The sequence below is a fragment of the Nycticebus coucang genome, chromosome X (genome assembly GCF_027406575.1).
Source record: "Nycticebus coucang isolate mNycCou1 chromosome X, mNycCou1.pri, whole genome shotgun sequence".
NCBI lineage: Eukaryota > Metazoa > Chordata > Mammalia > Primates > Lorisidae > Nycticebus > Nycticebus coucang.
In genome coordinates, this window is record NC_069804.1 from 20930297 (window position 1) to 21034113 (window position 103817).

At 42.7% G+C, this 103817-nt stretch overlaps 1 protein-coding gene across 1 annotated transcript; it reads left to right on the top strand.

Moving 5' to 3' along the window:
* Positions 1–5091: 5091 nt before the first annotated feature.
* SMS (spermine synthase) lies at positions 5092–67732 on the top strand. The gene is made up of 11 exons (XM_053579740.1): positions 5092–5393; positions 31092–31212; positions 36748–36841; positions 37346–37410; positions 42024–42199; positions 42881–43035; positions 44014–44103; positions 58458–58572; positions 59715–59794; positions 64878–64993; positions 67224–67732. The coding sequence occupies exons 1-11, from the start codon at positions 5345–5347 to the stop codon at positions 67261–67263; spliced, it is 1101 nt and encodes a 366-aa protein (XP_053435715.1). The 5' UTR covers positions 5092–5344; the 3' UTR covers positions 67264–67732.
* Positions 67733–103817: the final 36085 nt, after the last annotated feature.

Here is a 103817-nt window from a genome sequence, read left to right on the forward strand (position 1 = left end):
GCTTGAGCCATAGGCGCCGAGCCTTTTTCTTTCTTATTTGAGACAGAGTCTCACCTTGTGCCCTGGGTAGAGTGCTGTGGCATCATCGTAGCTCACAGCAACCTCAAACTTCTGGGCTCAAGCAATCCTCTTGCCTCAGCCTCCCGAATTGTTGGGGCTATAGGTACCCACCACAACACCTGGTTAATTTTTCTACTTTCAGTACACATGAGCCTCACTCTTGCTCAGGCTGGTATCGAACTCCTGAGCTCAAGCAATATACCTGCCTCTGGCTCCCAGAGTGCTAGGATTACAGGTGTGAGCCATTATGCCCGGCCCTCTCCTGTATCTTTCATTGCAGGATGAGTTGCTGAATTCTGATGTTACAGGTGTATAGTAACATTTAAGACTTGGCACAGAATATACTAGGCGACTCTAACACAATCAATTACCACAAACAAAATGATTATTAGTCCTGAAACAAGCCTTGAAGCCAGGGCCCCGCATTATAATACTCAGGCAATGAGAGTATTTTTCAGAAACCAAATAGGTATTCATAGCCCGGTTGGGAGTGTTTAAACAGGCTTCAATCCTTTTGTTCCTATTCATGCCCTACCTTTAATGGTCCTGTTAGGATTGCATTACTGGTAAATAGGACATACATTGGGAACATTTTTGCAGTAACTCCTAATATTATCCCAACAACGTTGGTTATACATTGAGGCACATTTATCTCTGATGCTGTGCTAACGTCATTGATTTTTTTTTTCCTTTTTGTTTTACTTTATTTATTTATTTATTTATTTTTTTGTGGGAAGATAGAGTCTCACTCAGTTGCCCTGGGGTTGAGTGTTGTGGTGTTATAGCTCACACCAACCTCAAACTCTTGGGCTTAAGGGATTCTCTTGCCTCAGCCTGCCGAATAGCTGGGACTATAGGTGCCTGCCACAATGCCCAGCTATTTTTAGAGACAGTGTCTCAGGCCTGCTTAGGCTGGTTTTGAACTCCTGAGCTCAAGCAATCTGCACCCCTCGGCCTCCTAGAGTGCCATTCGAGAGCATTTTTGCTAAACTCTACTTTAGTTATGGCTATCTGATTAATGACAAAACATCTTAAGGTTTTTCATCGCTATTTATTTTATACCTTGAAGGAAGTAAGGTGAGGTACAAGTGTTGGGGGTGGGGTTTCAAGCATGAATACAAGGGCCACCTGCACTGCTGGACACAAACTGCTGAGCATGACCAGCTACATAATTTACAGGCCCAGTGCAAAATAAAAACACAAGTCCCCTTACTTAAAAATTTTTAAAGAGGTCAGATGTTGTGGTTCACACCTGTAATCCTGGCATTCTGGGAGGCTGAGGTGGGTGGATTGCTTTAGCTTAGGAGCTCAAGAGCAGCCTGACCAAGAGTGAGACCCCATCTCTAAAAGTAGCCAGGGTTGTGGCGGGCACCTATAGTCCCAGCTACTTGGGAGGCTAAGGCAAGAGGATCACTTGAGCCCAAGAATTTGAGGTGAGCTATGATGCCAGGACACTCTATTGAGGGTGATAAAGTGAGACTCTGTCTCAAAAAAAAAAAAAAAAAGTGTCAGGATGGCAATACTAGAAAATTAAATCAAGTGCTGGTCCCTTTTGAACATGCAGCCCTATGCGTAAGTTACATGCCTGTGTGGCCCACCCTGATGCTGAGCAGAGAGAGGCATGCCTGAGGCCTGTGGAGTCCTACTTCCCCTGCAGTGTGCAGGACAAAGACAACTCTATTCCCAATGACCTGACTCCAGAGGAGCCAGAAAAACTGGAGAGCATCCCAGGACGAAAGAGGAGCGGCAGACTGACATAGACTGAAGGACAAAATTGAGAACCTGGATCCACAGAAGAAATTGTGTTCTAAAAAATCTTAAGACTCCTCCCCAGAGGCTGACTGACTGGACCCCCTCTTGGCCAAGGGGATCCCCTAAAACCAAGTTGCTAGCCATGAGAAAAGAGAGCAGACATGGCTCATTATGTCCCCCGCCCCTTCTTAGAGATGTCCTCTGTGTCCCATTAACAGGCCTAAGACTATGCAAGACCTACCTGCAGGCTTTGAATATACACAACAAACCGCCTGACTCTGCGCATAAGTCCCATAGTTTGTCTCTGATTAACAAACTCTTATTTGGGCAGCGCCTGTGCTCAGTGGGTAGGGCGCCAGCCCCATATACTGAGGGTGGTGGGTTCAAACCTGGCCCCAGTCAAACTGCAACAAAAAAATAGCTGGGCGTTGTGGCAGGCACCTGTAGTCCCAGCTACTTGGGAGGCCGAGGCAAGAGAATGGCTTAAGCCCAAGAGTTGGAGGTAGCTGTGAGCTGTGATGCCATGGCACCCTACCCAGGGTGACAGCTTGAGGCTCTGTCTCAAAAAAAAAAAAAAAAAAAAAAACAAAAAAAAAACACAACAAAAGAAAACCCACGTGCAGGCTGGGCATGGTGGCTCACACGTGTAATCCTAGTACTCTGGGAGGCTGAGGCAGGTGGATTGCTTGAGCTCATGAGTTTGAGACCCTGTCTCTACTAAAAATAGAAAATATGAGGCAGGAGGATTGCTTGAGCCTGAGTTGGAGGTTGGTGTGAACTACGATGTCACGGCACTCTACCCAGGGCGACAGCTTGAGACTCTGTCTCAAAAATAAATAAATAGGGTGGTGCCTGTGGCTCAAGGAGTAGGGCGCCGGTCCCATATGCCAGAGGTGGCGGGTTCAAACCCAGCCCCGGCCAAAAAAAAAAAAAAAATAATAAATAAATAAACCTCCCTGCAAACTATATCCCTACTTTGAGATATTCCACTTTTTGGAGCCAAACCAATATATGCCTTCCACATATTGATTTATGACTTTACCTGTCATTCCTGTCTCCCTGAAACATATGAAACTAAAGAGTAACACCACTACCAGTATTGCTCAAGGCTTCTTGGGTGTGACTCTGGGTCATGGTCCTTAAACATGGCTCAGAATGAACCTCTTAAATCATTTTACAGAGTATGGCTTCTTTTCCATCCACATAAGGAAGATACATAGAGCAACAAACAAGTGGCTATGGGTAGGGCAAAAATTAATACAGGTACTGAAAAGGAATCCAATTCTTTTTTTTTTTTTTTTTTTTTTTTTTAATTTGGCCGGGGCTGGGTTTGAACCCGCCACCTCCGGCATATGGGACCGGCGCCCTACCCCCTGAGCCACAGGCGCCGCCCAGGAATCCAATTCTTAATAAAGATCTGTTGTTCAACAGACTTGTTGAACACTTAGGAATACACTTCTCAACTCTTTCTTTTTTTTTGAGACAGAGCCTCAAGCTGTCACCCGGGTAGAGTGCCGTAGCATCACAACTCACAGCAACCTCCAACTCCTGGGCTCAAGTGACTCTCCTGCCTCTGCCTCCCAAGTAGCTGGGATTACAGGCGCCTGCCACAACGCCCAGCTATTATTTTTTGTGGGGGGTTCTGCAACCATCATTGTTGTTTGGCGGGGCTGGGCTGAATTCGAACCCCCCACCTTAGGTGTATGTGGCTGGCGCTTTAGCTGCTTGAGCCACAGGCGCTGAGCCACTTCTCAATTCTTGTAGAAAGGTGAAGGACTCCGCAAAACAGCCCCTGCCTTGGGCACAGATGAGTTTTGTTTTTTCTTTTTTTTTGAGGCCGAGTGGCACTTTGTGAGCTCAGGCCATCTGCCTGTGCCCGCCTGTGCCTCCCAGGGTGCTAGGATTACAGGCGTGAGCCACTGTGCCCCGGCCTGTTTTATTTTATTTTGAGACCATCTCACTTTGTTACCCTGGTAGAGTGCCTTAGCATCATAGCTCACAGCAACCTCCAACTCTTGGGCTCAAGCAATTCTCTTGCCTCAGCCTCCCAAGTAGCTGGGACTACAGACGCCCACCACAACTCCCTGCTACTTTTAGAGAGGTGGTCTCCCTGTGGGTCAGGCTGGTCTGGAACCTGTGAACTCAGGCAATCCACCTGCTTCGGCTTCCCAGAATGCTAGGATTACAGGCGTGAGCCACTGCGCAGGCTGTTTATTTATTTACACAGAGATTCACTTAGCCGCCCCTGGTAGAGTGCCCTGGCTCACAGCAACCTCAAACTCTTGGGCTCAAACGATCCTCTTGCCTCAGCCTCGGGAATAGCTTGAACTAGAGGCGTGCCAGAAAAACCACCTAGTTTTTCTATTTTTAGTAGAGACAGGGTCTCCCTGTTTGTCAGGGTGGTCTTGAACTCCTGAGCTTAAGCAATCCTCCCCCTTCAGTCTCCCAGAGTGGCAGGATTACAGGCTGAGGCACTGCGCCCCGCTGAGAGATGAGTTTAACAGCCAGTTTCTCCGTGCTTTTTTTTTTGTTTGTTTGTGCAGGCACATGTGTTTACTGATTTAAATTTTGTCTAGCCATTATAGCAATTCCTGTGGCCATGAGAGGCATGCACAATAGAATGACAGAATGATAGAGGCATTTGTCCAGGGATTTTGTCAGCACAGTAAAGGAGGATTTTAGTCCACACTTAGAATCTCTCTTTTGCCATCATCTTGTTGAACACTAGCCGTAATAACCCCAGTGTCAAAAATAAGCCCACCACGGAAAGGTCCCACCACGAATAGAGGCACCAGCTTTGGAGGAGTCTTACCAGAGGTACAACTCCGGAATCTGCAGTTTCTCATTTCTACACTAACAACAGTATTCTCTTAACATACTTCTCCCCCCGTTCGTATTTTAGGTGAAAAGGTGGATAGGTAACTTAAATGCCCAAGAGCTTTCCACTTGGTCGTCACATGCAAAGCAGATCTTTGCTAAAATAATAGCAAGAAGAATCCGAATGGGTTTAAAGGTAGCATTTTAAGAAAAAGAAAAAGGCAGGCAATACTTTTAGCCTAGAGGGGTGGATCCCAGCATTTTATTTTCTTGAGTTGGCCAGGAAATAAGAGGGGCCTTAGCTTGGAGAGGGGTATATGGGAAGTTTATGGGGTGGACCCCCCGGAAGTCCTGCTGGGCTGTTTAAATCTAAGGTGACCTAACGGATGGCGGGAGCGCCCGCCCGAGCTTCGGCGCAGGGCGCGGCCATTGGTGACGCACGCCGGGGAGCACGGCGCCCACGTTTCCACCATTAGCGAGGCCTCACACCCGGCGCTCCAAGTTCGGGGCTGGAGGCGTCCCCGCGTCCTCCCTCCTGGAGGCGGGCCTGGCCCCGCCCCTTCGCCCCGGGTCGCTCCCGGCGGCCCCTCCCACCTCCTAGGCTTGGCCTCCCCCGGCGCAGCTCACTCCACGCCGGCCGCAGCCTGACACGCCGCGCGGCCCCCCAGTCTCCCACGGTCGCCTCCCTAGGCATGGCACAGGGCCTCGCCTCACTATGGCAGCAGCACGGCACAGCACGCTGGACTTCATGCTCGGCGCCAAAGGTGAGGGTGCCGGTCGCCACCTGCGCGGCTGCCTCCGCCGCCGGGCTGGGGTTGAGGCCGGGCGGGGCGAGCGCGGCGGGCCGAACAATGCGGGCGGCCCGCGCGGCGCCGCCGTCTCCCGGGCTGCCGCACCGAGCGCTCTGCGGAGCCGCATGCACCGGCGGCCGGGCGGAGGCCGACCTCCCGCCCTTACCGCCTTTGGTCCCGACCGCAGCTCCGGGCCAGGAAGGGACACTCGGGGTGCCCGCCGGCCGCGCTGCCCTTCCGGGCCCGGACCCCCCACCCGCACCCAACTCAGGCTCGCCGCCTCCGCGCCCCTGGCACGGAGTCCCCTTCAGGTTGCCGGGTCCAGGCGGACCCCCCCGGGGGCGGGGGTGCAGCGGCCGTGTGGAGCGAGGCGTGACTCGCAACGGCGGGCCCGGGTGGGGGGCGTGCGCCGTGCGGGGCTGCTCGCGCGACCTTTTCCTGTTCTTGCAGACGGGTGAATTTCCCTCTTGAGGACGGGGGTTTCCCCTCGTGGCGAGCTGGGGCTGGGGAAGGACCGCAACCTCTCAGCGCTTGCAGAATTCTTAGCCGACTGCGTAGGAGCCGATCCCCCGGAAAGGACCGGGGGACGGGAAAAGGAAACGATTATTATTATTGGGGGTGGGGAAGTAAGAGGCCTGAGCGCGGGAATTATAACACCCCTAATCGGGAGGCTCAGAAGACAGAAGTGGCCAGCACTAAGAGGGCTGGGGACGTCGGGACTGTGTGCAGTAATTTTAAAGGGAAGGGGTACTTTGTAGGCTTCTTTTCTCTGGGTGCCTCTAACATGGGTGGCGGGAGGGATGGAACTGCTTGTTCTTTTTTCTGGAGGCTTTTGAACCTGTGACTACTGCAGACTTGAATCTGCACTTCCCCTACGTCTTACTTGCAGTGTCTCACCCATACCTTGCCTTTTCACTATTTTCCTCGAATTAGATGGAGCTGCCTTTTCTTTCACCATTTTAAACAAGGACCTTTTTCTTTCTAAACTCTTGAGTAGTCACTTTGCATTTTCTTCTTCAGTTTAAAAGATCTCCGAAGGCATAACATTTAATAAGATTCAGGATTTGAAACCACTGGGTTTGAGTCCTGCTTTTCCTGATTTAGCTCCGCATGTGACCTTGGGTTTATCTCAACTTTTTTGAGCTTCCTCTTCCCTGTCTATAAAGGGAAGTTCAATGCACAGCTCTTGGGGCTTTTTATTATTATATTAAGGGAGTATCTGGGTGAAATGCTGTTGGATGGTGAAGCAATGTCCAGTGTATTTGGGTGATGGGAAATGACCTGGAGAAAAGAAAGCATTTTTAGTTATCCCGTTTTTTAGGTGAGGATGGAGGGAAGGGAGACTGCCCTGGAGAATCTGGAGATAAAATGATGTTTGGGTGATGAAGTGTAAGATAGCAAAGGTTTTGTTGAGTAATTCCCCCAACAGCTTTAGGTTGAATGGCCAATGAAGATTCTAGCATACTGAAAGTAGTGGGTGAGCACATCAGGGTCACCCAGCTGGTAATGATTGAGTCCGGGAAGTGTCCTTCGAGTAAGTATCAAATAGACAATCACTTATATTTATTGTGCAAGTGTTTTCTTCTAAGCTTAAAGGAGGGTGATCTGAGCATTGGGCCCATAGATTCATCCCATAAACCTCCTTCACCTTAATTCAATCTGTTGCCTCCTGAAATGCTTGCTCATACAATGGGCTGCTTCTGTTTGTGAAGGAGTTGGGAAAGTGGGAAAAGACCTTCACTAAATTGGCTGAAGAAAAATGGAGAGAATCTTAACACTTTGGGCTGATGTGGGCCAGAGAGGGGGAAGGAACTCACTGATGTGCAACATGGCTGAGAGGAGAAACTGGTGGGTTCTAAGTTGGCAAGGGGTGGGGGTGGCATCTAAATGATTTAGTTGTGCAAAAGGCAAGTAAAAAGATGGAAGGAAAAGGGGGTGTGTGTACAGAATAGAAGATATTTAAGAAGAAAAGATAACCAGCTGTTAATATTTGAATTTTCTGTCATTTGTAAAGATGAGACACCTTTGCTAGGGTGAGGAAAAATCTAGAAAGAAATGCTCTGAGGGATGTGTATATGAATGCATGTATGTCTGATCTTGAGTCCTTACAAAAGTATCCTGTAAGAAAACTCTGATTCTTACTGTAGTCTTCCTCCATCAGTTCATTTGGGGTGAAGCATGTCACTTTTGGTGTCTATCCACATTTGAAAAATAAGGGGATCTGGCTAGATTGCGATCTTGTAAGTTCCTTTAGTTTTCAATAAGGGGCACTTTGTGAAAAATCCACTTGTGAGGTCTCTAAAAACATTTAATTGATGATAATGAGTCAAAAGGCATTACTCTTGGCATGTGAATATTGGATGTGACTCAAGGGTGAGTCAAATGCCCATGATGCCTAGATTCAAGTTCTTGCCCCCACCCCCATTTGTCAGTAATCCTAATGTTTGAGTTCCATGATGTGATTTTAGTGGAATTAAACTTGAACCATTTAATTATTATGCTGCCTATCCATGTAACTTAGTTAACCAATGCAAGCCCAGCAGCCTTCAGACCACCAAGAGCAATTGTAGGTTGAGCCTGGTCAGTCCCGGTTTAGTTTAGTGTTCTTGCTGTTGAGGTAACTCAGAAAGAGGTATTGGACTTTGAGGACTCTTGAGCTCAGAAAACTGATTTCTAAACCTAAGGCCAGCAAGAATAAACCTGTCCATGTTTATGTAGTCTAGGGATCTCTGGCCTGCTGGGAGGACATGGTTTGTTCCTACCTTTTTTTTTTTTTTGAGACAGAGTCTCACTTGGTCTGACTTCGGGAGAGTTCCATGGCGTCATAGTTCACAGCAACCTCAAAGTCTTGGGCTCAAGCGATTCTCTTGCCTCAGCCTCCCAAGTGGCTGGGTCTACCGGCGCCCACCACTATGCTCGGCTATTTTTAGAGAATGGGGTCTTGCTCTTGCTTAGGCTGGTCTCCGACTGTGAGCTCAGGCAATCCACCTCCCTCGGCCTCCCAGAGTGCTGGGATTACAGGCATGAGCCACTGAGCCTGGCCTAATATTTAATAATTTCAAAGTAGAGCTGAACAAAATCATTATTTCAGCTGTAATACGATGTGGAAAAGTCTGATCGGTGACAGTGGCCAGATATAGTTGATAATGTGTGGTTTTGGCCTCTAAGCATAATTGAAATGCTAAAATTTCACTTAATGAAAATATGGATGTATATATTTTTCCCCATCAAAGTTCACAGACTACTTGAGTTGTATCCATTGGCCCCTTGGGAGTCCCCCACCCCAGGCTGGAAAGAGAACTGGGACTACCTGTTCAGTGTATGTTCCTATTAGGTGTAGTCATTTTCCACCCAAGATCAGCACCCTAGGCAAATGTCCTTTTTCTTCTACAAAGCTCTCTTTGAAATCAAAGAAGTGTAATTTATTAAAATGCCTCCAAGGCTAGGCATTAGCCTAAGTGCATCACGTTATTTTATATAATCCTCTCAACAAGCCTATGGGAGGTCTTGTTACCCCATTTTAAAGGTGAATAAATGGGCCCAATAGAGTTTTTCTTAACCTTTTAAGTGGTATGTCTGAAATCCAAAGCCATGTTTGATTTCAAGGCCTTTGCAGCTTCCACAACTCTGAAGCCTTGTAGTTTAAGACAGTCATTCCCAATGGGGAACATTTGGCAATTCCTGGAGACATTTTTTGTTCTCACAATTGAGGAGATGCTGCTACTAACGAGGGTAAGAGGCTAGGGACCCTGCTCTGAATACCCTACAATACCCCTAGGGCCTCTCGGCAGCATTCACAGACCACACTGCCTATAGTGCCCAGAAAGAGGAACCCTGGTTTAATCTGCATGATATCATGGGCAACATTTCCTTGGTCCTTTTTGGAAGTGTCTTTTATGCGCACAAATTGGTTAGAGAGGGAGGATGAACCCTATCTTTCTCCATAGTTTGCTTCGGGGTACGTTAGGAGCCAGTACTTCCTACCCAAAGGAACCTGTAGCTTGAGGTGACTTTCCCTCTCTTATTCCCTGAACTTTCCCATGTGTATGCTGAGCTGTTTTTTGGTGGAAGCATATCTTTTTGTGTTTAAAGAAGGTAAACCTAAGTATATAACCTAAGCAGTCTGCTACCGATTGCACCTAGCTTTGTTCAAGAGTGGGAAATGCTGCTCTCCCCCAACTCCCTCAGCAGTATCTTTATCCTCTGCCCCCCATTTTATCCCCCATTGTGAAAACTGCCATCGCTAGTGTCCTGCAGCCCTGCTTGAACAATGAAGCCTTGGGGGGTTGATGACTAGTAGGAGTTGGGAGTGTTTGCTTGGGCCCCACTTTAGATTGACTAAATCACAGTTCTGTGTGCGGGGGGGGGGGGGGGGGGAGTTCCTGGAATTTGCATGTTTTTTTTTTTTTTTTTTTTTTTGAGACAGAGTTTCACTTTGTCGCCCTAGTGCACTTGGCTTCACAGCTCACAGCAACCCTCAAACTCCTGGGCTGAAGTGATTCTCTTGCCTCAGCCTCCTGAGTAGCTGGGGCTACAGGCGCCCACCACAACACCCTGCTATTTTTTAGAGACAGGGGCACCCTCTTGCTCAGGCTAGTCTCAAACCTGTGAGCTCAGGCAATCCACCTGCCTCGGGTGAAATTTGCATTTTTAATCATCTTTCTCCCAGTAATTCAGATGCTGATTAAGGGAACCACTGTGATATTTTCCTCATAAAAACAACAACAACAAAAAACTTGCTCTAGAAACCTTTGGCACACCCACACAACCCCAAACCCCAGTCAGCTCGGTCTTTTAAGTCCTGCTTAATCTACCTGCTGAACTCTCAAATTCATTGTTCATGTGTTTCCTGGTTTTGGTTTCTTGGCCATTGTCTCCTCATTTTTCTCCATTTTGGCAAAGGGCTCAATCATCATGCGCTCAGAATCCCGGTCCCATTTCCCATTTAAGAATCCTTCCTCAGCTTCTTATTACATTGGGGATAAAATATAACGTTTGTATCAACATGTACAAGATTCATTTCTGTCCATTTCTAACACCTCCCCAACACGCACCCACACCCAAGTCTATACGTTCTTTGTGCTTCCAAGTAGCGGGGAAACACCTGGATTCAGAATTTTAACAGCTTTGGGGAAGATTTTATATGTATGTGCCTCATGTAGGTAGGTGTTCTCTCATATGTTATTTGTTTCAAAATATTTTAAGGACTGCTTAGGGGAAGTCCCTTGCTGGAATCTGCTTTCCTGTGGCATATTGTTTGCTTTGTGAGTTTTTTTTATTTTTAAGACAGAGTCTCACTTTGTCCCCTATGTAGAGAGCTGTACCGTCATTGCTCACAGCACCGAAAACTCTTGGGCTGAAGCAATCCTCTTGCTTCAGCCTCCCAAGTAGCTGGGACTTCAGGCTCCTACCACAACACCCGGCTAATTTTTAGAGATGGGGTCTTGCTCTTGCTTAAGCTGGTCTCAAACTCCTGAGCTCAGGGATCCACCTGCCTAGGCCTCCCACGGTGCTGGGATTACAGGCTTGAGGCACAGCCCCTGGCCTGCAAAAGATTCTTAATTGCACTGATCATGCTACATATGACTCTAGGCTGAATAATGTCCTATCACTGGGAATTAGTTTTATGGGCTTGCCATTAAAAATTGTATTAACCAAAAGAATTGCATAAACCATAATGATTCTTTTTAGAGTGTAGTTCCTAAATTGTACCCATTTCCTTAAATCTAAGTAGCATAAGTAAAAATTTGCTTGTACTTTTTATCAAGAAGCCATATCTAATTCTCATCGGGTAGTTCTCTATTTTAAATATTTTGGAAGGGATGCCAACTATTTAAGAAACAGACTCCATAATCAAAGCACTAAGAGTGAATTTAGCCTTAGCTAACACAGAGGTACTTTTTCTAGTAATCTGAAGCCTTCCCTGTATGAGACATTAAGTAGCATTTCCCAATTAAATAACCAGTAGCCAGTTTGTCTTGTGTGCATGTTTTTTTTTTTTTGTGTTGCAGTTTGGCCGGGGCTGGGTTTGAACCCGCCACCCTTGGTATGGGGCCGGTGCCCTGCTCACTGAGCCACAGGTGCCGCCCGTTTTTTTTTTTTTTTAAAGGAGAAAAAGTTCTTGTTTTTTCCAGAGGAGGAGTTACCCGTTTGAAATCTTATTTCTTCAGTATGTAACTAAATCTACTGTTTGAATTGGCAGTTGCAGGCCTTAGTAATCTTAAGAGATAGAGATTGGAATGCTGTGATCTCTAATAACTTTGTTTTTTATTTTATTTTATTTATTTTTTTTTTTTATAGAGACAGAGTTTTGGTGTCAGCCTAGCTCACAGCAACCTCAAACTCCTAGGTTCAAGCAATACTCCTGTCTCAGCTTCCGGAGTAGCTGGGACTACAGACCAGCTAATTTTTTCCATTTTTAATAGAGATGGGGTGGGGGTCTTGGTCTTGCTCCCAACTCCTGAACTGCTAGGTTCCCACCCCTCCCTCTTTGGCTTCCCAGAGTGTTTGCCTGGTGGCCTTTATAATTTGAATTGTGACCACCATTGTTACACTAATCCTTCACAGGTAAGGGGTAGTTATAAAGTTACCAGTGGCTATTTATTTATTAAATCATAGCTGTGTACATTAGTATGATCATGGGGCACCATGCACTTGGTTCATAGACGGTTTGACACATTTTTATCACACTAGTTAACATTGCCTTCCTGGCATTTTCTTAAAGACATTCATCAATAGGGCGGCGCCTGTGGCTCAAGGAGTAGGGCGCCAGTCCCATATGTCGGAGGTGGCGGGTTCAAACCCAGCCCCGGCCAAAAAAAAAAAAAAAAAAGACATTCATCAATAAAGTTGTTATTGAGTTTAGTTTTGGGGGGTCAGCGCCTATTCCAGGTGTTTTAATCTACCATTTCACTGCAGTTGTAACCCAGGCCTGCCGGTGTGCTCTGTGATTCCAACTACCATTTCATAGATATTTAATTACAGTCTCAGTTCTTTTGAAAAGTAGGGAATGAATCTGCAAACCAAGCATGTAAACCACGCACAAATGCTCTTTTAAACCCTTACCACTAGGCACTTTTCCAGACCCCAGGAAAAACAACTGCAGCCCTAAGGTGTGGTGGGCCTGGATTTCATTAAATTGATACTGTCATCTGTATTCTGGAAAGAGCCACTGAGCTAGCTAGTGGTGATACTTGGTGATCAAGTGCATTTATGTGCTAAGCCCCAAACTCAAGGAGCTGGTTAAGAGCCAGTAGCATGTTCTAGATTGCTGAACTGACTTAACTGTGTGGGTAGTTTAACGTGTACCTTGATTTTTCCCTCTCCATGAAGGTGCTAATGATACCAAAATCCCACACACTGTGTTGTTGGGTGGGATGTCCAATAAAATGTTTGGAAGAGTGTCAAATGATACATAAAATACTTAACACTAATTGCAGTATTTAGGGCTGAGCACTTTGAAATCGTTCCAGTGGTAAAGATGCTTGGTTATAAAGAGGTGTGAAAAATTTAACTTACTGAAAGATAAGGAAACTTCTTTGGAGAACAATTATGCTGGCAAAAGAAGAGGCAGAAAATAATGGGTTGGCCTGTGACTTAAAGGTTGGTCTACTTTATTTAAAGGACTTCTAAGTTACTAATGTGGAATTTTATTTTTTCTTTGAGACAAGAGTCTCTGTTGCCTGGGCTAGAGTACAGTTGTATCATCATTGCTCAAGCGATCCTCTTGCCTCAGCATGCTGAGTGGCTGGGAATACAGGGGCAGGCCACCAGCTAAATTTTCTATTTTTTTTTTTTTTTTTTTGTAGAGAGGAGGTCTCTTGCTCTGGCTGGTCTTAAACACCTGGCCTCAGGCATTCCTTCTGCCTCAGCCTCCCAAAGTTCTGGTTATAGACCGTGAGCCACTGCACCTAGCCTAAAGCAGAATCTTAAAAGGACACTTTGATTTTTAAGATAATCACATGTTTTTGTTGTATGACTCCATTTTCCCATAGAAGGAAATTTCTCCAGTGAGATGCCTGAGCAATTTCTAGGACATGGCTGTATTTAATACTAAATTCTCTTTTCTGAAAGGAGAGTGGATCATAGTGGTCAAATGAGATCGATATGCCAGTGGGCATTCCAGATTTTTCTGCTTTTTTGTAGAGGTGAATATAAAATATTTCTCAAACTTGGGTCAATAAAGAACCCTTTTTCTTAGAGTACAGGCTGAGCAACCCTAATCTGAAATTCAAAGTACTTCAAAATCAGAAACTTACAGAGCACTGATGTGACACTCAAAAGGAATGCTCACTGGAAGATTTCACATTTTCAGAAGAGAACTGAACTAGTAAATATGATGCAAATATTTCAAAATATGAAAAAATTTGAAATCCAAGATACTTTTGGTCTCAAATCTTTTGGATAAGGAACAGTCAATCTATTTTCAGGACTAGTGCCTTGAATCATACTTTGGGAAACAGTAGTGGCATGGGTTTTATATTTATAAATGATATAACATTGAATCTTTTAACTGTGTAATGCTGCAGCTAAGCGGCCCAGTTGCTTCTTGCTCAGTCTGGTCTCAAACTCCTGAGCTCAAGCAAACCACTCACTTTGGCCTCCCAGAGCTCTAGCTAGGATTATAGGCGTGAGCCACTGCTCCCAGTTTGCTTCTGGGGTTTTGAGGAAAGAGAGACACAGGCTTGATTGTCCAAGTGTTTTTGTTTTTTTTTGTAGAGACAGAGTCTCACTTTACCACCCTCGGTAGAGTGCCGTGGCGTCACACGGCTCACAGCAACCTCCAGCTCTTGGGCTCACACGATTCTCTTGCCTCAGCCTCCCGAGTAGCTGGGACTACAGGCGCCCGCTACAACGCCCGGCTATTTTTTTGTTGCAGTTTGGCCGGGGCCGGGTTTGAACCCACCGCCCTCGGCATATGGGGCCGGCGCCTTACCGACTGAGCCACAGGCGCCGCCCTGTCCAAGTGTTTTTAATCTTCCTACATGGGGTCTAGTCTGAAGCAGGTGGCCTGATGTTGGAAAGTGAAGAAAGCGCTTACCATCAGCTTTGTGAGGTGCAAGAATATGAGGACTAGAAAAACAAAAACAAAACAAAATAAAATAAAACAACCCCCCCTCCCAAGAATACGAGGACTTTTAAAAACACTTTGGGGATGTTAAATTGTTAGTGGAGTTTCTGTAACTTTTTGAATCAAGGACCTGGCTTTATTTGGAGAGGCAGAAACTGTTCAAGTGTAAGTGGTTTATGCATTTGTCTTTTTACATAACTTGTTTTGTTTGAAAAGTTATTTGCTTATGTTGGACTACATGTGGGGGGTAGGGAAATATAAAGTTCAATCTGTAATCCTATCACAAGTAGATGAACACTTTGATGTATAGGACAAAGGGTTTATTCTTGTTGCATGTATAACTAAGGAAGGCAGTGCAATGTTGTGATTAAAAACACTGGGTTTTAGAGCCCCACTGCTTGGGTTTGAATCCTGGCTCCACCACTTAGTAGCTTTGTGACCTTAGGCAAATTGTTACCTCTCTGTGTCTTACTGAGTTCGTGACTACTGTGCGAAATAGCAGAGGTGAGAGTAGACATCTTTGCTTTGTTCCCAGTCATAGGGGAAAGCACAGTCTTTTGCCATTGTGTGTTATGCTAGCTGTGGATTTTTTTTTTTTTTTTTTTTGAGATGGAGTCTCGCTTTGTTGCCCTTGGTAGAGTGCTGTAGCGTCACAGCTCACGGCAACCTCAAACTCTTGGGCTCAAGTGATTCTCTTGCCTCAGCCTCCCAAGTAGCTGGGACTACAGGTACCCACCACAACACCTGGCTATTTTTAGAGATGGGGGTCTCCCTCTGGCTCAGGCTGGTCTCGAACCTGTGAGCTCAGGCAATATACCTGCCTTGGCCTCCCAGAGTGCTAGGAGTACCGGTGTGAGCCACCTTACCCGGCCCCATCTTCTTTAAATATTTGGTAGAATTCTCCAGTGAATCCATCTGGGCCTCAAAATTTCTCCCTCTCTCTCTTTTTTTTTTTTTTGAGTTTTAAAATTACAAATTCACTTTTTTTGGGAGACAGAATCTCACTTTGTTGCCCTTGGTAGAGTGCTGTGGTGTCATAGCTCACAGCAACCTCAAACTCTTGGGCTTAAGCAATCTTCTTTCCTCAAGTTTTCATTTTTGGTAGAGATGTGGTCTCACTCTTGCTCAAGCTGGTCTTGAACTTGGGAGCTCAAGCAATTTGCCTGCCTCAGCCTCCCAAAGTGCTGGGATTCTAGGTGTGAGCCACTGTGCCAGGCCTACAAATTCACTTTTTGTAATAGTCAAAGGGATATTCAGGTTATCTGTTTCATATTAGGAGTTATAGTAGTGTTTTTTTTTGTTTGTTTTTTTTTGTAGAGACAGAGTCTCACTTTATGGCCCTTGGTAGAGTGCCGTGGCATCACACAGCTCACAGCAACCTCCAACTCCTGGGCTTAAGCGATTCTCTTGCCTCAGCCTCCCAAGTAGCTGGGACTACAGGCACCTGCCACAATGCCCGGCTATATAGTAGTGTTTTTAGAGAAGCTGGCCTATTTCATTCTTTTTTTTTTTTTTTTTTTTGAGTCAGAGTCTCACTACGTCGCCCTTGGTAGAGTGCCGTAGCACCGCAGCTCACAGCAACCTCAAACTCTTGGGCTTAAGCAATTCTCTTGCCTCAGCCTTCCAAGTAGTAGGAACTACAGTCGCCTGCCACAACGCCCAGCTATTTTTTTTTTTTTTTTGTAGAGACAGAGTTTCACTTTATGGCCCTCGGTAGGGTGCCATGGCATCACACAGCTCACAGCAACCTCCAACTCCTGGGTTTAAGCGATTCTCTTGCCTCAGCCTCCCGAGTAGCTGGGACTACAGGCGCCCGCCACAACGCCCAGCTATTTTTTGGTTGCAGTTCAGCTGGGGCTGGGTTTGAACCCGCCACCCTAGGTATATGGGGCCGGCACCTTACCGACTGAGCCACAGGCGCCGCCCACGCCCAGCTATTTTTTATTGCAGTTGTCGTTGTTGTTTAGCTGGCCTGGGCCGGGTTTGAACCCACCACACTTGGTGCATGTGGCTGGCGCCGTAACCACTGTGCTACGGGCACCGAGCCAGGCCTATTTCATTCTTAAATTGTCAAATTCCATTATTATTCTTTTGGTGCCTGCAAGGTCTGTTATTCTTAATATTAGCAATCTGTATCTTTTGTTGTCTTGCTAGAGTTTGTCACTCCTATTGATCTTTTTTAAAGAAATGGCTTTTTGCTTCATTGGATTTTTTCCCCATAGTTGTTGTTTCCAATTTTATTGATTTCCACCGTTATCCCTTCTCCTTGCTTTGTTTTTTTTTCTTTTTTCTAGGTTCTTGAAGTGGGAGCATAGATGAGTGATTTGAGACTTAAACGGAGATTGGTACTCTTTCTTCTTTTTTGCGATAGTTTTACTATGTCACCCTTGGTAGAGTGCCATGGTGTCACACAGCTCACAGCAACCTCAAACTCTTGGGCTTAAGAGATTCTCTTGCCTCAGCTTCCCAAGTAGCTGGGACTATAGGCGCCTGGCACAACGCCTGGCATTTTTTTTTTGTTGCAGTGTCATTGTTGTTTAGCAGGCCCAGGCTGAGTTCGAACCCACCAGCCTCTGTGCATGTGGCTGGCGCTGTAACCACTGTGCTGTGGGCGCTGAGCCGAGATTGGTACTCTTAAATACTCTCATTCTCTAGTGTGAGGTTTGCATTAGTTGTCAATGTTAACTTCTGTGTATTTCTTAAAAAGCAGGGATTCTAGTTGTATTCATTGTTTATTCAGCACAGTAGGACTCCATAGTTGACCATCTCCCTACCTAGACCTACCTCCTTAGGCTGGGCACAGTGATTCATGCCTGTAATTCTAGTACGCTGGGAGGCTGACACAGGTGCAGTGTTTGAGTTCAGGAGTTTGAGACCAGCCTGAACAAGAGTGAGATCCCATTTCTACTAAAAATAGAAAAACTAGCTGCATGTTGTGGCAAGTGCCTGTAGTCCCAGCTAGGGGAGAAGTTGAGGCAAGAGGATCACTTGAACCCGAGAATTTGAGATTGCTGTGAGCTATGATGCCATAGCACTCTAGCCTGGGGAAACATAGTAAGACTATCTGAAAAACCAAACCAAACAAAACCCACCACCTCCTTAAGCTGGCCTAAATTTCATAGATGGACATGCATCACATGTACTTATCAGTATAGCAGGCCTAGTTCCTTATGTTGACCAGTTTGTTACAGACTCTTGGGTGGTGAAGAGGTTCTATTTACAGAGGTTCATTGCATTTAATTAGTTGCTAATTGAGAACTGGAAAAGACCTTACCAGGGCTGTACAACCACAGCCTGCAGCTGGCTATGAGTGCTTATCTGTGGTAGTGAATATCTTGAAAATTATGTGTGGACCTACTTTTGCTCTTTGGCTTTCCTTACTATTGGTGTATTTAATGTGCGGCCCAGGATAGCTGTAGATAAGCATTCATGGCTAGCTGCAGGCTATGGTTGGATGCCCTTGTAGGCAGAGACAAAGAGTCAGCAAACTAATACTCTTAGGCCCAAATCATGCTCATCTGGCCCGTTTTCTCTTTTTGAGTGGCTCTCTAGCTAAGAATCACTTTATTTTCTTGTATGTGTGATTTTTTTTTTTTTTTTTTTTTTAAGAGACGGAGTCTTACTTGGTCGCCCTAGGTAGAGTACTATGGCGTCACAACTCACAGCAACTTTCAGCTTCTGGGCTTAGGCAATTCTCTTGCCTCAGCCTCCCGCCAAAACACCCAGCTATTTTTTTGTTGCAGTTTGGCTGGGGCCGGGTTTGAACCCGCCACTCTTGGTCTATGGGGCTGGCACCCTGCCCACTGAGCCACAGGCGCCGCCCTGTGCCATGTTTTTTTTTCTTTGTTTGTTTTTGGCATGTCTTCATATCTTGCTTAGACTGGCCTTGAACTCCTGGTCCTAAGTGATCCTCCTACCTCAGCTTCCTTAGTGGCTGTGACTATAGGCATATGCCACTGTGCCCTGCTGACTTCTGCCTTTTGAAAGGGTTATAGAACATACGCCCAGGAATATGGGACAGAGATCTGATTTAAGCCCGAACGCTTTACTTTGTGGCCCTTCGTAGAAAAAGCTTGCCTACTCCTGCCTTTAGACCATCTGAGTCCAATAATGTTGCTTGCCTGCTTCAGAGCCATGTGGAAAAATTTCGAGGTACAGATTTCCAAGACCCCCACGTGACCTTTTTGTCATCTGGAATCCATCACAGCACATGGCCCTCTCTGTTTGGATAGTTTAACTTGTGTCCTTTGTCTTTCAACTTTGTACTATTTTCCAGCCACTTTCTTTTCTAATACTTCTAGGTGCTGAGTAACCTTAGTTGTCCATTCTGAAGGGGGCCCACCTTAATGTGAACTTGGCTAATAAGTGCTCTGGCAAAACCAGAGGAAGAGAAGGGGGAGAGGCCTCCTGAGACATATACTTCAGGGATGGCAAATCAATGTGATTTCTCTTGCATCATGAAATTCACAAAGTCTGTAACTTTGGAAATGCCATTTCATTTTTGGCATAGATGCTTAGATAGAAGCCCTTGAATAGTTCATAGTAACAGGTATGACCTATAAAGGATTCTGCCCATTTAAAGCTAGCCGGGAGAAAGCCGGCTATTCATGGTATTGGGGAAGTGCTCAGAAAACATATTTCGTCCTTCCTGGATAATAAAAGTGGCAATCCCACAGTTTCTCCTTTGGGAAAGAAATCATTCCCTTTCTGGACTGAGCTGGAGGAAACAGTTACCATTGGGCCTTGCACCAACCTGTAACCTCTGTTTTCTACCTGCTTCTCTGCCATGAGGGAGTTTGGGTAGGTGGCAGTTAGAATGATCTCCATACCTCATAGGGGACTGTGGATGCCAATTTTAAACTAAAGGGAAGGGATAGTCATTTTACCTGGTCCAGATGCCTTCTTAAGTCGTCTCCTGTCCTCTAACCTCAAACACCACGAGTCCCCTCCTGATACCCTCCTTCCTTGTCCTCTCTGTGATGCTGCTGTACCTGGCCTCACTTCACTTCTTTACTTCTTGGTGGATTTAGCACTTTATTCCCCCCTCCGGCTCGAGGTTCTTTGTGGGTCCTGATCCTTTGGCTTGGTTCCCTTCTATCGTTCCTGCCCCTCCAAAAACATTGTCTTTAAGCTGGTGGAGTCTATGTTAACATCATAGGACGCCTTATGTTGCTTGAATGATTCCTTCTGGGAGAGGTCAAGTGGCCTGGCTGTGTGGTGTTTTATAACTACAAACTAACAGTATTACCTTTCCCCCAAAGGACAATCAGGCTTTAGTATAATCTCCCCTGTCTGTGCCTTGTTTTCTAAATCTCAGTTAGATTCCCAGGTGGTTTAAGCCAGAACAGTGAGGACGGGAGAGCTGAGTCACCTGACAACTCTAGCAAGGTGCTGCCCTCCCGAGTGCTGGCTGAGGCCATGAGAGTGAATTTGGCCTGGGGGTTGGTTGTCCCTTCACTTTTAAGCCTCTCCTTCCTGCACTTGGGGGGGGGGATGGGCTTACTAGGAACAAGAATGTACAATGTTAGATTAGTGTTTACTTTCCAAACCAAAGAGGGATTGAGATTGTGTCATAAATTATATTTTTATAAACCCTACCTTAGTTTCATAAGGAGGTTGGCTCATGAAGAACCTAGATTGGTGTTATTTTGAAGTGGAAAGATGGGCTACTGCCCATTTTCTGGTAAGTGTTAGGGGAGCGTGACAGCTGGCCCTATGTATCTGTGGGAAATACTGGTTTAAGTGCTCTCCCTTGCAGTGGGAACAGGAAGGCAGAGCAGTGACATAATTAGCAACACATTGACTCTATGCTATAACTTAGTGCATGGTGAGTTTTAAGAAATAGTCACTGTGGCTGGTACTCTGTAAACATTCCCATATGGCTTTATTTGATGCTTGTTTGCATGAAAAGGGTTGGGTGTTATTTCTGTGTTGGTGTTACATGACTGTTAATCCATTCTCAGTAGGTCTTTTTTCTCTCTCAGTAGTTAAATTTTCCTGGTTTGCTTTTCTCTGTGAACATCAGAAACTGTGCTATAAAAATAAGCTCTCCAAATTGTTCACACCAGTGTTGTTTCTGTATGTGCAGCCACACCTTGCTGCTGTGACTGCTGAGGCCCGAGACTGGTGCTTCAGTGGCAGGAAAAGCTGCATGGGAGCCATGCACAGCACCATGCAGACACTTGCTGTTTGGTGGGTAGGGACAGGTAGAGAAAACCACCCCTTGCAGCCTCTCTTCTTTTTTTTTTTTTTTTTTTTTTGAGACAGAGTCTCACTGTGTCGCCCTCGGTAGAGTGCCCTGGTGTCACAGCTCACAGCAACCTCAAACTCTTGGGTTTAAGCGATTCTCTTGCCTCAGCCTCCTAAGTAGCTGGGACTACAGGCACCCGCCACAATGCCTGGCTTTTTTTTTTTGTTGCAGTTGTCATTGTTGTTTAGCTGGCCCGGGCCAGGTTCGAGCCCACCAGCCTGGGTGTATGTGGCCGGTGCCCTACCCACTGAGCTATGGTGCCGCCCCCTTGCAGCCTCTTCACCTGCTGTATGTTGCGTCTGAGCCTGTGCCTAATATGCAGCTTGTGGAGAGGGTGGAGAAGCCAACTTCTGGGACTGTGTCTGTTGCCTTGGTAATCTGGAAATAAGTGGGAATCTGAAGGCTCAACGTGTTTGGGTTTTGGGGACGGCTTTATTGAGATACGATTCACATGCCATACAGTTCCCTTATTTAACAGGTACAATTCAGTGGTTTCCAGTAAATTTGCAGAGTTGTATTTCCATTCGCACAGTTTTAGAATGTTTTCATCATCTCAAAAGGAAACCCTCTACCCCTTAGCCATTACCCTAATTCCTTCTAGCTCCCTTCTTCCGTTTTTCTCAGTCTCTGGCAACCACTAATCTGCTTTCAATCTCTACGTATTTTCCTTTTCCAGACATTTCATGTCAATGGAATTGCACCGTATGTGGTCCTTGTGATGGGCTTCTTTCACTTAGCATATTTTCAGGGTCTGACCATGTTCTCTGTAGCATATATCACTACTTCATTCTTTTCATGGCTGAATGACAGTCTGTGGTATGAATGTACCATATGAGGTCAGATAGTTAACTTCCCGAATTCATCCTAGAAAGGGTGCTACATAGCTCACTGCTGAACATCAGTATGGTCACCTTCCAGGTACGCGGTTGTGAAGCTCTGCACCGACGCCAGCACCTAGTCCACCCTTCAAAGCAGTTTTGGAACTCTTTTTCTGGAATGGCCATCAGAGCTGTCATTGTATGAGGTCTGTCAATTCACTTTGTGAACTCATCCTTGAAAAAGTGCTACCTCTTGTTAGGATGAGTTTGCAGACTAAATTGGCTGATTTCCTATTTTGTTTATCCATTTATATAACTTGATGGGCATTTGGGTTGTTCTACTTTTCTCCTATTATGAGTCATGCGCTCTGTATGTTTGCATCAGCTGGGATTTTGTGAGATGAGATGAATCATCATGGAGTTGACAAGTAAAAAGGACTGGACGTGGAATATAAAACCAAGCTGTCAGAGTAAGGCATGCCCCCAAACCACCTGTTTGACCTTCGCATTAATTCCTGGAAAATTCATTAGGCATATGAATGTCAAGTCTCCTTATAGACATTTTTTAAAATTAAAAAGTTAAAGAGCGGCGCCTGTGGCTCAGTGAGTAGGGCACTGGCCCTGTCACATACCGAGGGTGGCAGGTTCGAATCCAGCCCCGTCCAAACTGCAACAAAAAAAATAGCTGGGCATTATGGTGGGTGCCTGTAGTCCCAGCTACTCAGGAGGCTGAGGCAGGAGGATCACTTGAGCCCAAGAGTTTGAGATTGCTGTGAGCTGTGATGCTATGGCACTCTACCTGTGAGACTGTCTCAAAAAAGAAAGAAAAGAAAGAAAAAACAAAACCAAAAACACAAAGTAAAGGATGTTTTCCATCCCCTAGGCAGTGCTGAGCCACCAGCTTGGGTGAGAGGGACTGCATGAGGGGATGCTGTGCTCTTTTGTCATTCTTTTCAGTGGTATTGGTGACTCTTGAATAGATACTTGTTTTTTTAACTCAAGATACAATTTACATAGAGTACATTTTAATGTACAGTTCTGCGTTTTGACCAATATATACATACAGTCATGTAACCACAACCACTATCAAGATTCGAACATTTGAATGGATTTTTAAAGTAGCTAACTAAATGACTTCAAACTGGATTGGAATCCACTTTCCCCTTTCTTTCTCTTTCAGATTTAGGGGGTCTGTCAGGAAAAACCAGAAAGCTGCTTTATGTATGAAGGGAAACTCTGTACAAACTGAGCCTGGCTCTTAGGTTCTCTGACATTAGACTCTGGGGTTTGGGGAGAGGACGCCTGCATATACTTCCCCTTGCAGGGGGCTGCAGACTGGATCTGTTGCCAGCCAGCTTCTGGGGCATCTTCCTTGGAAGACAGTGCTAATCCTTGTAAGAAGCAGGCAGGAGGAGGGGTACAGGTGGACCTGGGCAGTGAGTAGTAAAGAGGGGTGAGAGTAAGGGCACGGAGCTTTGCGAATCGTCACAGATCTGGAGTGGCAGCACCTGTGGTTGCTGGAGTAGTATAGGCAGGCTGGAGATGAGGCTTAACTCTGGGCTTCATCACTTTGGCATGCTGTGAAGATGGGAATAATTAACCACCTCTCAGAGCCCTGTGGGATAGACCTAGGAGGCAAAGCAATGGGTGGTAGGAGCTTGATAGTGAGGTGTGGAATTTCCAGCCTTCATAATTAAAAATACACTTGGCAAGAATAGAAACTTATCTCTTAGTTTCATAAGACTGGTGTTACTTGAATGTGAAATTGCTGATAGGAATGTGAATGTCAGTCTTCTGTTCCAACCCTCATTTTGCAGAGGAGAATATTAAGGCCAGTGGGCTCTGTACAGTGGGTGATGTCTACACACAAGGCACTCAGGATTCTGTGACCTTCAGGAAGAAAGCCTGTGCATCACCAGTGTGCCTTTGGTCTGAGTTATTTTAGCTGAAGTTTTTTTTTTTTTTTAATTTCCGATTAATAATGAGTGCACAAACGATTAGGTTACAATGTTTGCATTAATAGGTAGTCCCTGTTGTAGTTGTGTCCAAGACCCAAGAGGTGTACCATATACCCTGACATTGTGCCCATAAGGTGGGAGCACATCAGTCTCCCACTCTCTTCTGCTTCTCCCCATCTTGAATTGAGTTTTTCTCTTGTGTGGGCATGTATTAGATTGTCTACTGGCTTCATATTAGAATTTAGTACACTGGGGCTGTGCCTGTGGCTCAGCGAGTAGGGCAACGACCCCATATAGCAAGGGTGGCAGGTTCAAACCTGGCCCTGACCAAACTGCAACAACAAAAAAATAGCCGGGTGTTGTGGCAGGCGCCTGTAGGCCCAGCTACTCGGGAGGCTGAGGCAAGGGAATTGCCTAAGCCCAAGAGCTAGAGGTTGCTGTGAGCTGTGATGTCACCGCACTCTACTGAGGGTGACGAAGCGAGACTCTGTCTCTTAAAAAAACGAAAGAATTGAGTACACTGGATACTTGCTTTTCCATTCTTGTGATACATCCAGGTTAATACAAGATGTAGTCTTTTTTTTTTTTTTGAGACAGAATTTCACTTTATCACCCTCCGTAGAGTGCCCTAGTGTCACAGCTCATGGCAACCTCAAGCTTGTGGGCTCAAGCTATTCTCTTGCCTCAGCTTCCCAAGTAGCTGGGACTATAGGCACCTGCCATAACACCCAGCTATTTTTTGTTGTTGTTGCAGCTGTCATTGTTGTATTAGCTGGTCCTGGGCTGGGTTCGAACCCTCCAGCCTTGCTGTATGTGGTGGCACCCTACCCACTGAGCTATGGGTGCTGCCAGCTGAATAGTATTCTATGGTACACATATATCATAATAATCCATTCATGTGTTGGTGGGCACTTAGGTTGTTTCCACATTTTGGCAGCTGTAAATTGGGCTGCAATAAATAATCTAGTACAAATGTCCTTATGGTAAAATGATTTTTTTTCTTCTGGGTAGATTCCTGATAATGAGATTGCCAGTTAGCTTAACTTTTTGAGGTAGGAAAAAAAGCTACAAGCCAAGGTTGTAAGTGGAGAGAGTCTAGCTTGTTTTCTGGATATGTGAGAATTATATATTTCCTTAGGGCAGCATCTAAATTCAATTTAAGGACCATTTGGCCTCTCAAAGCTGAAGGAGGACTGGGAATACAATTGGAGCCTTTTTTTTTTCCTGTTTGACACGTTGCATGGTGTCTTGCGTTTTTGTTCAGCATGTCTTCCTTGGCTAGTAAGGTTGTGTTGGTATAGCAAATCTTACACAGTGATTACATAGCAGTGTAAGACCATGAGGGATGGAGGGGGCCTAACATTGATGTACTGCCTACACTTTTCCTAATTGGAGGAAATGAAGTCTGTAAGTGCAAAGTGTCTTGGCTAACGAATTTGGGGTGGGGTAGAGAGGATGTGGTTGGGGATTTGTGGGAAAAGCTCAGAAGAGGGGATTATGGGGCATGTGAATGGCTGGTTGGTGGGAGTAGGGAAATCACGAGCCTGATTTTGATCTCAGACCTGTAATGGGGACAGTGCAGTGAGCACTTGTATGGGAAGCAGGTTTCAGCTAGATTTTATGGATTTGGGTTTCAGCCATCTGGAGCTGGTCCTTGGGGTCAGGAATGATGTTTTTCGAGAGAGGCTTATAAATGGATCCCTGGGAAAAATGAGGCAGGGAGATGAAACTTAAGGCCTTGATTTTTTTTTTCCTCTTTCTGTCTTCCTTTCTTTTGGTAGTGATATATTTAATTTGGACCAGCTGATTCATTTTACGTTATTGTTCAACAAACACACAGAGCAGGCAGTGGTCTGGAAATGGGGACATTGCGTTGTTTGGTGGACGAAGGATATGTTTTGCCCTGGGAGAGGTCACTGTGTTTTTGTGCATTGTAGATGGCGCTGAGTAATAACCATTGAAGTGAATTTTCTAAGAACTTTTGCCAAACATTTTTTTTTTTTTGAGACACATTCTCACTTTGTTGCCCTCTGTAGAGCCCTGTAGCGTCACAGCTCACAGCAACCTCCAGCTCTTGGGCTTAGGCAATTCTCTTGCCTCAGCCTCCTGAGTAGCTGGAACTACAGGCGCCTGTTGCAGCACCCAGCTGTTTTTAGAGATGGGGTCTGGTTCTGGCTCAGTCTGGTCTCAAACTCGTGAGCTCAGGCAATCCACCTGCCTTGGTCTCCCAGAGTGCTAGGATTATAGGCGTGAGCCCCCAGGCCCCTGGCCTCTACCCCTAGATTTTTATTTAATTGATCTAGCCATGTGGCATTGGAATTTTTAAAAACTCTCCAGGTGATTATAATGCATAGCTAGGATTGAAAACAACTGGTCTGGATGTTCTAGAACGTTCCTCTGCAAAGATAAGGTAGTAAAAATCATAAATTCAGCCAAATGAAGTAATTTTTCATTTACCCATAAAACATCTTTTAAATTCCAAAATATCAAGAGAGAATACAAATGTTTTAGGTTACATAGATCATTTTTTTAATGCTTGAGTCTTGGCTGTAGGTGTGCCTGGAACCCCAGATGGTGTTTATAGTACCCATTAGGTTGGCTTATTATCCCTCCACCCCAGTAAAACATTTATTGAGCATCTGAGGTCAAGATGACTAAGTGAGCCACCTCTTTAAGCCTAAGCAGAGCTTGTGGCTTTGGCTTGTAGTTTTCACATTAAAACTCTGATTTGGAAAAGAGATATTACTGGGGAGTTTTTAGCTCCAGTTCCTTTGGTGTCTTCTCCAAGGCCTAACAGCAGGCTGGGTGATGGGAGGGAGGGAGGATCAGGAGGAAGGTGAGTAGGAAGTGAGGTGACAGTGGGGAGAACAGCATTGTCCCCCAACATCCCACAGGCACCTTCCTGGCAGGGCCAGCCTACTCAGATGTCCACAAGGACCAAGTAGCCTGCACAAACAAACTGAGCACATAGATGAATGAACTATCAGAAATAATTCAAACTTGGTCTGTTTTTATTGCAGGGTGGGCGTTAAGGCCATAGTGTGAAAACAAGTAATAATTCAAATTGAGTTTCTTTTGTAAGGTTTTTTTTTCCTTTAGTTTGAAACCTGGCCGAGGGCTGTCTTTATCCCTTACGGTGCCTTTCCTTTTCCACTAATTGTGCCAGTTAGGAAAAGGGGAAGGCCGCCATGCTGGGCTTGGCCAGCAGTCAAGGCCTTTGCTTATAACAAAGACACCTCCTTTGCCTGGCCCAAGGGATGGAGTTCACTCCATAGTCCTTGTTCACTGTACAGCCTGGTCAATCAAACGCAGGGTGGCCCTGCCTGGATTGTTCCTTCACCAGCATGGGGGATTTGTGCTCTGCTTCATAGTGTGCCAACAGAATCCAGTCTTGAGGCAGTTTACCCAGAGTGATGACTTGTTTTATACACTTTCAAAACAGAAAACATCTGGTTATAGCCAGGGAGGGATTGCATAATTTCAGAGTGGCTTTCATATTCAGGGTAAGTTCTGCTGGGCTGGGCACACTCAGTCACCTCCATGGTGGGCTGACCCACCATGCTTTGGTGACAAACTCAAACTCAACAAGGTTAGTTGATTTTATCAAGTTTGAAATCAGATTTCTTTTTTTAAAGGGAGGTGGAATTCAGTCTTAAACACCACAGTTCTGGGAATATAATTCAGGCCTTCCCTTTTAATTTCCTGAAACCAATTTCAGAATAGCAAAGCAAGCTAGGTTATTTTCTGCCAAATGAGTTTCCCAAAGGCACAGTTTTTGGAATGAGTGAGAACTTAATGATTCATTGGGTTGCTGCTGGTGTTCCTAGATGCTTATGTTGCCACAGAGGTGTGATGTGATATGCATTGCAACAGTCTCTCCCTGCTATGGGGCTTTTTTCCTGAAAGTTTGTTCATTTTGACCATCCATGGGGCTCAACCACCCTGACATTATGTAGCCCTACCCAGGTCCCCTTCTCTCGGTGGGTTTCAGCTGCATCCTTACTTTGGCTTGCTGGATGGTATGGTATTTTGAGGGAAGAAACCTCTTCTTTTTTTTTTTTTTTTTTCTCGTAGAGACAGAGCGTCACTTTATGGCCCTCGGGTAGAGTGCCATGGCATCACACAGCTCACAGCAACCTCCAACTCCTGGGCTTAAGCGATTCTCTTGTTTCAGCCTCCCGAGTAGCTGGGACTACAGGCATCCTCCAAAACGCCCAGCTATTTTTTGGTTGCAGTTCAGCCGGGGCCGGGTTTGAACCCTCCGCCCTCCGTATATGGGGCCGGCGCCTTACCGACTGAGCCACAGGCACCGCCGAAACCTCTTCTTTTGTCAACAACACCATTGGTGACTTTTCTGTCATGTAGAGCCCAGGAGTTCGAGTTTGCTGTGATCTGTGACAGCTCAGCACTCTGCTGAGGGCGACATTGTGGGACTCTGTCTCAAAAAAAAGAGAATTAATTATGAGAATTAATTAATTCTAAGGGCTCTTTGAAATCCCTATGTTTTCTCTCTTTTTCCTCTCATATAGTTGCTGGTACTAGACAGGTCTCTGAATTGTGGCTCATTTATTTCCATCTACTCCTATTTTGGGGTTTGGAGGTACACTGTACCATCTTGTTTTGTTCTATATGTCATCTGAGTTTTTTTTTTTTTTTTTTTTGAGACAGAATCCCACAATGTCGCCCTCAGCAGAGGCTGTGGTGTCACAGCTCACAGCAGCCTCCAACTCTTGGGCCCAAGCAATTCTCTTGCCTCAGGCTTCCAAGTAGCTGGGACTACAGGTGCCTGCCACAATGCCTGGCTATTTTTTTTTTTTTTTTTGTAGTTGTCATTGTTGTTTAGCTGGCCTGGGCTAGGTTCGAACCTGCTGGTCTAGGTGCATGTGGCTGGTGCCGTAACTACTATGCTACGGGCGCTGAGCCATCATCTGAGTTTTGATTGGGCTTTCGTAATTAATTGCTTTGTTTGGTGATGCTAAACATTAAATTATGGTTTCTCTGTCATTTTTACTACTACATTTGCTGTTGTTTATTAAGCACAGTTAAAAGTTTGAATTTTTGGTGGGTGCATTAGCTTGCTAGGGCTGCTGTTATAAAGTATTACAAATTGGATGTCTCAAAATGGCAGAAATTTGTCCCATCACAGTTCTGGAGCCCGGAAGTTCAAGATCAAAGCGTGATGTGGCCATTGTTTCTCCTGAAGGCTCTAAGGGAGAATCAGTTCTTGCCTCTTCCAGCTTCTGGTGGGCTCCTGGCTTTCTTTGGCTTGTAGACCTTATTACTCTGAGAGTCTCTGCCACCATTTTCATATCACCTGTCCCTCTTTCTCTCTGTGTCCTTTCTTCTATCTCTTATAAGGGCACTTGTCATTGACTTTAGAGTCCCCCTGGATAATAATCCAGATGCTCTCATCATGAGATCCTTATCTTAATTACATTTACAAAGACCCTTATGCAAATAGAGTTACACTCCCAGGTTCTGGAAGTTAAGATGTGAACCTATCTTTTTGGAGGCCACCGTTCTAATACAACAAGAGAGGGTGACATCTCTTTTTTTTAAAATGGCAACTAATTTACACTTTTAAAAAGTCTGTGCAGGTCTCTGTGCCCATAGCACAGTAGTTACAGCACTGGCCACATACACCCAGGCTTGGTGGGTTTGCACCCAGCGTGGGCCAGCTAAACAACAGTGACAACTGCAATGGAAGGATAGCCGGGTGCTGTGGTGGGTGTCTGTAGACCCAGCTACTTGGGAGGCTGAGGCAAGAGAATCACTTAAGCTCAAGAGTTTGAGATTGCTGTGAGCTGTGACGTCACGGCACTCTACCAAGGGTGATATACTGAGATTGTTTCAAAAAAAAAAAAAAAAAAAGTCTGGGTGGCGCCTGTGGCTCAGTGAGTAGGGCGCTGGCCCCATATGCCGAGGGTGGCGGGTTCAAACCCAGCCCTGGCCAAACTGCAACAACAACAACAAAAAATAGCCGGGCGCTGTGGCGGGCGCCTGTAGTCCCAGCTGCTTGGGAGGCTGAGGCAAGAGAATCGCGTAAGCCCGAGAGTTAGAGGTTGCTGTGAGCCGTGTGATGCCACAGCACTCTACCCAAGGGTGGTACAGTGAGACTCTGTCTCTACAAAAAAAAAAAAAAAAAAAAGTCTGTGCAGGCCACAGTAAGTGCATCCATGTGTTATCTAATTTGGCCTCTGTACCCCACCAACCCCCACCCCCACAATTTGTGGCCTTCGTCCTTGCCATACATTAGAATGGTCTTGAACACAGTTCCAAAAGTCACTGAAGATGCTCTATATGGCACAATGAAAAGGGTCCTTAATTTCCCAGCTCTAGATTTGGCACTGCTTAGTTCCTGGCAGAAATTCTACAGTAATTGTCTTGGCAAACTGCATTGCAGTCAGCTGTGAATCTTTTTTTTTTTCTATTTGGGTCACAGGATGCTTCTTTGTTTTGACAATTTCTAGGCTGTTATTTTTTCCTTCATGGGGAGCCAGCCTGTAAAGGGTTGACTGGACAATAAAGAAAGAGTAATTCCTCTTGTTAGGGGTTCTTCATTTTACCTATATCAGGAAATGCCTGCTTTGCAGATAGAGCTAGTGAAGAACACGTTGCATTTTGTCCAAGTAGTGTGATGTTAGATGTTCTCGAACATTCTGGCTTCAAATGAACCTGCACAGAGGTTAATGCTTTTTCTGTGAGCTCTTAGTCCTATCTGAAGACACGGAACTCTCGAGCTCTACTTTTGAAGGTAGGGCAGGCAGAATGGGAGACAGGAGAATTGGCTTTTGGGACCATGTGGGTAGTGTGGGGGTGGGGAAACAGACAACTCAGCAGATTGTCTCATGGAATTTTTGTGCAGTTTTTAACATTCAGAACTGTTATTGAGCATAAAAGTATTTTTCGCCCACTTAAAAGCAGCACATCCTCTTTGTGAAACACCTGGAAAATCAAAAGTTTTCAAGTCTTTTATAATACCTAACAACAGTGGATGGGCATCCCCTTTCTAGTACCGTGTATCCTCATTTATTTAACCTGAAGTAGAATCTCATTTGTTGTATTTGCATTTATTTTCATTTCTTTGATTTCTGCTTGGGCTAAGTACTTTGTTATACTGTCTCTAGTTAGGTTGAGTATCTGTCTACATCCTTGGGACGTCTTAATTGTGGTTGGTTTTTCTGTTTTTGTCATGTAACCTGATAGTCTGTGTAGCCTTGCAGGGTGCAGAATGTTTATAGCTCATGACACACAGTGCCAGCATCTTTGTTCAGTTTTTCTTATAAGGTTCAGTTGTCAGACTGTGTCTTATTGGATTTCCTTTTGACCATTTTTTTCCTTTTTTTCTTTTCTTTTTTATTAAATCATAACTTTGTATGTTGATGCATTTATGGGGTTCAATGTACTGCTTTGATATACAATGTGAAATGCTTAGATTGAAACTAAGTAACACATCCATCGTTTCTTAATAGTTTTGAAATATACAATTATTGCATCATGCACATTAAGTGAGATTCCCCCACAAATAATGACCATTTCTTCCTGACCCTCCTGTCTTTTCCCCCTGTTCTCCAGCTGATGGCGAAACCATTCTGAAAGGCCTCCAGTCCATTTTCCAGGAGCAGGGGATGGCGGAGTCGGTGCATACCTGGCAGGACCATGGCTATTTAGCAACCTATACAAACAAAAACGGCAGGTAAGGTAGCCTAGAATGGTCTTCAGATGGGGTAAGAGCAGAGAGGGGGACAGAGGGTGAGGGGTGGTATCCAGGTGTTTATTTTCTTTCACATCTTTTAGGAGGGTCTGGGTCTGGAACTCACTGCTTCTCAACCCTAGCTGCATATTAGAATCTTTCTCCTGGGAGAGCTTCCACAAAATACCCATGTCCAAGCATTTCTCCCAGAGATTGAGGTGATCAGGCCCAGACATCTGTATCTCTTGAAAGCCCTGTTGATTCTACTGCATGTCCAGGACCAAGACCCCTTGGCAGTATCAACAGTGTGAGATGGCAGGCGATAATCCAGAGTGGGTTATGACACAGATTACTTGGCTTCCACCCCCAGCGGTTTCTGATGCAGAAGGTCTGGGGCTGGGCTCTGGATCACACTTCGAGCAAGCTCCCATGCAATGCTGCTGCTGGTCAGCTAACCCTACCTTGGCGTGGTACTGTTTTGCATGATTAGCAGTTAAAGCAGACCATAGTAAAATGCAGGTAAAGTCCACAAACAGTTTGATAGGAAGTTAAGATGATCCAAGAGTTCTAGTGTTGGGTTTTATTTATTTATTTAATTAATTAATTTAGAGACAGAGTCTTAACTGTGTCGCCCTGGGTAGAGTGCTGTGGCATCACAGCAACCTCAAAGTCTCTTGGCTCGGCCTCCATGTAGCTGGGACTATAGGCGCCCGCCATACGCCCGGCTATTATTTTTGTTGCAGTTGTCATTGTTTAGCTGGCCCCGGCTAGGTTCGAACTCGCCAGCTTCGGTGTATGTGGCTGGTGCCGTAACCACTGTGCTACGGGCGCCAAGCCATAGTGTTGGGTTTAAAAAAAAGGACGTCAAAGACTGTACAGATTTTTTTGTAGTCAATATGTAGTTGAAAGTAGATGTGTTCTGAGAGTAGAAAAGAAAGCCGAAACCAAGAAACATCTGATAACAGAAGATGTCAGTGCATTGAGCTCTTTGAAGTTTAAGTCTAGGTTTATATTTTATCTAGACTGGCTTAGTTCATCAAACTACTCAGATTCTTAGTAATTGGCACTGTTAATTTGAAAATATGAAACTGGCTGGGCGCGGTGGTTCACAAATGTAATCCTAGCACTCTGGGAGGCTCAGGCCAGTGGATTTCTTAAGCTCAAGACTTTGAGACCAGTTTGAGCAAGAGCAAGACCCCCGTCTCTACTAAAAATAGAAAAAACAAGCCGAGTCTTTTGGCCGGTGTCTATAGTCCCAGCTACTTGAGAGGCTGAGGCAGGAGGATCACCTGAGTCCAGGACTTAAGGTTGCTGTGAGGTATGACACCACGGCTCTGAACCCAGAGAGACAGAGTGAGACACTGTCTCAGAAAAAAAAAAAAAAAAAAAACTAAAAATTTGTGAAACTGGATACTTTCTTTTTTTTTTTTTAGAGACAGAGTCTCACTTTATCACCCTCAGTAGAAGTGCCGTGGTGTCACACAGCTCATAGCAGCCTCCAGCTTTTTTGGGGGGTGCTTAGGTGATTCTCTTGCCTCAGCCTCCCGAGTAGCTGGGACTACAGGGGCCCGCCACAACGCCTTGGCTATTTTTCTTTTTTTTGTTGCAGTTTGGCTGGTGCTGGGTTTGAAGTCACCTTCCTCGGTATATGAGGCTGGTGCGCCCTACTCACTGAGTCACATGTGCTGCCCGGAACTGGATACTTTCAATAGCTTTCATTTCTTTTCTTTTCTTTTTTTTGAGACAGTCTTACTATCTCACCCTCAGTAGAGTGCTGTGGTGTCACAGCTCACAGCAACCTCCAACTCTTGGGCTTAAGCGATTCTCTTGCCTCAGCCTCCCAAGTAGCTGGGACTTACAGGTGCCCGCCAAGATGCCCAGCTATTTCTTTTTTTAAGTTTGTTTTGGTTGCTGTTGTTTAGCAGGCCCCGGGCCGGGTTTGAACCCACCACCCTCGGTGTATGTGGCTGGCGCCGTAACCACTGTGCTATAGGTGCCGAGCCTTTCAATTCAATTCAATTCAATTCATTTATTTGTTTATTTATTTATTTAGACAGAGTCTCACTATGTTACCCATGGTGGAGTGCTATGGTGTCACAACTCACAGCAACCTCAAACTTTTGGGCTTAAGATACTCTCTTACCTCAGCCTCTCGAATAGCTGGGACTACAGGCACCCACCACAATGCCCCGCTATGTTTTTGTTGTTGTTGTTGTTGTTGTTGTCGTTGTTGAGCAGACCCAGGCCAGGTTCGAACCCGCCAGATCTGGTGTATGTGAGTGTGTGTGGCCAGCGCCATAACCACTGAGCTATGGGTGCCAAGCCTGCTTTCATTTTATTAATGTCCCACTTTCTCTCCCTTTTTCATTTTTCTATTAAAAGAAAAAAAGGCTCAGCGCCTGTGGCTCAAGCTGCTAAGGTGCCAGCCACATACACCTGAGCTGGCGGGTTCCAATCCAGCCTGGGCCTGCCAAACAACAATGACAGCTGCAACCAAAAAATAGCTGGGTGTTGTGGCAGGCGCCTGTAGTCCCAGCTGCTTGGGAGGTGGAGTCAGGAGAATCGCTTGCGCCCAGGAATTTGAGGTTGCTGTGAGCTGTGATGCCACGGCACTCTACCCACGGTGACAGCTTGAAGCTCTACCTCGAAAAAAAAAAAAAAAAACAAACAAACAAAAAAAACACCTCCCTAATCTTCCAGAGACTTGGAGGACAGTGCTGTGAAATGAGGGAAACTTCTAGTTTTTGAGCACACCCTGCCTTCTGTTATTTTGTTTATAAGCCTACATGATCCACCCCTATGGCATTAATTGGTATTCTCTATTCTGATGCCTGTCAAAGATTTTCCAATCCCTTCGTCCTGAAGCCAATACTTATATATGTATACATATTTTAATATTTTAATTTTTTTTTTAAGAGACAGAGTCTCACTCTGTCATCCTTGGTAGAGTGCTGTTATGTCACAGCTCACAGCAACCTCCAGCTCTTGGGCTTAGGTGATTCTCTTGCCTCAGCCTCCTGAGTAGCTCAGACTACAGGTGCCCACCACAACGCCTGGCTATTTTTTTTTTTTGTTGTTGCAGTTTGGCCAGGGTTGGATTTGAATCCGCCACCCTCAGTATATGGGGCTGGCGCCCTACTCACTGAGCCACAGGCACCACCCAAGACTTATATTTCAACTTCATGTGTGTTTAGCAGATACCTCCAATGCATCTAATGTGATTATTTCTTAATTAAGGGTGACCCAAATCAACACCACCACTAAAGTCCCCTCTGCCCCTCATCTTCAACCATGCTTTGTCACAGTTGATGGGGACAGTGTTCTGAAAGCAGAGGTACTACAGCTGTCCTAGAGCCCCCTGGTTCCTGCAGACTTGCAGTTAGTTCATCTCTGTCCCTGTCACCTCTCATTGTCTTTACTGTGGTCCATCTGCCATCTCCGTAGGCTGCTTCTCCACTTCCAGCTGACTAAGTAAGTAGTTACGTCTCTCACTAGCTCCTAAAGGCCCTTGCAGTCGTGTCCTGCCTACCACTGTACCACAGACACCAGTTCCAGCTGTAGAGGCTTAGAAATTTTCCCCGAAGGTTCTTTTTTTTTGCAGTTTTTGTAGTTTTTGGCCAGGGCTGGGTTTGAACCTGCCATCTTTGGCATATGGGGCTGGCACCCTACTCCTTTGAGCCACAGGCACCGCCTGAGAAGGGTTTTTTTTTTCCTTTTTCTTTTTTTGTTTTTTTGTTTTAGTTTTTGGCTGGGGCTAGGCTTGAACCCTCCACCTCTGGCATATGGAGCTGGGGCCCTACTCCTTTGAGCCACAGGCACCAAGAGAAGGGGGTTTTTGAGTAGCAATACCTACTTAGAAATTGCTTTTGAAAGCAAAAAAAATAAATAAATTAACATACTTAGTTAAAAAGCCTACCCTGGTCTTTCTCCTTTTCCACTTGATCATCTGGGACACATCCTTAGGTGCCTGTCTTTAAACCTTACCTGGGCTCAGTGGGGGAATATTGCATCTTCCACAGCCTGTTTATGGCCTGGCTTTTTCCAGTTAATGGTCCTTTTGTGGTGTGGAGTAGCCTGACCCTAGTCCTCAGCTCCTCTACCTCCACCACTTGTTTTTCTTATGTTCTTCCTAGAACCACCCAAGTGGGTAAGGGGTGACATTTCTCTATACTTCCTTCAATCTAGGTCTCTCTCTTCCTTTGCTGCTGTTGGTGATGAAGGGGGAAAGGAAAGATTATCTAATCACTTTTTCAGGTGTAGATGAGTTTGTGATGTCTGGGCCTGAACTTGATTTCATTAAGGGCTGAAGGTGAAAAATAACTAGTTTTATTTATTTAAATCCAGGCACACTACTTACATTCTCTGAACAGAAGGCATTGTCTAATTTCGTATTTTTCAAATGTTTCCTTAACCACAATTTACAGTATGTAATACAAAGTAATTTTATATCATAACCCTAGAAATACATGTCTATCTATATGCAATACAAATGCATGCATATAATTGAAACAAAAGTTGTATCAGACATATCTTACTGCACGTGATACACTCAAGTATATTTATTTCATAAAAAAAGGGCTGATCAAATCCACTAAATTAGGGGTTAGGAGACTTTCTGTAAGGAGTTGCATAAAGTCACTTTTTTTTTTTTTAAATGCTTTAAAAGCCTAAACCTCTACTGAGGGCAACATAGTGAGGCTGTCTCAAAAAAATAGAAAAAAATAAAAATAGAAAAAACACTGTTAGCTTGCAGGCTTTACAAAAACATGCTGTGGGTTGGATTAGATTTGCAAGCTTTTGGGCTGGAGTTTGCCACTCCCCCACCCCCTACAAAATTAATTTACCCACCACCGGCTTTTGCAGTCAGGAAAAAAATGGCTCTGGTTTTAACTCTGAAGGTTAATTGAGAGAGCCCAGCTTGCCTTTTTCCACCCTCCCTTTCTCTTAAGGCAGTGGTTACTAAACCTGGCAGAATCACCTGGGGGAACTTTAAAAAAAAGTACAATTCAGGGCAGGGCAGGGTGAGGTACCTCACGTCTCTGTAATCCTAGCACTCTGGGAGGCTGAGGCGGGTGGATTGCCTGAGTTCAGGAGTTCAGAGACCAGCCTGAGGAAGAGAAAGACCCTGTCTCTAATAAACAGCCGGGCGTTTTGGCAGGCACCAGTAATATCCCATATCCCAGCTACTTGGGAGTCTGAGGCAAGAGGATCCATTGTGCCCAAGAGTTTGAGGTTGCTATGAAAAATAAGATTTACAGAATTGCTACTAAATCATTTTCTTGGTCCAAGAACCAGTTTTGAAAACCCTAGCATTTGGCAATGACCTTTAAATCTTTCATAAATGAATGGTAGCCTCTTCCCCTAAGAAGAGGCCCTAATAAGAAAGCAAACAGATTAACTATGTAATTTAGAGAAATAAAGAGACAGTGTTTTTTCTCTTAATGGGAGAAAAAATTTTTTTTGAGTACCATGATATAATTCCTAACCTTAAAATTACACTTCCTTCCTTTTTTTTTTTAATTACACTTTTCTTTGTAGCTTTGCCAATTTGAGAATTTACCCACATGGATTGGTGCTGCTGGACCTTCAGAGTTATGACAGTGATGCACAGAGCAAAGAAGAAATTGACAGGGTCAGTTGCTTGTTGCTATTTTCTCAAGTGTTTAAGTTAAGTGTATATAACTTAATGACATGAAACTTGTTTTCTCTTAATTGCTGACTTCCCAGTTAACTTAATTTTAAACCTTCCTCCCTCCAGATAAGTGGTCTTAGAAAAGCAGTAGTTGTCCCTGAGTTGTTTTTAGGGGCCTGGTTGTCAGCTTGCTTCTTTAACTGCTTGAGTATGTGTAGTGATTTTACTTAGCACTGGAGAGAATATATAAAACTTTTCCCCAGAACCCTTTAGACTTCTCTTCCCTGTTAGTCTGCTGTTGAGACTAAGGTTGGGTCAGCAGCATGAGAGACAGTGGGAGGGTGGAATTGGGCCAGGCATGGAGGCTGCTGTAGGGATGTGGGGGGGTCAGGTGTGTGTGTCCAAATTGCATAGCTCTGTCAATAGGGTCTCAGTCTTCTGGTCTGTAATTTAGCTGTTCCATGCAGCTCATTCTATAAGCCTACTGATTTTTTTTAATTGTAGCTTTTGAACAAAGTTGAAGAAAGAATGAAAGAATTGAGTCAGGACAGTACTGGGCGAGTAAAGCGGTAAGTACACTCTTGAACGTCCTCTTACATTTGTTTGATCAGTGAAATAATCAGAATGGCGGTGTTGTCCCCAGTAGTGTCTGCTTAAGATGTGGAAAAGATCAAAATCAATACCTGTTTCTGGCAACAGTGAACTGAACTACTGGGTCCCTCACACCAAAATGAGGCAAAATGTATAAACTTGTGTGCCCATGTGTGCACACACACAGACACACACAGAAATGCCGGATAAAATGAAACAAAGGCAGAAAAGAGATAGGGAGTGACTTCAAGGAACTTGAAGTGTGTAAAGCTGAGCCCTAGATATGGCCACTGCCTCAAAGGAGCTTAAACTCCTAACCCCCACCCCTTCAGGAAGGAGAAAAGGATACTTGTCAGTTCAGGGTTCTGGGCCCCAGAGTAGATTTAAGCAATTTTAAATTTAAGCAATTTTAAGAGACTTCTGTTAGGGTAGGGTACTAAAATTTCCTTCAAAACTTTCAAGTAAAAACTTGCCAAGGTACTCAGAATTGAGCGGCCATCTACTTTAAGCTGCCATGGGTAGATTCTTTTTCTTTTTCTTTTTCTTTTCTTTCTTTCTTTTTTTTTTTGAGACAGTGTCACTCATTCCCCGAGTGGAGTGCTAGAGTGCTATGGTGTCGTCATAGCTCACAGCAACCTCAAACTCTTGGGCTTGAGCAATCCTCTTGCCTCAGCCTCCTGAATAGCTGGAACTACAGGCACCTGCCACTACATCTGGCTAGTTTTTCTATGTTTAGTAGAAATGGGGTCTTGCTCTTGTTCAAGCTGGTCTCGAATTCCTGACCTCAAGCAATCCACCTACCTCAGGCTCCCAGAATGTTAGAATTATAGGTGTGAGCCACCACACCAGCCCCTAGGTAGATTATTTTTAAATGATAATGAAGAAAATGAAGATTTCCCTGTCTAATGGGGTAGGCACTGGCCACGTGTGTCTATTTAAAGTTAATTAAAGTAAGTCAGCTCCTAAGTGGCATTAGCTTCATGTCAATAGCTAGCGGCTAGTGACTGCCATGTTGGACAGTACCATTGTGGAACGTTTTCGTTGTCAAAGTTCTGTTGGACAGCCCTGAAGTGTTTGCCAGTGTTGTCAGATTTTAAAAGAACTTTGAAAAGGCTGGGCACGGTGGCTAACACCTGTAATCCTAGCACTCTGGGAGGCTGAGGTGCGTGGATCGCTGGAGCTCAGGCGATCAGATCAGCCTGAGAGCCCTATTCTCTACTAAAACTTGTTCAAAATCAGCCTAAGACCCCCATCTCTCCTAAAATAGAAAAATTAACTGGGCATTGTGGCCTGTAGTTCCAGCTGCTTGGGAAGTTGAAGCAAGAGGATTCCTTGAGCCCAAGACTTTGAAGTTGCTGGGAGCTATGATGATGCCAGGGCACTCAACCCCAGGGTGACAGAATGAGACTCTATCTCAAAAAAAATGAAAAAAACTTTGATAGAAATAGCAGTTTCAGCATTTGTTTGAATTACTAGGTTCTGGTATGTCATGGGAATTAACAAGTATGTTGGATACATTGCAGGGCAGTTTACTCTTGTTCCGCCTTGGTGGCCTCTCATTAGGCAGTAAGGCATAGGAGGCCTATCCCTTGTTCATAAAGTTAACATCATAGACTGTTTTCTCTATTCCATAGCTCTTTTGAGAAGAGAGAATCCTTATTGGCAAGAGCTAGGATGTGTAGTACTACTTAATGACTAGCTACGGTAAGTTTGATCAGCTCATGGGAAAGCTCTAGGGCAGATATAAGATAACAAGGTAATTACTTACCCTCCTATAGGTAGAATGAAAAGCTGGAATCTTAAAATGAAAAGAAAAGGTAACATACTGCAGAACTGGCCCACTCTTTTGGGATCTGTCAGCACACCCAGACTCTCCTGTCCTACTCAAGCTTTGGGGCCCTCAGCCATGTCTCACCTCCTTTCCCATCCTTTAGAACACATCTACATTCACACAACTTTTTGGGCATTTCATATTTTCCAGTTTGCAGAGTTTTCCTTATCTTCAGCCGTTTGAATCTAATGTGTTCTTGGGGTGTCAGAAAATGTCTTAGATAATTAATGAATTGGCCCTTGGCAAAATGTAGTCTGATTTTAATCAGGGTTACTTCTAGGAGTGGAGAAATAGAATAAATAGAATATATACATTTATATAATATATATAAATTATATAGAAATATAATAAATAGAATAAATATATTTGTGGGCTTCAGCATTCATGAGAAGTCTTGGTTCTTTTTTTTTTGCGTGTAGTAGTTTTCTAAGTGGGAGGGAAGTTAGGCTTTAGATTTTCAGTTCAAAATACAGACTTATTTTTGCTTATTACAGTTTTTACATGTTTTCTTAAAATAAGAGTGAAAAAATGAGAAGTTGGGTATACCTTGTAGGTTTTGTTTTTGGCCTCAAAAGGACAAGAATTGTACTTTTTTTTTTTTTTGAAGTTTTGGCCTGGGCCGGGCTTCAACGCGCCTTCCCCTGTATATGAGCCACAGGCGCTGCCTGTGCTTTTTTTTTTAAACTGAGGATTGACATTGTTAAGAGATTAGATCATTAACAAGTAACTCACTAATATTATCTGAAATTATTCCCCTTTGGCTGATGAATTAAATCTGCATTTTCAACTAAGAAGCCACGAGGTTTGCTTGAATATATTTTCATATTCTACTTGCAAATGAAAAGGAACAAGAAAACAAAGTCACATAAGTTTTATTAAAAAAAAAATTCTTGGCATTTGCAGTTATCTGAGGCACAGGACACATTCCATCTGACTTTCTATAGTCCAGTTTCAGTTTTCAGCAGTAAAGGTTGAAACAAGTTCTGCAGGGCTCCAAAATGTCTCCTGGTAGCCATCGTAAAGAGATGCACTTTATGCTGGGTTAAGTACTTCATCAAGGTAATTGCATCCACGTCCTGTTAAGATCCTTGTTTTTATACTAGTGTTGCAAGAGCTCTTCCCCTGGGCCTATGCACTGGTGACACAATTGAGAATAGGCATTTGTTTATCTTCAGTGAGTTTGTCAAAGTGTAGTAATTGCCTATAGCTGGCTGGCTGTCAACCAGGGGATGTGTCTGTCACCTTCATCCAGTGCTGTGGTTGGCTCGTTCACTCACCTCTACTCCCCACCATTAGGGGTAGAAGAAGCACCCTCCAAGTCCTGTTTGCCTCGTCTCTGGGGGATTGTCCTGAGTGGAGTTTCACATTTTAGAATTTACGAGAAAAACCCCTGCTTTGCCTAATATCCCGAAAGCTGAATTTATTCACATAAAAGGCCAAGAAGTGTTTAAGTCAGGAGTTGTTAGGATTAAATGAGAGTTTGTGGGGGTTTGCTTTGTCAGTGTCAGTGTCCTTTGCAGATGTTACTGTTTCCTTATAGAAAGCTTGTTGCAACAGGTTGGGACTGTATGTTTTCTTGGAAGCAGGTGAGTGGGGATTGGAAAGAGACAGGAGAGGCAGCTCATCCCAGCTCTGAGGTGTCTGTAGCTGTACATCATGCTGTTTTACTGTTGAACGCTACTGGGTTTGAGAACACATGACTCGCATGAGGTTGTATTCTGTGTGCAATGAGTTCTCATTTTCTTTGTGTTTGGTTCTGATTTGCCATGCCCCTTTTCCAGGTCTCTCTTCCTTGTCACTTAGTGTCCTCTGCTGGTAGTTTCTGGTACATTCACCCTGTTAAAAATACTATTTATGGAAGAATAGAATCAGAAAATTGTTACTTTGCAGCTACTCTAGTGATAATTGGTTTAGGTAATAATCTTCTAGATGCTAAAACCACTGGTAAAGGTTAGTTTGGGGATTAGGACATTTATCTGGTTTCAGGGGACCACCCTATGGCCTGCTTAGTAATTTCAAAGGGTAAAAAAGGAGAGATGCAGTGACTACCACTTTAACCAAGTAACCACGCACTTAGCATCACCAGTAATAGCAAAAGTATGTGTCCTGTGTTTCTGATATCATGCCTGTGTCTAATAATGAGGGGACCATCAGGTAAACCTGCAGGAGGGTTTTTTGTTTGTTTTTAAACACAACACCTGGTTTGGACTTAAGAGATAACAATGCTACGAAACATCAGGAAAAAAAGAATGTGCTAGGTTACGTGAGGGTAAAAAAGGAAAAATAGGAAAATTCACTGTATGAACCTGTATTCAAGAGCGGAATACCTATAAAGGACATAATTGGGACAATTGAGAATACTTGAAGATGGATTCTGTACTAGGTAATGATATCACATCCACGTGAACTTGTGTGAATGTGCTAATGGCAATATGGTTATATAGGAGGTCTTAAGAGACAGATAACCTGCTGGAGTATTTGGTGAAGTGTGACGTCTGCAGTGACCATTTTTCTCCTTCAGCTTTTTCTTAGGGAAAATTTAAAGCATACCAGAAAGGTTTTTGGGGAAAAAGAAAAAACCAGACTCCTTTTTATAATAGTTGTTGACATTTGGTAGTGGCCGTGATTGGACTAAAAGTCAAGGCTTTGTCAGGAGTCTGCCTGGTAGTCAGATGGCTTTCTTTTGTACGCTCTTCATCCCAGCTCCTTTTGTAAGGAAGTGTTCTAGTAAGGCACAGTCCTGTTTCCCTCTTTTTCCAGATTACCACCCATAGTTCGAGGAGGGGCCATCGACAGATATTGGCCCACTGCTGATGGGCGCCTAGTTGAATATGACATAGATGAAGTGGTGTATGATGAAGATTCACCTTATCAGAACATTAAAATTCTACACTCGAAGCAATTTGGAAACATTCTCATCCTTAGTGGGGATGTTAGTAAGTACTCCATCCCTGCCCTGATCAAGTAACCACGTTTTCCTAACAGTGCTATTGTGGATTTGCTAAGTTTGTCTTTGATTCTGTTGTTCCTTGAGATGCACATTTATATCATATTAATTTGTGGATTGTCTGGGCTTTCTTGCAAACTTTGTCTTGAGTTTACTTCCTCAGTGATGAGTATTTGGATTGTATTTCAAAAGTAAATGCAATTGTTAATTTAATAAAAACTGTTATGGAAAAATTCAAACCTAAGTAGACAAAGTAATGTGATGAACCCATATGCATGCACTATTGAGCATCAGTAGTTATCAATTCGTGGCCAGTCATATCCCTCTCATTTTGAAGGAACTCCCAGAAATAGTATTTTGTCTGTGAAGATGTAATTTTTAAAAAAATTATTCAACATATCAACACATTCTTAAGACTAGTTTTTCTTCCCATCAACTAATGTCCATTTGTGTTAGGTGTCAGATGATCAGGGTTGATGAAAAGTCCTCAATCGAAAAAAAAAAAACCACCTCTCCTCCCCGAACCTTGCACGTTATTGACAGTTTTTAAAGATTGAAAATGAAAATATTACTTTCTGGCTAGATTCTAGCACTTTCTTGTGTGGTGAGGTCAGGTATTTTGTGTGTTTACATAGCGTTACCAGTTTGGATCTTTGTTTCTCTTTTCTAGATTTGGCGGAGAGTGATTTGCCATATACCCGGGCCATCATGGGTAGTGGCAAAGAAGATTACACTGGCAAAGATGTACTGATTTTAGGAGGCGGAGATGGGGGCATTTTATGTGAAATAGTCAAACTGAAACCAAAGATGGTCACCATGGTAGAGATATCCTTTGTTGTATAAGAGAACTGAATGATTTCAGTGGACTGCTTTTCTTCCTTCCCATAGTGTCTTACAACTCAAGTTATCACAGACTCCAGTGTTATATAGATTACCTTCAATAGATGTTTCGATTTAGTATTAGTAGATTTTTATGTGGCCACCAATAAAGAAGCTGATGTAATCTAGTTGAGGATTAAAGAAGAAGTGACTTTGATACTGTGTCTACTACTCAACAATTTCTGAAATGGCTTCCCTAAACCATCTCAGAAGAAGAAAAGAAAATTCAGTTCCTTTTCAGTGTCTTTAGTTGTGAAGATAAAATCGCTGCCTCATCATTTTTTAAACTTGTGATACCCAAATTAGCATTATAAAACTTTTATGTTTGTTAAAAGTATTATTCAGGCCAGGTGCAGTGGCTCATGCCTGTAATCTCAGTACCCTGGGAGGCCAAGGTGGGAGGATTGCTTGAGCTCAGGAGTTTGAGACCAGCCAGAGCAAGACCAAGACTGTGTCTCCACTAAAAGTAGAAAAAATTAGCCAGGAGTCATGGGAGGTGACTGTAGTCCAGCTGCTTGGGAGGCTGAATCAAGAGGATAGCTTGAACCTGGGAGTTCAAGGTTGTTGTGAGCTATGCTGAGGCCATGACACACTATCTTGGGCAACTGAGTGAGATTCAGGACAGAGTCTCATTATGTTGCCCTCAGTAGAGTGCCGTGGCGTCACAGCTCACTGCAACCTCAAACTCTTGGGCTTAAGTGATTCTCTTGCCTCAGCCTCCCAAGTAGCTGGGACTACAGGTGTCCACCATAACACCTGGCTACTTTTTGGTTGCAATTGTCACTATTGTTTAGCAGGCCCAGGCTGGGTTTGAACCTGCCAGCCCAGGTATATGTGGCTGGTGCCCTAACCACTGAGCTATGGGCACTGAGCCGATTTCAGAATTCTTTGATACACCCAGATTCTCCTTAACCTGTTTTGAACATTGACCAAATGGTGATTGATGGATGTAAGAAATACATGCGAAAAACGTGTGGTGATGTCTTAGACAATCTTAAGGGAGACTGCTATCAGGTAATTATATTTTCCAGGTAATGTATTTTTCAGTCAATTGATAACATAATATGGATCAGAAATGTGCCTTCTAAAACTGCCTTTATTATTATAATTGGTTTAGAACATAGGCTATTTCTTTATGTGAGTCATATATATTTAGGGTGGGTGTGTACAAATGAAGAGAAACTGCCAACTCTAGATTATCTGAGGAACATAAGTTCTTTTTTTATTTTTTGGAGTCAGGATCTCACTTTGTCACCCTCAGTAGAGTGCCACGGTGTCATAGCTCACAGCAACCTCAAACTCTTGGGCTCAGGTGATTCTCTTGCCTCAGCCTGCCAAGTAGCTGGGACTACAGGTGCCTGCCACAAGGCCTGGCTGTTTTTAGAAACAGGGTCTCACCCTTGCTCAGAGTGGTCTCAAACTCCTGAGATCAAGCAATCCACCTGCCTCAGCCTCCCACAGTGCTAGGATTATAGGCATGAGCCACCGTGGTGGACAGTTTTTCTATTTTTAGTAGAGATGGGGTCTTCAGGCTGCTCTTGAACTCCTGAGCTCAAGCAGTCCACCTGCCTTGGCCTCCCAGAGTGCTAGGAGTACAGGTGTGAGCCACCACGCCTGACCAGATGATTTCTTATATAAAAGATGTCATATACCTTTTTATGATCTGGCAACCACAGGATCACCTCTGAGTAATCTCTGAGCCTGGGTCTTTTAGAGGAAGTTAGGATATTTTATTGGTAGGTATATATGATTAAAGTGTTTGTGGTAGGAACAATTGCTTCTTGCTAATAAACAATTAGTTTTTGTCCTAAATTATACTGTAGGTGAAAGGTGACCCATCATTACAGTTTGTAGGATACATTTTGTATTGTATTTTTAGAGTGTTTACGTCTGACGCCCATATATATTTATAGTGCTTTTTGGAGCAAGACATTGACGCAAATACTTATTTTAACAGAATCTAAAATTTGTATCTTCAGATTTATAGACAATTTAGATGATTTATTTAATTTGTTAATATGTAAATTACCCCCATCTCCCCTAATATGTGTACATCTAAATTTGATTGAATGGAACATGCATGTTATAATTCATTTTAAGTGGAGAGAGGAATTCTCATTAAAATGCATTTGTGGTTGTTTTGTGGGCAGAAGGGAAAGAAAGATATTATTATTATACTGTTTAAAATCCTAGCTTGGTGGCTAAGGTGCCAGCCTTAAAATGATGTTGCCTAGTTTTATTTTTTAATTTTAATTAATTTTAGACATGAGATCTTGCTATGTTACTTAGTCTGGCCTGGAACTGCTAGCCTCTAGCTGTCCTCCCCACTCAGCTCTTGAGTAACTGGGACTGTCAGCGTGTACCACTGCACCTGGCTGCTTTGATAGATTAGATTAGATTGTAGAATATTTCCTTGTGGAATGGTATACCGTATTGTTAAAAATTGTATAAGTTAGGCTGGTCATGGTGGCTTGAGCCTGTAATTCTAGCATTCTGGGAGGCTAAGGTGGGTAAGATGATCTGAGCTCAGGAGTTTGAGACCAACCTGAGCAAGAATGAGACCCCATCTCTAAAAAATAAATAAATAAATAAATAACTAGTTGTACTTTGTGGTGGGTGCCTGTAGTTCCAGGTACTTGGGAGGCTGAGGCAGGAGGATTGCTTGAGCCCCAGAGTCTGAGGTTGCCGTGAGCTATGATGCCAGAGCACTCTACTGAGAGCAACAAAATCAAAGCTTATCTCTAAACAAACAAACAAATAAATAAATAAAAATTGTATAGTTATTTGGAGAGATGTTAGGTGAAAACATCCCAAATTTAGAATGTGTGACTCAAGTTTTACAAAAGAGGACACATTTCTTTTCCTGTGTATGTATGTAAGACTATGCATGTGGAAAAATTATGAGCTTACTGAATGGGATTACTTTGTGGATCAAATGCATGTACGGTGTTAGTACTACCTGTATCTTTGCATAGTTGGACTTTCCTGATGCATTAAGTGAAGCAAGTTATAAAACAATAGGATAGTAAAATCCAGTTTTCTTAAACTTATGACTGTGAGGCTGTGTATAAGAACATTCATAGGAAAAATGATGGAATAGATTATTTTACAGAATGATGGCAAACTTTTGTCATATGTGATTTTTTTTTTTTTTGTTGGATTCATTGGGGTACAAGAAACCAGGTTACACTAATTGCATTTGTTAGGCAAAGGTAAAGTCCCTCTTACAATCGTGTCTTGCCCCCAGAAGGTGTGGCACACACCATGGCCCCGCTTCCCTCCAGCCCTCCCTCTCTCTGCTCTTCCTTTCCCCACCCCTCCCTCCTCCTTTCTCTCTCTGCTCTCCCCTTCCCCCACCCCCACTGTGTCCTTAATTGTCATTAATTGTCCTCATATCAAAATTGAGTACATAGGATTCATGCTTCTCCATTCTTGTGATGCTTTACTAAGAATAATGTCTTCCACGTCCATCCAGGTTAATACGAAGGATGTAAAGTCTCCATTTTTTTTAATGGCTGAATAGTATTCCAAGGTGTACATATACCACAGCTTGTTAATCTATTCCTGGGTTGGTGGGCATTTTGGCTGTTTCCACATTTTGGCGATTGTAAATTGAGCTGCAATAAACAGTCTAGTACAAGTGTCCTTATGATAAAAGGATTTTTTTCCTTCTGGGTAGATGCCCAGTAATGGGATTGCAGGATCAAATGGGAGGTCTAGCTTGAGTTCTTTGAGGGTTCTCCATACTTCCTTCTAAAAAGGTTGTATTATATGTGAATATTTTTTACGTGAATTTTTTTGTAGTTAGAAAAATAAAAGGAGAATAACTCCTGTCTAGGGTGTTGCCTAGAGACAGATGTATCTCTAGCATAGAGCCTCAGTACTTCGAGGATAAGACAAACCTCAAGCTTATTTCTTGTTTCCAGGATCTGTATGACAATTTCAGCCCTTCACTGCTGTACTCTTTAATGACTCTGTGAAGGTGGGAGTTGTTACTTATTACTTGGCTTTGTCAGCAGCTGTACTGAAAATGTTAGAGAAAATAGAAAAATTATAGGTTAATAGTTTAAGAGGTTACATGGAAAAATAAATCCATAAACGGTCAGGGCTTAGTAGGAAGAAAAATGGAAGATAATACAGGCAGTGGTAGGAAAGGGAGTTGAGATCAGAGTTAAAAGTGTGAAGTTAACTTTCAGGTAGTACTAGGTATACTTTACTCCTTTTTGTATTGGGTATTTTGGGGCAAACTTTGTAATTTCTTTTAAGTTTTCTCCATTGATAAGACAGGTGTAATGAGAGTAACTCTAGGGTTATTTCATTGAAATGAGAAGGCACATACTCCTAAAGGTATAGGGTAGTGATTTTCAACTGGTGTGCTTGAGAAGACTGTAAGTGTGCCAAACAACTTTTTAAAGATCATTAATTAAATTATTTGTGAAAGAAATTGAAGGCACAGTGGGTATAGATACCATAATTAAAACCTTTAAATTCATTATACAGGTATATCATTGTTACAATAAACACCAGCTTATTTCTAAAGTGGGTGGAGTATAGCCTTGAAAAATAAGGTTTTATGACACGTCCAGAGGTGGCTCGATTTGACAAGGATTTGCTGATGAACACCAATATATGTTGAAATCATCTGAAATGAATGAAGCGGCTATGTCAGCAATCCTTTGTAGTGTTTGAAGTAGTAAGGAGGTGTCCTTACTACTGAAGGTATTGTACAGATCTGCCTAGATTTTAAGTAGTGAAGTAGTTGGACACAATTATCTTGCAAATCCTAGTCTTGAAAATTTTCAAAGTGTGTTTAATTAATACTTGTATTTCTTTTTAAAAAGTATGAGTCGTTTATTTACTTATTTATGATTTGGCATTTTTCTCTTTTTTTTTTTTTTTTTGAGGCAGAGTCTTGCTATGTCACCCTTGCTTGCTTTGTTGCCCTTGGTAGAGTGCCGTAGTGTCATAGCTCACAGCAACTTCAAACTTTTGGGCTCAGGGGATTCTTTTGCCTCAGCCTCTCAAGTAGCTGAGACTACAGGCGCCTGCCACAACACCTGGCTATTTTTTTTTATTGCAGTTGTCATTATTGTCTAGCTGGCTCAGGCTGAATTTGAACCTGCCAGACTTGGTGTATGTGGCTGGCCCTGTACCCACTGTGCTACAGGCGCTGAGCCTGATCTGGCATTTTTAATTTTTTTTTTTTTGTAGAGACAGAGTCTTGTCACATGGCTTACAGCAACCTCCAACTCCTGGGCTTAGGTGATTCTCTTGCCTCAGCCTCCCGAGCAGCTGGGACAACAGGTGCCTGCCACAACGCCTGGCTAGTTTTTTGTTACAGTTTGGCTGGGGCCGGGTTTGAACCTGCCACCTTTGGTATATGGAGCTGGCGCCCTACTTACTGAGCCACAGGTGCCACCTGGCATTTTTAAATTTTTAATTAATTTTTTTGGCATTTAAAATTTTTATTCCATAATGTTCAATTAAAATGGACAAGTTTTTAGGAAGGAAACAAATGAGAAGATCCTAATGTGTCAAATACTGCTTCATCCAGTACATTGACGACTAAATTAAAAATAGTTCCAGCCTAAGCAAGAGTGAGATCTTGTCTTGTCTCTACTAAAAAAAAAAAATTAGAAGTAGCTGGGTGTTGTGGTGGGTGTCTGTAGCCCCAGCTACTCAGGAGGCTGAAGCTAGAAGATCCCTTGAGCCCAAGAATTTGAGATTGCTGTGAGCTATGACACCAGAACTCCATCCAGGGAGACAGAATGAGACTCTGTCTCAAAAAACAAAACAAAACAAATCGTCAATATAATGAAGATTATTTATCATTCAGTTTCAAATATAGTAAAGGAAATCCACCACGTCCTACATGCATAGTTTGTGGCAAGACCTTAGCAAATGAAACTGGTTCCTAGTAAATTAAAGAGACATTTACAATCCAGGCATTCCTACTTGTCCAAAAAGCTGGTGGAATATTTCAAATGACTTGCACTCAGTAATACTAAAGAAGCAAAACTATGGACTAAACATGCAATGATATCAGATAAAGCAGAAGAAGCAAGTTGCAGAAATACTAGCTAGGAAAATGAAATCTCATACAATTGCAGAATCCATTATTGTACCTGCCGGCTATGTAACTGTAACAATGTTTGGAGAAGTGTAGTAAAAGGAAATTTTAAAAATTTCTGCTTTTAGATAATAAAATGTCCCAGTGTGTTAAGGATTTATGTGACAATATAGAATTTCAGCCTCGATGCTCATAGCACAGTGGTTACGCCACCAGCCACATACTCTGAGGCTGGCGGGTTTGAACCTGGCCCCGGCCAACTGAACAACAGTGACAACTGCAACAAAAAATAGCCGGGCATTGTGGCGGGCTCCTGTAGTCCCAGGTACTTGTGAGGCTGAGGCAAGAGAATCGCTGAAGCCCAAGAGTTGGAGGTTGCTGTGAGGTCATAGCACTCTATAGAGGGCAACATAGTAAGACTCTGTCCAAAAAAAAAAAGAAATAGAATTTCAAGTAATAGCTCATAGAAGTAAATGTGTTCGCAATTCAGTTGAATCAATCTATTGATATCAGTAAACCTCAACTTTTAGCATTCAATAGATTTGTCTATAAAGAAATTACAGAACAGTTTTTACTTAGTCAGCCACTCCAAACAACAACAAAAGGCCAAGATATTTTTGATTTGATTCATAATTACTTTTAATTCTAATAACTATTGTCTTGGGATTTCCGTATAAGTATTTGTACGATGGAGCCTCATCTATGTCTGGAGGTATAAAAGGGTTTGTTACACTTGCAGAAAAAAATGCAAAAATTATTTTTACACATTGTTTTCTACACATAGAAGTGTTAACATCAAAATCATTTGTGTCTGAATTACAAAAGGTCCTAGATGACACTGTTAACATCATTAATTTTATAAAAAGCAGACCATTGCAATCAAGATTAATTGCAGAATTGTGTTCCTCAATGCACACTTCTCTTACGCAGCTCTTACTGCATATGGAAGTGAGATGGTTACCTTGAGGATGAGTTCTGTCAAGCTTTTTTTGAAACTCAAGCTGTCACCCTAGGTAGAGTGCTGTGACATCATAGCTCACAGCAATTTCCAACTCTTGGGCTCAAATGATCCTCTTGCCTCAGTTTTTGTACTTTTAGTAGAGACAGGATCTCGCTTTTGCTCAGGCTGGTCTGGAATTCATTAGCTGAAGCGATCCACCCATCTTGGCCTTCCAGAGTGCTAGGATTATACATGAAAGCCACTGTGCCTACACAGAGTTCTACCAAGTTTTTATGAATTAGCCAGGCACAGTGGCTCACGCCTATATTCCTAACACTCTGGGAGGCCAAGGCAGGTGGATCACTGTAGCTCACAAGTTGGAGACCACTCCAAGCAAGATTGAGACCCCATCTCTACTAAAAAAATGAAAAACTGAGATAAGAGGATTTCTTGAGCCTAAGAGTTTGAGATTGCTGTTGAGCTGTGATGCCAGGGCACTCCACCAAGGGCGACAAAGTGAGACTCTGTCTCAAAAAAAAAAAAAAAAAGAAAAAGTTTATGAATTAAAAGAAATATCGTCTGGGTGTGGTGGCTCACATCTGTAATCCTAGCATTCTGGGAGGCCTAGGTGGGTGGATTGTTTGAGCTCAAGAGTTGGAGACCAGACTCGGTGCCTGTGTTCAGTGGTTAGGGCACCGGCCACATACATTGGGGCTGGTGGGTTTGAACCCGGCCCCGACCTGCTAAACAACAATTAAAATTACAACAAAAAATAGCCAGGTGTTGTGGTAGGCACCTGTAGTCCCAGCTACTTGGGAGGCTGAGGCAAGACAATCGCTTAAGGCCAAGAGTCTGAGGTTGCTATGAGCTGTGACGCTATGGCACTCTACCGAGGGCGACATAGTGAGACTCTGTCCTTCCCCCCCAAAATTGTGTTTTAATTAAGTGCATGTACATTATCAAATTTAAATATTACAGAAGAGGAAGAGTTAATAGAAATAAGAAATGAGAGGATTGCAATGCAAATATTCAACACATAATACAACCTTTGATTATCTCTCAAGGGTGAATTTTCAAATATTCCCAAAAAAGTAATAGAAATATTTCTTTTGTTATTTATATCATACTTGTGTGAAGTGAGCTTTTCTAAAATGAATAATATTAAAAACAAAAGTCGATCATGGCTAGAACCTTAGAAGAAGATTTGAGGGTATGCCTGTCCAAAATTTGACCTTGTAAAGAAGATATTGTAACAAAAGTCAAGCTCAGATAGCTCATTAAATGCAAAATTATAATAAACAGAAAAATAAACGTAAATAAGTTCTTTTGAAGATTTTAATTCTTTGTCTTTTTTTATTGTTAAATCATAGCTGTGTACATTAGTGCAATCAAGGGGTACAATGTGCTGGTTTCATACACTATCTGAAATATTCTCATCAAACTGTTCAACATAGCCTTCATGGCATTTTCTTAGTTATTGTATGTAGACATTTGTATTCTGCCTTTAGTAAGTTTCGCCTGTACCCGTTCTAAGATGTACCGTAGGTGTGGCCCCACCCATTACCCTCCCTCCACCCTAACCTCCCCCCTCCCTTTCCCTTCCTTGGCCCTTTCCTCATAGTCTTGTGCTATAGTTGGGTTATAGCCTTCATGTGAAAGCTATAATTTAGCCTCATAGTAGGGCTGAGTACATTGGATACTTTTTCTTCCATTCCTGAGATATTTTGCTAAGAAGAATATGTTCCAGCTCCATCCATGTAAACATGAAAGATGTAAAGTCTCCATCTTTCTTTAAGGCTGTATAATATTCCATGGTATACATGTACCACAATTTGCTAGTCCATTCGTGGGTCGATGGGCACTTGGGCTTCTTCCATGACTTAGCAATTATGTATTGGGCTGCAATAAACATTCTGGTACAGATGTCTTTGTTATATTGTGATTTTTGGTCTTCTGGGTATAAACCTAGTAAAAGAATTATAGGATCGAATGGCAGGTCTATTTTTAGGTCTCTAAGTATTCTCCAAACATCCTTCCAGAAGGAAGGTATTAGTGTGCATTCCCACCAGCAGTGTAGAAGTGTTCCCTTTTCTCCACATCCACTCTAACATCCCTGGTTTTGGGATTTTGTTACGTGGGCTACTCTTCCTGGGGTTAGGTGATATCTCAAAGTAGTTTTGTTTTGCATTTCTCTGATGATTAAGGATGATGAGCTTTTTTCCATGTGTTTGTGCGTCTGTCTTCTTTAGAGAAGCTTCTCTTCAAGTCCCTTGCCCACCCTGAGATGGGATCACGTGTTCTTTTCTTGCTAATACGTTTGAGTTCTCTGTGGATTCTGATTATTAGACCTTTATCGGAGGTACAACCTGCAAATATTTTCTCCCATTCTGAGGGCTGTCTGCTTGCTTTACTTACTATGTTCTTGGCTGTGCAGAAGCTTTTTAGTTTGATCAGGTCCCAGTAGTGTATTTTTGATACTGCTTCAATTGCCTAGGGAGTCCTCCTCATAAAATATTCACCTAGGCCAATTCCTTCAAGGGTTTTCCCTGAACTTTCTTCAGGTATTTTTATAGTTTCATGTCTTAAGTTTAAATCTTTTATCCAGTGAGAGTCTATCTTAGTTAATGGTGAAAGGTGTGGGTCCAGTTTCAATCTTCTACAGGTTGCCAGCCAGTTCACCCGGCACCATTTGTTAAATAGAGAATCTTTTCCCCACTGAATGTTTTTAATTGGCTTATCAAAGATCAAATAACGGTAAGTAGCTGGACTCATCTCTTGGTTCTCTATTCTGTTCCAGACATCTACTTCTCTGTTTTTGTGCCAATATTATGCTGTTTTGATCACTTTCGATGTATAGTACAGTCTCAGGTCTGGTAGTGTGATTCCTCCTGCTGTGTTTTTATTGCTGAGTAATGTTTTTGGCTATTTGAGGTTTTTTCTGATTCCATATAAAACGAAGTATTATTTTTTCAAAATCTTTAAAATATGACAATGGAGCTTTAATAGGAATTGCATTAAAATTATATGTTGTTTTGGGTAGTATAGACATTTTAACAATGTTGATTCTTCCCAGCCATGAGCATGGTATGTTTTTCCATTTGTTAACATCTTCAGCTATTTCTTTCCTTAAAGTTTTATAATTCTCTTTGTAGAGATCTTTCACGTCCTTTGTTAGGTATACTCCTAAATATTTCATCTTCTTTTGCACTACTGTGAAAGGAATAGAGTCCTTGACTGTTTTTTCGGCTTGGTTATTGTTGGTATATATAAAGGCTACAGATTTATTGGTGTTAATTTTGTAGCCTGAGACATTGCTGTATTCCTTGATCAATTCTAGAAGTTTTGTAGTAGAATTCCTAGTGTTTTCCAGATACAGGATCATATCATCTGCGAAGAGTGAAAGTTTGTTCTCTTCTGACCCTATGTGGATACCCTTGATTGTCTTTTCTTCCCTAATTGCAATGGCTGAAACTTCCATTACAATGTTAAAAAGCAATGGAGACAATGGGCAACCTTGCCTGGTTCCTGATCTAAGTGGAAATGATTTCAATTTAACTCCATTCAATATGATATTGGCTGTGGGTTTGCTGTAGATGGCCTCTATTAGTTTAAGAAATGTCCTTTCGGCGGCGCCTGTGGCTCAGTGAGCAGGGCGCCGGCCCCATGTACCGAGGGTGGCAGGTTCAAACCCGGCCCTGGCCAAACTGCAACAAAAAAATAGCCGGGCGTTGTGGCGGGCGCCTGTAGTCCCAGCTACTTGGGAGGCTGAGGCAGGAGAATTGCCTAAGCCCAGGAGTTGAAGGTTGCTGTGAGCTGTGTGACGCCACGGCACTCTACTGAGGACGATAAAGTGAAACTCTGTCTCTACAAAAAAAAAAAAAAAAAAAAAGAAATGTCCCTTCTATACCAATTTTCTTAAGTGTTCTGATCATGAAGGGATGCTGGATATTATCAAAAGCTTTTTCTGCATCAATTGAAAGAACCATATGGTCCTTATTTTTTAGTTTGTTTATGTGCCAAATTACATGTATAGATTTACGTATATTGAACCAGCCTTGAGACCCTGGGATAAATCCCACTTGGTTGTGGTGTATAATTTTTTTGATGTGTTGTTGGATTCTGTTTGTTAGGATCTTATTGAGTATTTAGCATCAATATTCATTAGCGATATTGGTCTATAATTTTCTTTTCTTGTTGGGTCTTTTCCTGGTTTGGAGATCAACGTGATGTTTGCTTCATAGAATGTGTTGGGTAGTATTCCTTCTTTTTCTGTATTTTGGAAGAGGTTTAGTAATACAGGTACTAGTTCTTCTTTAAAGGTTTGGTAGAATTCTGACGTAAAGCCATCTGGTCCTGGGCTTTTCTTTTTAGGGAGATTTTGTATAGTTGATGCTATTTCAGAACGTGATATAGGCCTGTTCAACATTTCCACTTCATTCTGGTTAAGTCTTGGTAGGTGGCATACTTCTAGGTATTGGTCGATTTCTTTCAGATTTTCATATTTCTGACAGAGTTTCTTGTAGTATTTGTTAAGGATTTTTTGAATTTCTGTGGGGTCTGTTATTTTTTCATCATTACCAATTTCTGATTGATGAAATTAGAGATTTTATTCTTTTTTTCCTGGTTAGGTTGGCCAAAGGTTTATCTATTTTATTGATCTTTTAAAAAATACAACTTTTGGATTTATTGATCTGTTGTATAATTCTTTTGTTTTCAATTTCATTTAATTCTGCTCTGATTTTGGTTATTTCTTTTCTTCTGCTGGGTTTGGGGTTGGAGTGTTCTTCCTTCTCCAGTTGCTTGAGATGTCCCATTAAGTTATTAACATTCTCTCTTTCTGTTTTCTTGAGGAAGGCTTGCAATGCTATAAATTTCCCTCTTAGGACTGCCTTTACAGTATTGCAGAGGTTCTCGTAATTCATGTCTTGATTGTTATTTTATTCCAAAAATTTGGTGATTTCCTTCTTAATCTCGTCTGTAACCATCTATCCTTCAGCGTAAGGTTGTTTACCTTCCATGTTTTTGTATGGGTATGCTGGTTCCTGTTGTCATTGAGTTCAACTTTTATTCCATGATGGTCTGAGAAGATGCAAGGAATAATTTCTATTTTTTAAAATTTGCTGAGATTGGATTTGTGGCCTAGGATGTGGTTGATTTTGGAGTATGTTCCGTGGGCTGATGAGAAGAATGTGCATTCAGTTTTGTTGGGATGAAATGTTCTGTAGATGTCTGTTAAGTCCAAATGTTCAATGGTTAAGTTTAAGTCTAAAATTTCTTTGCTTAGCTGCTTTTTGGAGGATCTATCCAGCACTGCTAAAGGGGTGTTAAAATCTCTAACTACTATGAAAGTGGAGGAAATCGAGTTGCTCATGTCTGTTAGAGTTTCTCTTACAAATTGAGGTGCATTCTGGTTGGGTGCATAAATATTAATAATTGAAATCTCATCCTATTGAGTATTACCTTTCACAAATATGAAGTGTCCATCCTCATCCTTCCTTATTTTGGTTGGTTTAAAGCCTATTACATTTGTGAATAGGATTGCAATGCCTGCTTTTTTCTGCTTTCCATTTGCCTGGAGTATAGATGACCATTCCTTCACCTTGAGTCTAAATTTGTCTTTTAATGTAAGATGCAATTCTTGTATGTAGCAGATACCTGGCTTGAGTTTTTGAATACAGTCAGCCAACCTGTGCCTGTTTAGAGGACAATTTAAACCATTCACATTAATTGAGAATATTGATAAGCCTTTCGAGAGTCCGGTGGACATTTTTAATCTTTTTGCGACTGTGGAAGTTGGAGTTCGATGAAAATTTTCTGGGTGAGTTTACTTTTGTGGTGGGGGATTACGCTGGTCTTTATGGAGGATAGGTTTGAGAATATCCTGGAGAGCTGTTTTAGTTGTGGCAAATTTCTTCAACATGTGAATGTCATTGAAGTATTTAATTTCTCCGTCATAATTTAAACTCAGTTTAGCTGGGTACAGGATCCTGGATTGAAAGTTATTTTGTTTTAGGAGATTAAAAGTCGATGACCATCCTCTTCTAGCTTGAAAGGTTTCAGCAGAGAGATCTGCAGTTATTCTAATATTCTTGCCCTTGTAGGTGATGGTTTTCTTTCATCTGGCTGCTTTCAGAATTTTCTCCTTCATATTAACTTCAGTGAAATTGATTATGATGTGTCTGGGGGATGTCTTATTCGGGTTGAGTCATGCTGGAGTTCTGAAACTGTCTGCTATCTGAATTTCAGAATCTCTTGGCGTGTTTGGAAAGTTCTCCTTCATAGTCTCATGGAAAAGAGACTCTGTGCCTTGTGAAGCCACTTCGTCGCTTTCGGGGATCCGTATCAGATGAATATTGGTTTTCTTCGAATTATCCCAGAGCTCTCTGAGAGAGTGATCTGTTTTTGCCCTCCATTTCTCTTCCTCTTTGAGAGTTTGAGAGCGTTCGAAAACTTTGTCTTCAATGTGAGAAATCCTTTCTTCTGCTTGCTCCATTCTGTTACTGAGGGATTCTACTGTGTTTCTCAGATCTTTGAGGGTTGCAGCTTCCTGTCTCGATGTGTCAAAATCTTTGGTCGTTTGGTCTTTGAATTCGTTGAATTCTTGAGATATCTTTTGGGTTACTGCTTGGAATTCTAATTCGATCTCATTTGCTATCCAGATTCCGAATTCAATTTCTAACATCTCAGTTATTTGTTTGTGCATGGGATCTTGTGCTTGTCTGCCCCATTGATCCTTGTGGGAGTTGATCTACTCTGATTATTCATATTGCCAGAGTTTTTCAGTTGATTGCGCCTCATGATTGTTTTTCACCATTGCCTCTGGCCATCCTCAGAGTTGGGGAGGTATCTCCAAGATTAGAACCCAGCGGGATCACTCTATTGTTGCTGGATCTTTGTAGGGAGTGACCCTGTGTATTTCCTCTGGGGCTGCCCCAGCTAGGAGTTCTGGTTGTGGAAGCAGCTCCAGAGTGTGACACACCCGGATCCAGTAACAGGGCGGGAGGTAGTGCTCACGGTTCTGGGAGTGCCTGGCACCCAGTGACTTTGGCACAGAGAGCCCAAGGCTCCAGCAGTCTCTGGCCAGGAAAAGGGCTCTGTGCAGAGGTAGGGAGGGCTCTGGAGGGCACGTGGCTACCAGAGTCCCTGGCCAGATGAGTGGGCCGATGTGGAGGCAGGGAGGGTACAGGAGAGTGGACGCAGGGTTGCGTGGCTCCCGCAGTTCTGGTCAGTGCATGCCGAGGCCCGGCGGGTGCGGGTCGCAGGTCGCGGGTCGTGGGTTGCAGTGCAGCTCTTATGGAGGTCCAGGCGGCACCAAGCCCAGGAGTTTGAGGTTGCTATGAGCTGTGATGGCACGGCACTCTACCCAGGGCAACAGCCCTAGGCTCCAGTGTGCCAAAACCGGTCTCACTCTGCCCCTGAGGGTTAAGGCTGTAAGGCAGCTCAGTCCCTGTCTTTAGGCTGCTCAGTCACTAGGTTACTAGCTCCCGCCCGATCCTTGCTCTGCGACCCTGAGGGCAGAGCTTGCTGGGGCAGTTCTCTCACAGTGGCTCCCTGCGGCCCACAGCCGAACACTATTAGCTCCGTCTGGCTCAGCGGCTCAGTCTGGGGCCCTAGACAGTGCTCAAAGTTGTCCGCACTCCTGCTCAAGTTCTCCCCAAGGCAGTTCAACTGAGTGCCAAGTCCAAAAACACGAAAACTGTTCACAGGTAAGGCCTTTCCGGTTTGCAGTCTCACTGCTGCTTATACTTATGGCTGCCGGCGGGATTAGGTCGATCGAACACACGCAACCTCTTGCCAGTTTCCCCCTGTTTTTGTCTTCCTCTTGGGGTCCAGAAGTCCGTTGCTGACTCTCTGTATCCTCAAAGGGATGATTATAGGCAGATCCCACCAGCCAGAGATGCCTGGAGTCTTATCTCCCCAGACTCACTGTGCCCAGTTGCAGGGAAGCTGTTACTCAGTCACCATCTTGCTCCACCTCTCTCCAATTCTTTGTCTTTTAATGACATTATGATAAATAGTTTTATTTATTTTTGGCAGTGATGGTGCATTTTGTTTGTGTTAATAAACTAAAAAAGGTATACTCTTTTACTTTTCTTTTGATCAGCCTAATTTAAATGTGCCATGAAGTTTATGAGTTCAAGTGTGCCATGAGATTAAAAAAAGGTTGAAAAACACTGGTACAGAGTAAGCACTTAATTTTTCTGTTATAGACAAAAGATGAAAGTCCCCCCCGCCCTTTCATGTGGCAACTGCTATGGACATAAGTCCTTGGCTTACATTTTCTCTCCTTCCTTTACTAGTGTTGTTTAACTACATCCATGTGTTGGCTCATTGATTTATTCCTTTTCTTTCTGGAAGGTTCTAATAGAAGACTGTATTCCAGTACTTAAGAGGTACGCCAAAGAAGGGAAAGAGTTTGATTACGTGATTAATGATTTGACAGCTGTTCCAATCTCCACGTCTCCGGAAGAAGGTAGATTGTGTTTTGGCTTTTTTTTTTTTTTGCAGTTTTTGGCCTGGGCCAGGTTTGAACCCGCCACCTCCGGTATATGGGGCTGGCGCCCTAGTTCTTTGAGCCACAGGTGCCACTCTGTGTTTTGGTTTTTAACCAAGATTTTTTTCATGGAAATGTTTCCCTTAGCACCATGTGATAATAAAAGGATCTTAGAGATGCTTAAGTTCTCTCATGTTTTGTTTTTAAAGGGAGTTAAATTGAGGCCGGTGGTGGAAAAGATGACTGGATTTGGACTTGGCTTTATTTCTTGTTCTGCCACCAAATGAGTTTAGAATTAACTCAGCCATTTGAAACAAAAGCTTAAAATGATTCATCACATCAAGGCAGTGAATTGTTTGACAATTTATTTAAGTTATGTGATATTTTTTGAGACAGAGTCTCTCTGTGTTGCCCTTGGTAGAGTGCTGTGGTGTCATAGCTCACAGCAACCTCAAACTCCTGGGCTTACATGATTCCCTTGCCTCAGCTTCCAAGTAGCCAGGACTACAGGTTCCCACCACAATGCTTGGCTATTTTTAAAGGCAGGGTCTCACTCTGTCTTAGGCTGGTCTCAAACCTGTGAGCTCAGGCAATCTACCCACCTCGGCCTCCCAGTTGCTGGGATTACCACTATGTGATTTTTTTTAACCTATTTTGGGGTAAACTGATGACCTTGCTAAACAACAAGAGATAATTCACTTTCTCAAATCACTGCTGGTTAATGATTTTTCTATAAATTTGACTTCAGCTGAGTTTGCAGACCCCTTTGAGTTTCTTGTTTGATGTTACTGTTTGCTTTCTTAATGAAAGCAGTTTTCTTTCAGATTTCAACCACTGCCCTTGTGTCAAATATTTACTAGTATTGTGAGAGAAGGGCTAAGTAGATGCACATTTGATTTTGACCTTGCTTTGTGTGTATATGTGTGTGCATGCACTGGCCATATAACCATACGTTATACTGTTGATGAATGAGCTCACCAATATTGGGTCTTAAGTTCATGGCTTTTTCTCTTTTTTTTTTTGATTTTTCATGTTGAATATTAGAGTGAACATTCGACTTTAGATGTTGTAGATGCGCACAAACTCATGTTTATAAAAGTTACATTTTTTTAAACATTCAGATTCCACATGGGAGTTTCTCAGACTGATTCTTGACCTCTCAATGAAAGTATTGAAACAGGATGGGAAATATTTTACACAGGTAAGATACTAAATTGGTCTTTCTCCAGAACTCTCAATAAGAATTTTATATTTTGAAATTGAATGTCTATTCTTAAAATTTTCTTTAAAAGGTAGAGTAGCATCATTGAATTATGTTGTTTTAAGCAGTAGGTTTGTAAATAACCGATGACCTGTCAGCTACTGGGAATTAATGAGTTCGTGTCTTGATTTATCCATCTTGGTCTTTGTCTGTAGTGTAAGCTGCTACCACTAGATGGAGACACAGACTGTGATGTTTGTTTTTCCTTTTCTCTTCTAGGAGACTCTTAATTGCAAAGCCCTTACATTTGCCAACATGCATTTTTATTAAACAGCTCTAGTTGTATGGGCGGCACCTCTGATTCAGTGAGTAGGGTGCTGGCCCCGTATACCAAAGGTGGCAAGTTCAAACCCGCCCCCAGCCAAAATGTAACAAAAATATATTCGGGCGTTGTGGCGGGCACCTGTAGTCCCACCTACTCAGGAGGCTGAGGCAAGAGAATCGCCTAAGCCCAGAAGTTGAAGGTTGCTGTGAGCTGTGACAGTACAGCACTCTACCATGAGTAATAAAGTAAGACTCTAAAAAACAACCAAAAACAGCTCTAGTTGTAGTATGAACTCCTGCCACCAGATGGAAGCAGATTGTGCTGTTTTTCTCATTCTTAGGTGATTCTTCATTTTAAAAGAAAGCTTATAGATTATTTTTCTTTTTCTTTTCTTTTTATTTTTTTATAACTTTTTTTTTTTTTTGGAGACAGAGTCTCACTTTATCACCCTTGGTAGAGTGCCATGACATCACACTCACAGCAACCTCCAACTCCTGGGTTTTTAGGCGATCCTCTTGCCTCAGCCTCCCCAGTAGCTGGGACTACAGGTGCCCACCATAACGCTTGGCTATTTTTTTTTTTGTTGTTGCAGTTTGGCTGGGGCTGGGTTTGAACCCACCATCATCGTACATGGGGCTGGCACCCTGCTCACTGAGCCCCAGGCGCTACCCTCTTTTTTTTTTTTGTTTTAAGACAGTCTCAGTTGCCCTGGGTAGAGTGCTCTGGTATCATAGCTCACAGCAACCTTTAGCTTTAGGACTCAAGCAATTCTCCTGCCTCAGCCTCTCAAGTAGCTGAGACTACAGGTGCCCTCCAAATGCCCAGCTATTTTTTAGAGACAGTGTCTCATTCTGGCTCAGGCTGGTCTTGAACCTATGAACTCAGGAAATCTACCTGCCTTGGCCTCCCAGAGTGCTAGGATTACAGGTGTAAGGCACCACACCTGGCCCTATATTTCTTGATATATAAAAAATATATATAACCTATTAAAATCCTTAACAAAGAGGCCAGGCGTGGTAGCTCATGCCTGTAATCTTAATACTTTGGGAGGCCAAGGTGGGTGGATCCCTTGAGCTCAGGAGTTTGAGACCAGCCTGAACAAGAGTGAGACCCTGTCTCTACTGAAAAATAGGAAAACTGAGGCAAAAGGATCACTTGAGCCCAAGACTTGGAGGTTGCTGTGAGCTATGATGATGCCATGGCACTCTACCCAGGGTGAAAGACTGAGACTCTGTCTCAACAAATAAATAAATAAAATAATATAAATGATTGCCAAGGTAGCTAGTTGATGATCTATTTTCTTTATTTGATACAAAATTTCCTTGGTAATAAAAGATAAATACTTAGGTAGTATTGCACTCTGGTGTCTGAATTCTGCTAGGTTTACAGGAGAATTCTCTCCTCCACTTTTTTTTAAAAATAAAGAATTAGTATATTGTATTTAAATTGTAATTGATGGTATATTTAAATGTCTACAACAGGTAGAGGTCTTAACTTTATTCTCCCAAGGAGGCATTTACAGGCACAAGTCTACCTTGTATATTTTATGGAGTCTGAAAACAACTTAGCGACTTTAAGACACCTTGAATCAGGGTCTAGCCTATCTTATTTTCTTCCTTTTTCCTCTGCCTGTGAGACCTGTAGTCTAGTGGAGATTAATCTTGGACTTTGTACTTGGTAAAAGTGTTGGGAAGGTTTGAGGAGAGCAAACAACTACAAATGGATGTTTTCCCCCTGATATTTAGAAATGATTTTTTTAAAACATGTTCTAGACCTGACTATTTAAAGCAGGGATCTACAAACCATGGGGCAAATCTGGCCTTTTGCTTGTTTTTGTAAAGTTTTCTTTGCACACTGCCATTCCTGTACATTACATAATGTCTGTGGCTTTTTTGATGCTATAACAGCAGCGTCAAATAGTGCAGTGAGTGCCGTATGAGCTGCAAAGCCTAAAATATATTGTTTGGCCCTTCACAAAGAAAGGTTGCTGACCCCTGCTTTATAAGAAATCTACAGTGAAACCTCAAATGAAAGCTTCTTACTATAAAAAAGCAAGTTGGGGCAGTGCCTATGGCTCAAAGGAGTAGGGTGCCGGCCTCATATGCTGGAGGTGGTGGGTTCAAACCCAGCCTCGGCCAAAAACTGCAAAAAAAAAAATAACCAAAAAAAAACAAAAAACAAACAACCAGTTGGACTTTTTCACAAGTGAATTTTTTTTTTTTTTTTTGAGACAGAGGTGGATTGCTTTCAGTTCACAAGTTCAAGACCGATCTGAGCAAGAGCAAGACTCTGTCTCTACAAAATAGCCGGGTGTTGTGGCAGGCGCCTGTAGGTCCAGCTACTCAGGAGGCTGAAACAAGAGAATCACTTCAGCCCAAGAGTCTGAGGTTGCTGTGAACTGTGACACTACGGCACTCTAACCAAGGGCAACAAAGTGAGACTGTCTTAAAAAAAAAGTGTCATTAAGGATGTATTCTTCTATATCTATTATTTTTTATATTATGGAAATAACATATTCTAACTTAAGTATAGAAGATGTAAATAATACAGAATTCATAAAATAAAAAGCAAGTATGAGGTACTCACACCTAATGTGGGGCAAGGAGATCTTTCTAGAACTGAAACTGCTGAATTGGGATTTAACCACTAGGTGCACTTCCCACCCCCTGTCCCATTCCATCCTCTCATCCTTAATAGGTGCTTGCTTCTTTGCTGTTAGATTTTTGTTCTCTATTTCCTATGTGTCTTTCTTGAAAAGAAAACAAGTCTTTCCATTTAAATGGAAAAGTGAAATATATCACTTCACTTTTTGGGGGGTAAGTCTCTATTTGTGGTAAGTTTCTTTTTTTCCCAACTGCTTCTTGACAATGTTGGGAGAGAACAAATTGAAACTTTCCTTTTTCCTTACCACATTCTCTGTAGGAAGTCCTCCCATATACCGTCTATAAAGACAGAGAAAGAGTGCAGTGCCAATTTTAAGATGACAAGGAAAGCCATTTACTGTGCATCTTGGTGGCATTTCTATTCTATAGCTTCCCCAGTGGTGTGTATTCTAAAAACAACTGGACAGTGTTTTCTATTTGTGAATTTTAAATTACATGTGTGGTGTTTATATGCTCTCATGGTGAACTTGATGTTGAAACCAAATTATATAGTGGCGAAGGGCACTTTGACCGTATCCCACTACAGGACCCTAGATGATGGGTTACTAAACAGGCTGGCCCTGAAGGACGACGTCATGCTGAGTGAATGTGCTAAGTTAAAACCACCAAGGCCAGCTCTCAGAATAGTTCTAACCTCTTGCCCGTGACCAGTTGGCTGGTTGGTTTTGAAGTGCCATTCTCAGGAGTTCTTACATCATAGGCTGCCTATATTTGTAACTCTTCTTTTACATGGTACATGGCTATTTTGAGGCAAATCAGTAGTAAAGTTTTTAAGAAGAAATGGAACCAGCACATAGATTCAGTAGTCCTGTGAATGTTAAGAACTTCAGAAGTTAGAAGGAAATATGTGGTATTAAATACTCATCTTGTTTTCTACCATAACGAAAAGCACTTGGAGGCAGATTGGCTGAAATGATAAACTCACCCAAACTTACTGATTCAAAAATCTGTATTTTAACAAGATTTCCTGTGATTCACATGTACATTAAAGATGGAGAAGCACGGCTCTAAAGCTAGGCAAATATTATGTCCATTTAGCAGCTCTGCTATATCTTGGCTGGCATCTCTAATTCTCTTTACTATTTTTCTCTCATGGTCACAGGATGGCTGCTGTAGCTCCAGATATCTCATAGTCACAGGATGGCTGCTGTAGCTCCAGATATCATTCAGGTTATAGGCTGGAAGAATTTTGAAGGAACGCCCCCCTCCCACCCTGCCTTAGTTTGTTCAGAATCAAAAGCTTAGACTTTCATTATATCTCATTAACTATCCCTAGCTGCCGGGAATGCCAAAAAAAGCGATGACCAGAAAGGGAGAAAGGTTAGAATGCTGAAGTCAAAGAGTTTTTGATAAGGGATGCAGCTGGGGGATATCCCTGGCATATATATCCTGAAGAATCTTTTGTTCTCTTATGCCTTAAAATAAGTCCCAGATTTGGGCTTTGTAAAAAAATTTTTTTTGAAATTTTTATTTTGATTTTAGGATGTTATAGGAGTATCAGTGTTTTAGTTAACGTGCTTGACTTTCATACAGTTTGAGCCACGGTTATAAGTTGTGTCCCAGATAGTATGCATCATGCCTGTTAGGTGTGAATTTACCTGTCCCCTCCTTCCCTCTTTCACCTGTTTGAGGAAAGCATGAGGAGTGAATATTGTTCTCTGTCAATATTTTAGACTCTTAGGAGGCTTGTAGTTTAAAACATTCTGGAAATCAAGAATGCTGTCTTTTTGATACTTAATTTTCAACACAGTGGAGACCATTCCTGAGAAAATTTACTTTGAATGGGTAGTGTGTATGAATCTCTGCTAAATTGTATGTGGTACAATGACTGTGTCACTAATGAGAAATTGGTCTCTGCTTTCTATTGCTTCATACACTAATAATTTGAAGTGGCTTGGTAAATGAGGTAGAAGGATAATAAGCTAATGAGTCTATAAATGAGAATTCAGTGCAATTTGTGAAAGTACAGAAGCCTTATCTCATTTTCTAAGATGAACTTTTATCTAAAGCTAGACTTATTCTCCAGAGACCTTCAGATGAGGGGAACCCTCAGTAGGATTCAATCTTATTGTTTGCTTTTCTCCATTTGATTTAGGGGAACTGTGTCAATCTGACAGAAGCCCTGTCGCTCTATGAAGAACAGCTCGGGCGCCTGTATTGTCCTGTGGAATTCTCGAAGGAGATCGTTTGTGTCCCTTCGTATTTGGAATTGTATCCTTTGACCATGACATTGTGTTTCTAGCTCAGAGCACTCAAGTGAATCCTCTGCCAATGTAATATTTTAAATCTCAGAAATAAGTGGAATTAGCTCTAGAATGTATAAAGCCCTGCTTTTCAAACTTGGCTGTGCAGTGGAAATGCCCCCTCACCCAGATAAAAAAAATGCTGGTTCCAGAGTCCCACCCACAGAAAATCTGGGTTGTGGCTTGCCACAGCACCAATGTTCCAAAGTAGTGGCTTTCAAAGGTGTTCCCAAACCTGCAGCATCACCTGGGAAGAACTAGTTTGACATGCAGATTCTCAGGCCCCACTCCTACCTGCTACCCCTTCAGGTGCTGGAAATGGGGCTGGTGACCTGTTTTATCAGCGCCCCAGGGGATTTTTGTGCATCTGAAAAGCTTGACACGTCTTAGTCTAAAACATGCCCTACCCACTGCAGATAAAAATCTGAAAACGCTCATTCTACTGTTACATTAAAAGTATCTGACTTTAGGGCGGCGCCTGTGGCTCAGTCGGTAAGGCGCCGGCCCCATATACCGAGGGTGGTGGGTTCAAACCCGGCCCCGGCCAAACTGCAACCAAAAAACAGCCGGGCGTTGTGGCGGGTGCCTGTAGTCCCAGCTGCTCGGGAGGCTGAGCCAAGAGAATCGCTTAAGCCCAGGAGTTGGAGGTTGCTGTGAGCTGTGTGAGGCCACAGCACTCTACAGAGGGCCATAAAGTGAGACTCTGTCTCTACAAAAAAGTAAATAAATAAATAAAAAGTATCTGACTTTAATATTAGTTTTTACACTTGATTTTAATTTGCAGTAGAAATGAAGAACTAAAATAATGGTGGGACACCACAGCTAATGTTGGGGCTCTCCTTTAGGTTTGCTTGGTAAAGTTAGCTCAGAGAAATAAGAAAACACAGAAGAAAATCAAAAATGACAGTGTTGTTGCTGGAAATTTATACTGCTTTTCCTTCTTCTAAAATGTGGACTATAGCCTGTGGTGACTGAGTCCAGGTTCCCATGACAGCAGTTTTTATTGCTGTCAAGGGAGATGCTGCAAGTGCTACCAGCCTGCAGCCAGGTCCCACCAGCCTGGGTAGGCTGGGATGGCAGACAGCCGGCAGGAGGCAAGAAGAAGCCAAGACAGAAGGGGGTTATTGTGTTTGCTGCACAGCCATGTCCTTCCACTGTGAACTTTGGGAGCTTTCTTCTAGTCAAATCTGTGTTCACATGTTTAGAGGTTTGGGAGAATCAGTTGATTACATTTGGGGAAAAGGCTTCTATCCTCCAGTTCTCCCTCTTTTGCTTATTTCCACTTATTTTTTTCTATCTGACCTCCCTCTTTCTTCCCCTTCCCCACAATCTTTCCCTCCTTCTGTTCTTCCTTTCTTTAATTCCCTAAAACTTTTATTTTTTTGCAGACAATCTCACTCGGTGCCTTGGCTAGAGTGCTGTGGCATCATAGCTCACAGCAACATCAAACTCTTGGCCTCAAAGTGATCCTCTTGTCTCAGCCTCCCAAGTAGCTGGGACTACAGGCACCCGCCACAACACCCAGCTAGTTCTCCTGTTTTTAGTAAAGATAGAGTCTCACTTTAGGCTTGTCTCAAACTCCTGAGCTGGAGCGATCCACTCACCTTGGCCTCTCAGAGTGTTAGGATTATAGGCGTGAGTCACCATGCTTGGCCTCTCTAAAACTTTTATGAGACCTTGGTGGCAGTAGTGTTACCTGCTAGAATATTTGCGTTCCTTCTGCCATGCCCAGTGGTGGGTGTCCCAGTCTGCAAAGTGGCCTTATTTTCATTCCCACAATACTAAGGTATGATGCTTTTCTTTTCTTTCTTTCCTTCCTTCCTTCCTTCTTTCCTTCCTTCCTCCTTCCCTCCCTCCCTCCCTCCCTCCCTTCCTCTCTGTTTCCCTGGGTAGAGTGCTATGGCATCATAGCTCACAGCAACATCAAATTCTTAGCTGGGACTACAGGTACCCGCTATAATGGCAGTCTAGTTGTCTCTGTTTTTAGTAGAGAGAAGTCTCACTCTTGCTTGGGCTGCTCTCGAACTCCTGAGCTCAGGGAATTTACCCACCTTGGCCTCCCAAAGTGCTAGGATTACAGGTGTGAGCCACCGCACCCAGCCTGCCATTACATCTTCCAATTTCTGGGCCAGCAAATGAATTTTAAGTGATGCCTGTTCTTTGAATTGCCAACTTTTATTCCTTGACTCCCTGTCTAGGTGGGTATTTTACACTGTTTGGAAGAAAGCTAAACTTTGAAGATGGATATCCCTAATCACATGTGCTGCAAATAGCCTTCCTGACCTCCATATGCTGTACAAGACATCGAAATGAGTCAGGCAAATGATTGTGAATCTCTTACTCTTTTTTTAATTATTATTTTTAATTTAAAAAAGCAAATCAAAAATGTATATTTTGATGAGCTAGGGTGTTATTATTTTTTTTTTTTTGAAAGTCAGCTGAAGGACAGTTAGACAGCACAGCGAAGACTGCTAAATGCACTGACCCCCTAGAATGTGATTTTTGTTTTTATTTCTGTGTGGCTTTTTTTTTTTTTTTTGGTAGACTTTCAATTTGGATGTTTGGTGGAATGAACATCATTGTTTTGTTCTGGAGGGAAGTTCTTGATGGTGTTTCTTTCCCCCCAAATTGACTTAGATATTAAAATTTGGTGCTTATAAGAGTTAAAAAAAATGAATAGCAATGCTTCAATTAAAGTTACAAAAGAAATATTTCACGTGTTCTGTTGTTTTATTTCAGCACAGTCCCCTCTTTCTCACTTCTGATCCCCTCATTCTCACTTCTGATCTCCAAAAGCAGACTTATCTCCTGGTCTGTTCTTAGTTCTATCACTGGTGTCATTTATCTCTTTATGATAGGATGGCCTTGGGGTCGTTTTTGAACAGTAGTAATGATTTCATTTGCTACTGTGCTAAATGATACACAACCCATTCTATTCACCAGTCCTTCACTTTAACATTGACCTAAGGCTAGCAAAAGATTTTGCGTGACTGTAAAGTTGAAAGTTGGAAGCTTATTTCTATTTCCACTCTTACTGGTGTAGTAGATGTTGGAAATAAAGATTATTTTGGATACCTGCTATGAAACTTTCTGAGAAGATTCTTAGATGTACTGATATGACAGAGGCCCTCAGCAATAAGAGCTACTTGTAAATTCTCCTAAGGAAGTACATGTGACAGCTTGGTATTGTCTGTAGGTAATTATCCACATCAAAGTGAACTTACATAAACTTGGATTGTTAGATATCGCTGGGTTATTCTATTGGTTTTATAAAAAGTTTATACCTTATTAATGCAATAAGTAAGTTTATTATGGTGAAGTCACAGTAAGCAAAGCATTAAAAATGAAATATTCAGTGTCTAGAGGTAGAATTTGTGTTAATATAGAACATTCTTTTTATTTATTGGAGACAGAGTCTCACTCTGTGTCCTGGTTAGAGGGCTGTGGTGTCATAGCTCACAGAACAAACCTTAAATTTTTGGGCTTGAGTGACCCTCTTGCCTCAGCTTCTAAGTAGCTAGGACCATAGGCGTCTGCCACAACACCTGGCTAGTTTTTCTATTTTTAGTATATATGGGGTTTTGCTTTTGCTCAGGCTGGTTTTGATCTTCTGAGCTCAGGTGGTCCACTGTCTCAGCTTTCCAGAGTGGTAGGATTACAGGCATGAGCCACTGTGCCTGGCCCTTGGTAGGTATGGTATATAACAAGTGCTCTTTAAAAATGAGTGAATGTGTGGTGGCACGTGTAGCTCAGTGGGTAGGGTGCCAGCCACATACACCAAGGCTGGCGGGTTCGAACCCAGCCTGGGCCAGCTAAAACAACAATGAAAACTGCAACCAAAAAAATGGCTGGGTGTCGTGGCAGGCACCTGTAGTCTCAGCTACTTGGGAGGCTGAGGCAAGAGAATTGCTTAAGCCCAAGAGTTGGAGGTTGCTGTGAGTTGTGATACCATAGCACTCTACCCAGGGCAACAGCTTGAGGCTCTGTCTTAAAACAAACAAACAAACAAAAAAAAACAAGTGAATATGTACTCCTTTTCCTTTTTGTTTTTTTTTAATTGTTGGGGATTCATTGAGGGTACAATAAACCAAGTTACACTGATTACATTTGTTAGGTTAAGTCCCTCTTGCAATCGTGTCTTGCCCCCCAAAGGTGTGGCACACATCAAGGCCTCATCCCCCTCCCTCCTTTCTCTCTCTGCTCTCCCCTTTCCCCACCCCTACTGTGTCCTTAATTGTCATTAATTGTCCTCATATCAAAATTGAGTACATAGGATTCATGCTTCTCCATTCTTGTGATGCGTTACTAAGAATAATGTCTTCCACTTCCATCCAGGTTAATCCAAAAGATGTAAAGTCTCCTTTTTTTTAATGGCTGAATAATATTCCATGGTGTACATAGTTTGTTAATCCATTCCTGGGTTGGTGGGCATTTAGCTGTTTCCACATTTTGGCGATTATAAATTGAGCTGCAATAAACAGTCTAGTACAAGTGTCCTTATGATAAAAGGATATTTTTCCTTCGGGGTAGATGCCCAGTAATGGGATTGGAGGATTAAATGGGAGGTCTAGCTTGAGTGCTTTGAGGTTTCTTCCTTCCAAAAAGGTTGTGCTAGTTTGCAGTCCCACCAGCAGTGTAAAAGTGTTCCTTTCTCTCCACATCCACGCCAGCATCTGCAGTTTTGAGATTTTGTGATGTAGGCCATTCTTGCTGGGGTTAGATGGTATCTCAGGGTGGTTTTGATTTGCATTTCTCTAATTGATAAGGATGATGAACATTTTTTCATATGTTTGTTAGCTATTCGTCTGTCATCTTTAGAGAAGGTTCTATTCATGTCTCTTGCCCATGGGATTGTTGGCTTTTTTCATGTGGATTAATTTGAGTTGTCTATAGATCCTAGTTATTAAGCTTTTGTCTGATTCAAAATATGCAAATATCCTTTCCCATTGTGTAGGTTGTCTATTTGCTTTGGTTGTTATCTCCTTAGCTGTACAGAAGCTTTTCAGTTTAATGAAGTCCCATTTGTTTATTTTTGTTGTTATTGCAATTGCCATGGCAGTCTTCTTCATGAAGTCTTTCCCCAGGCCAATGTCCTCCAGTGTTTTTCCTATGCTTTGAGGATTTTTATTGTTTCATGCCTTAAATTTAAGTCCTTTATCCATCTTGAATTAATTTTTGTGAGTGGAGAAAGGTGCGGGTCCAGTTTCAGTCTTTTACATATGGATATCCAGTTCTCCCAACACCATTTATTAAATAGGGAGTCTTTTCCCCAAGGTATATTCTTGTTTGGTTTATCAAAGATTAGGTGGTTCTAAGATGTTAGTTTCATTTCCTGGTTTTCTATTCGATTCCAACTGTCTATGTCTCTATTTTTGTGCTAGTACCATGCTGTCTTGACCACTATGGCTTTGTAGTACAGCCTAAAATCTGGTATGGTGATGCCCCCAGCTTTATTTTTATTACTAAGAACTGCCTTAGCTATATGGGTTTTTTCCTGGTTCCATACAAAACACAGAATCATTTTTTCTAAACCTTGAAAGTACGATGTTGGTATTTTGATAGGAATGGTATCGAATAGGTAGATTGCTTTGTGAAATATAGACATTTTAACGATATTGATTCTTCCCAGCCATGAGCATGGTATGTTCTTCCATTTGTTAATATCCTCTGCTATTTCCTTTCTCAGGATTTCATAATTTTCATTATAGAGGTCTTTCACCTCCTTTGTTAGCTATATTCCTAGGTATTTCATTTTCTTTGCAACTATGGTGAAAGGAGTTGTGTCCTTAATTAGCTTCTCATCTTGACTGTTATTAGCATATACAAAGGCTACTGAGTTGTGGACATTGATTTTATATCCTGAGACATTACTGCATTTTTTGATGACTTCCAGGAGTCTTGTGGTTGAGTCTTAGGGATTAGCTCTAAGTATAAGATCGTGTCATCAGCAAAGAGGGAGAGTTTGACCTCCTCTGTTCGCATTTGGATTCCCTTTATTTCCTTGTTTTGCCTAATTGTATTGGCTAGAACTTCCAGCACTATGTTGAATAGTAAAGGTAACAGAGGACAACCTTGTCTGGTTCCAGTTCTAAGAGGAAAAGCTTTCAGTTTTACTCCATTCAGTAAAATATTAGCTGTGGGTTTGTCATAGATAGCTTCGATCAGTTTTAGAAATGTGCCACCCATGCCTATACTCTTCAGTATTCTAATTAGAAAAGGATGCTGGATTTTATCGAATGCTTTTTCTGCATCTATTGAGAGGATCATATGGTCTTTATTTTTGCCTCTGTTAATATGGTGGATAACGTTTATGGACTTGTGTATGTTAAACCAGCCTTGCATCCCTGGGATGAAACCTACTTGATCATGATGTATGACTTCTTTGATGATAAGCTATAATCTATTGGCTAGGATTTTGTTGAGAATTTTTGCATCTATATTCATGAGTGAGATTGGTCTGAAATTCTCCTTTTTAGTTGGGTCTTTTCCTGGTTTTGGTATTAGGGTGATGTTTGCTTCATAGAACGTGTTGGGGAAGATTCCTTCCTCCTCAATTTTTTGGAATAATTTCTGCAGTATAGGAATAAGCTCTTCCTTGAAGGTTTGATGGAATTCTGGTGTGAAGCCATCTGGACCAGGGCATTTTTTGGTTTGAAGCTTTTTATTGTTTCTTTAATGTCAGTGCTTGAAATCGGTCTGTTCAGGAGCTCTATTTTTTCCTGGCTAAGTCTAGAGAGAGCGTGTGATTCCAAATATTGATCGATTTCCTTCACATTGTCAAATTTCTGGGCATAGAGTTTCTGGTAGTATTCAGAGATGATCTCTTGTATCTCTGTGGCATAAGTTGTTATTTCCCCTTCATCGTTTCTGATTGAGGTTACTAGAGATTTTACTTTTCTATTTCTAGTTAGTCTGGCCAAAGATTTATCTATTTTATTAATTTTTTCAAAAAACCAACTCCTTGTTTTATTAACTTTCTGAATGATTCTTTTGTATTCAATTTCATTGATCTCTGATTTGATTTTGGATATTTCTTTTTTTTTCTACTGGGTTTAGGCTTATATTCTTCTTTTTCCAATTCCATAAGATGGCTAGAGAGTTTGTTGATGCGCTGTCATTCTGTTTTTTGAATGTAGGCATCTAAAGCGATACATTTTCCTCTCAAAACTGCTTTTCCAGTATCCCACAGGTTTTGGTAGCTTGTGTCTTCATTGTTGTTATGCTCAAGGAAGTTAATGATTTCCTTTTTTATTTCTTCTTGCACCCATCTGTCATTCAAGAGAAGGTGGTTTAATTTCCATGCCTTGGTGTGGGGTTGAACGTTTTTGTTAGAGTTGAGTTCCACCTTTAGTGCCTTATGGTCTGAGAAGATACAAGGTAAAATTTCAATTCTTTTGATTCTGTTGAGGTTTGTTTTGTTCCCTAGGATATGATCAATTTTGGAGAATGTTCTATGGGGTGATGAGAAGAATGTATATTCTTTATTTTTGGAATGGAGTGTTCTGTATGCGTCTATCAAGCATAGTTGCTCTAGGGTCTCATTTAAATCCCTTATATCTTTGTTTAATTTCTGTTTAGAAGATCTGTCCAGCTCTGTAAGAGGAGTGTTAAAGTCCCCTGTTACGATGGTATTATCGGAAATCATATTGCTCAGACTGAAAAAGGTCTGTTTCACGAATCTGGGAGCATTTAAATTGGGTGCATAAATATTTGGAATTGAAATGTCTTCTTGTATTTTTCCCTTGACCAATATAAAGTGATCATCTTTGTCTTTTTTGACTTTAGTTGCTTTAAATCCACATGTATCCGAAAATAAGATTGCAACTCCTCTTTTCTTCTGAATTCCATTTGCCTGAAAATTGTCTTTCAACCCTTGACTCAGAGTTTTAATTTGTCTTTTGAAGCCAGGTGTGTTTCCTGCAGACAGCAAATGGATGGCTTGTGTTTTTTAATCCAGTCAGCCAATCTATGTCTCTTTAGTGGGGAATTCAAGCCATTAACATTTATTGAGATAATTGATAAGCGTGGGTAGTGTTCTCGTCATCTTATTTTGTGAGAGTCCATTGCTTAGTTTTATCTTTTGCATCAGTGTGGAGGTTAGGTTCTGTCCTTTAATTTCTGAGTTCTTACTTTGCTGCTGATCTATTGTGATGATCAGTGTGTAGAACAGGGTGAAGTATTTCCTGTAGAGCTAATCTTGTTGTGGTGAATTTCCTCAATGTTTGTATATTAGCAAATGATTTGATTTATTTGTCAATTTTAAAGCTTAGCTTAGCAGGATATAGAATTCTGGGCTGGTAATTGTTCTGTTTAAATAGATTAAAGGTAGATGACCATTGTGTTCTTGCTTGGAAAGTTTCATTAGAGAAGTCTGCGGTCACTCTGATGGATTTGCCCCTGTAGGTCAACTGGCGCTTACTCCTGGCAGCTTGCAGAATCTTTTCTGTTTTGACTTTGGACAGGTTCATCACAATGTGTCTTGGAGAAGCTCGGTTAGAATTGAGGCGACCTGGGGTCCAATATCCTTCTGAAAGGAGTGTGTCAGAATCTTTGGTGATATTTGGGAAATTTTCTTTTATAATATTCTCTAGTATGGCTTCCATTCCTCTGGGGCATTCTTCTTCCCCTGTTGGGATTCCTGTAACTCGTATGTTGGAACGCTTCATAAAGTCCCATAATTCTGTCAGTGAATGTTCTGCTTTCTCTCTCTTCTTTTCTGCCTCTTTAACTATCTGAGTTATCTCAAGAGCTTTGTCCTCTACCTCTGAAATTCTTTGTTCTGCATGGTCTAACCTGTTGCTGATACTTTCTATTGCATCTTTAAGTTCCCTAATAGACTGCTTCAGTTCCTTCAGCTCTGCTATATCCTTTCTATATTTTTCATATTGTTCATCTCTTATTTGATTCTGTTTTTGGATTTCCTTTTGGTTATTTTCCACTTTATTAGCAGTTTCCTTCATTGTGTCCATCATTTCCTTCATTGTTTTCATCATGTGTATTCTAAATTCATTCCTAACATTTCTTTATTTGTGGAATCCTCTGCAGTAGCTACCTCATGGTCCCTTGGAGGGGTTGCTCTGGACTGGTTCTTCATGTTGCCAGTTTTCTGCTGATTTTTCTCATGAGTGATTTCTTTTATCTGTTTCTTTTCCCTAATTTCCCTTTCACTTCCTCTTGCTCTTTTAAGTTGCCGTGCCTGTGGACTACGGTTTCGATGAGTCCTTTTGTTACAGGACCAGAAGGATAAGAAGGTTGAAGAGCAAGAAGGGATAAAAGAAAGAAAAAGAAACAAAAGAAAAAAGAGAAAGGAGAGGGGGTGGGTAAAAGGGCATATTGACAAAAAGAAGAGAGGCACAGAAAGGGAGAGCGAGCAATATAGATGTACAGTAGGGTACTTTGACACAACCTTAAAAAAAACCCAACCTCTGGGGATGCCGGGTTGGGTGGTTCCCTTAAGGTCAGCAGCTTTTTGCTAGCCTGATCGGACACAGTACCCTACCTCCACCAAGTAGAGAGGAAAGACAAAAATGCTATAAATCAAACCAAAACAAGCAAACAAAACTTTACGGGATAAAATTGAGTGAAAAACCAAATAATTGGAGTAGAAACACTAGGAAAAATGAAGTTCTAATTATTGAAAAAGGCAAAAATGGGAAATTGTATTTAAACTAGAAAAATGGAGGGAAAAAATCTATAGGGAAAAGGTTGAAATTAAAAAAACAGTGAACAAAAAAATAAAGCAGTATATATATCTTGTTGAATATTGTCTGGGCAACAGGTGATCTGCTGGGGTATGAGATGTTGATCACAATGCTGATACAACTGGAGGCCTTTGCTGATTTCTCAAACTCTGCAGGGTGGAGACCCTAAATCTCTCTTCAGCCCTCTTAAAAGGCACTTTAAACTTCTGAACTTGGCTAAGCAGAAGCTTTCCCAGGAAAGTGCTTGTTGCTGGGATCACTGCTGAAGTGGCTATCCACTTACACAGTGTGCCAAAACCGGTTTCACTCTGCCCCTGAGGGTTAAGGCTATAAGGCTGCTCAGTCACTAGATTACTAGCTCCGGCTCGATCCTTACTCTGCAACCCTGAGGGTGGAGCTTGCCAGGCAGTTCTCTCACAATGGCTCTCTGCGCCCCACAGCCAAACACTATTAGCTCTGAACACTATTAGCTCCTTAAGGCTCAGTGGCTCAGTCTAGGGCCCTAGACAACGCCCAAAGTTCTCCACACTCCTGCCCAAGCTCTCCCCAAGGCAGTTCAAGTGAGTGCCAAGTCCAAAAACACCAAAACAGCTCACAGTTAAGGCCTTTCCAGTTTGCAGTCTCACTGCTGTACTTACAGCTGCCGGCGGGATTAGACCAATCGAACACACGCAACCACTTGCCAGTTTTCTACTGTTTTTGTCCTCTTGGGGTCCAGAAGTCTCTCGCTGACTCCCTGTGTCCTCAAAAGGATGATTATAGGCAGATCCCACTTACCAGAGATGCCTGGAGTCTTGTCACCCCAGACTTACGGTGCCCAGTTGTAAGGAAGCTGTTACTTGGCCACCATCTTTAATCCAACCTCTATTCCTTTTCCTTTTTATTGGATTGGCATGCAAGAAGAAACAAGGTAGAATAAAGGAGTTGGAGTCATGTTGGAACTAGATGGGCTGAACAAATTATTTTCTTATTCACGTAGGTTAAAAATGTCACAGGTGGAGCCGCCCCTGTGGCTCAGTGAGTAGGGTGCCAGCCCCATATTCCGAGGGTGGCGCATTCAAACCCGGCCCCAGCCAAACTGCAACAAAAAATAGCCGGGCATTGTGGTGGGCACCCCCGTAGTCCCAGCTCCTCCGGAGGCTGAGGCAAGAGAATTGTCTAAGCCTAAGAGCTGGAGGTTGCTGTGAGCTGTGGATGCCACGGCGCTCTACCAAGGGCGACAAAATGATACTCTGTCTCTTAAAAAAAAAAGAAAGAAAGAAAGAAAATATCATTGGTGGACATTATGAATCTTCTCCATTCCCTCAAACTCTTCTATCATGCTTTGTAAAGGCTGTGAACTATTTGAGACTTAAAATGATGGTGCCTTTAGTATAGAGCACTGTTTGGGGTCAGTAGAAATATGTTGGCAAGACTTTGTACTTGAAGCTTGCAGCTGAGGCAATAGATCTGCTGGTAAATCTGGTGACACAGATCCTGCTTGCTAAGACCTGACAGGTAGAAATGAAACGGATCCGGTTGTGGAAGGCTATGGTAGATACATTCAGGAGAGAATATGGGATGTGAGAATAAGTGTGGGGGAGGGATGGAAATCAATGTATCTTTTGATTTGGGGTGATAATAGTGAATTCTGACCCTTCTCATTTCTTTGTATTGGAGAAATGATGTTTAATTATTTTGAGCATCTTTGTTATTGTTAAAAGCATGGAAACTGACCTCTGATAACTTAAACCATGTGTGCTTTTGCTGCCTTTTAAAGAAATTTTATAAGATCTAGCACTGTGTTTATACGTTAGTGGCTGTAGTGTTATATGGTGTTATAATTTATTTTTATTTTTATTTTTTGCAGTTTTTGGCTGGGGCTGGGTTTGAACCTGCCACCTCCGGTATATGGGGCCCGTGCCCTACTCCTTTGAGCCACAGGCGCCGCCCATGGTGTTATAATTTAAAATGGAAGATACTGTAGTATCCTAGAGCTGCTTCTTAAAGATGAGACAAATATGACTATAGTTTAAAATTCTATTTAACACATCAGATATCAGGAATTGATTTATTTTTTTTTTTTTGTGGTTTTTTTTTGGCCGGGGCTGGGTTTGAACCCGCCACCTCCGGCATATGGGACCGGCACCCTACTCACTGAGCCACAAGTGCTGCCCAGGAATTGATTTATTTAAAAAAAAATGAAATGCTGCTTTCTCTTGAATGTGTGAACATTTGAGGAACTTGATTAATGGCGATCTGATGGGACTAGAGGAAAGCTGTGCTGACAATGTTTTTAATGGGCTGGAGCAATGTCGATGTCAAAATGAAAACGTCTTCCTGTGCCCTTTGAATAGTCACTTTCTTGTTTGCATTAATTGTTGCTGACAAGAGTTTGCATTTTTCTTTTCTTTCTTTCTTTTTTATGGAGACAGAGTCTTACTTTATTGCCCTCGGTAGAGTGCCGTGGCGTCACACAACTCACAGCAACCTCCAACTCCTGGGCTTAGGCGATTCTCTTGCTTCAGCCTCCTGAGTAGCTGGGACTACAGGCACCTGCCACAAAGCCCTGATATTTTTTTTTGTTGCAGTTTGGCCGGGGCAGGGTTCGAACCCACCACTCTCAGCACATGGGGTCGGCGCCCTACCCACGGAGCCACAGGTGCTACCCCCGAGTTTGCATTTTTCTCTACCATCTGTCTCTCGATAGATTTGATCACTTTCATTTCATTCCCGTGACTCCTGGGATGGGGTGGGGGAATTGTGGATGTGTGTGTTTTGTGTTCTGTATCAGTGGCCTGTGTTCAAGGCTCTAGCACATTGCTATTCTTAAGTGTGCTCCTCCATCCACCTTTGTTTTCTAAGCACTTTTTATTTCAGGTGAAATTTTGTTTTACAGTAAGATTTTCTCAGTGAAGGAAGCAGTGTGCTGATTTTTCCTTTTAGCACAAGCTACTTATGTCTTGGAACAGCATTTGGGTAGCACTCTTCTAGAGGCCAATTGGGCCACATTATTGAATACCTACTTGGCTAGACAGGAGCTGCTATGTGACCTAGAGGAGGCACTTGGTCTCCTTCAATCATCCCCTTGAGAAATGTCCTTATACTGAATGGAACATTGCCGTGCTTCTGGTTAATAAACTACTTTCATTTACTTTATTTTGTTCAGTCATTCCCTTCCCTTCCCTTCCCTTCCCGTCCCGTCCCATCCCGTCCATCTTTGTCTTTCTGTCTGTCTTTTTCTGTCTTTCTGTTTTTCTGTCTATTTTTATGCAGTTTTTGGCCAGGGCTGGGCTTGAACTCACCACCCCCAGTATATGGGGCCAGCACCCTACTCCTTTGAGCCACAGGTGCCGCCCTGTCTTCCTTTCTTTCTTTCTGTCTGTCTGTCCTTGTGTCTTTCTCTTTCTGTCTGTCTTTTTGTCTCTTTTGGTCTTTATCTTTCTGTCTGTCCTGTCTGTTTTTCTGTCTCTTTTGGTTTTGTCTTTCTGTCTCTTTCCGTCTTTGTCTATCTTTCTGTCCGTCTGTCTGTTTTTTCTGTCCTTCTGGCTCTTTTCGTCTGTCTGTCTTTCTGCCTGCCTTTTTGTCTGTCCTTCTGTCTTTCTGTCTGTCCTTCTGTCTTTCTTTTTATCTGTCTTTTTTGCTGTCTTTCTGTCCATCTGTCTGTCTTTCTGTCTCTCTCTTTCTGTCCATCTTTCTGTCTGTCCATTTGTCTGTCTCTGTCTTTCTGTTTGTCCTTCTGTCTTTCTGCCTTTCTGTCTGTCCATCTTTCTGTCTGTCTTTCTGCCTGTCTTTGTCTGTCTGTCCTTGTCAGTCTCTTTCTGCCTATCTGTCCTTCTGTCTTTCTGCCTGTCTGTCCTGTCTTTCTGTCTGTCCGTCTTTCTCTTTCTGCCTTTCTGTCCTTCTGTCTGCCTGTCCTTCCGTCTTTCTCTCCAGCTATCCTTCTTTCTCTCTGTCCTTCTGTCTCTCTTGTCTGTCCTTCTGTCTTTCTTGCTGTCTCTCTGTCCTTCTGTCTTTGTCTTTCTTTGTCTTTCTGTCTCCTTCTATCCATCCTTCTGTCTTTCTGTCTGTCCGTCCGTCCTTCTGTCTGTCCGTCCTTCTGCCTGTCTTTCTGTCTGTCCTTTCTGTCCTTCTGTCTGTCCTTCTTTCTTTGTCCTTCTGTCATTCTGTCTGTCCCCTTCTGTCTGTCCGTCCTTTCTGTCTTTCTGTCTGTCCATCCTTCTGTCTTTCTGTCTGTCCGTTCTTCTGTCTGTCCTTCTGTCTTTCTGTCCTTCTGTCTGTTCTGTCTGTCCTTCTGTTTTTCTTGCTGTCTGTCCTTCTGTCTTTCTGTCCTTCTGTTTTTCTTGCTGTCTGTCTGTCCTTCTGTCTTTCTGTCATTCTGTCTTTTCTGTCTGTCCTGTCCTTCTGTCTTTCTTGCTGTCTGTCTGTCCTTCTGTCTTTCCTTCTTTTTCCTTCTATCCATCCTTCTGTCTTTCTGTCTGTCCGTCCTTCTTTCTGTCTGTCCGTCCTGTCTTTCTGTCCATCCTTCTGTCTGTCCTCTGCCTGTCTTTCTCTCTGTCCTTTATGTCCTTCTGTCTGTCCTGTCTTTGTCTGTCCTTCTGTCATTCTGTCTGTCCTTCTGTCTTTCTCCTTCTGTCCATCCTTCTGTCTTTCTGTCTCTCCATCCTTCTTTCAGTCTGTCTGTCCGTCCTGTCTGTCCTTCTGCCTTTCTCTCTCTGTCCTTTCTGTCCTTCTGTCTGTCCTATCTTTCTGTCTGTCCTTCTGTCTTTGTCTCTCAGTCCTTCTGACTGCCTGTCTTTCTGTCTTTCTTTCTGTCTCTCTCTTTCTCTTTCTATCTTTTCCTTTCTCTTTCTGTCTGTCCTTGTCTTTCTGCTTGTCTGTCTGTCCGTCCATCTTTCTGTCTTTGTCTTTTTATCTGTCTTGCTGTCTGTATTTCTGTCTCTCTGTCCTTATGTCTATCTTTCTGTCAGCCTTTCTGTCCTGTCTTTCTGTCTGTCCTTTTGTCTCTCTTACTCTACCTGACTTTCTGTCCTTCTGTCCGTCTTTCTTTCTTTGTCTGTCTTATTGTCTTTCTGTCTGTCTGTCCTGCCTGTCTTTCTGTCTCTCCTTCTTTCTTTCTTTTTATCTGTCTTTCTGTCCTGTCTGTCCATCTGTCTGTCTGTCTGTCTCTGTCTCTCTTTCTGTCCATCTTTCTGTCCGTTTGTCTGTCTCTGTCTTTCTCTTTCTGTTTGTCCTTCTGTCTGTTTGTCCTTTGGTCTTTCTGTCTTTCTGCCTGTCTTTCTGTTCTTCAGTCTGTCTGTCCTTCTGTCTTTCTGTCTGTCCTTCTGTCTTTCTCTCTTTCTGTCCCTCTGTCTTTCTGTCTGTCCTTCTGTCTTTCTCTTTCTGGCCATCTGTCTGTCTTGTCTGTCCTTCTGTCTTTGTGTCTGCCTGCCCTTCTGTCTTTCTGTCCGTCTGTCTTTGTTTCTGTCTGTCCTGTCTGTCCTTCTGTCTCTTTCTGTCCTTCTGTCTGTTCTGTCTGTCCTGTCCTTCTGTCTTTCTTGCTGTCTGTCTGTCCTTCTGTCTGTCCTTTGTCTTTCTGTCTTTGTCCTTCTGTCTGTCTTTTTCCTTCTATCCATCCTTCTGTCTGTCCTTCTGCCTGTCTGTCTGTACCTGTTTTCTGTCCTTCTGTCTGTCCTTTTATCTTTTTGTCTGTCTGTCCTTCTGCCTGCCTGTCTGTCCTTCTGCCTGTCTTTCTGTCCTTCTGTCTGTCCTATCTTTCTCTCTGTCCTTCTGTCTGTCTGTCCTTCTTTCTTCCTGTCTTTCTGTCTGTCCTTCTGCCTATCTTTCTGTCTATCCTTCTGTTTTTCTGTCCTTCTGTCTGTCCTGTCTTTCTCTCTGTCCTTCTGTCTGTCTGTCCTTCTTTCTTCCTGTCTTTCTGTCTGTCCTTCTGCCTATCTTTCTGTCTATCCTTCTGTTTTTCTGTCCTTCTGTCTGTCCTGTCTTTCTCTCTGTCCTTCTGTCTGCCTGTCTTTCTGTCTACCTGTCTTTCTGTCTGTCCTTTGTCTTTGTCTCTGTCTTTCTGTCTGTCCGTCCTTCTGTCTGTCCTTCTGCCTGTCTGTCTGTCCTTCTGTCTTTCTTTGTCTCTTTCTCTCTTTCTGTCTTGTCTTTCTGCCTGTCTGTCCATCCTTCTGTTTCTCTGTCTCTGTTTTTCTGTCCTTCTGTCCGTTTTTGTCTTTCTGTTTGTCTTTCTCTCTTTTTGTCTCTTTTTGTCTGTCTGTCCTTCTGCCTGTTTCTGTCTTTCTTACTGTCTGTCCTTCTGTCTGTCTTTCTATCTTGTCTTTCTGCCTGTCTGTCCATCCTTCTGTCTGGCTCTTTCTGTTTTTCTGTCCTTCTGTCCGTCTTTGTCTTTGTCTTTCTGTTTGTCTGTCTCTTTTTGTCTGCCTGTCTGTCTGTCCTTCTGTCTATCAGCCTGTCCTGTCTGTCTTTCTGTCTGTCCTTCAGTCGTTCTGCCTGTCTGTCTTTCTGTCCGCTCTGTCCATCTGTCTTTCTGCCTGTCTTTCTTTCTGTCATTCTGTCTGTCCCTATGTCTGTACTTCTGTCTGTCTGTCTGCCTATTTGTCTGTCCTTCTGTCTTTGTCTTTCTGTCTGTCTTTTTTTCTCTCTTTGTCCTTCTGTCATTCTGTCTTTCTGTCTTTGTCTGTCTGTCTTTCTGTCCTGTCTGTCTTTTTGTCCCTCTGTCTTTCCTTCTGTCTTTCTTGCTGTCTGTGTCCTTCTGTCCGTCCTTCAGTTTTTCTGTCCCTTTGTCCTGTCTGTCTTTCTGTCCTTCTGTCTGTACGTCTTTCTTTGTCTCTCTGTCTTTCTGTCCTTCTGTGCGTCTTTCTGTCTTTGTCTGTCTTTTTGTCTTTCTATGCTGTCTGTCCGTCCTTCTGTCTGTCTGTCCTTCTGTCCCTCTGTCCTACTGTCCTTCTGTCTGCCTGTCTTTATGTCTGTCTGTCCTTCTGTCTCTCTTTGTTCTTTCTGTCTGTCCGTCCTTCTGTTTCTCTTTGTCCTTCTGTCTGTCCTTCTGTCTTTCTGTCTGTCCTGCCTGTTTTTCTGTCTGTCCTTCTGTCTTTCTTGCTATCTGTCCTTCTGTTTTTCTGTCCTTCTGTCTGTCCTTCTGTCTGTCTTTCTATCCTTCTGTCTGTCCGTCCTGTCTGCCTGTTCTTCTGTCTTTCTGTCTTTCCTTTTGTCTGTCTGTCCGTCCTTCTGTCTGTCTTTCTGTCTGTCCTTCTGTCTGTCCATCCTGTCTGTCTGTCCTTCTATCTTTCCCTTTCTCTTTCTGTCCGTCCTTCTGTCTTTCTGCTTGTCTGTCTGTCCATCCTTCTGTCTGTCTATCCTTCTGTCTGTCTGTCCTGTCTGTCCTTCTGTCTATCCTTCTGTCTGTCTGTCCTGTCTGTCTTTCTGCTTGTCTGTCTGTCCATCCTTCTGTCTGTCCTGTCTGTCTGTCCTTCTGTCTTTCTGTCTATCCTTCTGTCAGTCCATCCTGTCTGTCTGTCCGTCCTGTCTGTCCATCCTGTCTGTCTGTCCTTCGGTCTATCCTTCTGTCTATCCATCCTGTCTGTCTGTCCTTCTGTCTGTCTTTCTGTCTATCCTTCTGTCTGTCCGTCCTGTCTGTCTGTCCTTCTGTCTGTCCATCCTGTCTGTCTGTCCTTCTGTCTATCTTTCCCTTTCTCTGTCTGTCCTTCTGTCTTTCTGCTTGTCTGTCTGTCTGTCCTTCTGTCTATCCTTCTGTCTGTCCGTCCTGTCTGTCCTATCTTTCCCTTTCTCTTTTTGTCCGTCCTTCTGTCTTTCTGCTTGTCTCTCTGTCCGTCCTGTCTGTCTGTCCTTCTGTCTGTCCGTCCTGTCTATCCTTCTGTCTGTCTTTCTGTCTGTCCGTCCTGTCTGTCCTTCTGTCTGTCTTTCTGTCTGTCCTTCTGTCTGTCCGTCCTATCTGTCTGTCCTTCTGTCTATCCTTCTGTCTATCATTCTGTCTGTCCGTCCTGTCCGTCTGTCCTTCTGTCTATCCTTCTGTCTGTCCGTCCTGTCTGTGTGTCCTTTTGTCTGTCTTTCTGTCTATCCTTCTGTCTGTTTGTCCTGTCTGTCCATCCTGTCTGTCCTTCTATCTTTCCCTTTCTCTTTCTGTCTGTCCTTCTGTCTTTCAGCTTGTCTGTCTGTCCATCCTGTCTGTCTGTCCTTCTGTCTTTCTCCTTCTCTTTCTGTCCATCCTTCTGTCTTTCTGCTTGTCTGTCTGTCCATCCTTCTGTCTTCCATCCTGTCTGTCTTTCTGCTTGTCTGTCTGTCCATCCTTCTGTCTGTCCATCCTGTCTGTCTGTCCTTCTGTCTTTCTGTCTATCCTTCTGTCTGTCCGTCCTGTCTGTCCATCCTGTCTGTCCTTCTGTCTGTCTTTCCCTTTCTCTTTCTGTCCTTCTGTCTTTCTGTCTATCCTTCTGTCTGTCCGTCCTGTCTGTCCATCCTGTCTGTCCTTCTGTCTGTCTTTCCCTTTCTCTTTCTGTCCTTCTGTCTTTCTGCTTGTCTGTCCATCCTTCTGTCTGTCCGTCCTGTCTGTCCATCCTATCTGTCTGTCCTTCTATCTTTCCCTTTCTCTTTCTGTCCGTCCTTCTGTCTTTCTGCTTGTCTGTCTGTCCATCCTTCTGTCTGTCCATCCTGTCTGTCTGTGCTTCTGTCTTTCTGTCTATCCTTCTGTCTGTCTATCCTGTCTCTCTGTCCTTCTGTCTGTCTTTCTGTCTATCCTTCTGTCTGTCCATCCTTTCTGTCCATCCTGTCCGTCTGTCTTTCCCTTTCTCTTTCTGTCCGTCCTTCTGTCTTTCTGCTTGTCTGTCCGTCCATCCTTTCTGTCTTCCTTTCTTTCCTTCTGTCTTTCTGTCTCTCTGTCTCTTTCTGTGCTTCTGTCCGTCTTTCTGTCTTTGTCTTTTTGTCTGTCTGTCCATCCTTCTGTCTGTCTGTCCTTCTGTCTGTCTTTCTGTCCCTTGGTCTGTCCTTTTGTCCTTCTGTCCTACTGTCTGCCTGTCCTTCTGTCTTTCTGCCTGTCTTTCTTTCTGTCATTCTGTCTGTCCTTCTGTCATTCTGTCTGTCTGTCCTTCTGTCTCTCTTTGTTCTGTCTGTCTGTCCGTCCTCTCTTTCTCTTTGTCCTTCTGTCTGTCCTTTGGTCTGTCTTTCTATCTGTCCTTCTGTCTCTCTTAGTTCTTTCTGTCTGTCCGTCCTTCTGTCTTTCTCTTTGTCCTTCTGTCTTTCTGCCTGTCTTTCTATCTTTCTGTCATTCTGCCTATCCTTTTGTCTGTTTGCCTGTCTGTCCTTCTATCTTTGTCTGTCTCTGTCCTTCTGTCTGTCTGTCCGTCCTTCTGTCTGTCCTGTCCTTCTGTCTTTCTCTTTCTGTCCTTGTGTTTCTTTCTGTCTGTCCTTCTGCCTGTCTGTCCTTCTGTCTTTCTGCCTGTCTGTCCGTCCTTCTGTTTTTCTGTCTTTTTATCTGTCTTGCTGTCTCTCTCTCTGTCTTTCTGTTTTTCTGTCCTTCTGTCCGTCTTTCTGTCTTTGTCTTTCTGTCTGTTTCTCTTTGTCTTTCTGTTTGTCTGTCTCTTTTTGTCTGCCTATCTTTCTGTCCTTCTGTCTTTCTGTCTGTCCTGTCTGTCTGTTTTCTTTTTGTCTGTCTTTCTGTCTGTCTTTCTGCCTGTCTTTCTGTCTCTGTCTGTCTTCCTTTCCTTTCTTTCTTTCTGTCCTTTCTTTTGACAGAGTCTCACTCTGTTACCCTGGGTAGAGTGCCGTGGCATCAGCCTAGTTCCCAAGAACCTTAAACTCCTGGGCTGAAGGGATCTTCTTGCTGCAGCCTCCTGAGTAGCTGGGATTACAAGTGCCTGCCACAACACCTGGCTCATTTTTGTATTTTTAGTAGAGAAGAAGTCTTGCTGTTGCTTGGGCAGGTCTTGAACACTTGAGCACAAGGGGTCCTCTCAGCTGGGCCTCCCGGAGTGCTAGGATTACAGGTGTCAGTCTTCACACCTGGCCTATTTTGCTCAGTCTTAGAACAGCTTTGTGAATGGGATGTCAATATCACTGGGTAGGCGGCAGTCCAAGTTTGGAATGTGCCTGAAGATTGTACATGGCAAGTACAATTTGAATCTATGTTTCAGCATTCTTAGTTTCTAGTGTGGAAGCTTCCACCAGGGCTTCATAACTATTTTTATACCTTGGACTGCTTTGGTAGCTATCTGGTGAAACCTGTGAGACCTTTCTCATAAACATGTTTTTTAATACATAAAACATAAAATTACAAGCTTAAGAAGTTATATTTTTCAAAAATTGATGATTAAATGTTTGTGCTGCTTTATTGTTAAAAAGTTGGGTTGAGTTGTGGGTCAGATACCTTAATTGTGAAGTAGTAATATGCAGAAGATCTATAGCAACTGAAGTGTGGCAACACATCTGATTTCTCTTGTTGACAAAGTCATAGGAACTGTTCTCTGTTAATATGGTTTGTTGTCTATGGAAACCATATTAACAGGTTTAATATGGTTAAAGGAAATAATAAATTTAAATAATTATTATTAAATAATAATAAATTTCAGTGAGAGGTTAGTGGAAATAAAGTAGAAATGTTTTTCTTTTCTTTCTTTCTTTTTTTTTTTTTTTTAAGGAGATGTTGCCCCCATAGAGTGCTATGGTATCATAGCTCACAGCAACCTCAAACTCTTAGGCTCAAGTGATTCTCTTGCCTCAGGCTCCCAAGTAGCTGGGACTACAGTCCACCGGCCTTGGCCTCTCAGAGTGCTGGGATTACAGGCATGAGCTACCGCACCCAGCCTAGAAATGTTTCCCCATCCATGTTTATGGATACAGAAAATTTTGTCCATAGACCATAGGTTAGGAACCTTTGACCTCGAATTTTTGCTTCCATCGTGTCTGGGTGGTGGGGAACGGTAGGTGGAGTCCCTTCACCTTTCTGTCAGAACCTCAGGTCAATATTGGCAGGTCAGTTCTGCTCAGCAAGAACCATTTAAAGTCTCGATTACCTAGTGCAGTCATCCCACTGATTTCTGCTTTACTCATTATTTCAAAAATGAGAAATAGAACATGGACAAGAAATTGCTAGTGCTTTTGGAAAGTGATTTGAATACTCTTGGATGTGATTTCCCTGGGAAACTGGATGATAAATGGAACTCGACAGGTATACTTATCTCCTGTTTCTGGGAGTCCTGGGATGCCCAGGCCAGCTCATTAATGCAGACAGTTTTCCTATGCTCACAACAAACAACCACGAGGTGATCATTTCAGTGTGTCAATTCCTTTATGATGAAGCATTAGGGAATAGGTCCCTCTCTGTGCGACTTTGCATAGGAATGTAACAGAATGAATGCATCACAGGGATCTCCTGGGTAAAGAGGCAGACTTAAGCTAGGTGAAAACAGAAGACCTCCAAAATCCAGAGAGGACTGGAGAGTTGTTCTGACACATTTCCCAAAAAGACCGGCAAGGGCCTTCTCCAGATGTTGGCTTTGACCCTAGAGTCATCTTATTGTAGTTCATTCTTAGTTCTACCTATTAGGAAATTTTCTTTTTTTTGTTCAAAATAGTTTTGCATCTTGGTTAGTGATTATGGTAGTAGCTTAGATTCTTGTTGAGTGATTCAGACTGCTCCTCTCTGTTTATTGCTGAGGGACAGAAACACTCCTTGGACTTGGTCATGCACACAGCTCTGCACTACCCTGTTTCCCCGAAAATAAGACCTACTTACAGGAAAGATAAGATGTCCCCTGAAAATAAGACCTAGCGCATCTTTGGGAGCACACCTTAAAATAAGACACTGTCTCATTTTCGGGGAAACAGGGTATATTCCACATCTACTTTCTACATCTTCTAACTTTGCCTGCTCTCAGTTGTCTGAGTTAATATTTTTTTTTTTGGAGACCTGATGGGTTTGATCTGTTACTCTGGCTGTAGTATAGTGGCATCATCACAGCTCACAGCAACTTCAAACTCCTGGACTCAAATGATCCTCCTGCCTCAGACTCCAGAGTAGCTGGGACTACAGGTGTGTACCATGACACCTGGCTAATTTTATCTATTCTTTTGTAGCTTTTTTTTGAGACAGTCTCACTAATGTCACCCTTGGTAGAGTGCAGTGGCATCACAGCTCACAGCAACCTCGAACTCTTGGGCTTAAGCAATTATCTTGCCTCAGGCTCCCATGTAGCTAGGACTACAGGCACCCACCACACCACACAGCTATTTTTTTTTGTTGTTGTTGTTGTAGTTGTCATTGTTTAGCAGGCCTGGGCCAGGTTTGAACCTGCCAGCCCCAATGTATGTGGCTGGCGCCCTAACCACTAAGCTACAGGGGCCGAGCCAGGAGTCTTACTCTTGTTGAGGTTTGTCTCGAATTCCTGAGCTCAAGTAATCCACCAACCTCTGCCTCCCAAAGTGCTAGGATTACAGGTGCGAGCCACTGCACCCAGCCTACTGAGTTAAATTTGATACCTGAAATTCCCCTTCTGTCCATCTTCCCAATGCTAAGGGCACCTTCTGTCAGCATTCTGGTGCATGCTGTCTTCATTCTCAGTATTTCTATTTTTTATACTCAGTCTTGTTAATGATCTTCATCCTATATAGTGCATACATGTTTATGTATTTAATATCTGACAAGACAATGTATCTTGATGGGAAACAATACAGACACCTGGGTTTGTGCTCTGCCACTTAGGAGCTGGAGGTTTTTAACTGAAGTGTGGTGAGGGCAGGGCAAGCGAGAACTTGGGCCCATGGACTAGAATGGTTAGCATGGACTGGAATGTAAGTAAGCTCTGAAAGTAGCCCCTGATATTTTACCTTTGATGCTAAGTGTAGGTAGTACAGTCAGTATTTCCAACCTTAAGAGATGGAACTGCCTTGTAAAATGCTATTCTTAGAATTGCATTTTCCAAGTAGAACCTGGTAGAAACAGGTTGGCCTGAAGAAATTACCCAGGGTTGGGCTTATTTAAGAAAAGCAGCTCAGCTTGCAGCCCCATGCCCCAGCTCACCAGCGTCCACCGCGGCTCTTGGCCCAGACTTCAATAGACCTCGCCAAAATGCCATCTCAGATGGAACATGCCATGGAAACCATGATATTTACATTTCACAGATTTGCTGGGGATAAAGGCTACTTAACAAAGGAGAACCTGAGACTACTCATGGAAAAGGAATTCCCTTGATTTTTGGAAAATCAAAAAGACCTTCCGGCCTAGGGACAAAATAATGAAGAGGCATAGTGGGCCTTTAGAGCTTCTTTTCCCTAATTGCAGGCCTCACCATTGTGTGCAATGACTATTTTGTAGTACACATGAAGCAGAAGGGAAAGAATGGGCAGAAATGAACGATTACTCTGCCCTGAAAAGTGTTCTTTCAAAGGGTTGCTTCAGAAATCTGTCCCACAGCTGCTCCCTGTAGAAGGATTTCATGAGCAGATCAGGACCCTTAGAATATATACAAATAAACTCCAACTCCCATTTAGCAAGCAGAGAAGGAAAAGTTCACTAAATGCCAGATAAGCTTTTGACTTTTACATTGTTTGTATCCCCTTACCCTCAATCAACATCCTTTTTTAGTTCCAAATTAAAAAAAAGATGGCTGGGTGCCTGTAGCTCAGCAGTTAGGGTGCCAGCCACATAGGGGCTGGCAGATTTGAACCCGGCCCGGGCCTGCCAAACAACAGTGACAACTACAACAAAAAGCTGGGCGTTGTGGCAGGTGCCTGTAGTCCCAGCTATTTGGGAGGCTGAGGCAAGAGAATTGCTTAAACCCAAGAGTTTGAGGTTGCTGTGAGCTGAGATGCCACGGCACTCTACCGAGGGTGACATAGTAAGACTGTCTCAAAAAAAAGCAATCTATGGGAGGGTTTCTGCATCCTCACACATCAAAGAAGCAGGAATGTCTGCACTAGCAAGGGTAGAGTCCTGATACTGGTGAAAGTGTTGTGTTGACGAAGGGGGTCCTTAAAGCCTAGGGCTTGCCTTTCATTTTATTTTTGGTGCCCCTAAAGGGCTGAAGGGGAACAGAATCAGGAAGGTAGATAGCACCCAGAGTGGAAAATTAGAACAAAGTGGGGGATCTGTAGCCATTTCTGGAACTGAGTCTTCTCTCTTTTCTCCTTGTTTGCTCTCCACTGATTTCACTCTTGAATATCACCCTTCCCCACCCATCTTGGATGCATTTCCTGCCTCAAGCCTCCAGGCCAGCCTCTGGAGGGCTGTCTTTGGCTCAGGTGCTGACCCTTGGCTCCCACGTGATGAATCCAGAAGGATTTGTGCACCGACATGGGCGCCTGTAGTCCCAGCTACTCAGGAGGCTGAGGCAAGAGAATCACTTAAGCCTAAGAGTTGGAGGTTGCTGTGAGCTGTGACACTGCAATACTCTACCCAGGGTGACAGCTTGAGACTCTGTCTCAAAAAAAGTTTGAAATGAGTCTTACAAGGGTTAAAATGAAGGTGTTGGCAGGACTGGCTCCTTCTGGAGGCTGAGGGGAAAGTCTGTTTTCTGCCTTTTCTAATTCTGAGAGACCTGAATTCTTGGGCTCTTGGCTCTTTCCTCCAATCTCAAAGCCAGCAGAGGACCAGCTTCAAATCTCTTTGCTCCACCTGTCACATTGCCATTTCTGATGCCTGTGTGTATAGGTCACTTTGGTTACCTTTGGTTACCTTGGATCCCACCTGGATAATCCAGGCTACTGTCCCCACTTCAAGATCCTTGACCATAACTGCAAAGTCCCCTTTGCCATATAAATAAAATTCATATTAATGTAAAGTTTTAGGGATTAGAATGTGGACATTCTTGGCAGGGGCATTTATTTGGCCTATCACATGTTGTGATCACTTGTGTAAGAGAAAAGTAATTTTTTTTTTTGAGACAGAGTCTCACTTTATTGCCCTGGGTAGAGTGCCATGGAGTCATAGCTCACAGCAACCTCAAACTTTTGGACTCAAGAGATCCTCCTGCTTCAGCTGTCCAAGTAACTGGCCTACCACAACCCCCAGCTAGTTTTTCTATTTTTAGTAGAGACAGGGTCTCACTCTTGCACAGACTGGTCTAGAACTCCTGTGCTCAAGGCATCCACCTGCCTCAGCCTCCTAGAGCACTAGGGTTACAAGTGTGAACCAATATGCTTGGCTGAGGAAAGTAATTTCACAGAGGAGCAATGGGACAATTGTTAGGTGATCAAAATCAATATCCACATGGGGCAGGTGGACATCCCAGCCCTCCACAGGTGATACTCTGAGAAATGTCTGTCACCATCTGTGCAAGATTTGGCTAAGATGCATTACCTAAATCAAATTCTGAGGAAACTTTAGACTTTAAAAGAGAAATGTTCTATTAAGAAAAAGGCCCAGCATACTTTATAAGTATTTAACATCAAAGACAAAGGCTGTGAACAGTTCCAGGTTAAAGGAGGCTAAGGGGACATGGTAACTAAATGTGATACCTCACCCTATGGTGGATCCTGCATTGGGGGAGAAGCTGTAAAGGAAACAATCAATTCACAAGTTGCAATACAGAGTTTCAAGGCAAGTATTGCGTTCTATTAAATTTACTGACATTCTTATTGCAACTACTTAAGTTTGAAATAACTTACAAGTCAAATTTTAAACATTAAAAAATAGGGGAAATGGGTGGCGCCTGTGACTCAAGGAGTAGGGTACTGGCCCCATATACCGCAGGTGGTGGGTTCAAACTTGGCCCCGACCAAAAACTGCAAAAAATAAAAAAAATTAAAAGAATTAAAAATAGAGGAAAGGATACCTTTGGCACAGTTAGTCTCCCGTCTTCCTGAGGGACATGCTAGCAAGATTTTTGGACACAGTCAAAAACATAACAGCAATTAGGCTCAAGGGACCCATGTAACACCCAAAGGAGCATTCCATAGTGTTTATGGTTTAGGCGAGAGGACAGTGAGCTGGCATGGTCCTGAGGCGTTCGTAGTGGTTACATTGTTTTTTTGAGGCTTTCTGACCACACAAAGAAGAAACCAGAGCTGCAAAGGCTCCTACTGGAGACCATAGAGAGCAGAGGAGCAGGGCTCTGCCCTTGATGTTGGCCAAGGGAGAGACAGAAAAGAGAGATGTCAGAAAGGGCAAGAAGATGGCCTGGCAGTTGGCTCTGGGCCTTCACTAGGGTCCTGCTGGCTTAGAGACAAAAGGCCTCAGGAAAAGATCCTTCCTCAAAGACTTCCAGAGTTTAAGCTACTGCTAAGACACGGCAGATCATGAAGTGTTTTCTTTCTTTGCCTTTTCCTGATGTGTGTGGCATAAGAGAGGGATACAGAGTGACAGTGGGTTTGAGGACTTAAGGCAAAGAGCCCCAGTGTGTAATATTTCAAATTCAAGATAAGAGCCCATTAAAAAGGTGAGAGAAGGCTCGGCGCCTATAGCTCAGCAGCTAAGGCACCAGCCACATACACCTGAGCTGGCGGAGTCGAATCTAGCCCGGGCCTGCCAAACAACAATGACAGCTGCAACCAAAAAATAGCCCAGTGTTGTCGTGGGTGCCGATAGTCCCAGCTACTTGGGAGACTGAGGCAAGAGAATCACTTAAGTCCAGGAGTTTGAGGTTGCTGTGAGCTGTGACGCCATGGCACTACCCAGGGCGACAGCTTGAGCCTCTGTCTCAAAAAATAAATAAATAAATAAAAATAAAATAAAATAAAGCTGAGAACTTTAAGATGTTCCACTGGAATTGTAGTTTTCCCGCTATCTAGAAATAGTTTAGGAAACTGAGGGTGGTGCTTTCCAAACTTAAGTACACATGCAAATTACTTGAGGATCTTGTTAAAATACAGAGTCTGAGTCTGTAGGTCTGGGATAAAGCCCAAGACTCTGTGTTTCTCTCTTAATCTAATTAGTGGGTATAGATGCTGCCAATCTTTGAATCATACCTTGAGGAGTACTGGTCAACGGAAATTGGATGGGTCAGATTGCAGAAAAATGCACAAAGCTGTTGCATGTACTGTTGCTGAATTGAAATGTTTTAAATATCAACTTATTGTCATCAGTGGCCTTGAAAGCAATAGGTATTGCCATCGTAATTGCTAAAATGAGTTTCTGTTTGATTTTCAAGGATTAGAATTGTTCTCATGGATATTATTAAACAGGTTATCCAATACCACCCAAAGCGATTTACAGATTCAGTGAAATGCCTCTTACAACACCAGTGATGCTCTTCACAGAAATGGAGAGAACAATCTTAAAATGTATATGGAACCATGAAAGATCCCGAATAGCCAAAGGAATCCGGAGCAAAAAGAACAAAGCTGGAGGTATCACACAGCCTGACTTCAGAATATACTATAAGTCTAGAGTAACCAAATCAGCATGGTACTGGTATAAAAACAGACACATAGACCAATGGAGCAGAATAGAGAATCCAGCTATCAATCCATGTATTTACAGCCAACTCATTTTCAACAAAGGCACCAAGAACATAGAGAGGGGAAAAGGTGTTTTCTTCACTGGTACTGGGAAAATTGGATGGCCATATCCAGAAGAATGAAACTGGACTCCTATTTATCACCATGCACAAATATTAAAATGATTTAAAGACTAAAAGAAAAACTTTGGGGAAATAGTCCATTGGTCTGAGCAAAGATTTTTCTGTGTGTGTGGTATGTAAGACCTCAAAAGGACAAGCAACCAAAGCAAAGATAAACAAATGGGGTTACATCTAGTTAAAATGGAGGTAGACTGGTGATTACCAGAGGCTGGGAAGGGTAGCAGGGAGAAGGGATAAAGAGAGGTTGATTAATGGTTTGATAGAGGGAATAACAGTGTTTGCTAAGTGAGTAGGGTGATTATAATTTACAATGATCTACTGTATATTTCAAAATAGGTAGAAGAGAGGAATGTTTCTAGCATGGGGAAAAGGCAAATATTTCAGGTGGTAAATATCCCAATTATGCTAATTTGATCTTTAAAGATAATATGAATATATTATCACATGTATCCTGAAAATGCATACATCTATTATGCATCAATAAAAAATAATGAAAGGCAATTTGATAAACCATTAATCTGGGTTAAATTCCCAGTAGTCCCCCCAAAACGTCAGTACCCCCAGGATTTGAAATATTACAAAACAGTGGTGATATAGGCCCATTAGTAGAGACTTCTAAGCAATGAACAGTACAGAAATGTATTTCAAGTTCTTCCTGTGATTCTGGGGATATGGAGACCCTATTCAGACATTGTTAGACATTGCCCTGGCAGCAGGAAGGTTCTAAACAGAAGGATAAGGGATTGTACTTTTTATTCAACTATACATGTAAACTTACTGAAGTCTGGATTGTTCTTTGATTTCATGGGTTTAAGTAAATCTATTTCTATGGAGAATAAAACCGGGACAAATTTCAATTTGTGCTTGGGTCTTTTGCAGATTTATTGGAAGTAAAAAGAATAATAAGGGGCAGCATTAGAGGTTGCTTGCTTCTGTCCTGACATTGTACTAGCATCTTTCAGCTGTGTCCTCTGTGTAGGGTTGAAGGAGACAATGTGTGAGGTATATTCAGGGTCACATGTTCAGGAAAGAACATGTGCGCAACCTGTTTAACAGTAAAGAAAAATAGGCATAGGACCCCAGCCCAAAGCAACAGGGTGTTAGGAGGGCTACTGGAAATAGAAGCATGAAAGGGAATTGTAGACCTAAGGTAAAGCCTATAAAGAAAGTACACATGGGCTTGGTGCCCATAGCTCAGTGAGTAGGGTGCCGGCCACATACAACAAGGCTGGGGGTTCGAGCCCAGCCCGGGCCTGCTAAACAACAATGACAACTGCAACCAAAAATTAGTCGGATGTTGTGGTGGGCACCTGTAGTCCCAGCTACTTGGGAGGCTGAGGTAAGAGAATTGCCTAAGCCCAAGAGTTTGAGATTGCTGTGAGCTGTGCTGAGTGTGACATAGTGATACTCTGTCTCAAAAAAAAAAAAAAAAAAAAAAAAAGAAAGAGAAAGCACACGTGATTTGGTTTAAGAGATGGGTAGGGATGAAGGTGATTTACACCAGGTGCTTTATGAAACACTGAACATTTAGAAGCACAGCAAAACTTAATACTATTTAGCCCTGCTACAGCTATATAAAAAGGTTAAACTCTTAGATTTCTTGTTAACCAAAAAGACCCAGTCTTATTTTTCCAGTCTTATTTTTCTCCCCCACCCCTGTAGCTAAGAAGACATCTGGGATGCTGTTGGGGATGAATTGTGTTCTTAAGAAAAAAAAAGAAATCCTAACCCCCAGTACCTGTGAATGTGACCTTATTTGGAAATAGGGTCTTTGCAGATGGTAAAATGAGGTCCTTAGGATGGGGCCTTATCTTATGTGGCTGGTGAAGGGAAATTGGGACACAGACACACAGAAGCAATGCCTTCTATAAGCCAAGGAATACCTGAGGCTACCAGAAGCTAGGAGAAAGCATAGAACTGATCCTCCCTCATAGCTGTCAGAAGAAACTGACCTTGCTGACATCTTGATCTTGGACTTCACAGCCTCCAGAACCGAGACAATAAATTTCTGTTATTTAAGCTACCTAGTTCATGATACTTTGTTATATCACCCCTAGGAAACTAATACTTTTACAAAGGACCTTCAACAATGATGAGCAGATGAAGGAGGGTTTATGTCAGTCAACTATAAATGCAATAATATTACATAACAAGCAAACTTGAAATTTCAACAGCTTATAGCAACAAGTGATTTTTTCCCCTCACCCATCTGTGGATTGGCTAGGATTCAGCTGATCTAGGCTGGGTTCTGCTCCAAGCTGTGTGTTGGGTCTAGGCTCACTCCACACATGTCTCTCACCCCCCTTGGAGCAATGGCTACCTGAGACATGTTCTCGTAGTGAAAGGCAGGAATGCAAGAGGGTGGGCACAACAACTCTAGCACATGTCCTTGTGAAGTCTCTGTGCCGTGTCTGTCAACATTCCATTGGCCACACCACATTGCATGGCCAAGCCCAAGGCTAAGAGACAGGAAGTACACTCTGCCAATTATGAGGTTATGGCAAGGCAATGGATGAAAGGGGAACAAAGAATTGGAAAAAAGATTTCAATCTGCCACATTTGACTCCACAATTTACTGTAAAATCCAAGGAGTACTTAATGCCCCCAAATCAGAATTAACGGTCTTTAAGGAAATCGGAAAATTTCTTTCGCACAGACAACAGCAGTCTGCTTTGCCTCTGAGAAGTGAATCCTATAGCCCTGTATCACACTTTAGGCAAAGCATTCAAAAGATGACCTTTTATTAGCAAAGAGACGTTAAAACCTTTGAAGGAAGTAACCAAAAGCACTAACAGGCACCCCATAGGTACTGTGAAGTGTACAGACATCCTACAGTGGTACAAAATGCCAAAATTTGTGGTTTCCTAGAAGGAACATTGTTCTGGAAACTGATTAAGGCTCCATTTGGTAAATATACTCACTTGGTAATTAGGGAACCTGAAACATAAGACTACATTGTATTTTATTCTTTGACATGGAAGGCACTTGAAAATTATCCTAAATTTCCAGGCATAAAAGTCAGTAGTGCTTCACATACACATAGTATTATTACTCTACTCATCACACTCAAGATAAGCAATGGTGTCTCCTGCAAAGACTTTCTTCATGGGATCCAGAACAAAAAGGTGGCTTTTTAAATTTCAGATTAATATGAGGGTACAAATGGTCAGGTTACAATGTTTGCATTTGTTAGGTAAGATCCCTGTTGTAGCTGTGCCCCTCACCCAGGAGGTGTGCCATATACCCTTACATTATGCCTGTTAGGTAGGAGCACACCAATCCTCCCTCCTCCCATCTACCCCTCTTTCATCCCCCTCCCCCAAACATGAATTAAATTGTGTTTTTCTCTTATGTGGGTTTGTATTAGATCATCTACTGGCTTCATGTTAGTATCGAGTATGTTGGATACTTGCTTTTCCATTCTTGTGATACTTTACTAAAGAGAACGTTCTCCAACTCTATCCAGGTTAATGTAAAAGTAGTTTTCAGCAGATGCTCTTGTCTGAGACTTCAAATCCTGGCTCTTCCACTTCCTAGCTCTGGGACCTTGCCCCTCTGTACGTGCAGCTATAAGGTAAGAACAGCACCTTCTTCCAGATTGTCCTGGGGATCAAATGAAAAAAAAAAAAAACATGCTTTAATTGTACCTGGCACAGAGTAAGTGGTCAAGTTTTAGCTTTTATTATTTATCAGCAAGTCTCAGTTTTCAAAAATCAGTTATACAAAATCAAAATTTACACTGGTGCAGCCAAACTGCTTACTATATTGTGCCACTGCTGCCTTTAAAAGCAATCAGGGCTAGGTGTGGTGGCTCACCCCTGTAATCCTAGCACTCTGGGAGGCTGAGGTGGGTGGATTGCCTGAGCTCACAAGTTCAAGACCAGCCTGACCAGAGCAAGGCTTCATCTCTAAAACATAGCTGGGCGCTGTGGTGGGTGCCTATAGTCCCAGCTACTTGGGAGGCTAAGGCAAGAAAATCGCTCGAGCCCAAGACTTTGAGTTTGCTGTGAGCTGTGACGCTACAGCATTCTACTGGTGGCGACAAAGTGTGAGATTCTGTCTAAAAAAAAAAAGCAATCAGGTGGTAGGATCTGAAAGAATACTATTGTACACACTCTCTCCAGTGTTTACATTCACCAAGAACAATTATACAGAATTGGCTTAATTTCTAAGAACCTATTTAATCCCCCCCATACTCAATTTTTCCCTTTAATTTCTCTACATGTCCCCAAGTTAACTGGCTATGTTCAATGATGATTAAATGATGTTTAATCATCATTTAAGATGTTAGATGATTCTTGATGTGTCCTGGTTGCAGTCATTTAAGGGAGTTTTGGACAGTCTTCCATTCGTATGTTTAAAAAATTTAAGGTTAGGCTGGGTATGGTGGGTTACACCTGTAATCCTAGCACTCTGAGAAGCCAAGGCAGGTGAATTGCTTGAGCTCAAGAGTTCCTGACCAGCCTGAGCAAGAGTGAGACTCTGGTCTCTGCTAAAAATAGAAAAACTAGCCTGGCATCATTGTAGCAGATACCTGTCTGTAGTCCCTACTATATGGGAAGCTGACGCAAGAGGATGGCTTGAAACCAAGAGTTTGAGGTTAGTGTGAGCTGTGACACCAGAGCACTCTACCCAGGGTGAATGAGTGAGACTCTGTCTTAAAAAAAAAAAAAATTAAGGTGTGATATTTACATTGAGAAACTCTACAAGCTCTTAGAGGGTAGGGACCATGCCCTATTGAGCTTCATATGCCCAGATGTTGGCAATCACAGAAGACCCAATAAAGAGAAAAGGAAGGCCAGGCACGGTGGCTCACACCTGTAATCCTAGCACTCTGGAGGCTGAGGCAGGTAGATTGCTTGAGCTCAGGAGGAGTTCAAGACCAGCCTGAGCAAGAGCAAGACCCCGTCTCTAAAAATAGCTGGCTGTTGTGGTGGCTGCCTGTAGTCTCAGCTACTTGGGAGGCTGAGGCAAGAGGATCACTTGAGCCCAAGAGTTTGAGGTTGCTGTGAGCTATGACACCATGGCACTCTACCACTCCACGGCACTCTACCAAGGGTGACAAGGTGAGACTCTTGTCTAAAAAAAAAGGAAAATATAAAAAACCTATAAAGAGATAATATGAAATGTAAGTCATAAAAAAGATGACATGTCTGGCGATTTGGCTATGGCAGACACAATAACATACAAAGGACTTTGGTGATTCAACAAAAACAGTAAGACTAGTGACTAATTTATGTTTCAACTAGGCACTGACATGGAGAAATTAACAACCGAAAGATATGATCTGCTTACTCTTTCCTGAAACAAATGCATTTAACCAAGCCTAAATCCCCAGCCCTTCAAAATGTGAAAGACCGATGTCAACATCCTCACGCTACAATAATGGTACTAGGAAAGAAGCCATGGAGAAGGTGGAGAATATTTATATTACTGTGGGTTTTTGTTACATGCCGAAGAGCGCCTTTAAAACATCCTACCAGCCTCTGAAGTCATCTCATGTGAAGGGCTAATAAATGAAAGCCATTAGAAATTAGAAAGGTACCTGGCAAACTTGATCAGAAGTCACCTGTTTTTGTGTTCTTTTTCTATCTGCTACCTCCCACTGCTTGGCTCCTGGACTCAATGCACCTCATTGTATACTCATTAAAAACAAACAAACGGCAACAACAAATAGTTCTTCTAGTACCTTCCCATGTGTCCACAGCTCTAGGTTTCAAATTTATTATTTTTTTATTTATTTGTTTGTTTAGAGACAGTCTCACTCTGTCACTCTGGGTAGAGTGCTGTGAGGTCATTGTAGCTCACAGCAACCTCAAACTCCTGGGTTCAAGCGATCCTCTTGCCTCAGCCTCCAGAGTAGCTGGAAGTTTTTTCTATTTTAAGTAGAGACAGGGTCTCACTCTTGCTCAGGCTGGTCTTGAACTTATGACCTCAAGTGATGGATCCTCCTGCCGCAGCCTCCCAGAGTGCTAGGATTACATCTAAGTATTAGATGTTGCCAAATTGCTTTCCAAAGCGGTATGGCAATTTACACCATTATGATCAGGGTATGAAAGTTGAAATTGCTCCATTGCCAATACTTGTCATTGTAGACTTTGCCATTTTTGCCAGTCTAGAGATGTGAAATGGTCATTTGTGGTTTAAATTTTCATTTACCTGAGTAAATGGAATGGGCTCGAGTGATGTTGGGCACATTTTTATAAGTTAATTGCCCAGTGTTCTTCTTTGGAAAAATGCCTACCTTTTGTCCATTTGGCTATTGGGCTTTTATTTTCTTATTGACCTGTTCTTTAAATCTTCAGGATGATAATCTTTGGTTATTTATATTGTTACAAGTATTTTTTCCCAGTCCGTAGCTTGTCCTTTCATTTTTAATGATATTTTTGGATACACAGAAGTTTATTTTAATGTAGTCAAATTTGTCAGTCTGTTTACTTTATAATATGTTCACTTTATAGTTTATTGTGTCTTGTTTTAGAAAACTTTCTCTAGCCTGATTTTCCTTATATATACATACATTTTTTGCAGTGTACTAAATTTTTGCTTAAGGCTTTCATTTATCTGGTATTCCTTCCTTTTTTTTTGGTAGGATATGAGGAAAGATTTTGTTATTGCGTGTTCTTTTTTCTTTTCTTTTTGTATGCCATGTGCTGTGGGTTGTAAGAATATCTTTTTCCTATTGTGTTTACCACTTGCCCCCATACCTTCAGTTAAATCGTTCGTTCATTTCCCTATAATTTAAAATTCATGTTATCCTTTAACAAGCTATTCATTTATTTACGGGCTTGTTTCTAGGTCCAACAGCTTTTTTGGACTTTGAGAAAGTGATAGTTGATGGGGCTTTGTCAAAATTTTACTCTTAATGGGACTACAAACTAATGTAGCCTTTTTGGAAAGAAGTATGGAGAATCCTCAAAAAACTCAAATTGGATCTCCCATTTGACGGAGCAACCCCATTACTAGGCATCTACCCAGAAGGTATCATAAGGACATATGCACTAAATTGTTTATCACAGCTCAGTTTACATTGCCAAGATGTGGACACAACCTAAATGCCCATCAATTCAGGAATGGATTAACAAACTGTTATATGCATACCATGGAATACTATTCAGTCATAAAAGAAGATGGTGACTTCACATCTTTTGTATTAAGCTGGATGGAGTTGAAACATATTCTTCTCAGTAAAGTATCACAAGAATGGAAAAGCAAATATCCAATGTACTCAATACTAATATGAAGCTTAGTAGATGATCTAATTTGTGCCCACATAGGAGAAAAACTCATTTCGGTTCAAGTTGGGAGGGGGAGCCAGAGAGGGAGCTTGGGGTGCCATTGAATGGGCACAATGTAGGGGTGTATAGCATACCTTTTAGGGGCATGGCATAGCTACAAGAGGGACTGTACCTAACAAATTCATATATTGTAATTTTTTTTTTGAGACAGAGTCTCACTATGTCACCCTCTGTAGAGTGCTATGGCGTCACAACTCACAGCAACCTCAAACTCTTGGGCTTAAGCGATTCTTTTTCCTCAACCTACCAAGTAGCTGGGACTATAGGTGCCCAGCACAATGCCTGGCCATTTTTTTGTTGCAATTGTTATTGTTGTTTTAGCTGACCCAGGCCGGGTTCAAACCTGTCAGCCTCGGTGCATATGGCTGGCACCCTACCCACTGAGCTATGGGCACCGCCCATACTTTTTTTTGGGGGGTGGGGTGGGGCTGGGTTTGAACCTGCCACCTCCAGTACATGGGGCTGGCATCCTACTCCTTTGAGCCACAGGAGCCACCCCTATTCTTGGTATTTTAATGACCATGAAATTGTGCTTAGCTAAGCAGTGAAATCCATGTGGTTATCTGTCTTTATTTTTATTTTATGACCTATCTATTCTCCCAACTAATCAGAGACAGCTCATAGTATTAAAACACCTTTAAAAGAGGGTAGCTGAAAGTAGAAGAGAAAAAAGGCATTAGCTGCCATATTGTATTGATCACTTATTCCAACCCCATTCAGAATGATTCCCTTCTAAGTATTTCCAGAATCTGATATTGTTTCATTCTCTAAAAAATAACCTTGGATTAAGTGCAAAGTTGTACTGTTTCTCAAAGCATAGTCCCCTGATAATTACAAAATGTAATTATAACAAAGTACATCTTAAAAAGATTTTATACAGGCATGCCTTGTCAACCTTATGTTTCCCACTAAGTTCTGGGAGTTCTTTGTATGTCATTCCCTACCCAGCGGGATTTGGATGGAATCACCTTATATCTGAACTTAGTGATTCTCAGATTTTAAAATTTATAAAGGGAACGCACTAAGTTAATTCACTTTTGTGGAGAATGGACTGTGTATTCTTCAGGTCAGAATAACTCTCGGTTCATGAGGATAACAAGGTGATCATTTATTTATTCAATAGCATTATGGGTACTTTCTATACATCAGGCCCTGGCATGGGTTCCAAGTGAAGCAAGATGACTGAGACCCTCAAGAATTGTCCCCCAATCTATTGGGGGATACTAACTCACAGACATAAAACAGTGGGCTGGCGTCTCATGATCCTGCATGGTATAAGCCATGGCCATTTGAAACAGTAGAAGTAACAATCTAAAATGGCCAAAAAAGGACATAGGAAGGACAGAGTGAGTGAGTGTTTGTAAGCACTTAAACGGAAACTCTGATGATGGGTGGAAGATACAGTCAAGGGATAGCTGTATATTATCCAGGTTTCTTTTTTTCTTTTTCTATTCATCATAATTTCACGTAAAAATGTTTAAGGGAAACAGCAGGGAAGGGCTGCCAGGAACATAGCAATTTGGTTTACCAAGATCATTATATTTAGTACTTTAATGTCTAGCTTTTGAGGTGGGGGTGAGGGGTGTTGAATTTAAGCAAAAGTAAACAGTTGTTCTTAATTATACCATACCATAGGACGTGGTGTGCTGGCTTCAAACAAAAATACTACAGCCTTTTCACCATTACAGGAACATCAGTGATTAAACCAAATCGATCATCCAAGGGGTTATGATTGGAAGTTATTATAGTTAAATAATGCTAAGCAGTAAACTCCAAGTGGAATTCATGGCTAATAATATCGGCGAGCAGCCTATTGTGTAATGTGGTATTTATCACCTCCTTAGGAAGACAAATGATCTTTTCTGTTTGCATAATGTATTATATTGTTGAAATTCATATGTCATCTACTGTATTTTATATAATACTAACACAATAAAATGTTCCTAGAATTCGACATGTTGAAAAACATCGACTCCTTAAATGAACTCGCAGAAATTACTTTAGTTAAGAACACATAACTGAGGTCCTTCCTTTTCCCTTTAGCTGTTAAGGCCCTTAGTTGCAGAGGGAAGCTCATCTCTAGCACCTGAAATCTGTATTTCTCTGCTTAAAAACTTCTTGTAATTTAAATATTTTGGGGTAGACGGGGTGGGAAAGGATTTAATGTCATTTAATATGGTAAGCTATGTGATAAGGAGCTGTAGTTTTGCCCTTAGCCCTGGGCAAGAGAGGCCTTGCCCTGGGTCCTGGCTTCCAGAGGGTTCTGCTCTGGCTTTCCGCAGGCTATGCCCCTCACCATGGGTTGAAAGGTCAGCAGTGCCAGGCAGTTGTATCTGTGTCCCTTTTTAAAACACAGTTTATATCTCTGATACTCAAAATTTCCTGTCCAAACTTGCTCAGAGCTCATTTCCAGGGATCATGGGAGTCTTTCTCAGTTTATCATTCCATTATCCTGAGGGAAGACTGTGCCTGGGCTCCCAAGTATGGTCAAGTTGCTGCTGGTGAGGAGGAGGTGTGAATAGAGAAAGGGGGTGGGACAAGGGCTAGTGCCAGCTCTCCAACACATGTCTGCGTGGCACATCCTGGAGTCTGAGAATTCTGAACTGGAACCTGGCCTTCCGGCAGGTATGAAGTACACAGTTGACTACCGCGCCTTCCTTCCTTCCTTCCTTCCTTCTTCCTTCTTCCTTCCTTCCTTCCTTCCTTCCTTCCTTCCTTCCTTCCTTCCTTCCTTCCTTCCTTCCTTCCTTCCTTCCTTCCTCCTTCCCTTGCTCCTTCCCTCCTTCTTTCCTTCCTTTTCTTTCTTTTTTGAGACAGAGTCTCAAGCTGTCACCCTGGGTGGAGTGCCATGGTGTCATAGCTCACAGCAACCTCCAATTCAGGCTCAAGCGATCCTCTTGCCTCAGTTTTTCTATTTTTAGTAGAGACAGGGTCTCGCTTTTGCTCAGGTTGGTCTCAAACTCATGAGCTCAGGCAATCCACTGACCTCTGTCTCCCAGAGTGCTAGGATTACAGGTGTGAGCCATTGTGCCCAGCCCATTTTTTTCTTGCGATAGGGTCTTGCTCTGTCATCCAGGTTGGCGTGCAGTGGCATCATTTATCATAGCTCACAGCAACGTCAAACTCTTGGGCTCAAGCAATCCTCCTACCTCAGCCTCCCGAGTAGCTGGGACTATAAGCGCCCACCATGATGTCTGGCTAGTTTATTTATTTATTTTTTTAGTAGAGATAGGGTCTTGCTCTTGTTCAGGCTAGTCTTGAACTCCTGGGTTTGAGAGCTCCTCCTGCCTTAACCTCCCAGAGTGCTAGGATTACAGACATGAGCTACAGCACCTATCCTACAGTTGATACTTGAGTAGCATGGGGTTAAGGGTGCCAACCCCCTGGGCAATGGAAAATCCATATACAATGGTCTACTCCCTGAAAACTTAACTAGTAATAGTCCGCTATTGACCAAATATCTGAGCAACAACAATTAACAGATACTTTGCATGTTATGTATATTATAGAGGGTGTCCATAAAGTTTGCATGCAATTTACTATGTTAAACTATTTTAAATTGCACATGAACTTTATGTCCATCCTGTATACTATATTCTTATACTAAATAAAACCAGAGAAAAGAGAATATTATTAAAATCATAGGAAGAGATTTACTCTTTACTATTTACTGATCATTAAGTGGAAGTACATCATGAAGATCTTCACCCTCATCATCTTCACACCGAGTAAGCTGAGGAGGAGCAGGAGAAGGGGCTGGTCTTGCTGTTTCAGGGTGGCAGAGGTGGTAGAGGTGGAGGAAGTGAAAGGGGAGACAGGAGAGGCAGGCACACTTGGGGTAACTATTCTTTTTTTTTTGAGACAGAGTCTCACTATGCCACCTTCAGTAGAGTGCTGTGGTGTAACAGCTCACAGCAACCTTAAACTCTTGGGCTTAAGCAATTCTCTTGCCTCAGCCTCCCAAGTAGCTAGGATTACAGGTGCCAGCCACACACCCGGCTATTTCTTTTTTGTTGTTGTTTTTGTTGTAGTTGTCACTGTTTAGCAGGCCTGGGCCCAGGTTTGAACCCGTCAGCCCTAGTATATGTGGCCTGTGGCCAGTGCCCTACTTGCTGGCCTACAGGTGATGCCCAGGGGTAACTTTTCTTGAAAAAAATTTGCAGTGTAAACCTGCTCAAGGGTCAACTGTATTTGGGAGGTAGAAGATAGGATAGAATGTATTTGATTTAGTGCTTTGTAGGCTGATTTACAGCCTGAAATGGTATATGGTTGGACCTCCATTTGCACTCTTA

What these genes read in the sequence shown, in the direction of transcription:
- SMS (XM_053579740.1), top strand. Translation starts at nt 5,345, where the DNA reads ATGGCAGCAGCACGGCACAGCACGCTGGACTTCATGCTCGGCGCCAAA. An exon ending in CTTCATGCTCGGCGCCAAAG is followed by an intron (nt 5,394 to 31,091) that starts GTGAGGGTGCCG and finishes CCTGTTCTCCAG; the next exon opens with CTGATGGCGAAACCATTCTG. An exon ending in TTAAGGGAGACTGCTATCAG is followed by an intron (nt 44,104 to 58,457) that starts GTAATTATATTT and finishes TCTTTCTGGAAG; the next exon opens with GTTCTAATAGAAGACTGTAT.